We start from the raw sequence: 127815 nt of genomic DNA on the forward strand, positions 1-127815 counted from the left end.
ACCCCTCCCTCCCCCCCGCGCTTCCTCGGTGGTTTGCTCCACCGCGGAACGAGCACCCCGCGCGCTCGGCTCCTGCGCAGAGGCGTCAAGATGGCGTCGACGGAGGGAGGGGGGCGGGCGGCGGGGCGGGATGTACCATTTGCGCTTCAGTTGGAGGGAGAAAAGTGCTGTGAGGATCGTTAAAGTCAAGGCACGCGGGGGTTCCCCTTGTGGAGGGGAGAAAAAATATCAATGTGAGGCAGGTTAAAGGGAGATTCGTGCAGCGGAACCAGAAATATTTCCTCCACATCCCTTTCTGTTAGTATTAGTACGCTCCGGTAAAGAGAAAGTGACGTACAGGTGGGAGGGACCACGCCTCTCCGTTTTACGACCAATCAGCGGAGAGGCGCCTGGAATTATGAATGGGGGAATTGCGATGGTACGTCAGGGACGTGGTGTTTTTGCAGACAGCGCCGCCTGTGGCTGGAGTGAACCTCACGCAATTATTGTAGAGCCTTGTCTCCCTCTTCACTCATAGCTGTCATGCCTTCAGTTAGCCCATCCACCCCATTTGCCAACCCAAAGAGAAAAAAGTGCCCAGTGTATAGGTAAATTTGAGCCCTTGTTTCTTTTCTCCTCCATTAAGCATTGTCTCCGCCACAACTATCCAACTTCCAGCCCATTTTGGGCTGGTGGGGAATCATTCATAAATTATAAAAAATTAGTAATTTTATTATTTATATCCCCCCCCCATCTGGCTGGGTTTCCCCAGCCACTCTGGGAGGCTGACAGCACATAAAAAATTGTAAAAATTAGACATTAAAAATTTCCCAATACTGGGCTGCCTTCAGATGTCTTCTAAAAGTCAGATAGTTGTCTATTTCCTTGACATCTCATGGGAGGGCATTCCACAGGGCAGGCACTACTAGCAAGAAAGCCCTTTGCTTGGTTCCCTGCAACCTCACTTCTCACAGTGAGGGAACTGCCAGAAGCCCTCGGAGCTGAACCTCAGTGGTTGAATGATGGGGGTGGAGACACACTTTCAAGGTATACTGGGCCAAGGCCCTTTAGGGCTTTCCAGGTCAGCACCTACACTTAAAGAAGCCTAAAGAAAAAGGGTGACTCCTTCCAGGTAAACCTCATGCCCACACACAAGACTAAAATTAATCAATCAATCTAGTTCAACCCCATGCAACGCAAGAATCTTAGCTAAAAGCATCCATGGCAGATGGCCACCCAACCTCTGCTTAAAAACTTCCAAGGAAGGAGAGTCTACAACCGTTCCACTGTCGAACAGCTCTCACTGTCAGGAGGTTCTTTCTGATGCTTAGTCGGAATCTCCTTTCTGGTAACTTGAAGCCACTGGTTCGAGTCCTGCTCTCCAGAGCACAAGAAAACAAGCTGGTTCCCTCTTCCATGGGACAGCGCTTGAGATATCCGAAGATGGCTATCATATCATATTCATAAGCTGGTCCACTTTATTTCTAGTTTCACAAAGTAAAGAGCAGTTTGGATGGGACAAAGGCCTAAAAATAATTGGGCTGAGGTGGAAGTGGACAGTGGTAATAATTATTCAAAGAGGATGTGGTAGCCAAGAAGAAGGAAGCAAACATGTAGATGCTTGAGAATTACGATCCTGAGGAAACGGAGAAGGAGAGAGTCTGCAGATCAGAAATAAGAAGCTAAGGGAAGAAGAGGAAACAAAGAAATCTCATACAGGGCTATGGGGCAGGAGGAATTCCTGGCAGGTATAAAGTGGCCATGTTAACTTTAGAGACAGTTGCCAAAACACTAACTTTCACTCCTGTGAATTATACAATCATTGTACAGTGGTACTTCGGGTTACATACGCTTCAGGTTACAGACTCCGCTAACCCAGAAATAGTGCTTCAGGTTAAGAACTCTGCTTCAGGATGAGAACAGAAATCGTGCTCCGGCGGCGCGGCAGCAGCAGGAGGCCCCATTAGCTAAAGTGGTGCTTCAGGTTAAGAACAGCTTCAGGTTAAGAACGGACCTCCGGAACGAATTAAGTACTTAACCCGAGGTACCACTGCACTGTTGATTTTCTTAAGGGGCCCCTTTTCACCATTAAAAATGTAAGAACACAGCCAAAAGCAGCCAAGTAGTTCCTGCTCTCTCTCTTCAAATTTTGTGCCATAAACAATGGTAAGTAGATAGTAAAAAAAAATTTAAAAATCTCATACTTAGTAGAAATTTTCTGGCACAACAGTTAACACATCTTTACAAATATAGAATAATTTGAAAGGTTAAAAAGCAGAAAGAGTGAGTAGGCCTATACGGCCTAGGACCCTCGTACCTACGGGACCGCCTCTCCTGGTATGCCCCACAAAGAAACCTACGGTCTGCAAATAAAAACATCCTGAAGGTCCCAGGCCTCAGAGAGGTTAGGCTGGCCTCAACTAGAGCCAGGGCCTTCTCGGCTGCGGCTCCAATCTGGTGGAACGCTCTGTCAGAAGAGACTAGGGCCCTGCGGGACCTGACATCTTTCCGCAGGGCCTGCAAGACAGAGTTGTTCCACCAGGCCTTTGGTCAGGGCGCAGCCTGACTCCCTCCTCTGGCAACCTGCACAGAGTTTTGCTTAATGGTTGCCATCAACTTGATTTTAATTAATTTTTATAATGAAATATTTTTAGAATGTTGGTTTATTTGATTGTTTGATTATTTGATTGTTGTTAGCCGCCCTGAGCCCGGCTTCGGCTGGGGAGGGCGGGATATAAACAAAATTTATTATTATTATTATTATTATTATTAGTCTTTCTTCTAAACTGTGCCTTGAGTAGAGGCGCTGGCTGCAGGGCACAGAGAGGCTTCTCCTTCATCCTCTCATATAGCTCTTTGTACCCATCCCAGGAGTGTTTTAAAAGCCTTGTGGGTGAGGATGGTCACTGTGTTTTGGGAACATACTTGACAGCCCTCTTTTCACTCTAAAAGGGCCTGTTTCCAAAGCCAGTTGCTACAAAATGGGGATTTGTGTGCTTCTCCCAGCCCTACAATCACCGCACATTCTTCTCCAGTTCCACATGAAACACAACAATATTTCAAATGACCTGCGAATGCGAACTGCTTATTAAGATAAATCACCACAAAAACGTTAAAACAGCTGCTTAAGAGAAACTATATCTATTATTCCAGCTGGATTGTATACAAAGATCAGCATTTACACATCACAGACTACACAAAGACGGCTGTCCCATTAGGTCAGGTGTTACTTTTTGTCTATTCTTCAGTAAGCTAAGCTTGACCACTTCAGAAAGTGCATCTGTCTCCATTAAAACGCTTTAAGTAAAATAAAGCCTCGTTTTATGAAAGGCACCCCTGTCTCTACGGTACCCAGCTCAAAATCTTATTTAAAAGTTGTTTTAAAAATGGACTGGATAGAACACCAGTCTTGAGGGTGGGGGAGAATAACTCAACCAAACAGAAACATAAGCCAATTTGAATGGGTCAAATGCTCAATAATATCAAGTTATTTAAGAAACTGAAAAGGAATTATGATCAGCCAATAAAATACACGTGGTTCTGGCAGCTGTGCTCCTTATAAGAAGCGAGGACATAATCAGAAGCGAAAGGACCACCTCTTCTTTCTTTCTGTTCCATTCACTGTGGATGCAAATCTCCTCTAGCTGATACCCTCTAGCCTAAATGTTATAGCTCTATGGAGCTTCAAGCCAGGGCCAACCATCCAAAAGCCTTGCCAGGAGTACATCAAACTCTTCCAAAAGTTGGGACCCAACAGGCCTTTACGACATCCTAGTTTGGAAAAAACGGCCCTTATAGCAAAGCATCAAAGATAACGTCTTCCTCATAATACCCAGGTATAAGCCCTCTCACACAGTGAGAGGACAGCTGGCCTGAGCTGTGGAGTTTATACGAAGGCTTCCCTATCTGGTCCAGTGGTCCGGTGAAGGAAGACAGAAGCAAGTCTCATCTCTGCATGAAGTTTTTTTCCAGGGCTGCCGCTGTCCTTTGGATGGAGTGAATGTTCCTCTTGACCCTGTCTTCAAGGGAAGAAGTTGACGCACTCTCAAGCTTTATGTGGCTGCAGGAAAATCGAGAGAGAAAGAAATGAGATGAGTTGGAAAAAGCAGCCTCCTGCCTTGTACCCCAAGTGTGTTTCCCACCAAAAGGAATTTTAGGCAGGAAGGAAAGAGGTGGAAATGGGCTCACAAGAGGCAAGGCCTTTTCTTAAATCACATACCAACTGCATATGCATGCCCCACGGAGAGCCTCAAGGTCCATAAATAGCAACACCCTAGTGGTCCTGGGACCTAAGGAAGTTAGATTAGCTTCAACCAGAGCCAGGGCCTTTTCAACTCTGGCTCCGGCCTGGTGGAACGCTCTGCCTCATGAGACCAGGGCCCTGCAGGATCTGATTTCTTTCCACAGGGCCTGTAAGACAGAGTTGTTCCGCCTGGCCTTTGGCTTGGAGTCAATTTGATTCCCTCCCTCTCTTTCTTTTTTCTTTTTCCTTTCTCCTCCTGTGATGATGCTGCATTCTAATATTTTAATGTTTCAATATTTTAATTGTTGTATTTTAATCTTGTTTTTAAGTTGTATTCATTCAACTTGTTTTTATTATTGCTTGTTAGCCACCCTCAGCCCGGCCTTGGCTGGGGAGGGCGGGGTATAAATAAAAATTATTATTATTAGGTATACTTCCTGAGCCACGTAAAACCCTTACTTTAGTTTTGGAACTGAAATTTTATAGGAAGGCGTGAAGGTGTTTAAATCAGACCACTGGTCCATGTAAAAAAAAAAAAGGTAAGGTAAAGGACCCCTGGACAGTTAAGTTCAGTCAAAGGCGACTACTGTATAGGGTTTCAGCGCTCATCTTGCTTTCAGGCCAAGGGAGCTGGCATTTGTCCACAGCTAGCTTTCCAGGTCATGTGGCCAGCACAGCTAAACCGCTTCTGGCACAACAGAACACCATGACGGAAACCAGAGTGCACGGAAACACCATTTACCTTCCCGCCGCAGCGATACCTATTTATCTACTTGCACTGGTGTGCTTTCAAACTGTAAGTTTGGCAGGAGCTGAGAAACAGCAACAGGAGCTCAGCCCATCACGGGGATTTGAACCGCCGACCTTCTGATCGGCAAGCCCAAGAGGCTCAGTGCTTTAGACCAGTGTTCCCCAACCTTGGGCCTCCAGCTGTTTTTGGACTACAATTCCCATCATCCTTGACCACTGGTCTTGCTAGCGAGGGATGATGGGAGTTGTAGTCCAAAAACAGCTGGAGGCCCAAGGTTGGGGAACACTGCTTTAGACCACAGCGCCAGCCTGCATCCATGTAGCCCACTGATGTCTAATCTTTTTCGCAGTGGTTCTCTAAGGTCTCCCATCACTCAATCCTTTTAACTTGAGATGCCAGGGACTGAACCCAAAGCACATGCTCAGCTATAGCTTCCCCCCCCCCCCCAAGTTTCAGAGGAAGGGAGGAAACTCACTGTATGAACTTCCCATTGCCGTTGTCAAGTTTATCCCGTGTGAGCTCTCGCTCCTCTTCTTTTCTGTGTCTGTTCACGTTCTTCGCTCTCTCCTCTTCCCGCCACTTGGCATTGTCCATCATTTCTCGACGTTTTCTCTCCAGCTCTTCTGCGGAGAGTTTTCTCCTAAAGCAGGTCAAATGCAGTTTCAGTCCCCCCAGCCTCCAGTGCTAGAACAGCAGCAGAATGTTGTAACTTTGATCCATGTTATCGGATCTGAACACTGTTTGGTCTTTTTTTGGTGAGCCAGTGAGAACATGGGTTGATAGGCGGTCATACAAATAAGGTAAATGAAAAGACCTGGGTTCAAATCAAATCCCTGCCTAACTGGGGAACTCCGAGCAAATGGATTTCTCTTAGTTGCAGCAAACTGCCTCTGGCTACTTGCAGTATGTCAAGCTCATTTAGAGCACATGGGCAATCTTGAATTTGCCCGGAAATGAAAAGGAAGCGAGGGCAGAGCATGGCACATGGGCATTAAGGGATCTAGATTTCACACCCACATCAGGATCCTTCTGGTTTTAACCAGGTCTACTAAGTACATTGGACCACCCAGGGCACAGAACTGAAGTCTAAAACCTAAAAAAAAGCACCTAAGAGCAGCTTTCTGGCCTTCAACATCCAGGAAGGTGGACTTGAATTAAACACCAAGTGCGGGACTTTGAATATCGTCGCCTTGCTTTGCCAATCCATTTTGAAGCCTCCTGCATGAAGGATGCAGCCTTCTAGAGCTCTTTCCCTTTCTTCACAATGCACCCCCTGGCTCTGTACCCACTTAAACATACCTTGAGGTCTGTGGTCTTCTATAGACTTCTTGCTTCGGCGAAGGACTCCTTTTTGCCTTCTGTTCCTTGATGTTGTGGCTGCAATTCAGGAAGATCCTTTTTTTATATCCGCCACGAAAATAACCATTTGGTCCCAATGAGTCTTGGACCTATTCCATTCTCCTGCCCCTTCCCCATCATGTACAGTCATACCTTGGGTTGAAGTAGCTTCGGGATGAGTATTTCCGGGTTGCACTCCGCGGCAACCTGGAAGTAACGGAGCGCGTTACTTCCAGGTTTTGCAGCTCACGCATGCACAGACGGTCAAAATGACGTCACGTGCATGTGTGGAAGCGGCAAATTGCGACCTGCGCATGCAGAGACGCGGGTTGTGTTCGCTTCAGGATGCGAACGGGGCTCCGGAACGGATCTCATTAGCATCCAGAGGTACCACTGTACTATTACTGTTATTATTATTATTATTGATTGAATTTGTACAGCACCCTTCATCTGAAGATTACAGGGCAGGTCACAAGATAAAAATACAAAATGAGAACACAAAATACATAATAAAAAAAATTGAACAAACCAATATCCCCCCTCCCACAAAAGGGCCACAGAATGTTAATCAGCCAGAGAAGTGGTAATAAACTTTTTCTGTCTGGCACCTAAAGATATATAATGAAGGCGCCTGGCAAGCCTCCCTGGGGAGAGCATTTCACAAACAGGGAGCCATTGCAAAAATGGCCCCTTCTTCTGCTGCCACTCTCTGGACCTCTTGCGGAGGGGACACACAAAGAAGGGTCTCGGGTGATGAACACAGGGTGGGTCAGACACATGCTGAAGATGGTATTATCTCCCTTCAAGTACACTCAGATGCCATTCTGCTTTCTAACGACACTCCACCACAAGCAAATGATTCTAAGCCAGAAATAGACTGGCTTCCATAGCACTATCAACAGGCACCCAGCAACAGCTGCCCCCATCTCCTTGCTTACTGTTTATTGTGCCTAGGCGACCTTGACCTCCTGCGGCTGCTCAGCTCCGCCTCGTAAGCGCTCTTCTTGCCAGACGTCCTCTCTGGTGACAGGCCACGGCTCTTCGACCCAGAATTCTGTTGGACCTTGTGGCCAGATGTGCTTTCGCGGCCGGCGTTTTGGATCTGAAATGGGAGAAAGGTGTGACTGGTGATGGAGGCAACCATGCTTGCCAGCCGTGGTCTTCACCCCTTCCATTCTGCTCACTGTAAATGCTACCCCAGGGGGGAAGTCTTAAGGGTAGACAGCTTGGGCGTACCTGCAAGCCATACCCGGGTATTTTGGGGTGAAGGGGCTCCGAGGAAAAGCGGTCCGTTTTCTCCCGTGACCTAAAGCAAAAGACAAAAGCAACATTTATGCCAGCCTCTTTGTCAGCCTGGTTATTACTGAACCTCTCCAGGTGGTCTAATAGCTACGGAGCCTTCAGATATTAAAGGTAAAGGTAAAGGGACCCCTGACCATTAGGTCCAGTTGTGGCCGACTCTGGGGTTGCAGTGCTCATCTCGCTTTATTGGCCGAGGGAGCCGGCGTACAGCTTCCGGGTCACGTGGTCAGCATGACTAAGCCACTTTTGGCAAACCAGAGCAGCACACGGAAACACCGTTTACCTTCCCGCCATAGTGGTACCTATTTATCTACCTGCACTTTGATGTGCTTTCGAACTGCTAGGTTGGCAGGAGCAGGGACCGAGCAACGGGAGCTCACTCCGTTGCAGGGATTCGAACCACTGACCTTCTGATCGGCAAGTCCTAGGCTCTGTGGTTTAACCCACAGCGCCACCTGCATCTTCAGATATTTCATGGCACCTAATTCTGAATGCCTAATGTGTAGACACCAAGCCTTGTCAAGGAACCCAGGCTAACAGATAGACAAGGGGAAGGAAAACAAGGCAAGCCTGGCAGAAGGAAGGTGCAGAGCAGGATCTCCATGGGGAGCCAACGAATTGCCTGAGGCAGGAGAAAGATGTACAAGTGCGTAGGCTTGAAAAGGAGAAGACTCTGCCCCCCACAAGGACATTTCTGAAGGGAGAAAGGAAACTGTTCTGCCTGTCCTCGCTTTAGCAGATACTGAATCTGCATTGGTTTGGGCTGGGTGTTCATCAGTATGCAGATGACCCCCAGCTCTACCTCTCCTTTAAATCAGAACCAGTGAAGGTGGTGAAGGTCCTGTGTGAGTGTCTGGAGGCGGTTGGAGGATGGATGGCGGCTAACAGATTGAGGTTGAATCCTGACAAGACAGAAGTACTGTTTTGGGGGGACAGGAGGTGGGCAAGTGTGGAGGACTCCCTGGTCCTGAATGGGGTAACAGTGCCCCTGAAGGACCAGGTGTGCAGCCTGGGAGTCATTTTGGACTCAAATCTGTGTCCAGGGCAGCTGTTTACCAGCTCCATCTGGTACGTAGGCTGAGACCCTATCTGCCTGCGGACTGTCTCGCCAGAGTGGTGCATGCTCTGGTTATCTCCCGCTTGGACTACTGCAATGCGCTCTATGTGGGGCTACCTTTGAAGGTGACTCGGAAACTACAACTAATCCAGAATGCAGCAGCTAGACTGGTGACTGGGGGCGGCCGCCGAGACCATATAACACCGGTCTTGAAAGACCTACATTGGCTCCCAGTACGTTTCCGAGCACAATTCAAAGTGTTGGTGCTGACCTTTAAAGCCCTAAACGGCCTCGGTCCAGTATACCTGAAAGAGCGTCTCCAACCCCATCGTTCTGCCCAGACGCTGAGGTCCAGCTCCGAGGGCCTTCTGGCGGTTCCCTCATTGCGAGAAGCAAAGCTACAGGGAACCAGGCAGAGGGCCTTCTCGGTAGTGGCGCCTGCCCTGTGGAACGCCCTCCCACGAGATGTCAAAGCGATAAACAACTACCTGACATTCAGAAGACATCTTAAGGCAGCCCTGTTCAGGGAAGTTTTTAACGTGTGATATTTTAGTGTATTTTTGGTTTCTATGGAAGCCGCCCAGAGTGGTTGGGGAGGCCCAGCCAGATGGGTGGGGTATAAATAATAAATTATTATTATATTATTATTATTACTGAATATCCACTGCTGCTTCACGGACAGAGTAGCTTCAAGTCCTGTCTCTGCAGTTGTGGGCAAAGCACTTTCTCCTTAGGCCCCTTTATCAACATCAAAAGGAGTGACAGAGCCCTATATCATAAGGCCAACCCAATTGAGAGTGGAAAATACATTGCTAATTAAGAACAGGAAAAGAGTGCTGAACAAGGTCGCACTGCGTATAAACGTACTTGGCTTTCGCCTGTTCGTCTTCGCTGCTGCTGGGGCTGTGATGCTTGTGTTTCTTGTGCTTTTTCTTCTTATCTTTCTTCTTCTTTTTCTTCTTCTTCTCCAAACTGCTTTGCAACTGGGGGTGGGGGAAGGAGAAAGGTGCCAGCTCCGTATCAAACGACACAGTGATTTATAACGCAGTTCTACCCCGTGAAGGAGTGCGAGGACAAAGACTTCTTCCCACCACCTCTCTTTGTCCTATTCTGTATTAGATTAAGTTGGAATAATTATCTCTTGATAATATATGGGTGAAAATTGCTGCTCCAACCGTAATCAAGCACTGGAAAGGGGGCGGGGTGGAAAGTCACCCTTCCCTGTACCAGTCTTTAAACCACTTTGGTTGTGAGCACACGATTAAAAGATGATGGTTACATTTATCCTCAATACATTTATATCAGAACCAATATAATGCCAATTAAATCAGCATCAATATAATGCCAGGGTCCACGCCTTCACTCCCAAACATTTCAAGCCTTGGAATTAAAATGCTATTTCCTCCCACCCCAAAGACAAGAGAACATTTTAAATGTTAATCCTTGCTATAAGGATTTTTTACAGACAATAGCACAATTCTATGCACGTCCCATAGAATATTAGCTAAGGGTACATAGGATCGCAGCCATAACATACCAGTTCTTTGATCTTCTTCATTTTTACAGGGTTGTTCAGAACTTCACGCTTCTTCTCTTCCTCCCTCTTCCTAAATAACAACATTAAAAACCAGGGGTGGGGGGTGAAGAGAGATTTCAAGGTTATGACGAGATTTCCCCATGCACAGCACTGTTATCCCAACATTGCAATGAAACCTAACTTCAGGGTTCGCATCACTGCAAGTTTCTGCGATGTAACGTAACGTCTCAGCTTTACATTTTTCTTACATCTTTGTCTTACTAGAAAGGTAAAGGGACCCCTGACCATTAGGTCCAGTCACAGACGACTCTGGGGTTGTGGCGCTCATCTCACTTTATTGGCCGAGGGAGCCGGCGTACAGCTTCCGGGTCATGGTGGCCAGCATGACTAAGCCGCTTCTGGCGAACCAGAGCAGCGCACGGAAACATCGTTTACCTTCTCACCACAGCGGTACTTATTTATCTACTTGCACTTTGACGTGCTTTCAAACTGCTAGGTTGGCAGGAGCAGCTCACCCCATTACGGGGATTTGAACCACCAACCTTCTGATCAGCAAGCCCTAGGCTCTGTGGTTTAGACCACAGCTACTACAGTGGTACCTCAGGTTAAGTACTTATTTCGTTCTGGAGGTCCGTACTTAACCTGAAACTGTTCTTAACTTGAAGCACCACTTTAGCTAATGGGGCCTCCTGCTGCCGCCGTGCCGCCAGAGCACGATTTCTGTTCTTATCCTGAAGCAAAGTTCTTAACCTGAAGCACTATTTCTGGGTTAGCGGAGTCTGTAACCTGAAGCGTATGTAACCCGAGGTACCACTGTACTGGTCTTTTAAAACTACTTTTGGGAGTCTTTTTAGCAAGGTAAAAAAACCCACTTTAAATAAATACATATTAAAGTGGGGAACTGGTGACGCTAATGAAAACAATGTCGTCGTCCTCCCACTGCATAGTCACACTAAATAGGCCTTGACTCCCCTGTACTTTACAAAACTTAAGAGCACCAATTGGTTCCATATAAAGCTAAAGATTTTTGCTACCTTATCATGAACAGCGGGTCTTCTCGGATCTTGCTGGCCATATCCAAAGCAGAGTTGGCACCTGCAGGGGCAAAGATGGAGCCTGGCAGAAGACCGGTCTCAGAAGAACAGCCTGTTTCCTTGTCCTCCATGGTCTCAAAGACATATTTGTCAACTGGGCGGCCCATAAGGTATTCATCTCTGTTCACCATGCCTCCTGGTCCTTGGTACATCCACTCCAACTTCTCATCTTTTTTCCTAATTCATTGGCGGAAAAGGACATTAAACATATTTTTCAGACCAAGTGGGTGGGAGCTGAGAGAAAGCAAAAGATGTCTCCTCTACAACAGAAGCATTTCTCAAACTGCTATAAGGAAGAGTTGACCAAGGAAACGATTGAGTAGCCGACGGAAGGTGAAACAGATCTGGGGGTAATTTTAAACTTTCTAAAATACTTTTTTGTGCCTGTGCTTTGTTTAGAAATAGCGCAAGTTAGAAACAGAAATAAAGACACAGGCACACATATATACACAAGTCAGTGTTAGAAATTACTGAACAATGTAACACAACACGATGGCCAATAACAATGGCACTAAACACTATTTATAGACTAATACAAATGATCAGAAATTACAACCAAAGTCTCTAAATCTTCCTCACCAGTCGTGGTAGAATAATTCAATAGTTCGAGATATACATAATCTGTCACCAAATATTGCCAGAATTCAGAAGTTCAGTGGCTACATTATCATATGAGCACTGATCCAGAGTATATTTTCTACAGCATTGATATTTGCTTACATGTAAGATTGGCTTGTTAAGAAATTTAACTGCATCCTTCTCATATTAATTCTTACAAGTCTGGCTGAAGAAGCATTGATCAAGATTGGCTGATGAAGCATTGAAGGAAACGGATTGGTTATCCGGAAACTCTGTTCCGGCGATATTTGGTGACAGATTATGTATATATCAAACTTTTGAATTATTCTACCGCGACTGGTGAAGAAGATTTAGAGACTTTGGTTGTAATTTCTGATCATTTGTATTAGTCTATAAATAGTGTTTAGTGCTATTGTTCTTGGCCACTGTGTTGTGTTCTATTGTTCAGCTTGCAACACAGGGGTTTGTTTACGGATTAGTGTTAGAAATTAGCCAGGCACCAGGTGCAATTTGCTACTGGCACTGGTACAATTGCTATTTTTTTCAGCTGGGATTCAGCGGAACTCAAGTTCTGTCACCTCTCAGGTGGGCGTCATTGCCATTCTAAGAGAACAAGGAAGGCGAACTTGGTGAGTTCTGGCACCTCTTTTTCTAGAAAAATAGCACTGTTGCAACTACATGGAGATCTCTGTATGTCAGGCTGGTAACAGACATTTCCATCTGGCTGGCCCCTCCAGTTTTCTTAAGCAGGCATGCGGAAGAGCTTATTTAATGCATTTATATCCCACCTTTTTCTCAAAGGATTACATGGTCCACCCCCCCCCTCAGTTAATCCCTAAAACGACCTTGTGAGGTAGGTTAAGAGGCTGGGACTGGCCCAAGGTCACCCAGTCAGCTTCATGACTGAGTAGGGATTTGAACCCCAATCTTCCTGTGTGGTGTAGTGGTTAAGAACAGTAGACTCATAACCTGGTGAACTGGGTTCACTCCCCTGCTCCTCCACATGCAGCTGCTGGGTGACCTTGGGCTAGTCACACTTCTCTGAAGTCTCTCAGCCCCACTCACCTCACAGAGTGTTTGTTGTGGGGGAAGAAGGGAAAGGAGAATGTTAGCCGCTTTGAGATTCCTTAGGGTAGTGATAAAGCGGGATATCAAATCCAAACTCTTCTTCTTCTACTGGTCCAACACTCTAACCACCACACTACACTGGCTTCCTAGAATATTTCTGTTATGGGGCTGCTATATAAGTTAAGTGGGTAAACAGATATGGGGAAAGCAAAATGTCACTTAGAGAGGGATCTGACAAAGACAATGCGAAAAGTCAAAGAGGACACTAAAAAGCCAGAAGAAGGAGGGAAGTCAGCTCGGGAGAGCAAGAACAAATGTGAAATATAATGTATGTGTATGTACAGTATGTAACTAAAATTCAATAAAGATCATCTGAAAAAATAAAAAAATAATAATAGAGAGGGATCTGAAATATTTTCCTTGAGGCTTGAATTTGTTTATTCTGGATTGCTTTATATGATGTTTCAATGTGTTGTAAACCACTTTGAGATTTTTTCTTTAAAATATAAAGCAGTATGGAAATGAAATGAAATGAATAGAAATATTAAGCCTCACGGGGGGGAAAGGTGCCTGGCTTATATATATCTGAGTTTCTGACCCTGAACAAATATAATTTCACTCCAAGTTTTCCCCAAAGAACCTGAGAAACCGTCATCCTATGAGGCTGTTTCTACTAACTGATTCATATTTCTATGGCGTTTTGGTTACCAGTATAGCTGCTTGGAGAAGAAATGCTAAGCATCTGCTCAGTTTAAGCCCTAAATATGCCAGTCGGCCAAGGAAATCCTCCCCAACATACTTGACGGCCCCCACGTCCTCCGCATAGCGCTGCATTTCCTCCCGCGCTCGTTCTTCATGTAACTCCCGCTGCAGCTCCTCGATTTTCTTCCGTTCGGCTTCATGCTTCTGTTCTGCCTTCCAAACTTTCTCCACATTGCGCAAGGTTTGTGGATGCCAGCTTTTCTTGAGGTTCTGCAAACAGGAATGAGCCCCTTGAATTGAGGTACACAACAGGTGATAAGGTTTCCCTTGCAAATGGTGTACCAAAACAGCAAACGCTGCCAGGATCAGTAAGGGGAAAGAAAGCATTGAAGCGAATATTTTTCCCGATTCATGAGTAGCAGGAATAACCCTTGCTATTGTTTTTAATACAGTGGTACCTCGGGTTAAGTACTTAATTCGTTCCGGAGGTCCATTCTTAACCTGAAACTGTTCTTAACCTGAAGCACCACTTTAGCTAATGGGGCCTCCAGCTGCCGCCGCACCGCTGCTGCATGACTTCTGTTCTCATCCTGATGCAAAGTTCTTAACCTGAGGTTAGCAGAGTCTGTAACCTGAAGCTTCTGTAACCAGAGGTACGACTGTATTCTGTTGGGAGCTGCCCAAAGTGACTGGGGAGGCTTGGCCAGATGGGCAAGGAATAAGTAATAAATTTATTATTACAGTGGTACCTCGGGTTACATATGCTTCAGGTTACAGACTCTGCTAACCCATGAATAGTGCTTCAAGTTAAGAACTTTGCTTCAGGATGAGAACACAAATCACGTGGTGGTGGCGCGGCGGCAGCGGGAGGCCCCATTAGCTAAAGTGGCGCTTCAGGTTAAGAACAGTTTTAGGTTAAGAACGGACCTCCGGAACAAATTAAGTTCTTAACCCGAGGTACCACTGCATCATCATCATCATCATCATCTTTCTTATTTATTTATACTTACTTACTTACTTACTTACTTACTTACTTACTTACTTACTTACTTACTTACTTACACTGACTGGCAGCTGGTCTCTAGGGTTCCCAACAGGAGACATTCCCAGCCCTCGCTGGAGCTGCCAGGGCTTACACACACACACACACACACACACACACACACACACACACAAATTTAAGCAACTGAATACAGTGGTACCTCAGGTTACATACACTTCAGGTTACATACGCTTCAGGTTACACACTCCACTAACCCAGAAATAGTGCTTCAGGTTAAGAACTTTGCTTAAGGGTGAGAACAGAAATCGTGCTCCGGTGGCGCAGCAGCAGCGGGAGGCCCCATTAGCTAAAGTGGTGCTTCAGGTTAAGTACAGTTTCAGGTTAAGAACGGAGCTCCGGAACGAATTAAGTACTTAACCTGAGGTACCACTGTATTGATAAAATTAAAACAAGAGTTTTAATTCCATCAATATTCAATTGTGCTTTAATGATTGCTTTCTCTTTTAGCAGTTATTTTTATCTATAAGCTGCTTTGACTCCTGTCAGGGAAAAGGCAGGGGCGTAGTATTAATAAATATATAATAACCACAAGTAATCTGGCATAGCTCAGTTGGTACAGCAGGAGACTCTTCACCTCAGGGTCATGGGTTATTGCCAGAATTGGGCAAAAGATTCCAGCCTTGCATGGGGTTGGACTAGATGACCCTCGTAGTACCTTCCAACTCTACAATTCTGAGATCCTATTATTCTAACCTGGGCAATTCTAAAAGCAAGGCAGACCACCACCATTGGTTTGTTTTTATGTCACCTTTCCATTGTTAGAAACATGCTTCAAGGCAACTTACAATAGCAAGAATGTTACTTGCCCAAAAATGGAAAGAAGGAAAAGTCCCAGCAAAAGAAGAATGCATACAAAAACTTATGGAATACGCAGAAATGGTGGAACTTATCAGGAAAATAAGAAATCAAGATAACAAACTTTTTGTAAAAGAATGGAAATGGTTTATTGAATATTTACAAATAAACTGTAAAAAGAACGTTGGCAGGATTATTGAAATAACCTGCAGTTTTATGTGTATATATTTAAAGAAGATGAGTAAATTTGCATAAATGAGTAAATATAGTTTTTAAGTAAATGAGTTAATTTGGATATGCAGAAGATATTAAAAATAAATTTAAGGAACCGCAGAAAAAGGGGGGTGTAATAATATTAATAATTTATTATTTATAACCCGCCCATCCGGCTGGGTTTCCCCAGCCACTCTGGGCAGCTCCCAACAGAATATTACAAACATGATAAAACATCAACCATTAAACACTTCCCTAAATAGGGCTGCCTTCAGGTGTCTTCTAAAAGTCAGATACTTGTTTATTTCCTTGACATCTGATGGGAGGGCATTCCACAGGGCAGGCACCACTACCGAGAAGGCCCTCTGCCTGGTTCCCTGCAACCTCACTTCTTGCAATGAGGGAACCGCCAGAAGGCCCTGGGAGCTGGACCTCAGTGTCCGGGCTGAACAATGGGGGTGGAGACACTCTTTAAGGTATACTGGGCCGAGGCCTTTAAAGGCTTTAAAGGTCAGCACCAACACTTTGAATTGTGCTCGGAAATGTACTGGGAGCCAATGTAGGTCTTTCAGGACCGATGTTATAATGTCTCAGCGGCCACTCCCAGTCACCAGTCTAGCTGCCACATTCTGGATTAGTTGCAGTTTCCGGGTCACCTTCAAAGGTAGCCCCACGTAGAGCGCATTGCAGTAGTCCAAGCGGGAGATAACTAGAGCATGCACCACTCTGGCATCAAGTCAAGTTATGATATGTTAAAATGAATATAAAATTACTGAAATCTATAAAATTGAAAATCATAAATAAAATACATTAAAGTACAGTGGTACCTCAGGTTAAGAACTTAATTCGTTCTGGAGGTTCAATCTTAACCTGAAACTGTTCTTAACCTGAAGCACCACTTTAGCTAATGGAGCCTCCTGCTGCTGCCGCTGCTGCATGATTTCTGTTCTCCTCCTAAAGCAAAGTTCTTAACCCGAGGTACTATTTCTGGGATAGCGGAGTCTGTAACCTGAAGCGTCTGTAACCCGAGGTGCCACTGTAATAATAAAGGCAACTTACAACATGAAAAGATTTAGATAACTACAGTACACACAAGACAAAAGCAGGTGATCTGTGACCCACTGTGAACGCCTAGCGTCTTACAGTAACACCCCACTTCCCTTTCAAAGCTGATCCGTCCGTCCCCGTCCCCCCCCCGTATCTGAGCGTTGGCCTCTAGGGCCTTCGCAGGTGCTTTGCATCATAGACTCAGAACTGTAGAGTCGGAAGGGACACCCGGGGGTCATCCAGTCCGGCCCCTGAAAAATCAACACAAAACCCCACAACACTTCAGTGCTTCCACTGGGGCTCGAACTTCCCACACCACCCTTCCTTGTCAACAGCTCACAGCTTTTTTGGGGGGAAGAACTACCCCCAGTGTCCTCCCCCCCCGCTCTTCTCCCCCCCCCCGGTCCTTACCAGGTCGCCTCCCCCCATGTCGACTGTGGAGGAGCCCGCGCCGTCCGGCTGCTTCTTCGCCGCTTGCCTCTTCCGGTCTCTTCTTCAGCCGTCGCGGCGTGCTGACGTCGCCCAACGCTTCCCCCGCCCACCCCGCCTCCAGTTCTCTTCTTCAGCCGTCGCAGCATGATGACGCTGCCCAACTCTTCCCACTCCACCTCACCCCGCCTCCAGGAAATCGAACCTGCGCTTTCGGCCGCAAGGTGGCGCTAAGGACACACGCGCCTATACAGAGGCGCGCCATTCCCGCATTGCTGAGGGTTGGGCTAGATGACCGCAGGTGTCCCTACCGTTCTGATTCTATAAATTCTAGGCGCAAAACTCTTTTTCTTTCCCTCTCTCTCACTCTTTTGCTTTCTTCCTCACTGTCGTTTCTGGTTGTGCAGCTGAAATTGCCAGCAGCAAAAAGGAGGGTTTTTCTTTTTTTAAGCAATAAGTGGTGTATAAACTTTATGAAATAAATAAATGGCAAAGGTACAATATAATAACAATCAAAGTAAAATTATATGGGCAGATATTATTATAATATATGACATAATTGGTGCTTTTTTCTGGGGGGACGCAGGGGGACGCATACCGCTAAACATTTTGTGAATCTAACAAGAGCAGAAACTACAAAAATAAAAATTAGTTTCTTCTCTAGCACAGTGAATCATCAGTTCCGTTGCTATCCCCGATGGCGGCCTTTTATCCATTTACTGTATTTATTTTTCCCCATTCGAACTATAAAATGGTGGTTTTCTTGAGTCAAAATGAGAGTACCCCTAACCTTTTTTTAAAGAAAAAACTAAATATAATATATACATAAATAGCTGCCCATATGATTTCTTTTATTGAAATTTTACTTTTATTGTTACTACAGGTATGTGTACCAAAAGCGTGTGCTAGAGAGGGTCCTGCTTTGAGCCCCTTCCCCTGTCTTTGGGTCAGCTCACGCCTGATAAGGAAAGAAGGCTTTTGTGTCCCAGCATCCAGTTTCCAACAGTGGAGGAGAACCACACAAGCAGGACATACTGCTACCCTCTTGAAATGACCATGCTGCAAGATCTGGACTCCCTCCATGTAGATTGAAGGTGCAAACAGGTGAATAAACCCTATTGCTTAAAGCTACAACAGTCTCTGCCGCGTCTCAATTCTCCAAAGTGTTACGGAAAAATCTAGGAGCAAGGCTGCTCAGTCACCCAGCTCCTCAGGCAGAGCCTGCTGGTCCCTGCGGAATAAAGGAAGGAGTCTAGCCACTAACCAGAGTACATAGCTGTAGACCAAAGTTTATTGCGCAACAGGTTCAAAGAGGAATTTTGAACCCCGAGGATGGGGTGACAAAGACTTTTAAAACTTCCCACCATATCCCAGAATATAGTTCGTACAGCATCATTGCTGCATCATTGCTACATCACTAACATGTCACAAACGGGGAGGGGTAGACAGGGGTTACACTAGTTTAACCTTGGCGAACATGTCCAGACAAGTCCTTGGTACAAGATTAGCATAAGCAGACATGGCCTCTGTCCAGTATACCTGAAGGAGCGTCTCCACCCCCATCGTTCTGCCTGGACACTGAGGTCCAGCGTCGAGGGCCTTCTGGCGGTTCCCTTGCTGCGAGAAGCCAAGTTACAGGGAACCAGGCAGAGGGCCTTCTCGGTAGTGGCACCCGCCCTGGGGAACGCCCTCCCACCAGATGTCAAAGAGAAAAATAACTACCAGACTTTTAGAAGACATCTAAAGGCAGCCCTGTTTAGGGAAGCTTTTAATGTTTAATAGATTATTGTATTTTAGTGTTTTGTTGGAAGCCGCCCAGAGTGGCTGGGGGAACCCAGCCATATGGGCGGGGCATAAATTTTATTACAAATTATTATGGCAGGGCAAGACTCAGGTATAAGATTAGCATAGGCAAACACCTCTGAAGTCCCAGCACCCAAAGTACAATAGAACTTCCTTTGCATGTCTGGCCCCTTGGCAAATTTGGTGATGGGATTAGGCTTTCCTTGGCCAACAGTCAGCTCAGCAGTTGTCACCTCTGGGAACTTCCTGGAGTCCCTTTCAAGGGGGAAATAGCTTTGGAACGGAGGAAACCAGCAAAGGAGTTGATTTTATATTATTTTTAAAGCTAGTTAACTTCCCTGAGCTGTCAAGTTGAAAGGATACATTCAGGCATAATATTTGTAACATTTAAAGATGTGCCCCTCCGTAATTTCCGTAACAAAAGGAACACAGGCCCTGGGTGAGTGCCTGGGACCCCCCTAGGTTCTTGCCACCGCTAGGCAGAGAGAGGGGGAGGCACCCAGCCTTTGTAATGTTGTAAACAAAAATTGCCCTTTTCCCTTATGGGGTATCTAAGAGCCCATACAGAGTCCTTATATAGGTTCCCTATTGGTAGGAGAGAATAACAGAGGCCAACCAGAGAATATTGAGAAGCAAAGCAGCTAGTAAGCTTGATCTTTATTGATTTGTTGCAACAGGGTGCTCCCCTCACACGCAGGAAAGGAGGAGAACCCAGAAAAATGGTGTGCAAAGGCTTATAAAGACTTTTGAAATTGCCACCCTGTAGATCAAGACCACCCCCAGAAATATCATACATACATCACAGAAGGGGTGTAACCTAAGACCACCCCTCAGATACATCATACCTACATCACAGAAAAGGCGGTCTAAGACAGAAAATTGAATGTTGTTTTTCTCCTTTCATTGTTTATCTCTTGTCTGGCAGGTTACTTGATTGGATTGCCTGGGGAGCCTGGCCAGTCTTTTGTAATGATAAATACTTAGTTCCTGGGCCAGGTCACAGGCTCACACCCTATTCATATCTTAAATGTGTCCTTAAGACAGGACTTGTGAGGAAAGAGACAATGGGGAGGTTTCCCACTTTGACCTTGCAGAGAAAACATTTGCTCACTTTAGGAATCAAAATGGTTCCAGGTCGGTCTTCCTGTGCTGATCTATGTACGTGCTTGGTTAGTACATTTATGAACATCTCCATATATCTAAGACCTCAAAATTCCTATCACAGTAACATCTTCTTTCCGCCCACCCCCACCCCACAACACAGAAGCACACACACAATGTTCATGTAAAGAAATTAAAAGTATTTTTTTATTATTATTTTGGAGAAATCAATATAATTGACAACAAATGGAGAGTGTGATAAGAGGAAGGCAGTGAAGAAATCATATTCTACGCTTCAATGGATGGGGAAACATGTGACTTCGCCAAAGCAAGAGGAACGAGTGCGGAGATCAGGGGTGTTGCGGCGGTAGCCGTAACGTCCATTGTACCCTTTCACCGGCTTTACGTCCATCAAGTGCCAATAGTGGCCAGCCACTTGCTGTGGAGAATGACCTGTATGTGGGGAGAGGGGGAGAAACTAATTCTTTATTACCCCTGTTGTAAGATAATTCCTCTAATTCCCTTATGGGGTTTCCAGAGCCTGTATAGAGCTCTCCCCAGTTGCGGAGAAAGCAGAGGCCAACCAGAGTACAGTGGTACCTTAGGTTACAGACGCTTCAGGTTACAGACTCCGCTAACCCAGAAATATTACCTCGGGTTAAGAACTTTGCTTCAGGATGAGAACAGAAATCGCGCCGCAGCCACGCAGCAGCAGCCGAAGGCCCCATTAGCTAAAGTGGTACCTCAGGTTAAGAACAGTTTTAGGTTAAGTACGGACCTCTGGAACTAATTAAGTTCTTAACCTAAGGTACCACTATACAGTGGTACCTCGGGTTACATACGCTTCAGGTTACATACGCTTCAGGATACAGACTCCGCTAACCCAGAAATATTATCTCGGGTAAAGAACTTTGCTTCAGGATGAGAACAGAAATTGTGTGGCAGTAGCGCAGCAGCAGCAGGAGGCCCCATTAGCCAAAGTGGTGCTTCAGGTTAAGAACAGTTTCAGGTTAAGAACGGACCTATGGAACGAATTAAGTTCTTAACCTAAGGTACCACTGTATATTGAAAGCAAAGCAGCTAGTAAGCCTGATCTTCATTTAAAAGGAAATAAACTGTTGCAACAGGGTCACCACACGCAGGACAGAGGAGAACCCTGAACAATGGTGTGCAAGACCCTACAATGGCTTTTGAAATTGCCCACCCTGTACCCCAAGACCACCCCCCAAAACATAATACATGCATCAAAGGAGGAGGCCATCTCCAGCAGAAATTTGTGAGTATTGCTTCTCTCCTGTCTGCCAGGATACCTACGGTAATAATGCCTTAAGGTAAAGGTGAAGGACCCCTGACAGTTAAGTCCAGTAGCGAACGACTCTTGGGTTGCGGCGTTCATCTCACTTTACTGGCCGAGGGAGCCGGCGTTTGTCTGCAGATAGTTTTTCCGGGTCATGTGGCCAGCAGTGGAACAGAAGATAGTTGGAAGGTGAAACCAGAGCAACGCACAGAAACGCTGTTCACCTTCCCGCTGGAGTGGTACCTATTTATCTACTTGCACTTTGACATGCTTTCGAACTGCTAGGTTGGCAGGAGCAGGGACCGAACAACAGGAGCTAACCCCATCGCAGGGATTCGAACCGCCAACCTTCCGATCAGCAAGCCCTAGGCTCTGTGGTTTAGACCACAGCGCCACCCGCATCCTGTTGGTAAAGTTAAAGGACCCCTGACAGTTAAATCCAGTCGCGAACAACTCTTGCATTTTCTGGGTAGCCTGGCTACCCAGGTGATGGTAAATACTTTAGTTCCTGAATCTCTTGCACATAATTGAGTTTACTCAGCTTAACAGATACAGTGAAACCTCAGTTTTTGAGCATCTCAGAAGCCGAATGCCGAAAACCCGGAGGTAATTGCTTCCATTTTCGAACGCGCATCGGAAGTTGAACGGCTTCCACTGCGTTTTTCCTTTTTTCTCAGTGGATTTTGCAGACTGCCCATTGCTCCTCGGTTTTCAAACATTTCAGAAGTCGGACGGTCTTCTGGAATGGATTACGTTCGAAAAACGAGGTTCCACTGTACTTGCCAGACTGTGTCTGCAGGAGGGTGTAAGCCCCTACAGTCGAAAGACAATTGGAAAGCTTTTCCCATTTCCCTCCTCCTTGCAGAGAAATATTTGAGGTCAATTTGGGAGGGTCAAAATGGCTTCAGGATTGCTCTCCTGACCTATTTCAGACATGTGGTTTATATACTTATGTATGTGTTTGCCTTGCACATTTATGAACATTTATTCTATATTTGAGACCTTAGAATTCTTATAACACTCCTCCTTGCATCCACCCAGGTCATTAATAAAATGTCTAAGTTACCATCTGTCTAGCATCCTCAGTACAGTGGTACCTCGGGTTAAGTACTTAATTTGTTCCGGAGGTCCGTTTTTAACCTGAAACTGTTCTTAACCTGAAGCACCACTTTAGCTAATGGGGCCTCCTGCTGCCGCCGCGCCGCCAGAGCACGATTTCTGTTCTCATCCTGAAGCAAAGTTCTTAACCTGAAGCAGTATTTCTGGGTTAGCAGAGTGTGTAACCTGAAGCCTATGTAACCTGAAGCGTATGTAACCCGAGATACCACTGTACAAATCTTTCCTGCTAGAGCAAGAAACAGAACTTTGCTTTTGCAGACTTTTTGGATGTCTCTCATCGTTGCTAGTGAGTAAAGGATTTGTCTGTGTGAGGGACCTTAGGTGGGGTTTTCCCACATTGCCAGGGAACTGTGAGAATTGTCGTTCTATGAAGGAAATAGGGCGGGTTAAGCACGTTTAACAAACTACAGTTCCCATGATTCCATGGGGGAAGCCATGCTTGTTTATGGTGGTACAGTGGTACCTCAGGTTAAGTACTTAATTCGTTCCGAAGGTCCGTTCTTAACCTGAAACTGTTCTTAACCTGAAGCACCACTTTAGCTAATGGGGCCTCCTGCTGCTGCCACGCCGCCAGAGCACAATTTCTGTTCTCATCCTCAAGCAAAGTTCTTAACCTGAAGCACTATTTCTGGGTTAGCGGAGTCTGTAACCTGAAGCGTATGTAACCCGAGGTACCACTGTATATACTGCTTTCAATGTATCACATGGATGTGTCCTGAATTAAGTCACTTCTGCAGCATCAAACAGCTTCAAAAGCCTTTGATTCCCACAATGAAATAGGGGGGAACAGCTCCAAGAAGAGAGAGAGAGAGAGAGAGAGAGAGAGGAACGACAAAACACAGGCATAGAAAAGTCGTAGTATTTCTCTCACCTGCCCCTGCCCAATTTCTCCTGTTCAGGTACCTCTGTCCTGGCCCATAGATATGAAAATAATCTACTATCCAGCCATCCCTCGAGGTACCTCCGCGGGTCTGTAACAAGCAAAAGCAATTAAAAAATATATTACTAATGCTGCTTAGCAATTTAGTACCAGCAACGTGCTAGGGGCTGTACAGAACTCATTTTTTAAAAAATTCCTTCTAGTTAAGATATTTTTGGGCACGATGAAGCGATAAAATTTGCAGGGCGGGAAAGGAGGAGTCCTTTCAACTTTTCACATTGCCCATCACATTCCTTCCCTTTTTCCTAATGTAATTGGGGCTGATGTCATAGGGGCATGTGGTGCGTACAGTGAGGTCATAGAGGCAGCTGTGACATCAAGCAGTAAAAGCCAAAACATTCCAAGAAAGGGAAGTGCAAATATAGAAGATATTAAAGATTTCACACACCCCTCCTGAACACCCATAGGCCATGCTATAGGCTCCTTCTGAACACCTATAGAAGATGCACAGCCTATCTATCTTTTGTAAACATTCCAAGGTCTTTTAAGTAGGACACAATTTATTTTTTTGATTTAGGGCACAATTCGGGAGCCTGGTGGTGATTTGGTCTTCATTATATTTTCCCCATTTACTTTTGATGTGCTGAATGGATTGGAATCTGGCTGGACACTTAAGAGAGGTTGACAGGGGCGTAATTCTTCTGCCTCCAGAAGCAACCTAGATTTAAAATAATTGAAAAAGCAACAATGGATTTTACTAGCCTAATGGGAAAAACAGTAACCTCTGTATGGCTAAGCACTTCAAATGCTGATCCAGCCTTTTATTAACAACCTCCAAGGCAGGCAAACCCACACACCACTCCAAGAGCAATGAATTCTGTTACTATACACTTTCAAAAAGACGCACAATGCTTTCCGTTCTCGGGCAAAGCTCTAACATACCAGTAAGAGGTATTACTGAGCTGTGCTAAGCAATTATGTGAATCACCATATTTTTCGCTCTATAAGACGCACCAGACCACAAGACGCACCTAGTTTTTGGAGGAGGAAAACAAGAAAAAAAATATTGTTAATGTCAGAAGCCAGAACAGCAAGAGGGACCGCTGCGCAGTGAAACCAGCAATCCCTCTTGCTGTTCTGGCTTCTGGGATAGCTGCGCAGCCTGCATTTGCTCCATAAGACGCACACACATTTCCCCTTACTTTTTAAGGAGGAAAAAAGTGAGTTTTATAGAGCAAAAAATATGGTAAATTGCAGCACATGGCGACTCAGTGGCGTAGCATGGGGGGTGCAGGGGGGGCCGGCCGCACCGGGTGCAACATCTGGGGGTTAGGGTTAGGGGGCGCAAATCCACAGGTTAGGGGGCGCAAATCCACGGGTTAGGGGTCACAAATTACTTGCCTTGCCTCGGGTGCTGACAACCCATGCTACGCCACTGTGGCGACTCACCCTAGCATTGCAGAAGCAGTCACATTGCACAGCCAAGGAAATCAATGGCAGCAAACTATTATGGGATGGAGGAGCTGGCCTGGTCAGAAAGCTCCAAGTGGGTAGTTTGTGGACCACAAACTAGGAGCAAGTTTCTACGGGAAATTATCCTGCAGAATAGCCAGTAGATCCTGCAGTACCCTGTGTGATTGTCAGCCGAGTTGGTTTCACTATCCTACAGATGCGCTTACCTGTTCTGTCCTTTTCAGCACAGATTTGACCACCGGGGATGAGAAGTAGCTGGCCGCGTGGATGTCCAGCTGAGCATTATAAGGCGGCAAGGCAGACCACAGCCTGGGCAGGAGGTTGGTGTAGCTGCTTGCTATAGTGTCTACGGCCACACCATCCAGGATGAACTCCTTTTGCCTTTGCAGGCATCTTCGTGTGACGCAAGTCATGTTTTGTCCGAGGCAAGAGAAAAAGCCACTGGTCGCTATTCCCAGCTGTACCGCTTTCCCTGTCGCCTCCCCAGCAACTTTCACTATTTCCTGACCACACAATCAGTGTCACTGTGATGCTATCAGCATAGACAATTGCCCCCTAACAACCAAGAGGTTGCCAACAGGTTGTTAGGCTGGAGATGACTCATCTCAGGCATGGGATGTCTTGATCAATGGGGGGGGGGGAATAATGCTTTCCAGTGGAACAGAAGATAGTTGGAAGGGACCCATCAAACCCTCTGCAATTCAGAAATTCTGCCTCAAGCCTTCCCTGGGTGGACTTGAACCACCAACCTTCTGGTTAACAACCAGATGCACTGACCCAATGCACATAAATGTCTTGTTTTAAATCCTCTTATTTCATGAATGAACCAACCCTCAAAAATGGGCCACGGGAGTTGGAATTTCTCGAATAGAATACGTAATAAAAATCTTTTAACAAAAACGCTAAAGATCTCAAGTGCCGTATTTTTCGCTCTATAAGACGCACCAGACCACAAGATGCACCTAGTTTTTGGAGGAGGAAAACAAGAAAAAAAATATTCTGAATCTCAGAAGCCAGAACAGCAAGAGGGATCGCTGCGCAGCGAAAGTAGTAATCCCTCTTGCTGTTCTGGCTTCTGGGATAGCTGCGCAGCCTGCATTCGCTCCATAAGACGCACACACATTTCCCCTTACTTTTTAGGAGGGGAAAAGTGTGTCTTATAGAGCAAAAAATACGGTAGTATTTCTATGCCGTGAAAAAAAATAGTCTTTTCCGCTCTATTTCTTAGTTGCTTCTTTCTTCAGCTGGGAGCCATATGCATGCACAGCAAGGTACATAGATATATTTTTAAGGACATCACATACCGTATTTTTTGCACCATAACACTCACTTTTTTCCTCCTAGAAAGTAAGGGGAAATGTCTGTGCGCGTTATGGAGCGGATGCCTGCGGGTGGCGGGGGGGGATCTGCTGCAGTCGTGAGCAGAGGATCCATGGTTCCCCTTCCTTCCCTCCTCCGTGGTTACAAAGCATGGATCCACATGGATCCTCAGGATTTTTGCATTGGGCTACTCCAAAGTCACTGTCAGATCACATGTCTGTGGCCACAGCATGAACCACAAAAATCATATATCCACTATTTCATTTAGAATATTTTTTTCTTGTTTTCCTCCTCTAAAAACTACGTGCGCGTTATGGTCTGGTGCGTGTTATAGAGCGAAAAATACGGTATATACTTGGGAGAACTCAAAGGTAGACTAGACATCACATTCTGAGCTCAGCAATTGACCCTGCCATATTTGCGCTGGAGTTCAACATGGCACTCGTGGGCATGATGCCCTCAGACACCTCCCAAGGTCCCGTCCCTTCAAATTTCATACACTTCCCCTAAAATAGGCTTTTTTCTTGTGGGTGCTATCTGCTAGTGATATATGCTTATTACCAGTGATGTTTTAATGTATTTTTAATCTCTGTTGTAAGCCACCCGGAGGAAGAACTGAAGGGAGACTCCATCAGGCAAGGCCTCCTTTCACCTGCCTTGCCCCACCCTTTAGTTTCTGCTTCTCAATTTGTATTATTTTATGTACTGTGGCTTGCTGTTTTATTGATTATAGATTAGAAATTATTTATTGTAACTGTTGAGTGGATTTGTGTTTAATTTTTATATGTTGATATTGTTTTGTAAGGTCCATATAGTTAAAGCTATGGTTTTCCCAGTAGTGATGTATGGAAGTGAGAGCTGGACCATAAAGAAGGCTGATCGCCGAAGAATGGATGCTTTTGAATTATGGTGCTGGAGGAGACTCTTGAGAGTCCCATGGACTGCAAGAAGATCAAACCTCTCCATTCTGAAGGAAATCAGCCCTGAGTGCTCACTGGAAGGACAGATCCTGAAGCTGAGGCTCCAATACTTTGGCCACCTAATGAGAAGAGAAGACTCCCTGGAAAAGACCCTGATGTTGGGAAAGATGGAGGGCCCAAAGAGAAGGGGACGACAGAGGACGAGATGGTTGGACAGTGTTCTCGAAGCTACCAGCATGAGTTTGACCAAACTGTGGGAGGCAGTGGAAGACAGGAGTACGTGCTCTGGTCCATGGGGTCACGAAGAGTTGGATACGACTAAACAACATAAACAACATTGTTTTGTACTATCTAATAATTGTTGAATGTTACTTTTTGATGTAGATTGCTTAAAGTTTTGTTTTATCACGTTTTTGTATTGCATTAGATTGTTGTAAGTTGTACATTTTCTGTTTCTTCAGCTCGTAAACCGCCTTGAGTATTGTAAGCTAGAAAGACAGTATACAAATAAAAAAGATGATGATGATGAAACCGAGCCAGATGGGCGGGGTACAAATAATAAATTATTATTATTAGAAGTTTGGATTTGATATCCCGCCTTTCACTCCCTTTAAGGAGTCTCAAAGCGGCTAACATTCTCCTTTCCCTTCCTCCCCGACAACAAACACTCTGTGAAGTGAGTGAGGCTGAGAGACTTCAAAGAAGTGTGACTGGCTCAAGGTCACCCAGCAGCTGCATGTGGAGGAGTGGAGATGCGAACCCGGTTCCCCAGATTACGAAACTACCACTCTTAACCACTACACCACACTGGCTCTCATTATTATTATCATCATCATCATTATTATTATTATTAGCCTGTTGGTGGGAGGTTGATCATTGTGCTATTCTTGCGAAACTGGTATTTTGCAGCGCCCAGCAGAGTTCTTCAAATTCCTAAATGCGCTCCTTAGTCCGACAGGTTTGGCGATCCCTGACATACAGAAATAAAAGTAGAGAATTCTGATATTCTCCCGTGGCTGCACTGAACAAAATTCTTATTGCAAAGGACCTACTCCCAACAGGGTGTTAAGGAGTACATTAAAAAGTACACACCCCACTAAATAATCACTACAGGATTCTCTAGCGCAGGCTTCCACAAACTCGGCCCTCCATATGTTTTTGGCCTGCAACTCCCTTGATCCCTAGCTAGCAGGACCAGTGGTCAGGGATGATGGGAATTGTAGTCTCAAAACATCTGGAGGGCCGAGTTTAAGGAAGCCTGATCTAGAGGTTTGCCATTATTTATTTTACAGCTTAAAATTATTTTAACTTTTTTTTTTTGCCCAGAGTTAAAATAGGACAGTGCAAGCATTAAAAAACCCTACCCAAGTCTCTATCCCATACCGATTAAAAGTTAAAACTTGAAATACTTTCGGCAACACCTTTGGAACTTCAAAGTTCAAAATATTTTAATTCTACTATCCTTGCTCAGGGACTGATACAGGTATAACTGCATAATTAACATGAATGGTTAGGTTCTCAACTTTTTAAACAGTAATAAATAGTACAGAAAGATGTTCCAAAAGATCACAGACAAGATGCAGAAGAGCACTGGGTACGATACAGACTGGTGTTAATGCCAAAGGCCAACCAGAAATGACACTTGCGCAAGCTGGGAAATCACCGTAGAGTATGCTTATTCAACTGGTTCCACATACCCGTAACTGGATCACAGGATGACTTACAGATGAGCTAACCTTCCTGCACACTTGTTGCTGAAAGCAGATCCCGAGTCTCAGAAGACTGATATTAAGGCTCTAAGGTCTAGGACACAATCCCAAATCCTAGTGTTTTCTGGCAGACAGATGAATTGGAATAAAGTTGCAGGAAAGCATTAATTTCACTGAACTGGGAACACATAGCAGGAAAGTTAAAACAAAATATCCAAGAGGGATTACCCCTGTTACTGGACAAGTGAAAGGCCAACAGTTGAAAAGCTGTCCTTGTGAAGCTTTCAGATTATTTATTGCATTTACACCAGGGAACACAAGGCACATATAGGGGCACCCCATTTTATCCCACCAACCCTATGAGATAAGATTGGGCTGGGAGAGTGATTGACCCAAGCTTTTCTGCTGTCTTCAGGAGCCAATAAGCCAACTCACTCAAACACCTTACATAAATTGTGAATTTGCTACAAGTCAACGAGTTTGGTACAACCACTTTTTTTATTGGACTTTTACAAGACAGGTTTATGCAATGCTGCCAGCGTTGGAGGCGATCCTGGGCCACAGATCTGCACATTCCTTGGCTACGGGGCCTGTGATAGCAGAGCCTGGAGGGGGCAAAAATTGTAAAAACAACCATTAAGCACTGGCAAAGGAATTCCTATGAAACATATTTACTGAATTTGTATTTAATAAATGAGTCTTGGGAAGAAGTCATTAACACACTGGAATGGCAGCTTCAGCTGCAAAGCCAAACCTGAAGCAATCAATTCACAATAAGGTCGACTCACAATTTGTACTCTTTTTACTTGCACAATTGCAGCTTTACGGCCGGCCAGCTACAATCGCACAAACTAAACGCATGCAAGGGGGAGAGCTTAAAAGCTCTTTCCATGCTGGGTTTTCTCAGTGCAGAAAGAGCTTTTAAGCACTTCCTCCGCCTTGCTTACTAGGCCCTGGGATTTTGGTTTTGCCAAGGCTGTGGGCCTTCCAGAGACAGCTAAGCAAGGCCCACTGGCTTCAGAAATGTAGGGATGGTCACATGGGAGCAGTTCTGGGCTTGTTCTGATTATATGCAATTTCAGCTTCATGTGCAACCCCCCAGAACGAAACCCTTGCTCCATGCAAGTTGCAAGCCTACCGTGGCTTTTGGGGGGGGGGGGACGAGATGGGACTCGTTTTGCTTCCTACCCCAAGTCAGCAACCATACCTTTCATTTCCCCTTTGTTGTTTACTATGACCCCCGCATTGTCTTCAAAGTACAAAAACACCCCGTCTTTTCTCCTATACGATTTCCGTTGACGAATCACAACTGCCGGATGCACTGCAGAAAGGAAGAGAAATTCAGTACAAGCTGCCGAATAAAAAATACGCAGCACAGGTACACCACAACCCTTGGGCTTAATCTCATAGGTAATATGCACCCTCTTAAACATCAATTTCCTTAGGGTTCTATAGTTGATAGTATATGTGTATGGATTATATAGGCTTAAGCCTACCATTTAATTCAACGGAAATAAGATGTACATAGGTTTCGGTGGATCTAGCCTTGGCTCTGAAGCAGGATTTCTAATGGACAGGACATCAATGCCCAGCATATTATTTAAACTACAGGACACAATTCACCTTTTCTAGGAGCAAAATGTTTTTTTGAGTGCAGCATACATTTGGCTCTGGGCATAGCATCCAACACTAACATGAGGATCCACCTGCCCTCTGGGAGACTAACACACACACACACACACACACACAAATATATATATATGCGCAAATAATTGTGCATTGCATGACCACACATTATGCTCCTAGATACTATTGAAGGACCTACTTAGCTGGAAACAAATCTGCTTAATTGTGAATAACAGCCAATTTATACGCATCCTGAAAACATATGAATTAGAACATAATTTAGGTCAAATATTTTCCATGCTTTTAAAACGACTGCATTCCATCTCTCATCCACACAATTAAGGTCACAACACTCTTCTCCCTTATGATCAGCTGTTTTCTCACTACCCGAAGTCCCAATGCAATTAACACAGTAAGGGGGCTTCAAATCCACGAATCTAGCTTCCTCCATCACTCACCTTTCTTCCTGAGTTCTGGTTTGCCTTTCTTGACAGTAGCCATTACCATGTCTCCCACGCCAGCAGCTGGCAGCCTATTCAGGCGCCCCTTAATCCCTTTCACAGAGATGATGTATAGATTTTTGGCCCCTGCAAAGGAAACAGAATCACCATCATCATTCTATTCACCCCGGAGCAAAGGTCAAAGAGACTTTCTCTTCAAGTATATGTGACACAACTGATTGAAGCAAAGCAGCACAAGCTGTCACCTCACCCAAAAGTTGTGCTATTGCTGTACCCTTCTACGACAACTCCCTGGGCCACAGGAAAGCAGACCCAACAAGTGCTTTTCAGAAGGGAAAACCTGCTGCTTCTGCCCAGTTACATTTTCAATGAGCACTGCTGTTTAAGAGTCGGAACTGAATAAAGGCCGCTCCTTCTCACAAATTCAGAATGGAAAGAGATCAAGGCAAAGGAATTCACTTTTACCCCTCTCTCTCCCCAGCTAGGATCAAGAATCCACACTTCACCCTTCGTGGAACCCACGCCATGATATGCCACCATTCTGACTGAACAAAAAGCCAGCCAACATCTACACCAACCTAAGAAGAATAGATTCAGGTAGGTAGCTGTGTTGGTCTGATGCAGTCGAAATATACCGCATCCGTATCTTTTGCTAAAAAGGGGAGATGTCTGTGCGTCTTATGGAGCAAATATGTTTCCGGCCCCTGCCTCTTGCCCAGGCCTCCATTGTTGAATGTTCTGCAGACGGAGGCCGTTTGTTTCCCCAGTGACATGTGACTGGCTGATTAGATTATCAGTCTGGAAACCGTAGAAACGGCTCCCTTTCCTTTCCTAAAGAAGCTGCAGGACTGTGAGTTGAACCCCATAAAAACGGGATTTTTTCCCTTTGCAAAGTAAGCTCAACAACTTTGAGCTGATCCTCAAAAAACCGGGGCTTTTCCCCTTTGCAAAAGAAGCTGTGCAACTTTGAGCTGATCCTCAAAAAAAACAGGGCTTTCCCCCTTTCCTCCTCTAAAAACTAGGTGCGTCTTATGGAGCGAAAAATACAGTATATAAAAAATTGCCCAGTAGCACCTTAGAGACCAATTAAGTTTGTTCTTGGTATAAGCTTTCGTGTGCATGCACACTTCTTCAGATAAGAAGAATAGTAAGTTGCATGCTGATAAATGCACCTTAGGGAAGCTTCTTCCAACTGCCTCCACCCCCTTCTGCCCTGATGCTTGCAACCCAAAATTCGAAGGTAAGCTAGTGCTTAGGTTGGCTGATGCTAGCAGTTGGACCTCTCCTTTCCAGGGTGAAGAAACTGAAATCTTGGCTCAACTAACTCAGTATTTGTCTACAATGACTGTCAGCAGTTCTTCTAAAACAAGAAACAAAACTTCAGCACCTCAGCTTTTCTCGTAATACAGCTTAAAGAAGAACAAGTGGGGTGTACTACATTATTATTATTTCAACTACAACATACCAGTGTTGTCTGCGCAGTTTATAACAGCTCCCACAGGGAGACCAAGGGAGATGCGAAATTTCGCACCAGACGAACCACCACGTCCTATTATGGAGACAGGGATGAAAGACATACAGTTAGCCCAAGACCCACACAATGTCTACCACTTTTTAAGGTTTGTTTCGCTTCTCCCAAAACAGTGAAGGGTTTTCTGCACACTCAAGCCCCTTTTCTATGCAAAACCACTCTTTCATCACCACTGCCATTACCAACCGCTATCTTGTTCAGCTCCAATAAACTGTACCGGTCTATTAAGATGAAGTAAACGACGAGTTTTAAAGAGTAAACCTAAGCAGTTTCATGCATGGCTACTTAAAACTTGATATTCAATTTTAATAGATGAAAACTCTCAGCTCTTCAAAACGAAAGAAATAAAAGAAAACCTACTACATACATCACACTGCCCACCCTGTTCACCAGGTATGGGGAACCGGTGTTCTCCTCCAGATTTTGTGGGATAATCTCTGTCACTCCTGGCAATTTGCCACACTGGCTGAAGATGATCACCAGAGTCCAATAATGTTCCAAGGGCCACAAGTTTCCATACCTGATCCAGAAACTCTGGGGAGGCCCAACTACTATGTATTTTAACATGCAAGAAGCAAGATTAAGGCTTACAGCTCCTGGGTGATAAACATGACGGTACTGCATGCCTCTTCTTTCTTTCTTTAATTATATATATTATATATATTAACAGCACCAACAATCGACACAGAATTGTAGCGCTGGAAAGGATCCTGAGGGTCATAAAAGTCCGCCAATGCAGGAATCTTCCACCCAATTAGCAGTTTGAACCCACAACTGCCTGGTTCCTTACAGAAAATAGGCCTTTGGGAGCTTACAATCTGAAATTCCACAGAAGGGAAAACAAAGGAAGGGGACTGGAGGTAGCGGTAAACAGGGGAAGAATTATTTTTTAATAAAAAACTATTGTTTTAACTACGACAGAGAGGGTGAAATGGCTGCTAAGTGATGCTGTCAACTTTACAACTTATAAAGTTGCTCTTGCAACTAGGAAGATCAGGGCAAATAATTTAGATAAAAAAGCCATTAATTGTAGATCTGATTTACACAGTTCACACGAGAGTCTCCTCTATTTTATCTGTCCTTAAATCGAAGGTTTCTGTTAGATTTGGATGTGGTTTTATTCTATATTAAGCGTCTGCTGGTGTTTTGGATGGCTAGCACAACAGAAGCTGGATTTTTAAACTTAGGCTTTAAAAAACAACTATACATGCTTAAGATCAGGGAAGTTTTTAACGTGTGACATCTTAGTGTATTTTTGGTCTTTGTGGAAGCCGGCCAGAGTGGCTGGGGAAACCCAGCCAGATGGGTGGGGTACAAATAATAAATTATTATTATTATTATTATTATTATTGCTACTTCTGTATTATTATTATCATTATCATCATCATTACAGGAAAATCCAGAGCAGGGCAGAAGACCAGGCGGCCTTATTCTGGGAAGAGGATATAGCACCCCACATACTAAAAGCGCTCTAGAAGTTGCGAATCCTGCCCAAGTCTTCCTCTTAGGCCTAAGGCAAAGTACACGTATTTTGAGTGCATGTCCTTCCTCTGCTACCCCATAACCCGTTTTTCTTAATTCTCCTCCAGCAGGGACGTGTATATTTGCTCGCTAACTCTGTACAGCTTCAGGGCCGCGGATACGTCTCGGCACCCTCTCCTTAACAGCACGTCAGGATGCGGCTCAAGCCCCTGAACGCGTGTTCGCTGAGGATGCCAGCGGGGCCCTTAAGCAACACCTCTCTCCCACCCGACCCAACGCTTCCTTTGGATTTCCAGGGTCCCCTTCCCCCGCACCCCACGGTATTCCACGCGGAAATACCCAGCCCCCGTGGCAGCCAAGGCCCCCACGCGCGCAACCCGCCACCAGGCGTCTCCTTATCCCCACCGAGGCGCCGGGATGGAGGCGGATTCCGCGCCCCCCGCAGCCCCAGCTCAGTAAGCTAGGCCTCACCTCGCTTGGACATCTTGAGCGGCCGGCGGAAAAAAATGAAAAGGAAGCGCAAGGCCTGCCGGGAGAGTTAGTAGTTTTCCCCCGGGAGGCGCCCGCGTCACGTGAGGCGGCGCCCCTCTCACGTGACGGCGGAGGCGGAAATCCAAAAGCGCCGGCCGCAGCGCCACCTAGGGACCCGCGCCTTTAACTGCAGCCGCTCTTCCCCTGCAAACCCGATCCTGTTTCTCCGCGTGGTTTTCTTGGAAGTAAGCGGATGCACCGCTGACTTCAATGGGCGCTGCTTCCGTGTAACCGAACAGAACCGTGCAGCCTTTAAAAAAGGGCTTGAACTGAAATGGAATGTTGTTTTGATGGATGGATGGATGGGTGGGTGGATGGATTGATGGACTGATTGATTGATTGATTGATTGATTTTTTTTAATAAGATATTTATTGAAACTTTCAAAATGATTGATTGATTGATTGATGGATGGATTGTAGACCCAGGGCGGTTGTCGGGCTAGATGATCGACCCTACAAATCGACTACTCTTGTGGTTTCATAAATTATAATAAGTGATGTTAGTCGTTTTGCAAGCCGACGCCACCCGCGAGCATGTGCAGAGTGACTTCCCATCGTCGCCGAGGAACTGCGGTTCACCCCCAAATGTTCTGGAGCTGCCTAATTCCACGCTGTCCCGAGACTTTGGGACAACATATGAATGAATGAAAGCAGCTGATCGTCTCTCTGATCATCCGGATCATAATGTGGGAAGTGACCCGGCGCAGGGGTCATCTAGTCCAACCCCCTTCAATGCAGGAATATTTTGCACGAGGCGGGATTCGAACCCATGACCTAGAGATTAAGACTCTCACGCTCTACCCCGTACTGATCGCAACTTGAAAGCAGCTCACTTATATCTGGGACTGGGGACTAAAGACTTCTCAGGAGGAGCCCGCCTTAAACCCTTTAATTTATATTTTATATAAATTGATTTTTTTATATATAAATCATTTCTATGCCGTTTTCATTGCAACGCATCCCAAGGCGGCTAGAAACAAACAACACTATAATAGTGCATCGCAAGTACATTGATCATAAAATATAACCAGCAAATCACCACTGAAATAATAATAATAATAGTAATAATAATAATAATAATTTATTTATACCCCGCCCATCTTGCTGGGTTTCCCCAGCCACTCTGGGCGGCTTCCAACAAAACACTAAAATATAAATAACCTGTTAAACATGAAAAGCTTCCCTAAACAGCATATATAAAGCGCAGCTAACAACCCAGCAATTGTTAAACATAAATAAAGCTTTTACCCTTTTTTTTAAAAAAAAGTATCTTAAATCGGAAATCAGTTGCTCCCCAATGAGTCACTAATTGTCTAAATCTGGGGAACGTAACCAGCTTTTGTTGTAACCGAATTAACGTTTAGCAGCAATTCTTTGACGTTTGGTGCACCGGTGCTTTGCACGCTCTGGCATTAGAGGGCGTTTCTCAGCTAAATCTCCATTAATCCCTTTTGGAAAGAAAGACACGATTTTCGAGTTTGGTTTCCTTACGTTGAAGTCCAGCATGTTGCCGGAAGAGGGGGTATAGCTCAGTGGTAGAGCATTTGACTGCAGATCAAGAGGTCCCTGGTTCAAATCCGGGTGCCCCCTGGAAGGACTTTTTGTTCTTTAGATTGCCAATTTTAAGAATTTGCAAGCGTAACGTTTAGGAATCGACTCAAAAGCTATGAGAAAAGCTTAGAAAACATGTCCATTTGAGCATGTCCAAGATCGCAATGCACTAACTGCGCCATATTATCAATTTTTGATTTCTTGGCTGAATTTACCCAGAATTACACTCAAGTTCATCAGCCACAGTCATAAATTAAAATTCTGGCCTCGTCGATCAACTAATTAATCCTTGCTCCCTTTGTTTCCATGCAACGCTCATTTTGTAAGCTGCGTCGTGGAAAGAAATCCACCATTATCACACCTGCTTGTTGTGCAGTCACTAAAAAATACCTTATCCTTGCCCTTTGGATGGGAGCAGAGTATTCGTATTGCTTTTATGTATGTATTTATGTATATTTTTTTACTGAATTTATATCCCATCCTATACCAGGAGGTCTCAAGGCAGTTCACAGAAAAGATCAACATAAAAACCACAAAATATATAATCAAAATAAAAATAACAACCCAATAACATCCCCAGACATATTTTAAAAAGGGCATAGGATGTCAATCAGATCAAGCAAAGGCCTGGTTAAAAAGGAACATTTTTGCCTGGTGCCTGAAGGTGTATAATGAAGGCGTCAGGCCAACTTCCCTGGAGAGAGCATTCCACAGACTGGGACCTTAGGACAGCTCTTGAGAATCTTTTTACACCAGCAGGTCTTTGCAGCTGTTTAAACCGATTAACCAGCCACTTTAATGATTATTTGGATTCTTTTTAAAGGGTGTTTTATTTTTAGCTGTACATTGCCCTGATATTTTATGATATGGGAGTACAGAAATGCTTTGGATTAAAAATAAATAAATCAATGCATTATGGCAGGGGTCCCCAAACTAAGACCTGAGTGCTGGATAAGGCCCGAGGGACTCGTTTATCCGGCTCGTGGCGACCGCCGCTGCCCGCTCTTTTTAAAAAAAATATTTTTATTAGATTTTCCACAGTGATAACACAAACCACAAAGCAAAATGATACATGAAAACAGAAAAAAACACCAAAAAACTTAATTCTTCACAAATCCAACTTTTTAAACATCTTGGTTAACTTCCTCAAATCTCTCCCTTCTGAGTTTCCTTGTAATTAAAAGTAACAGCTTTCCAATATCATTATTAAACTAAAACAATTTCCAGTTATAGTCCATCTTATTCACTTTTCTTAACATTCTAAATCCCATTTATTTAATTATAACTTAGTTTAATCCTAGGCCTATTTGTTTCTTTCAAGTAATTTCTAATTTTTTATATTACAATATTTATTCAAATGGTCCTTAAATTTCCCCCAATCCTCTTCTTTCTGGACGCGGATTCTTCCAGTCAGGGCAGCTAGCTCCGAAAAGTCCATCATCTTCATCTGCCAATCTTCCACTGTTGGTAGTTCTTGTGTTTTCCAATTTTTAGCAAGTAACATTCGGGTGGCCGTTGTGGCATACAAAAATAATTTAACATCTTTCTTGAGCACCGCCGCCCACTCTTACCGGCGCTGCTCTGCACTGCACTGCACGGCTGCCCAAATCCAGGTCAGGAGAGCACTGGAAATAGCTTGTGCCCATGCGCAAGCGTTATTTGCGCATGCGTTATTTGCGCATGCACATGCGTTATTTCCGGTGCACATCTGGGTTGGAGGAGGCCCATGCACATGCACACAAGCTATTTCTGGTGCTCCTCTGACCTGGAAGTGCGCTGGAAGTAGTGTGTGCGCACGCATATGGGCACACGCTCCCCCGCCCTCCGCACAATCGGCGCTGCAGACATCAGCCCAAGGCGCGGTAAGTTTGCTGACCCCTGCGTTATGGGTTGTGTGTGCAAGGCTGAAGAAAGCACTTGCCTAAGGGCAGTGGAAGACAGGAGTGCCTGGCTTGCTCTGGTCCATGGGATCACGAAGAGTCGGACACGACTAAACAACTAAACAACAACAACAAACCCAAACTCGCCGTTACCTTCAAATTTTCACCGCAGCTTCCAGCAGTGTGCTTGGAAGAAGCAGAATGAGATGCATTTAATTTGCATGCAACCGTAAGGGGTTTTTTTTTAGCGAGGAAGTTCAGAAGGGGAAATACAGTACAGCAAATGCATTTACAATAAATTTTCATCAACAGATGTTATTTAACCGCAGAACTATGAGTTGTGTGACAGTTATAGAATTGTCATCACCCCCCACCATAATTTTGGGAATTTAACATGTACAGACAACATGTGCAGCCTCACGAAGGCCTGATATATGATGATTTTGCTGGGCTTCAGCTACCGTAGGCATGGATAATGTAATAATAATAAAAAAGAGGCATGATGGCAGTGATGACAACAGAACTGTGGTTGTTGGCACTGGTTGAAAACAGATGCAGCTTAAGACCCCATCTTATTTATTTATATTTATTTCATAAAAATTATACACCGCTTGATTGCAAAAAAAAAAAAACCCTCAAAGTGGTTTACAAAAATGCATGGGATGTTTGAAGTATCATACCACTTTAACTGTCATGGCTTTCCCCATAAAATCCTGAGAACTATGAAGGTGATGGACTTTTCAGAGCTAGCCGACGTGACCGGAAGAGTCCGTGACCAGAAGGAGGAGGAGCACCAGGAAGAATGGAAGAACTTCAAAGATTATTTACTTAAATATGCTAAGATAAATTAATTAGAAATACTTGCAAAAAAAAAAAAATAATAGTTAGGCTAAGGATTTAAATATGTGAAGTTATAGAATATTGTGTTTAAAGCAAAGATGAAAAGAAACAAAGATGTTAAGAGGACTGAGTAAATTTTATGAGATTTTGTTTTGGAAAACCGTTACAATCATATATATTGAAATTCAGTCAAGGGAAACTGAGGAAGTCACTTAACAATGTTATTAAGATTGGATTAAGTACAGTTATGATGTATGTTTGTTTATTAGTTTTAATTTTTGGAAAATTAATTTTAAAAATGGAAAAAAAATCTTGTGAACTGTAGTTTCTTTAAGGGCGTTGAGAGTTGTTAGGTGACCCCCTATCCCCCTTTCACAGCTTCAGTTTCCAGAGAAGAAGAATTGCTTGCTAAACCGTTCTGGAAATTTTAGCTCTGTAAACGGAACAGGTGTCACCTAACAACTTTCAGCGCCCTTAAGAGACTACGTTCCCCAGGATTCTTTTGGAGAAGCTGTGACTCTTTAAAGAGGCACAATACTGCTTTAAATGTATGGGGCCATTAATTCAACACAAGTTTCCAAGTAAATCACACTGTGTTGTTACATCCAGGTGTCCCATCCAGTACAATATATTATTTTGTTTCAGACACAGCTAAGAACAGTTTGGGACAACAGCAATGTTCTGTAGAGAACTGTTGCAAATTTTATCATAATAAAGTAAAAAGGTAAAGGGACCCCTGACCGTTAGGTCCAGTCGCGGACGACTCTGGGATTGCGGCGCTCATCTCGCTTTACTGGCCGAGGGAGCTGGCGTACAGCTTCCAGGTCATGTGGCCAGCATGACTAAGCCGCTTCTGGCGCACCAGAGCACCACATGGAAATGCCGTTTCCCTTCCCGCCGGAGCGGTACCTATTTATCTACTTGCACTTTGACGTGCTTTCGAACTGCTAGGTTGGCAGGAGCAGGGACCGAGCAACGGGCGCTCACCCCGTCGCGGGGATTCGAACCGCAGACCTTCTGATCGGCAAGTCCTAGGCTCTGTGCTTTAACCCACAGCACCACCTGTGTCCCATTGTAATAAAGTAGGTCTTAACAAATTACATAGCATTGTCAACGTCTATAAATGGTGCTGCCCCACCTTTGGATAACCATTTTCCTGACTAAGCAGTAGTTCCAGATAGGTATTTATTGTTGGTGTCATTCTTGCATGCAAGCTTTTCACAACATCTCTGCCCCCCATTGTAAGCACCTAAGCGCCAGCCTGAATCTCCCACCTTTAGTCCAGGTTTATACTTTCCACAAAATACCCCGTCATTTAAAAAGTAAAAGGATGTCAAACACCTATTTGCAATATGACTCCCATGTCTGGAAGCGCTCTTAAGTTTAGGTGATGGGAACTCCTATATTTTATTTCAAGACAACGGTTTGAATGAAGAGAAAAAATAGGAGCGTCAAGTCAACAGATGAAAATATTTGCACAGCCCAAGCTAGGAAGGAGTGTGGTTTTGAGAGAAGTTTTATGAGACAAGCATTCAGCTGAAGGATCGGTTGACTGAGATTCATATCTTCCTTAAAAAGAAGGGATAGTGGATGTTCTTGAAAATTAGCAGTGTTGGTAACAAATATCTCTGAACATATGTAGAGTTCGCTGAGCCATAAACAGTCCACATGCATCTAGATTTTAGTATTGGCATGGCCCTACCCCTGGGTGAAGACATTTCCACCCCCTCTGTCACAAAAGGGAAGCAGATTGTTGATTATTTTATTGATTACAGTTGTATTTTTGCTGCAAAGGAGAAGGAAAGGTGTTGGTAGGGTTTTCTGCCTTATGTACTCCTGTACTTTGAATTTCAAGGGATGTGTTTAATGCTCACATATAGACAGCTAAATGTATTGGGCTGGTCCTGATGGAGCGATATCTGCATCTGATAGCACGACATGGAATGGGTCTCAGTCTTTTCACCTCTCATTTTAGACTCAAGCATGAGCAAATTCATTTTTTAAATTCATTTTCAGAGTGGGACATACACGGATTTGATGGGAGAAAGTTGCCCTAGATATTTTATTTCCCCCCTCCCCAAATATATCTTTTGAAAAGCGCCCTTTTATTTTTGAAGTAGTTTGCAAGGCATGGTGGCCAAATGGTTAGGCCTAGGGGCAGCAGCACTCACCCTAAATATGTTATCAAGAAACTTATGCATAAGTAAAGTATAAACATGTTCCTTTGCACAGGAGGAAAAACCTCTTGCATAAAGCCAATTTAGACAAAGGGGACATGCAACTGGCTGTTTATTGCGAAATCATTCTGATTTGTACACAAAGATCCATTGGTTATTTCAAGCTAGTGGTTATTTTGCCACATTTTCCAGTGCAATTACCTATTCCTTCTCTTCTTATCAGACTTTTTTTCAGTACGGAAAGTGGAAGACAATCGCACAGGACTTCGAGTGATGTCATATAACCTCTGCGCAAATTGTAAGTGAACAAATCAAGATTTCAGCATTGCAGGGGGCTGGACTAGATGACATGGGGCCCCTTTCAACTCTATAATTCTATGAGGAACGCTCAATAAAAACAACCCATGTGGAAGTGCCATAAGCTGTATTAGGGAGGAATCTGCTTACATTTTAAACGTTAAAAAACCAACAACACAATTTAAACTTAAACATCGGTTCTGTGCACCAGAAATGTACTGGAAGAAGAAGAGTGGTACATTCCAGCTTTCTGTAGTCCTCAGTTTGGATTGTAGGAGGCTCAGAGTATATAAATAAAACTGTAGGCCTTAGAATCCAACTACATTTCTACATTCCCAGAAATGGAGGGAGCTTTTAAAGGCAGCTTGTGATAATAAAGGTCTCGGATAATAACGCAAAGCCAGAAATCCTACTCATTACGCCCTCAAACCCCAGACATACCTAAAGTAGCTCTTTGCAATCCGTATGGTTTGCAGTTTTTGACACAGCACCCCTTTATGTGGCCTTATTTGTACTTCAACAATAGATGACGTTTTTCTTCTCGCTGTGGGGAAAAAACCAACAGCATCCCCTGGCATCAAAACCACCTCAGTGTCACCAATTCCACACATGGGAGAGAATTAGAACAAGACAGCAAGGGAGCGGAGATTCAGTCCTGTATCTCTTGGGGTGCTAACCGTGCAGCAAAACTACACTACGCAGCGGGCGGCACAAGCTTCGTGTTCATGGCCGTGGCGCTAGGTGAGGGGAAGAGAGGAGGAAACGTCGGGGAGCCGTTCATCCGAGGAGCTCTGGGTTTCGGATTCCTCCCTCAGATCGTCGACTGCTCCTGCAGGAAAGCGTCGCCGCTGGGCCCAGAGCGCTCCGGTTCAGAGGCGAGGGCTGCCTCGCGCAACACAGCCATGTGCTCCTCTGCCGCAGACAGCGATTGGTCGATCCAGTCCATGCGGCTGGGAGAGTGGCAGGCGTTGCGGGTGATCAAGACCAGGTGGCTGACGGAAAGGAGCAGCGCTGTTGTCCTTCAAAAGGATGGAGACTGGTCAGAATAAGGAGGGAGCTGGAGCCATCCAGCCAAATGCCCCCATTCCCCTGCCCCCGAATTACTATTTGTTGTTTGTTCACGGGATTAAAAATAATTCAATGCAGCGTGTTATGCATTAAAAGAAAATTAAAAGAAAATTTAAAAGAAAATAAATTAAAAGAAAATTATATGAAAATGATGTATCGCTGGTATTTAACTCTGAGTAGATTAGCAAAAATGTACAGTGGTACCTCGGGTTACAGATGTTTCAGCTTACAGACGCTTCAGGTTACAGACTCCGCTAACCCAGAAATAGTACCTCGGGTTAAGAACTTTGCTTCAAGATGAGATCAAAAATTGTGCGGTGGCAGCGCAGCAGCAGCAGGAGGCCCCATTAGCTAAAGTGGTGCTTCAGGTTAAGAACAGTTTCAGGTTAAGAATGGACCTCCAGAACAAATTAAGTTCTTAACCCGAGGTACCATCGTACAGGACAAGTTCAAATGTTTGTTGGAAATGTAAGGAAAAGGAAGGCACCTTTTATCATATGTGGTGGAACTGTAAAGTAATAAAGGAATTCTGGGAAATGATTTACAATGAATTGAAAAAAAAAGGTTTAAAATAACTTTTGTTAAAAAACCAGAAGCCTATTTGTTAGGAATCGTAGATGCAGAGATACCAAAGGAACTGAAAAGATTTGTCAGAGGCTTAGTGCTGTCCAGCTGGCCATAGATAAGACTCCGGGCTCCCAGCCGGTTCCAAACAATTTATTTATTAGACAAAGTTCAAACGTACATCTCCAGCGTTTCCATTAGCCTCCTTACCCTTGTGTGCAGTTGCTCCCTCTAATCTTACTTCCTCCTTTTCCGCACCCAGCATGCAAGTCTACGAAAACTCCTTCCCTTACTTCCTCTGTGTACCGCCTGACTTGTCCCAGGCTCATCCTCCTCCCCCTCTACGTCAGACTGACTGTCAGACGAGAAGCTGCTGATAATCTCTTTAGGCTCTCTATAACTGCTGGTTTCTGTCCTTTCATCTTTTCCCGTTTGCCTCTCCCTGACAAGATTGTTTATGTATGCTACAACAGCTGCAAGGATGCTTCTTGCCCAGAGTTAGAAAGATGGTAAGATATCTAGGTTAGACTGGCAGATGAAATTATTAGACTACGCAGAGATGGCAAGATTAACAGGGAAAATCAGAAACCAGTGGATCAAAACTTCAGTAAATAATAGGTCAAAGTTACATTATATTTGAAAGGCCACTGTAAACACTTGAACTCTTTGGCAGGTTTTAAATAACTCTTGCAATGTTGTACAGATTTTGGACAAAATGGAGGACTGTCAATTAGATGGACTTATAATATGCAGTTTAAAAAATTACCGTATTTTTTGCACCATAACACTCACTTTTTTCCTCCTAAAAAGTAAGGGGAAATGTCTGTGCGTTTTATGGAGGGAATGCCTACGGGTGGCATACCTACGGATTTTCTTCCTCTAAAAACTACGTGCGTGTTATGGTCGGGTGCGTGTTATAGAGCGAAAAATACGGCACTTAAAGAACCCACAGAGGGGAGGAGGGAAGTCTTGAGATTGGGAAGAATCTTGTGTAATTTCCATTATTTGTGATTATGAGCGTGAATGAAGTTGTAAAATCATTTTTTTAAAAAAATACAGTATAAATTCCAAAGCGATATATGACGTAACACTGAAACGATCAATTCATAAAACACTATAACACTATCATAATGATAAACACTATAATGGAAAACACTTATCATAATGATAAAACAAAACAAAAATACAATAAGGCCCATGGGACGAACTTTTGGTATGAATGTGGCTCAAGAAGGCAATTAGAGAATAAAAAGGTAAAGGAACCCATGGTAAAAGGTAAAGGTCCAGTCTTGGATGATTCTGGGGTTGCGGCACTCATCTCGCTTTACTGGCTGAGGGAGCGGGCATTTGTCTGCAGATAGTTTTTCAGGGTCATGTGGCCAGCATGACTAAGCCGTTTCTGGCGAACCAGAGCAGCGCACGGAAATGCCGTTTACCTTCCTGCCGGAGCAGTACCTATTTATCTACTAGCACTTTGACGTGCTTTCGAACTGCTGGGTGGGCAGGAGCAGGGACCGAGCAACGGGAGCTCACCCCATTGCGGGGATTCGAACGCAAGCCTTAGGCTCTGTGGTTTAGACCACAGCGCCACCCGCGTCCCTTTAGAGAATAGCCTTTACCAAAGGTGTCATGGACTTTGAAGAAGCATGAACTCAGGACGCAAGGGAGAAACGAGCTAAGAGGAAGGCACATTTGGCCAATCCTCACCGTGATCAACTCCCACCCAAAAACCTATGTCTAGGGCTCCAATATGTCCTGGACATTTTCTGAACTTCTCTGGGATTCGTCCTTCAAAAATGGCACAGAGGCGGAATTTCTGAAAAGCACTCAAAATGTCTGGCATCATTGCAGCCCGTATGGGAAGTGTCGGGGTTTTATTTTTGCAATTTTCCTTAAAAAATAGCTAAAAAACACAAAAAAGCAAAAAAAACAACAACCCCAAAACACCTCAACAACTTCTGTGTCCAGATTTTCACTTACGGTAACCCTACCTATGTCCCAACCGTGGAAGGACGTGTGGATCCAGAATCGGCCTCCACAGTCACTTTCGGACTCACTGTTAAGACCGTGTTCATGGAAGGCAATCTTACCTGGCCATGATTGATTGCCAAAGAGGATGTTGCACAATTCCTGACAACTCGCCTATCCGACATTGCCTACTCACCTGGCATCCAGGAGTTTGGGATCCAGGGGTGGGTACATGGATCGGACCACATCATCGACCCTGGGAGGAAAAGAAAACCCAATCGTCTATGGGGAAGAGACGGCTCTTTCAAGGCCCTTTGCAACACAAGTGGTGTGTATTGGATTAATAAGAGCTACAGGCACTTATATCTGAAGGAGCGTCTCCACCCCCATCGTTCTACCTGGACACTGAGGTCCAGCGCCGAGGGCCTTCTGGCGGTTCCCTCCCTGTGAGAAGTGAGGTTACAGGGAACCAGGCAGAGAGCCTTCTTGGCAGTGCCGCCCTCCCTGTGGAACGCCCTCCCACCAGATGTCAAAGAGAACAACAACAACCAGACTTTTAGAAGACATCTGAAGGCAGCCCTGTTTAGGGAAGCTTTTAATGTTTGATGTATTACAGTATTTTAATATTTTTTTGGGAAGCCGCCCAGAGTGGCTGGGGAAGCCCAGCCAGATGGGTGGGGTATAAATAATAAATTTTTGTTGTTGTTGTTGTTGTTGTTGTTGTTGTTGTTGTTGTTGTTGTATTATTATTATTATTATTACTACAGGCACATTAAGAAAGAGAGGAGTGTGAGAATAAATAATATGCCCTAGCCCAATACAACTCAGGTTGATGGGGAAGGAGTGGGCTGGAATAAAGGAGAATCTGCAGACGGATGTTACTGCTACTACTATTAATTTTTGTGGGAATGTTCAGGGATGCAGGAGAGGATATATTGTTTGATTATAGCCTTTCCAACTTGTGTTAACAAGTTCACAATTTAGCAGAGTAACAGTCCCCTTTTTAAACTCACAGCAGATGTGTTTGCTCAGGCTCGCTAAAGCCTCTATAATAACTGTTCTGGTATTTCCCCCTTATTCCCTCATAAAAGATAAGACACGACACAGTCTTCTATAAAAGTATAAAAAGAGTTTACTCATATTCTGTTCACAATCGGATCCCAGAAGGCAGACTTAGCTTAGAAAAGTAACATACACCTGGAAACTATCTCATAAAGAGACAGTCCTTTTGTCCTCTCTTGGCTGGAGGCCAAGAGAGCATCTTTGGCTAAGCAGATGTTGCTTCTTCGATGCATGTAGTCAGAGAGAGAGAGAGAGAGAGATGGCTGCCCTGCCCTGTGCTTTTGTCGTTACCTGCACAGGTGAGGCCACACCCACCTCTAATCACATGCAGAGGAAGTCTGTCCCAGCCCAGAAGGAAACAGAAAGTTTACCTGCTGGCTGGACAAACATTCCTTCCCATGTGTAAACAGGTTCACTCTAGGAATGTTGTACTTGACTGCTCTTGTGTTTCACATCCCACAATTTTATTATTCATATGCCGCCCCTCTGAGTGGGTTGTCCCAGCCGTTCTTGGGGGCTTCAAGCAAAATATAAAAACACCATCAAACATCGAACATTAAAGTACTTCTGCAGTACGTGTGCACTGAAATGGCCATAGTTTGTTCACACACTTTTCATGCGGCAGCTAACAACAACAACAATTTATTTATTTATTTATTTATTTATACATACCCCGCCCACCTGGCTGGGTTTCCCCAGCCACTCTGGGCGGCTCCCAATGATGTCAAACTGTGGGTCTCTTACGTTTCTCCCCCCATGCTTTTTGCACTGCAGAAAATTGGATTTTTTATTTTTTTTTTGCAACCCTGGATGGAAAGTCATTAGTCAGACCAGAGGTGGAGAACCTGTCATTGCACTCCTATTCCCACCTGCCCCAGCCAGCATGGCCAATGGTCAGGGATGGGGAGTAGAGTTGTAGTCCAGAGGTGATTGAGAGTCCTGAATGGGGCAATTCTGCCCCTGAAGGACCAGGTGCGCAGCCTGGGAGTCATTTTGGACTCAAAGCTGTCCATGGAGGCGCAGGTCAATTCTGTGTCCAGGGCAGCTGTCTACCAGCTCCATCTGGTACGCAGGCTGAGACCCTACCTGCCCACAGACTGTCTTGCCAGAGTGGTGCATGCTCTAGTTATCTCCTGCTTGGACTACTGCAATGCGCTCTATGTGGGGCTACCTTTGAAGGTGACCCAGAAACTACAATTAATCCCGAATGCGGCACCTATACTGCTGACTGGGAGTGGCCACCGGGACCATATAACACCGGTCCTGAAAGACCTACATTGGCTCCCAGTACATTTCTGAGGACAATTCAAAGTGTTGGTACTGACCTTTAAAGCCCTAAACGGCCTCAGTCCAGTACACCTGAAGGAGCGTCTCCACCCCCATCATTCAGCCCGGACACTGAGGTCCAGCGCTGAGAGCCTTCTGGCAGTTCCCTCCCTGCGAGAAGTGAGGTTGCAGGCAACCAGGCAGAGTGCCTTCTTTGTAGTGGCACCCACCCTGTGGAACGCCATCCCATCAGATGTCAAAGAAATAAACAACTATCTGATTTTTAGAAGACATCCGAAGGCAGCCATGTTTAGGGACATTTTTAATGTTTGACATTTTATCATGTTTTTAATATTCTATTGGGAGCCGCTCAGAGTGGCTGGGGAAACCCAGCCAGATAGGGGTACAAATGCTGAAAATCGCGTCTGCACAGATGCCAAAAATCGCATCTGCGCAGATGTGATCCAGCCCATGGAGCAATCTCCGTGGGAGTGAACCAGCCCAGGCGAGGTAAACCTTGCTGACTCCTGCTCTGCACCCTTGTTGTTGTCATGTGACAACACCTGGAGGGATGCAAAGCTTCCCTCGGCCTGCTCTAATGCTCCCCGCCAGTTTGGCATCGCCCCCTGGCAACTCTCACCTGGGGCTGATCCGCTTGGCAACCACTATGATGTCACTGAGGCTTGCCGGAGGCTTCATTTGGGCCCCTGAACCCATCGTCATGGCAACAAGCTTCTCGGTGAGGGTGTGGCAGATCTGTCCAAAGAGGGATGGTGTGAGTCAGGGCCGCCGAGCATAGCATCCTCACATTGCAGTCCCCACCCCACCCCACCCCCAAAAAAGGGATTTACCTTCAGGATAGCAATGCAATGGGAGACCAGGCCCCTGAAAGGAGGAAGAAAGAGGGGGGAAACACAGCAGTGAGTTAGAGAAGCAATAAGGCATTTTAGCAGATACCACTGAAAGAGTCATCCAAGCTTCTGTAGTCAACGCAGAAAACGGAAAAATCACAGGACTGATTGCACACGTGATTATTGGTTAGGGAGCTGCATTGCAAAATTGGGAAAACTGCAAATTTTGAAAAATCTCATTGGTTCCCTGCTCCTAATGCAAGGGGTATTTCTCAAAGTTCACCGTTCATCTCTCTCCCATCAAAGTCAACTATTCCCCCCCCCCCAATGAAAAATTATAGAGCATTTTCCATGGGAAAAGTCTGGCTAGCCAGCTGCTCTGAGTTTCACACCCTGGTGCTAAACACTCAGATAGACTACAATCTCTGGTGTTGTATTAATTAATTACACCGGCAAACGAATGCCAGTGTACTGGAAGAAGCAAAGATCACCAGTGTCAAAGCAATGATTCTTCAACATCAACTTTGTTGGACTGGTCATGTTGTGCTGATTATCGTCTTCCAAAGCAACGACTCTATTCTGAACTTAAAAATGGAAAGCGTAATGCTGGTGGTCAACAAAAGAGGTCTAAAGACTCTCTCAAGGCAAATCTTTAAAAATGTAGTATAAACACTGACAACTGGGAAATACTGGCCTGCGAACGCTCCAATTGGAGAACAGCCTTTACCAAAGGTGTCACGAACTTTGAAGACGCTCAAACTCAGGATGAAAGGGAGAAGCATGCTAAGAGGAAGGAATGTTTGGCAAACCCTCACCGTGATCAACTCCCACCCGGAAACCTATGGCCCCACTGTAGAAAGACGTGTGGATCCAGAATTGGCCTCCACAGTCACTTAAGGACTCACTGTTAAGACCGTGTTCATGGAAGACAATTTTGTTCGGCTACAAGTGATCACCAAAGAAGAAGAAGACGTCTGAAGTGGTTCCTAATACCTGTCACAATTCTGGGTGAATAAAAAAAAAACCCTGTTCCCCATTTTATGCTGCCTGGGGGGGCATCGCTGCAAAACTTACGAAGCATCTTCAATCCAGTCTGCATTCTCCAGGATGGCTTCAATATGTGGGTTTGTTAGAACCACGTCATCCAATTCTAATTCTGAAGGTTCAGACTGGGTTTCCATGGTGCCACTGAAGTCAACGATGGGCCTGTGGGGAAAGTTCAAAGGTGAACTGGGATCAGCATTTTCTTTCCTTCTTTAATAATTTTTATTAAATTTTCTGTTTTACAATTTCAAATACTCATTTCACATCCTTCAGATATCAATGACTTCCCTTCTTCTCTTTCCATGGTTCATTTTACATATCTTAAATCTTAAATATTTTACAAAAACAATACCAATCGGTTTTCCATTATTGCATCCGTCAAAACTTATTTACACTGCTGAATTTTATCTTAATGCTGCCTGCGTTTTCAGCTGTACACAATTATTTTCCATATATTCAATATTTTTTCCCCATCCCGACACTCAATTTTGAGAGCACAGAGTTCTTCTGCATCACCCGGTGCAACGTCTTGTGAATTGGAGACGGACGAGGAGGGGAACGTTACGTCGCATCCTCACAGTTTCTTTTTCAAAAATTTGCACGCTCACCTGGTATCATAATGGTTTGAGAAGTCTTTGGGCCGGCAGTAACGTTGCCTGCACACCACAACCAGAGCCACGAAAGAAGCCAGGAAGATGGTCGCCAGCACCCCAATGGCCACAATCACAACCGTCTCCATTGCTGGCTCCTTGTACCCTCAGGGAAGAGGACACTTAGGACATAGGACACTTTAGGACACTTCAGAAGCGCTTCCACCTAGAATGAAAGGGAGCAAAAATGAGGGGATGAGCTGGACTGTATCTACCCATCTTCCATCGATATCTACCCATCTTCCATCGAGTCCTTGTGATGTGAGATATTTTTTGCAAAGCAAGAATCTGTGCTCAGGTTCTCTTTAAATGAGTAATCCATATTCAGTGTTCCTGAGTATGTGCACCTGCTTAATGCTTGTTAAGTGCCTTGCAAGACCAGGTGAAAATTCCACCGTGATTAGCATCCTTTTTCATGAATCCCTGCAGAACAGGCACTTGGTGGTTCACCAGAAATTGGCCAATTGATGGATTGCAGAAATTGGTGGATTGCAGTCTACTTTTCTCCACTGCACTGTTGCCTAACACCAATTGTTGCTCACTCCAGGTGTTGGGGGGGTGTACGCATGGGCAACCAACATGGTTTTGCTCCAGTTTAAATAGAACGGTGTACATGTTCATCACATGCAATGGAACGCCAAATAAAATACCATTTACCCAGTAATCCCTCGGGAAAAGAAGATATCGGAGCACCACAAATCATTTTCACATGCCTGTGTATGTAAAATAGTAGATCTAGTTGAAAGGCAGCACATGGAGATCTGCATTGATCCTCAGGGAACCCCGATTCTTATTTTTGTAACATTGTAAGACAAGGGTTAAGGGTGCCCATCTTGCAAAGCTCTCGTTCCCAGCACCCTGAACAAACTAAAGTTCCCAGGATTCTTTGGGGAAAGCCATGTTTTAAAAAAGGTAAAGGTAAAGGACCCCTGGACAGTTAAGTCCAGTCAAAGGCGACTATGGGGTTGTGGCGCTCATCTTGCTTTCAGGCCAAGAGAGCCAGCGTTTGTCCACAGACAGATTTCTGGGTCATGTGGCCAGCAGGACTAAACCGCTTCTGGCACAACGGGACACTGTGACAGAAACCAGAGCGCACGGAAATGCCGTTTACCTTCCCGCCGCAGCGGTACCTATTTATCTACTTGCGCTGGCGTGCTTTTGAACTGCTAGGTTGGCAGGAGCAGGGACCGAGCAACGGGAGCTCACCGCGTTGCGGGGATTCAAACCGCCAACCTTCTGATCAGCAAGCCCAAGAGGCTCAGTGGTTCAGACCACAGCACCACCCGCGTCCCAATGGGGAAAGCGATGACAGTTAAAGCAACATGAGAATGCTTTCGATGTATGCTGTGGATGGGACCTAAACTGCTGTTCTAGTTGGCTTCTGTACATGGAACAAGCTAGAGCGACCCACGATCTTGTCCTTCATCTCAGGCAGCAAAATTTCTTGGGCGGGCTGTGTGTCTGCTCATTTTTTAAAAAATTACCCCCTTTACAGTGGCACCTCAGGTTAAGTACTTAATTCGTTCCGGAGGTCCGTTCTTAACCTGAAACGGTTCTTAACTTGAAGCACCACTTTAGCTAATGGGGCCTCCTGCTGCCGCTGCACCACCGGAGCACGATTTCTGTTCTCGTCCTGAAGCAAAGTTCTTAACCTGAAGCACTATTTCTGGGTTAGTGGAGTCTGTAACCTGAAGCGTATGTAACCCGAGGTACCACTGTATTTTTATTTCGATGGCAATTAGGCAGGCACGTTGATGGATTCTGAAACTGTCCGCCGGATTACATAAATCTGCTGAAATTCTCCCAACTATTAAAAGGTACAAGGCACACACCCCCTCTTTTTCACCTGGCCACCTGTGGGCCGGTGCCTTGTGCGAACCCAAACAACAACCTCAAACAATGAAGCTAAAGGGCTGATCTGGAAGAGGCGGTTGTGGCCGACGGCCCCTCCCTTGGCTAATACACACAATGATGCACCTTCTGGAGCATGCAACTCGAGCCAACCCACCTGGGATATTCAACTTGTCAGCAGCAGGATGGGGCGGAGGGAAGAAGGGTCTCACCTGGCCTCCGCAGGATCACAGCCGCCGCCGCTGCTGGGAGGAACTTCCGTGCGAGGAAAGCAATGGAGAAAACAGCAGCGGTGCTGCTGACCTTTGCCCCCCGTCTTCCCGGCCCAAAGCAAACAGTGCAAGGAACCGGAGTGTGTTTCCTTGGAAGCACTGCTGGCCTCACTAGGCCTGCCCAGTCGTCATCTTGAAGCGAGCGGGGATGGGTGTGTTTTGAGTGCTCACACAAGCTGTGGGAAAATCTAGCCCCATTGTCGGGGAAAGTGAGGCGGCTGCCTCCAACATCAAGTGCCGGGAGGTGGGAAAAGCTGCAATCCCAGACCCTCCAAGTGCGCCAGTTTTCCAGGGACGGTTACGGATTGACAGAAGCTTTCAGATTTGATCCTGGAATGTCCCGCTTTTCCTTGGGACGTCCCTATTTTCATCGGAGAAATGTTGGAGGGCATGCAATTCCCATCCAGTGGTACCTCAGGTTACATACGCTTCAGGTTACAGACTCCGCTAACCCAGAAATATTACCTCAGGTTAAGAACTTTGCTTTAGGATGAGAACAGAAATTGTGCTCCGGCGGTGCAGCAGCAGCTGGAGGCCCCATTAGCTAAAGTGGTGCTTCAGGTTAAGAACAGTTTCAGGTTAAGAACGGCTCTCCGGAATGAATTAAGTACTTAACCCGAGGTAGCACTGTATATTTAAAGCACACACACCCCGCGCACAAAGAATCCTGGAAACTGTCGTTTACCCCTCGCAGAGCTACAATTCCCAGCACCCTCAACATACTACAGTTCCCAGGATTCTTGGAGGGAAACCACGTAGTTTAAATGCATGGTGTGCGCTCGGTCTGTGCCGAAGAAAGATTCAGCCGCCACCAGTCTGGTCGGCTTCTGTACACGGAAGCAAGGAGAGGCCCAGTCTTTTATTTACCAGCGGTAACAAAACGTCTTGGCTGGCTTTGGGGAGGCACTGTTTGCAGGTACAGTAAGGCCCGCAACTTACGATCTGGGGATCACACCTAAAGCCAAAACCGCCTATAGTTATTGGGTTCAATGGTGGGTGGAATTGCCAAAGTCTTTTTCCTGGCTGCCCAATCCCTTTTTATTTATTTATTGGCCAAGTTCATAAAGCTGAATGTGCACAAGTTAAAGGTAAAGGTACCCCTGCCCGTGCGGGCCAGTCTTGCCAGACTCTAGGGTTGTGCACCCATCTCACTCAAGAGGCCGTGGGCCAGCGCTGTCCGGAGACACTTCCGGGTCACGTGGCCAGCATGACAAGCTGCATGTGGCGAGCCAGCGCAGCACACGGAACGCCGTTTACCTTCCCGCTGGTAAGCGGTCCCTATTTATCTACTTGCACCCGAGGGTGCTTTCGAACTGCTAGGTTGGCAGGCGCTGGGACCGAGCAATGGGAGCGCACCCCGCCGCGGGGATTCGAACCGCCAACCTTTCGATCGGCAAGCCCTAGGCGCTGAGACTTTAACCCACAGCGCCACCCGCATCCCACAATGTGCACAAGTTACACGTGTGTTAAGTTATGGGCCTACTTTACAGTGCAAGAGGCCAGGATGTAACCTAATGTGTAGGGTATTTTGTTTGACCTCCTGTCTCTAGTCTAGAGCTTAACAGATTCTTAAGAAAAGTCAGATATTTCAGCCTATAGATAAATGGCACAAATCAGAACAAAATACACTTAAAATTCCATGTTTTCCTTCATTTATTCTGATTATAACAGAAAGGTGATTCGTTTGACCACTGGAAATTCTAAGCACCTCCGCGTCGTCTGTCTCTGTGGCGTTAAAGAAGAGCTAGAAATTTACTTTATTTCCCAACATGTAAAAAGGGGAGGTTCTCTGCCTGTGCAGCTTGTGACGGGTAAATCTTTTTCTCTTCCCTCTTTCTCTTTGCTTTCAAAATGGCCCTTTTGCTTATCTTTCTTTGTGGGTGCAGTTCCACCCACAAGAAATCCAGGGTAGTACAGATAATCATAATCATGCTAATAATTTTATTATTTATACCCCGCCCATCTGACTGGGTTGCCCCAGCCACTCTGGGCGGCTTCCAACACACATAAAAAACACAGTAAAACATTCAACATTTAATAACTTCCCTATACCGGGCTGCCTTCAGATGTTGTCGAAAGGTTGTCTAGCTACTTATCTCCCTGAATTCGCAATAATTTTATTATGATGAACTATTTTTAACTACCACCTTTTCCAAAGAGTTTAAGGGGGGGAAGAGATGAAAGGAAGGAAGGAAGCGAAGGAGCAGAGAGATCCACAGCTGCTGTTGCTGCTGTTACCTTTTCCTCCTCCTCACTCAGGAATTTTGCCTTAGCAAAAAAAGAAAAAAGTCCTTCGCAGCAAACAGTGGCCCCTTCAGAACCGCCTGTGGAATGTCTGGTTTTCTTTCTTGCTGCTGTTCTTTTAAAGAGGATTAATCACTAAACTCTGGCTGTTTCTCTTCCCCCGCAGTAAAAACAGCCACCGCTTTTGAAGCAAGACCTTAACCAAAAAACCCACAACTGGCAAAAATAATAATTGCACCCTACAGAACATGGGAGAACTGCCCCCCACTCACCCAGCGAACCAAACACGCCTTAAACCAGCAAGAGAGTGTGCAGAAACATTTCTTCTCTTTTCATTTACCTGCGGGAAGACTGGGGTAAAGTGTCCCCCTTGCCAAACGTCCACCAAGCGAAGACGGGCCTCTGGTCCCAGCCGCACCAACCCTCTTTTCGACTCCTGGGGAACTAGGTCCTCCTGCTTGCATTCCTTAGCAGGATAATATTGAACAGATGCCAAATGGACAGAGGAGAGATTAGAAAGTGGGCTGGCCAAGCTAAGGGGATGGAGGTGGGATTTGGGGGTGGGGGCAAGCTCTGCAGGGATGCTGAGCTCACCCTTCCCTGTGGGAGAAAGTGCCCGAATGTAGTTGTCATGGACAAAACCACATCACTTTCTCCCTTTTTTCGAAACACAATAGGGATACATTTAAATTTGCAATTTGGTATAACAGGGACAGTGGTACCTCGGGTTACAGACGCTTCAGGTTACAGAATCGAAAGGCAAATGCGTCTACACAAAATGCTTCATTTCTCAAAATGACGTCGTAACTTCCATCCTAAACACTTGACATAACACCTGTGCTTTTCTTCTAGAAAAAAAAGGTGCCAGTACTTGGGGGGGGGGTCATGATCCCAAATAAACACACACACTTTGTTCATTGAAAGGTTATTGTTTATTTTTAAATCAATTGTCACAAATTGTCTTCCAGCAAGAAACAAAAACAAAAAATCCTTCAGGTCCAACCACCGTTGTCTAAGATGGTTCCTAAAATGACCATCAATTTAAAAATCAAAACCTGTTGAATGTAGGAGGCAAGTGGTAGGGATTGAATCATTTTGTGCTTCCTCAAAACCCATGCCACAACGGAGATGTGCTAATTGTCCAATTCCTGAACAAAAGGATTTGAGTATCTCATTTTTGTTGTGCCTGCGAACAATGCTTTGACTCTCCTGTCAAATCTTTTTCAGGAACAGGAAATGCTTTGGGATCAAGAAGTATATTTAACTTGTTTGGCCATCCCTCCCCTCCCCTCCAATGATAAACTATTATTATTATTGGAAATACATAGCTGCTTCTGCATGGGAGGTGCATAGGGAAAGGGCACTTTCTTAATAGCAATACTCATTTATCACTTTCTGTGGACTGTAAAAGGTTGCTGGGCTGCAGGTTTTGTGTCCTGAAGGTCAGACACCAAGCAGACAGTGCAGGAAAAGCGGACAAGCTTACACCATGTGAGACTGGGAGGGAAGACACAGAGAAGATCCTGTCCTTGGCCAGGGGAAAAAGCAGGATGAAAATTCCTCCTTCATTGTTCATTAAAATCATAAATACAATTCCCCCCACCCCCCCCGAGGTAGGTTAGTAAAGTCACTTTTCTACATCTGCTTATGGCTTTGTGCAAGGGACTTAGAAGCGCCCATTGCACATTCAATGCCTCCAGCCAAAGCCACATGGTCCTGGAACCTGCACAGGAGGAGATCTAGCCTATGCCGGAGAGTAAAGGTAAAGGTAAAGGTACCCCTGCCCATACGGGCCAGTCTTGACAGACTCTAGGGTTGTGCGCCCATCTCACTCAAGAGGCCGTGGGCCAGCGCTGTCCGGAGACACTTCCGGGTCACGTGGCCAGCGTGACATCGCTGCTCTGGCGAGCTAGAGCCGCACACGGAAATGCCGTTTACCTTCCCGCTAGTAAGCGGTCCCTATTTATCTACTTGCCCCCGGGGGTGCTTTCGAATTGCTAGGTTGGCAGGCGCTGGGACCGAGCAACGGGAGCGCACCCCGCCGCAGGGATTCGAACCGCCGACCTTTCGATCGGCAAGCCCTAGGCGCTGAGGCTTTTACCCACAGCGCCACCCGCGTCCCTATATGCCGGAGAGACCAGATGGTAAATTCCTGTATACCAGCCTTCCCAAACTGGTGCCCTCCAGGTGTTTTGGACTATAATTACCTCCAGTCACAGCTGCTGATGGGAGTTTCAGTTCAAAACCTCTCCTGGTATGCCCCACGGAGGACTTTAAGGTCCATATATAGCAACACCCTAGAAGTCCCGGGCCCTAAGGAAGTTAGATTATCCTCAACCAGAGCCAGGGCCTTCTCAACACTGGCTCCGGCCTGGTGGAACACTCTGCCTCATGGGACCAGGGCCCTGCGAGATCTGATTCTGCAGGGCCTGTAAGACAGAGTTGTTCCACCTGGCCTTTGGCTTAGAATCAGTTTGATTCCCTCCCCCTCTTTCTTTTTCCTTTCTCCTCCTGCGAAGAGGCTGCATCCCAATGTTTTAATGTTGTATTTTCATCTTTTTTAAATTGTATTTTAATCAACTTGTTTTTATTATTGGTTGTTAGCCACCCTGAGCCCGGTCTTGGCTGGGGAGGGCGGGGTATAAATAAAAATTTATTATTATTATTAAAACATCTGGAGGGCACCATATTGGCAAAATCTGGTGTAACCAAAGTCATGATTAGGTGCGATTTTGGAACAGTGTTCCTCTAAGCCAGATACCCTGTGGCCACTCTGATCAGCCCCAGGCAAATGGTTGGGGAAGATGGCAGCTGTAGGGCGCTCCTACTAGCCCTACTCAAAGTAGACCCCCTTAAGTTAATGGACATGAGCTTTCATTGCTTTCAATGAGTGGGCTCTGTCTTTTGTTGAATGCAATACAAGCAACAACTGGAGGACCACAAATTCTCCATCCCCTGCCCCCTATGAATTCCCGAATGCTGGATTTAGCAATAAAACAAGATACTCCCCCTGCCCCCCAGCCACTCCCAATCCTTCAGTAGATTGTAGACTGGTTCTGGCTGTGCCAGCCACTGATGTATCACAGTTTTAACAGCATCTCTTCTTCCCATGGGAAGTACTGCTTGGTAGAATGGCAGGCCATGAAGTCCAGTATTTTCCCAAGACAAGGCAACCTTAAACACTCATGGCTCAGAGCACATGGGCACTTGGCTGGGCTTCTATGTGCACTCAGACGTTTGAGTTATTCATGTACCAGCAGCAGTGCTCAAACCAGGAGGGCAGGATGGAAAAGGCAGCAAGCCTTCCAGCACATGGCGCTTTTCACTGGAAATGGGGAAGAATTAGACCACACTGTTACCAGTGTGAGACTCGGCCACTTATTTGTGCTGTTGAGCAGTGTGACAGATGAGTGGCGCAACATTGGAGCAGGAAGTTCACAAATCTAAGCCACGGAACTTTTCCCAAATGGCAGAAACTAGCCTTCTCAATCACCGTTGGTGCTAAAAGACACTGTCAATATTGGCACTAGACATGCAAACTGAATCCTCTTGACCGAACCAGAAAGTTTGCCGATGAAAACTCTCATACAGATTCTCGTGCAATGTCGGAAGTTGTGTGTGCCCTGCATGTGCCTTGTTCTATGATACAAAGAAACACAAGCACACACACCTGCCATCATGTGGACATAGGGAAATAAGCTTCAATCAGTGGCAGGTGCTCCCAGGGATCATTTTTTTTGCAGAGGTAGAACATGTATGGGAAGCACACTGCGGGTAGACAAAGTTGCACACCACAAACAGGGCAATCTCAATAAACTGGTCTTGGCTGTCAAGTGCAATCAACTCTTCCTTTTCCATCTTAGGGAGGAAAACTGAACACAAACTTGCAAATCTCAGGAGGAGCGTTATGTTACCCTCACGCTTGGCTAAAAGTACATGAGCAGATGATGTACTGCAACGCTGAACCCACCATTATTCCCATAAACGCTTGTGACCTGCATCACGGGATGGCATCTTGCAATTTTCCGTGTTGCGCATGGGCAGAGACAGGTGGTGTGTGACACACGACCTGAGTTTGAGTGACTGATGCCCTTGGAATGGATTTCTGGCCTTATTCAAACTCACCACCTGGACGTGCTTTTTTAAACAAAAGCAAGTTCGCTCAAAAGAGCTGAAGATTCACAGGACAATTGTAGCAAGACAATCCCTGTAATTCCTTAGCAAGAAGCCAGGGTGCTTGAAAACATTACGGTGTGCACTTGGCCACAGAAGCCTCCCTCCCATTCCCCCCCAAATTTTGTCCACACTACATCCTTCAGTGAAAGATATTCCGGGTGGGAGTTGAAGATCACTAACCCAAACAGTGAGCTCCTTTCGCGTCCAGCAGGGTTTCACATCCCTGACCCACAACGTTCAAGAGAGGCAACCATGGAAATTCTGAATCCTACATTGACAGTTTTATTGCTAGTCATTTCTCTCCCTCCCTCCCATATCTTCACTGTCTCTAGTCTTGGCACTGCCCAGCAACACCGACGTCCCCACAGCGATGGGACCTGCCCCTTTGCTTCGCAGCTGCTCCTTCATTCAACCAGGCTCCTCGCTCCGCTGGGAAGGCCTAGCTCTCCGGGAATATGTAGCTGTATTGGCTAAGGATTTGCTCCACAATCTGGTTCTGGAAAACCATGTACATAGTCATGTTCCCTTCTTCGGCCTCTGGCTTCAACAAAGTTGGCCCAAAGACGATCGCGACGCTCTGCACGGACATGCGGTTCTCCTCTCGGAACTCTATAACCCTGCGGGGAAGAGAGGAAGGATTCCGTGAAAGGGGAAGAGAGACCCTGCAGCTACAGATGTATCTCATCTGGGCATCCTCGCTTGGTGGTGGCATCTTACTGTAGTTCACCTTCATCTGCGCTGTAAAACAGTATCATGGCACTTTAAAAAGTCATGAATTCACCCAAAGAATCCTGGGAACTGTATTTTGTTACGGGTTCTGAGAGTCACTAGGAGACCCCTGGTCCCTCCAGGGGTGATTTAGCAAATAATCCCTCTTTCTTGGGAATTTTGGGATTTGTAGCTCTATGAGGAATATTGGAGGTTCTCCTCTCAGCACCCTGAACAAACAACAGTTCCCAGGATTATTTGGGGATTTAAAGTGGTATAGGTAAAGGTAAAGAGACCCCTGACCATTAGGTCCAGTCGTGGCTGACTCTGGGGTTGCGGCGCTCATCTCGCTTTATTGGCTGAGGGAGCTGGCGTACAGCTTCTGGGTCATATGGCCAGCATGACTAAGCCGCTTTTGGCGAACCAGAGCAGCGCACGGAAACGCCGTTTACCTTCCCGCCGGAGCGGTACCTATTTATCTACTTGCACTTTTGACATGCTTTCGAACTGCTAGGTTGGCAGGAGCAGGGACCGAGCAACGGGAGCTCGCCCCGTCGTGGGGATTCAAACTGCCGACCTTCTGATCGGCAAGTCCTAGGCTCTGTGGTTTAACCCACAGCACCACCCACGTCCCATGTGGTATAAGGGAGCTTTAAATGTCTAGTGCGGATGTGGTCCAAGTGTCTTCCAACACAGGTTAAAAGACACTTGCTACCATGTGCAAATCCCTCTTCCACCCACCATACGATATCGTCAAATACTAATGCTTTCCAACAGTGAAGAAAACGAAAGAATCACCCACAGAACGTTGACCATCAATTCAAAGCAGTGCATCTAGAAGAAAATTCCTCTATAAACCACCCAGGGGAAACGTTTTAAAGGTGGAGTAAAAAAATATAATAAATAAGTTTGGGTTGTCTGGGGGTGTGGACAGGGTGAGAGTCCTGTCTACAGACAGGAGCCTAGGGACAGGAGAGTCAGCATGCTGGCGACAGGTGTGGGGAGGAGATGCAAAAGGCTGGGTGACAGCAAGACAAAGGTTGAATGGGAGGATTGTGGAATGGGAGGATAACCTCAACACAGGGACTTGAGGGGCTGGGCTGCAGAGTTCGCACTCAACACCCTTACGCCAGCCCGGAGCACCAGGAGGTGCGGCTGCTCACCTGCAGAGATGCTGGAAAAGTACCCTCATGGTATTGTGGTTAGCAGGAGGTAGAGAATTCACCAGCTCCCGTAAGCGGTAGCTGCGCTTCGAGGGCTCTGTAATTTCTGCAATGCCAAACAGAGGAAGAGATCTCACTCAGTGCATCCCCGCCCCCTAATAGAGATACAAATAAACGTAGAAGCCTGCACTGCTGCTATTATAGTCCTCCCTCCAACTTCCCTGCCGCCCAATACTTGGGGCCGCTACAAAAGGGCATAGGAACAGTACCATATTTTTTGCTCTATAAGACTCACTTTTCCCCTCCTAAAAAGTAAGGGGAAATGTGTGTGCGTCTTATGGAGCGAATGCAGGCTGCGCGGCTATCCCAGAAGCCAGAATAGGAAGAGGGATCGCTGCTTTCGCTGCGCAGCTATCCCTCTTCCTGTTCTGGCTTCTGAGATTCAGAATATTTTTTTTCTTGTTTTCCTCCTCCAAAAACTCGGTGCGTCTTGTGGTCTGATGCGTCTTATAGAGCGAAAAATACGAGTAACTGCAACCTTTTGGAGACACTGGAAGTGTGCGTCTCAGGGCTCAATCTTGATATTGCAACTTGCTGCTGGAAGTGGGCAAAAACCAGCAGTGCATCTACTAGTTCCTCTCCTTTCGCTGCTGTGTCTAGTATGGGAAATGCCTGACATAGCATACCATCGTGTCAAGTATTTCTTCGCCGCGCTGCAGCAGTCAAAATACGGAGCAGGGCAAGTTTGTGCGTACAATACCATGTCAGACATCTCCCTCATTAGATGATGGGAAGAGAGGTGAGGAACGATGACAAGGCACACACGGCTGCTGTTCTTCAGCAGCTGGCATTTATCACAACACCTACCTGCGTGTCAGATGGACCAGCTCCTCTGATTTCTACAAAACTCATGTTATCTCTCGCTTGGACTACTGCAATGCGCTCTGTGTGGGGCTACCTTTGAAGGTGACCCAGAAACTACAACTAATCCTGAATGTGGCAGCTAGACTGGTGACTGGGAGTGGCCACCAAGACCATATAACACCAGTCCTGAAAGACCTACATTGGCTCCCAGTACATTTCCAAGCACAATTCAAAGTGTTGGTGCTGACCTTTAAAGCCCTAAACAGCCTCGTTCCAGTACACCTGAAGGAGCGTCTCCACCCCCATCATTCAGCTCGGACACTGAGGTCCAGCTCTGAGGTCCTTCTGGCAGTTTCCTCCCTGTGAGAGGTGAAGCTACAGGGAACCAGGCAGAAGGCCTTCTCGGTGGTAGCATCAGATGTCAAGGAAATAAACAACTATCTGACTTTTAGAAGACATCTGAAGGCAGCCCTGTTTAGGGATGTTTGTAATGTTTGATGTTTTATTGTATTTTTAATATTCTGTTGGGAGCCTCCCAGAGTGGCTGGGGAGGCCTGGCCAGATGGGCGGGGTGTAAGTACAGTGGTACCTCAGGTTAAGTACTTAATTCATTCCGGAGGTCCGTTCTTAACCTGAAACTGCTCTTAACCTGAAGCACCACTTTAGCTAATGGGGCCTCCTGCTGCCACCGCGCCGCTGGAGCACGATTTTTGTTCTCATCCTGAAGCAAAGTTCTTAACCTGAAGCACTATTTCTGGGTTAGCAGAGTCTGTAACCTGAAGCGTATGTAACCTGAAGCGTATGTAACCTGAGGTACCACTGTAATATTATTATTATTATTATGCCATGTTTTTGGGGCAGGAATTGAGGCAGAGGAGGCTAGCTGATAGTGATCAGATCCCAAACAGGGCTTTCTGAGGTCCAAGCTACATAATGTATTACTATAGGGTTGTTTTTAAATCACAAATTTCTGGAGTGCGTGCATGTGTGTGGAATCCAGAGCCTGTATCATGGAGGGTAGGCTTCAACCCTTTATTGCCTGTTGTGATCCCAAATCCAGGCCCGCTCTCCCAATTAAAAATTGCAATGAAAAAGTACTCTCATATAAAAACTTGTTTCCTCTATGCAAATTGCAGTCACGGTCTCCCCAAACTGGACTGGGACCATAGCAGGGGGGGAAAGGATTAAGGTGCCTACAATACTCTTGTATTTTCAAAAGCACTGACTAAACAGAAGACCACTCCCACAGATGCACCTTTAAGTAATATTGCAAGGACCAAAAGATGCTCTGATGCTTGCACTCAGCTTCCCCTTCCCAAAGCAACATCTCTTACTGATGGCTGCAATGAATCTGTCAAAATGGCTGAAGGGAAAGAGCGGCTCCGGCAACTCGCGGAAGAAGAGCTTGAGGGCCCCGGTGATGACGTGGACATCGTCCCAACGGCCGTCGTCGAGATCCAAGCGCTCATCTGCAAAAGCGACGGCAAGGAAACGGGTTAAGCAGTATCCTAGGGCTGCTGAATAAGGAGCCAATATTACTCTTGTCCAGAATATTTGGGCCTGACCGCAGTACAGCAAGTGCCACTCCTGCACCAATCTAAAATACGAGGATGAATGAGGATACCTTTTGGTCACAACACAGAGCGGCTATGGAAGGAGTCCAGCTTCAGTCCCACCACTTGGGCAACTCTGATTGGCTGTGAACATGGGAGAGCAGCAGGTCTAGAAACAACTCTATGATTTCATCATATAATCATAGAATTGTAGAGCTTTTGACAACTAAGATGTATATATTTTAGGAACTACCTTATTTCGGGTATTGTAAATTGCTATAAGCTGTTTTAAACCCTGGGGCCTTAGGATAAAAGGAGGACGACGACAACAACAACAACAAGAACAACAACAACAACAGTTACTCGTTCATTTTTTTCTATCACAGTACAATTGTGTGAGGGGATCTTGCTTTTATTATGAATTTTGTGCTTTTATGCTATGATCCGCCCTCAGATCTTTGCATGTAAAGCAGTATACAAATGTAATTAATAAGGTAAAAGGTAAAGGAGCCCTAGACGGTTAAGTCCAATCAAAGGCAACTATGGGGTTGCGACGCTCATCTCGCTTTCGGGCCGAGGGAGCCAGCGTTTGTCTGCAGACAGCTTTCCGGGTCATGTGGCCAGCAGGACTAAACCGCTTCTGGTGCAACGGAACACCGTGACGGAAACCACAGTGCACGGAAATGCTGTTTACCTTCTTGCCACAGCAGTACCTATTTATCTACTTGCACTGGTGTGCTTTCGAACTGCTAGGTTGACAGGAGCTGGAAGAGAGTAATGGGAGCTCACCTCATCGTGGGGATTCGAACTGCCGACCTTCTGATCGGTAAGCCCAAGAGGCTCAGTGGTTTAGAATAACAATACTAATAATCCACATAAATATTCAACCAATACCCTTTCTAGAGCGTGCGCTCTCTCTCTCTCTCTCTCTACACACACATACACACAATGCTAGAGATTGAACTTAGCACCTTCTGCACACAAGGGGAACGTGGTACTGCTAAGCTTTGTCCCCTGCCAAGCTGAATCTATGGAGTCCCTTACCATGGTCCACCTTGTAGCGCAGTTTCTGTATCGTCGCCAGATTCCCACTTATCCGGTAGAGTCCATCGATATCCAAACCTGCGGGAGGAGAAATTACGGCTCTTATACTAAAGGCCCATGAGAGCAAAAGAACTGCCACGAACAATAAGTCTGAGCCTGAGAAGGTATCATGCAAATGACGGGTATTTGCATGCATCTCTCTTCCTTTGCACAATATATTTTGCTTCAGTGGGAAGTGTCAAGGAGTTAAGCACCTCTGGAAATCCTGCTGCTCAACTCCTTTCCAAGATGTCGCCGTGCCCACATGTTTTGACACTTATCTTGACAGCCACAAGGATTAGTTTAGTGGTGGCTTGTGTCCTTTTTGGACTGGTGGGGCGAATGGAAGGGAGCACAAACAGTAGGTGGAGCTGCAGGCAATGATATGCAGAGTGAACTCTGTTCAAGTCCTGTCGGCCATCTAAATCTCTGCTGAGTTCTTCAAGGGCAGGGGTCCCCAAACTAAGGTCTGTGGGCCGGATAAGGCCCGAGGGACTCGTTTATCCAGCCCGCAGCAACTCCCACAGCCTGCTGCCGCTACCCACTCTTACCTCCACTGTGCGGCTGCGCACTTCTGGGTCGGAGGAGCACCAGAAATAGCTTGTGCGCATGCGCAAGCATTATTTGCACATGCACAAGCGTTATTTCCGGTGCACATCCGGTTGGAAGAGGCCCGTGCACATGCGCACAAGCTATTTCCGGTGCTCCTCTGACCCGGAAATAGCGTATGTGCACGCGTATGGGCACACGCTCCCCCACCCTCCAGCTTGCCACGCAATCGGCGATGGAGACACGGTAAGTTTGCTGACCACTGCTCAAGGGCAACACTGAGACTAAGGTGGAGGAAGCCAATAAGTAATGTTACCATCTGTCCAGAGGGGTAAGCAAGAAGGGCAGGCAGGTGGGGGGTGGCCGAAGGCAGACTGAGATTGGTGGTGCCGTGCCCCATGGGCCTAAACAGAGCAGCCTCCACTGGATTAGGAGGAGGAGGAGGAGGAGGAGGAAGAAGAAGAAGAGGAAACTCTCAAGACTTCCCACGACTCAGCAAAACCAGATAATATGAATGGCACAAAACAGAAGAAGTTTTGCAAGTTTTGCTGAAGTTGTACAATGCGTGCAAGCCACAAAACTGGGGGTAGTGGGCGCATAATTTCAATTTATTTGGGGGCATAGAACTGTGTACCTCTCTTCTCCACAGTGCAGATGCATTGCCTCACAAACTGAGGCACAGTACTCTTCTCACGGTCGCACAAAACTTGCAGAGGGCATCCAAACACCTGATCTGGATTAAAGAAGCAAACAACCCCACAAGAAATCAGGTTAGAAACACGATCCAAAATATCCTTTCTATTTATATCTCATTGCCATCCTTGAAACTTGTGGAAAAAACAAGACAGCTATAAACAAATGAAAGCCTTCTTAACTTACACGCAGGCTAGGAACACGCTATACATTAATGGCACATGGTTTCCCCCAAAGAATGCTGGAAACTGTAGCTCTGTGAAGGGCAAACTACAGTTCCCAGGATTCTCTGAGGGAAGCAATGTGTTTCAAATGTGTTCTAAATGTATGGCGTGTACACTACCTCAATTAAACAGCTGGTATACAAAGGCTGAAATGTCTGTAAATTGGCCTTGGCTGATCAGCATGGTTGCAAAGCCTTTTTTTTTTAAATGAACTCTTAGATCTTCCAGGAATATACCTTTGATGTAGCCTCGTTCCCGCAGGGACTGAAGGGTTGGCCGCCTCTGCAGAAACCTCAGGAGTTTGTTGCGAACTTTGCTGGAATCACTGTCCGAGTTGAGAGAGGTGGATGAATGCCAGGAGGCTGCAGAGGGGAGAATTTGGCATTTTAGTACAGGAGGAGATTTATTTTCTGCTGAAGGCTGAGCCTGCCCACATGCTTCAGAGAAGAGGTACAAGAGGAAATGCAAGCTTCTCTTCTAAGACAGTTTCAAGGGCCTGTTCACACATGCAGAGCCGTAGCTAGGTGGATCTTGCGCCCCTGGCAGAACCATCCAGATTGCGCCCCCCTAAAGGTAAAGGGAGCCCTGATCATTAGGTCCAGTCGTGACCGACTCTGGGGTTGCGGCGCTCATCTTGCTTTATTGGCCAAGGGAGCCGGCGTACAGCTTCCGGGTCATGTGGCCGTCATGACTAAGCCGCTTCTGGCAAACCAGAGCAGCGCACGGAAACGCCGTTTACCTTCCCGCCGGAGTGGTACCTATTTATCTACTGGCACTTTGACGTGCTTTTGAACTGCTAGGTTGGCAGGAGCAGGGACTGAGCAACGGGAGCTCACCCCGTCGCGGGGATTCGAACCGCCGACCTTCTGATCAGCAAGTCCTAGGCTCTGTGGTTTAACCCACAGCGCCACCCGCATCCCTAGTCACCAACAAATCATCTCTTCTTTTTGCCTCTCCTCCAACCCCCCCCCCATTCAATTCACCCTCTATTAAAAACCTTTACTTATGAGGCAATAATCAATATTTTTATTTATGGACATATTTTAAAGCTGGTTTTGCATGCGCCCCTCGTCTGTTCCCCTGGCGTGGGCCGACGTCACCACCCCCCAGCAGCGGCCCTGCACACATCCCCCTCAAAGTGCCATTTGCCTTGTCCAGAATCTTTGAGGCGGGTGTGTGATCTCTGTTATCTAGAATGAATATCCAGACTGTGCTCAGGTGAGGAGCAAGCAAAGGGAAAGTGTGGCGACAGAGACCCCATACTGAAAGGTCACTCCCAAGAGGTACAAGACAAACTTCCAAGTACAGTGGTACCTCGGCTTAAGAACTTAATTTGTTCTGGAGGTCCATTCTTAACCTTAAACTGTTCTTCACCTGAGGTACCACTTTAGCTAATGGGGCCTCCTGCTGCCACTGCGCTGCCGCCGCACGATTTCTGTTCTCATCCTGAAGCAAAGTTCTTAACCCGGGGTACTATTTCTGGGTTAGTGGAGTCTGTAACCTGAAGCATCTGTAACCCGAGGTACCACTGTAACAGACGTGCAAAAACAAGCTCCTGCTGGGGGGTGTATATGGATGGATTTTTACTTGTCGGAAGGATAAAAAAGGAGGGGAGGGGAGAATAATGTATAATGCCTTGAGCTGCTGTTTTTTTTTGTGGGGGGGAATGTGCTATCAATGTAAAATAATAATAATAATACTGCAATAGACAAATATAAACTGTTTGAACTATTTGTCAAGGAAAGTTTCGTTCAAAAAATCCATTTCTGTGTTTGAAACCAAAAATTTGCACAGAGTATTAACACTGACCTGGGCTTTTCTTCTCGCCCTCTTTCTCTCTGCTGCTTCCTAGCTGTTCCTTTGATTTCAAATCTGATGAATTCTCCTCATTGTCTTCCGGAGGGAAATCTGTAGGCTGAAAGAAATACAAGGGTCACCTTTGTCGGTACCTCTGAAGAAGAACACGACATTTTACGGTGTATTTGCAGCTGCTTGAATCCCCATTTCATTTGCATTGTTCACACCGTTCTCAATGCTTGTCCCCTGTAAAATATGGGGGTTGCCTGATATGGGGATCATCCAGTAAACTGGGGGAAAATTGGGCTCCAAAGCACTCCAATCAGGGTCACAGACATTTGTTTCAATGTTTTGGGGTAGGCGGATCCATTGCCACTTTCTGCAACTCTCCGTTCCACAGCCACTACTTCCTGAATGCCTTCATTTCTTCTCCAGCCATGCTCCTGACTATTTCATGCACATTCCTAAACTATACAGTTCCTCCTTTGATCCCTCACATTTGCACAAAACCAGAAAACCGTAGAGGCAGCCAGTTCCACCCAACATTGGGGGTCCCCCATCAACACATGTTGCAAGGCCCGCCACTGCTGTGCGGCCCACCGCCATTGCAAGGCCCGACAAGGCCTGTCGCCACAAGATCTGCCCCCCCCTCTATATATAGGGGGGCTCAGTCTTGTCCAAACAGACTTTTTTGGGGGGGGGGTGGAACTAAAGACACTGCGGTCCTATAGAGTCTATGCAAGCAAACCATGTTAAATACAGTGGTACCTCTGGTTAAGAACTTAATTCGTTCCCGAGGTCCGTTCTTAATCTGAAACTGTTCTTAACCTGAAGCACCACTTTAGCTAATGGGGCCTCTCGCTGCCGCCACGCCACCACCGCATGATTTCTGTTCTCATCCTGAAGCAAAGTTCTTAACCCGAGGTACTATTCTGGGTTAGTGGAGACTGTAACCTGAAGCATCTGTAACCCGAGGTACCACTGTACAGTGGTACCTCCGGTTGCGAATGGAATCTGTTCCGGAGCTCCGGTCGGATCCTGAGGAATTCACAACTGGAGGTGTTGCTTCTGCGCATGTACGTGGCATCATTTAGCGCTTCTACATGTGGCGTCCGGGTTTTGCTGCATGAGCAAAAGCGCTAAATTGCGCCACATGTAGAAGCGCTAAATCACGCCGTGTACATGCGCAGAAGCGATACCTCCAGTTGCGAATTCCTCAGGATCTGACCGGAGCTCCGGAACAAATCCCATTCGCAACCGGAATGGGATACTTCCAGGTTTGCCGCATTCGCATCCTGAAAGATATGCAACCAGAGTGTGCATGTCCAGAGGTACCACTGCAATCCATGTGGTTTGCTTGTGCAGTTTTCTCATTTTCTGCAAATCTGAGGGAACAAAATGAGGGAAATGTACCTGATAATGCACAGCTATCTGTGCACAGCCTCTGCTGGTACTTAAGCAGTACACTGGTACCTCGGGTTACATACACTTCAGGTTACATACGCTTCAGGTTACAGACTCCACTAACCCAGAAATAGTGCTTCAGGTTAAGAACTTTGCTTCAGGATGAGAACAGCAATCGTGCTCCAGCGGCGCGGCAGCAGCAGGAGGCCCCATTAGATAAAGTGATGCTTCAGGTTAAGAACAGTTTCAGGTTAAGTACGGACCTTCGGAACGAATTAAGTACTTAATCCAAGGTACCACTGTACCTAATTCGTTCCGGAGGTCCGTTCTTAACCTGAAACTGTTCTTAACCTGAAGCACCACTTTAGCTAATGGGGCCTCCTGCTGCCGCTGTGCCGCTGCCACACAACTTCTGTTCTCATCCTGAAGCAAAGTTCTTAACCTGAAGCACTGTTTCTGGGTTAGTGGAGTCTGTAACCTGAAGCGTATGTAACCCGAGGTACCACTATATAATAGAACACCTACTGGCATGAATGGAAAAGACCAAAGTTGCTCCTCATATACAAATTCAAATAGGTGCAAGAGTGGACCACTCTGGTCTAATTCAAATGGGGGTGGAAAGTGGACAAACAGCTTGACAATGCTCAAATGTGGACAACTCCTAAGTGTAACCGGGTGTGTGCAGGTCTTCCCAAGGATGCCATTTTCCTCTGGCTAGCAGAATAAAATATCTCCCATGAATTGGCTGCCAATTGATGTAAGCTTCCTGACTGAATTCTTGTGAAAACGAAACAATAAAGAAAGGTCTTCAAATAACACAGGATATGCAAACGAGGGGTGCTCAGGGATTTCATTACGTCCACATTCCTAAGTGAACCAATCTAATTGCCCTTACTGGATAAACACGTAGTTAGCAACATCGTTATTATATTGACACACGTTTTATGTTTAAAATGTGTACCCAACATGCAAATTTTTGTAGGCTGCTTTTAAAAAATAAAATTGCAGGATGATGCAGAAACAGGAAGGAAATGACTTATGAATAAACAAACCAGAAGCGGACTGAGCTGTCCTTCCTCAACGCACAAACTAGTTAAAAAAACAATTACACAGTATTTTTAATAACACATAGAAGCCGATCAAGACAGAAAATCAAATGGCAAAAAAGAAAACAGAATACGTAATAAACTAATTATTTAATGCCCCTTAATTAGCAACATGGGGTGGAAATTTTCTACAATGGAAATTTTTCAGTGTGCGTCCTCTCTCTTTAAATGTAGTTTTATTGAAGACTATTCAATGAAATTTTCCAGTGTTGCGTTTGTTTCCATTTTCCAAATATGTGTTTCACAAAATTAATTAGCAATACAACACGTATTCAACGAAACTGGGCAATTTCAAAGTTATAAATCAAGCCTTAAGAAAATAAAATGTAAGAGAATTGTGTGCCACTGAGGTGTCATGTCTTAAGTATTCACAAAAATAAGAATAATTTCCAGATAAAGCTTTGAAGTTGCTTGAATGGAACATTCAAACACCACATTAATGCTGCAACCTTTAACACACTTGAATTTAAGTGAGATCTGAGTGAGCATGCTTAGGTTTGCAACGTGATTATTTGAACTTCATTAGGAAAGAAGATTCAAAATATTGGGCCATTGGAATAACTTCTGAGATTTTCATACAGCATGAAATTCTAACATAGCCATTAAAAAACTAAACTAAACAGAAAAGTCAAATAAACATACTAAATCAGATCCAAATGGCATTGGGTGTGTGTGTGTGTGTGTGGAATCCATGTAATTTCCTGATTTAATTTTTTCCAGGGAAAGAACTGCAACACAGCCTTTCATATTACACACAGTCAGATACCTGAGGCAGTGCACCTCTGTGTCACATTCAGACCAACCTTGTTTACACTTGATGCACAGAACTGGGGGCGAGGGGGGGCGGTTTACAACATTTGTTTTCCCCCTTGATGAACATAAGGCCTACTTCTCCCCCCAGGCTCTATGCTTCCCTCTTCCTGGAAGTCCTTGCTAACCCCTTAAGTTATGTCTGCCATAAAAACACCTGACAGGAACCCAACTGAGGTTTCTTACATTCGGGGCTGGCCCAAGACATTTTGTCACCTGAGGCAGACCGCAAAATGGCAGCCCACTCCTTGACAGGAGAGAAGGGGTGAAGGAAGGAAAAAGAGGGGTGGGAAGAAAGATTGACATCGGGATCTGCTGTCCCTGTGGATTCTTCCACCTGAGGCAGTTGCCTCACCTTGCCACATGGGTGGGCCGGCCCTACCTGTGATAAAAACATGGGACAAGCCCCACTCTCACCAGTTTACTGATGCTGTCAGCAATTGCCTTCTGCCATGTGCTGATGATGCACTCTGAATCATGCCGGATCAGGTACTCGGATCCCTCCCGTGTCTTCAGCTGGAACAGAGGAACCATGCGATTGTGACATCCAGGCAGAAGATGCTCACCAGAACCCCAAGAACTCAGCAAAATGCGCCCCAGATTCAGTACAATTCTCACGGGTTTCTCACTGAGGACGTTCCTGTACAGTATTTCAAAATTTCTAAAAGGTGAACTGTGCCAGATCTCAGAGCCAAACCGCAAAGCCTGCCCTCTAGCCCAGCAACTCTGCCATATAATGCACAAATTGGAGAAGGGTGGGGTTAAGGGACTACTGAAACCCTTTTGACATCACGGGGGGGGGGGGGCCTCCGGGAGCAGTGGGTAATTTTATGTAAAATATGATGTTATAAAATAAATGGGCAAATTTGAGGGGTCTGTGGGGCATTAACTTTTTTTTTTTAATTGTTTTAAATAACAAATGAAGGGGAATCTTAGGGGCCATAAAACAAGATTTGGGGGTGCTGGATATGGGCCATGGGCTATTGGGTTAACCACCCTTTCTGTAGAAGATACTAGCTGTGGGAACAAGACATTGCTGGACAGCATTGAGCTCATACAGAACCTCTTCCAGCTAATCACAGAAAGGTAAAGGTAAAGGGACCCCTGACCATTAGGTCCAGTCGTGGCCGACTCTGGGGTTGCGGCACTCATCTCGCTTTATTGGCCGAGGGAGCCGGCGTACAGCTTCTGGGTCATGTGGCCAGCATGACTATGCCACTTCTGGCGAACCAGAGCAGCGCACTGAAACGCCGTTTATCTTCTCGCCAGAGCGGTACCTATTTATCTACTTGCACTTTAACGTGCTTTTGAACTTCTAGGTTGGCAGGAGCTGGGACCAAGCAACGGGAGCTCACCCTGTCGTGGGGATTCGAACCGCCGACCTTCTGATCGGCAAGTCCTAGGCTCTGTGGTTTAACCCACAGCGCCACCATCAAACGTGGAAATGAAGTTACTGAAGCTTTATATAGTGTGAGATTTACTTTCTGCGCCTAGGATTTGCTGCTAGTTTCCTTCATGTTCCAACGGGGTCACTGGAAACGCACAGGACACATCTTACAGAGGAGTGTCAGGCTTATCATATGCCTGGCAGCTCCAGAGACAGGCTTTCACAGGGAAAAAGACTCGGCTAGGTTTCTCCACCACTTGAAACCAGGTTGCCATGTTCAAATATGGACTCCCGACACTAATCTTTGCCTTTTGTAACCGACGCAGCGCAAGACACATTGCATGGCAACCATAACTTTCATTTTAAAGAAGTGGCCCGTATTTAGGAAATGACAAGATTCACTTTTGATAAGTCTAGTCTTCATAGAGGAAGATGCTTGGAAGATGGAGTGTTGTGGTTTTGTGGCCAAAACTCATCTGTACCATCAGCATTAAGACTGCCTTAAAAGTCTGTCTGTTTTTAAAAATGTGTGTTCCCTTTTTCCCCAGTGAAGATAAGTTTGTTGAATTGATATTTGCAGGAATAGCCACATTCAGGTATGTGTAACAGACAGATTGCCTGGTGAGCAGCACAGGCCTGTGTTGCTTCCTCCTCCATGCATTCAGCCATCATCTGTTGCTATGGAAATAGAAGCAGAGATGGGGACCACCATCCTTTACCTCCAAGACGTTCTTTTTGCTCGACTTGTCTTTTGCAGCCCAAGAAAGTGTTGCTCCACTAAGATCCACAGTGTGCTCAGGGCTACTCAACACGGAGGGATGTTTCTGAGGGTGAAGGTAGGAAACAGAAGCAGCATGGAAGTCCACATTTTATGACTGCTCGCAACTACAGAGAAAACAAAAATCCCACCCACTTACCCATCAAATTATACCCTGCAGAGAAATTATGGGGCTTTCCGGACACCCTTTTTATTGTGCATTTACGATGGTATGTGCTCATGATGCTATTGGGGCAGTCACACAGCTGAATTTCCAACCAGTGCATATTGTGTAACTTCCTTCTGAAATCCTGCAACTTCTTATATACCACAAAGATTGGGTAGGAGGAGATGCCCTGTTTTTGTTGTGCTATAGTCCCTCTGGACAACAATAACATGCAAGCATTGACTTGGATAAGTACCACAGAACAAACTAGAGCAGCTTGGAGGGTTTCTAAAAGATCACTGGCTCTCAGTATGTTTCTGAGCACAATGCAAAGTGTTTGTGTTGACCTTTAAAACTCTAAACGTCTTCGGCCCTGTATACCTGAAGGAGTGTCTCCACCCCCATTGTTAAGCTGGACTCTGGGCTCCAGCTCCAAGAACTTTCTGGCGGTTCCTTCACTGCGAGATGTGAAGCTACAGGGAACCAGGCAGAGGGCCTTCTCGGTAGTGGCACCCACACTCACACTAAGCGTTCACACTGGGTTACAGATCAACAGCGGAGGACTTGCTTTTGTCTTGTGTGTAGTTATCTAAATCTTTTCATGTTGTAAGTTGCCTTTATTATTATTTTAATGTATTTTATTTATGATTTTCAATTTTATACATTTCAATAATTTTATATTCATTTTAACATATCATAACTTGATGCCAGAGTGGTGCATGCTCTGGTTATCTCCCGCTTGGACTACTACAATGTGCTCTACGTGGGGCTACCTTTGAAGGTGACCCGGAAACTGCAACTAATCCCAAATGCGGCAGCTAGACTGGTGACTGGGAGTGGCCGCCAAGACATCATAACACCGGTCCTGAAAGACCTAGATTGGCTCCCAGTACATTTCCGAGCACAATTCAAAGTGTTGGTGCTGACCTTTAAAGCCCTAGACGGCCTCAACCCACTAGACCTGAAGGAGCGTCTCCATCCTCATCGTTCAGCCCGGACACTGAGGTCCAGCTCCGAGGGCCTTCTGGTGGTTGCCTACCTGCGAGAAGTGAGGTTGCAGGGAACCAGGCAGAGGGCCTTCTCGGTAGTGGCACCCACACCCTGTGGAACACCCTCCTATCAGATGTCAGGGAAATAAACAAATATCTAACTTTCAGAAGACATCAGAATATAGCCCTGTATAGGGGAGTTTTTAATGCTGGATGTTTTATTATGTTTTGGTATAAGCTGGAAGCTGCCCAGAGTGGCTCGAGCAACCCAGTCAGATGGGAGGGGTACAAATAATAAGACAGCAGGCAGCTGGGGGAAGGCTGAGGTTTGGTGGAGCAGCCTCCACTGTCTGCCTTTCAACTGGAGCAGCAAGCCAGGGCTGAGGACTCACCACACTGCTAGACGTGGAGTGTTTTGAGTCCTTGAAAAAAGTCAAGACACCACCTTCTAGGACTGTCCATGAAGAACTCCAATTCTTCCTAAGAGGGGAGAAAGGGAAGGAAGAGAAGGAAATCTCATTCACAGAGCAGTGCTAACTGAGCAGCGTGAAACGGAGGAGAGGAACTCTGTCTGCCTCAAGGGAAAAGGTTCTCCTACCCTCAGTTATCCTGATTCCCTTCCACCCGCCTATCGCTCCGCATTTCTGTCACCAACTTTGGCATTAGGGAGAGTTCACACATGCAATTATTACAGCACCAAGGTCTCATGCCATGCACCTCTCCGCAAGTTCAGGGCCTCTGATGAAGAGTCAGCAAGGCAGAAGGTGGGACTTCTCAACTGAGGGAACCAGGCCATGGTATTTGGTCGAAGAAAGAGATGGAGGCAGAACCAGGAAGCCAAGCTGAGGTCAGTTCCAAGGAAGCAGTCCAAGCAGGGCAGAAAGGAGGAGACAGAAGGGCTGGGGAGGAGGAAGAGAGACAGAGGACCAGCAAAGTCCAAGGAGAGATGTGGGAAGAAGACAAGATGGTAAGCCTGAGCTGCTGAACACACAGAAAATGCTTTGCTGCACGGACAGAAGTCCTTTCCACCCTAGGGCCTTTTAGAACTGCCCTTCTGCAATCAGCTGGAAACGGAATTAAAGCACTGCTGTTTTGTGCAGCGCTGTTTATCCCACAACAAGCCTGCAATGAAATCCCAGTTCTGTTTACACAAAAGAAGTCACTCCCTGGCGTGAAAGAAACTAGGCTGCCTCTGATTCAAGATGGGGCCTACAAGCTTCTGTTGTTTAAAAAAACATTTGCATTAAAAAAAAATTTTCAAAACCAAACACACCTTCTCAAATAAGGAGACACACATCTTTAACACCCGCTTTAAAATAGGAGGTTTTCAAACGGCTTGGATCCAGGATACCTGGGCGTTTGATTGACCCCATACCTTCCTGCCCCAAACCCCAAGATCAGAAGGAGATTCACACAAACAAATCATTCTCACCTCTGGCGTTTCCCTTTATCAGCAGTCTTTGTCCGAAAGAGCATCCCAGCCTTTTCAAGCGTTTTTAACTGAGTGGCAGGGAGGAAAAGGCTGTAGTTTAAATCTGTCCTGGCTGAGATCCCGTAACATTATTCACCCCCTTCCCCATTCCTAATACAAGCCTCTTGCCGAGGAAAATCTGTGTACACACCATACATTTGAAACATGCCCCGCAAGAATCCTGGGACCTATAGGTAAAGGTAAGGTAAAGGACCCCTGGACGGTTAAGTCCAGTCAAAGGCGACTATGGGGTTGTGGTGCTCATCTTGCTTTCAGGCCAAGGGAGCCGGTGTTTGTCCACAGACAGCTTTCTGGGTGATGTGGCCAGCATGACTAAACCACTTCTGGCGCAACGGGACACTGTGACAGAAACCAGAGCGCACAGAAACACCATTTACCTTCCTGCCACAATGGTACCTATTTACCTACTTGCACTGATGTGCTTTCGAACTGCTAGGTTGGCAGGAGCTGGGACAGAGCAATGGGAGCTCACCCCGTCACGGGGATTCGAACCGCCGACCTTCCGATCGGCAAGCCCAAGAGGCTCAGTGGTTTAGACCACGCCACCTGCGTCCCTATCACAGATCTACAATTCCCAGTACCTTTAAGAAACTACAGTTTCCAGGATTTTTTTGAGGGAAGTCATGTGCTTTCAACAGCCTCTAATGGGCATCTCTTGTTACTTATGTGAATGACGGACACCAATCAGTGCATATCCTGTCACTTCCTGCTAAAATCTTGATACCACGAATACTTTGTCCCCAAAGTTCTGTTTTCACCTCTGTCCCGCTTCTGCTGCACTACAGACAGCAATAACAGGGGAAGCATCACAAAACAGCTTATAGAACAGAATAAATCCACCAGTGACAGACGACTGTACTATTGTGGCAAGAACATACTGCAGAATATAAAACAGCCGCCTGGGGAATGCCCTTAGGCCACATCCGATATTTAAAGGACTATATATTAAATTTAAAAGTATGTTTGCGGATGTAGCCTTAGATGCGATGCCCAGTCTCCCAGTTACCAATCAAGAGAAAACAGAAGAGAAATGGAAGAAGTGGGAATTGTGGCCACAAGAGTTATCAGCTGACTCTTTATGGAGCAGAAGGAAATTGGGTCCTCAGCTCACCACCCTATAGCATCTTATTCATTTCTCTCCCCCACCCTAATCTTTTCACAGATGAACCTTGTAGCTCAAAATGCAGGAAGGATCAGGAAACCTGCATATATCCCTTCCTCAATGGGATATGAATTCCCACTTCAGATTTTCCTCCACCGGTCCAAGACAATTCAGGGTTTTCCTTACCTGTCCCTCCTTTGGCCCAGAGAAGGGTACCCAGTTTCCAAAAGGGCTGCTGTCCAGGCTGGACCCACTGCTGGTACTGTGGTGATGGTGGCCGGATGCAGTGACCTGGAAGATATCCTTTTATTAGCAGGAGCAACACAAAACAGGGGTATGTCGCAAGCTGCTGATCAGCCCACAGTGCCCTTGAAGCCCTGCCCAAATAATCCTGTGTTTGTGTTGATATTAAACGTAAAGGTAAAGGGACCCCTGACCGTTAGGTCCAGTCGTGACCGACTCTGGGGTTGCGGCGCTCATCTCGCTTTATTGGCCGAGGGAGCCGGCATACAGCTTCCGGGTCACGTGGCCAGCATGACTAAGCCACTTCTGGTGAACCAGAGCATCACACGGAAACGCCGTTTACCTTCCCGCCGGAGTGGTACCTATTTATCTACTTGCACTTTTACGTGCTTTCGAACTGCTAGGTTGGCAGGAGCAGGGACCAAGCAACGGGAGCTCACCCTGTCGTGGGGATTTGAACTGCCGACCTTCTAATCGGCAAGTCCTAGGCTCTGTGGTTTAACCCACAGCGCCACCCGTGTCCCTGTGTTGATATTACCACAGAAGAAAAGCCTTGCCACCCGCTAGTCCATACCATTTAATAAGGGCTACCAGACACAGAAAACAGAGAAAAAACTGAATTTTGACTTGTGGTGGTTTTTTTAAAAAAAACTTTCCTCAAAGCTTAATCCCCAGATCAGAAGAAGAATCTTCACCTTGAATTTCTGCCCCCAAAGCAGCTTTTAAAACAGGCGCAGGATCTTGCCAGCTTTAAAAAAGGCGTCATTTGTTATTTTCACAGGGTTGCTGGTTTCATTGACCACTTACGATAATGTTTTGTATAACATGATCACTTGCTATAACGTTCAGTGATGATCATCTGACACTTCCTTAATGGGCATTGTTATGTACTGAAGTTCTCACCCTGGGCCAGCAGGGGGATACTGCAGATAGTTATGCAAATGAAGGATCGAAAGTGACGTTCAGTGATTGGATAGTTTGTATGCAAATGAAGGATCGAAAGTGACGTTCAGTGATTGGCTAGTTACAGAAAATGGTTACTGTTGCATTCTAGTGGAGCTCTATATAAGCAGGCTGACTGAGCTCCTCAGTTCAGTTCTGTTCCAGCTTACAAATGAAGAGCTGCTTTGGAAGAATTGCTGTGTAGTCTGATATGTTCGCCCACAACTTAACAGGCATCAAAGGCCTCAAGCGGTTTTTTTCAATGACCCATGACAACTAGTGGCTATAACAACAGGCCAGCCAAGAGGACACACTTTCTAGTTAAAATGGGGATCAAACTCCAGCCTTCTTCAGTTTGTAGCAGAGGGGGCAGAAGCACAGAAGATTTTGGGGTGTTACAAGGCAGCTGGCAAACAGGTCTGAGTTTTTACAGCTGGGTGGCCAAAGTAGCCTTTGGGGGAATAAAATTACGCTTATTTCCATTTGGGAATGCCCGTCTCCTCCTCTGTGCTTAGTGACTCTGCACACGCTCTTTCCCCTCAAAGAATTCTGGGTACTGTAGTTCCCCCTCCTGGAGTGACAACTCCCAGCAACCTTGAACGAATGACAGCATGGCAAACCGTGGCAAATGTAGCATGGTTACCCCAGTGCACAGACCCATAGACTTTCTGAGCCCTCCTTACCGGGTTGGAGGCATACTGGTCACCATCAAACACCAGTCCTTCCTGGTTGCCATAGGACGGCCAGCCTTGGTACGCAGAGGGAACGCAGAGTCCGTCCAGCGGCTGGTAGGAGCCAACCGGAGAATAATCTTCTTCAGGATAGGGCTCAAGTTCATCGGGAGAAAGGTTGGGGTAGTCAGTTTCTGGAGTTGGCGGCTGAAGGAGGTTTCAGACAAGAGGTCAGCACACAGCATGTTGTCAAACAATAATTCAGGGGTTCTTAAATCTCCTTAGAGAATCTTCCCCCAGAAGAAAAAGGTAAAGGGACCCCTGACCATTAGGTCCAGTCGTGGCCGACTCTGGGGTTGCAGCGCTCATGTCGCTTTATTGGCCGAGGGAGCCAGCGTACAGCTTCCGGGTCATGTGGGCAGCATGACTAAGCCGCTTCTGGCGAACCAGAGCAGCGCACGGAAACGTCGTTTACCTTCCCGCCAGAGCGGTACCTATTTATCTACTTGCACTTTGATGTGCTTTCGAACTGCTAGGCTGGCAGGAGCAGGGACCGAGCAACGGGAGCTCACCCCGTTGCGGGGATTCGAACCGCCGACCTTCTGGTCGGCAAATCCACGCCCCTCTTTCCCCAGAAGATAGGGAGGGAGCAAAGAGCTACAAACCAAAAAGGCAGCAGGCATTTCTGACTGTGCTTCCCAAGGCTTATAAAATACAGAGGCCTTCTCCTGATCGATAGGGTGGGCACCTGCTGATCTATAGCAGGGGCAGGGAACCTTTGGCCCACAGGTCTAATTGGACCTGGCATTGGTTCCGATTTGACCCTGCCAACCTGTGGGGCTGTGGCTGCCAGCACACAACCAGGTGCTTTAATGAGCACTCCTGATTCTGCAATGGCAAGGGAGGGCTTTCTGCTTGTCCCCCACCCATCGGCTGAGAGGTTGCTAGGATCAGTTTTGCTGCCTACTGGGAACCTTGGAGGCAGCTGTCCCTCACAAGAGATTGAAACCTGAATTTAGAGCCAATAAGGAAGCTGGTCCTGGCGGAAGAACTGTGAGGGGAGAGACTTCATCAGGCAAGGCCTTCTTGCCCCACCCTCGTCTCTACCTCTCAATTTGTATTGTATTATTTTACGCACTGTGGCTTGCTGTCTGTTTTATTGATTGCAGTTTAGAAATTATTTATTGTAATTGTTAAGAGTGGGTTTCTGTTTAATTTTCATATGCTGATATTATTATTCTATACCAGGGGTAGGCAAACTAAGGCCCAGGGGCCGGATGCGGCCCAATCACCTTCTCAATCTGGCCCACCGATGGTCCAGGAATCCAGGGGCTGCAGGAATCAAGAGTAGCATTGGCTGGCTTCACGGTTTCCCCCACATTGCGATTTTCGCATAACACTCATACACACACACACACACACACACACACACACAAACACGATTCGCAATATGCTGCAATATGAAACCAATATTGTGATGTGGACTTGAAACCGGTTTTAGATGATATATTGAAATATCACCCAGCCCTGCCACCACCTGCCCTATACAAAGCGGATCCTATGTACTCACAGATCAAAGTACATGATCTGGACCAAATAACAAGACAAACCAGGACCTGCTTCCTGGAATAGGATGGACCCAACTGGCAGCTTAAAGGCAGGGTGGATAAAAATCAATGATTAATTTTTTTAAAAAACCCATCAGATTTTAAAATTTAAATCAGATTTTTTTAATTTAAATTGGATTTTAAAAATAAAATGCCTTTGGAGAAAAAATCTTTCTAAAGATAGTTTTCTATTTAAGTTACACTATAGTCCAAAGGCTATTCATCAGGAAATAAGGATTTGTTTTAAGTTTTTCATGTGTGCTAAAATTCAATCTAAGTTTTTTAAAAAAAAAATGTTTAACCACATCAGTTAACAAACATGGATACATCTGCTATAATGTTACTGTTTTAGCTCAATAAATTGTTTAAATTGTTATTAAGGAAATGATTATTTTTCTCCTTCCAATAAAGTATAGTAGAAAAGTTCTCCAAATATAAATAGTTAACATATTAAACCTCACAATAATTTCATAATTATCTATGCATTTCTAATAGTATAACCAAATGAGTAAATTTTGATATAACTGTAAAAACTACTCTGAAAATTTACTATTCCAAAAACGAAACCTTCATCTGGTTGTAAATATTAAGATTATACCAGCAAGAGTGAGTCTTTCTGTAGAAAAATGATTTAAATCAAGTCTTACTGACTAGTGATTTAAATCGTGATTTAAATCGATTTGATTTAAATCAAATCCACCCTGCTTACAGGCTCAATCCACACACAGCCTCAACATCAAGGATAAATTATTCGGACCCTGGTGACCCTCTTCACCACATGGCCCTGGAGGAAAAAATCTTACTTACTCCTAACATGGAAAATCAGGCCATATGTGTTCAACACTCATCAACCAGTCTTTCCACAGGCAGTTTCCTGGGCCATAACTTTCTATCCACCAACATCTCATCCAGGGCCAGATTTAGGTTTGATGAGGCCCTAAGTTACTGAAGGCAATGGGGGCCTTTATATGTCCAGCTGTCCTTTGTCAACAACAAATTGTTGCCGTTTTTTGTGTTGAATATATGCTATAGGGTAATTTATGGACCTACTAGGTATCTAAAGCCATTTGCACATAACAAAATGTGTATTTTATCAGAGTAATTGTTGAATTGAAATACACTTAAGTAGTAGTATATTTGGGGGGGGGGCTCCAAGAGAGTGGGGCCCTAAGCTATAGCTTGTTCAGCTTATACCAGGGGTCAGCAAACTTTTTCAGCAGGGAGTTGGTCCACTGTTCCTCAGACCTTGTGGGGGGCCAGACTGTATTTTGGAGGGGGGGGGGAGAACAATTCCTATGCCCCACAAATAACCCAGAGATGCATTTTCAACAAAAGCACGCATTCTACTCATGTAAAAACACCAGGCAGGCCCCGCAAATAACCCAGAGATGCATTTTCAACAAAAGCACACATTCTACTCATGTAAAAACACCAGGCAAGCCCCACAAATAACCCAGAGATGCATTTTAAATAAAAGGACACATTCTACTCATGTAAAAACACGCTGATTCCCAGACCGTCCACGGGCTGGATTGAGAAGGCGATTGGGCCGGATCCGGCCCCCAGGCCTTAGTTTACCTACCCATGGCTTATACCGTACGTAAATCTGGCATTAGTCTCATCCCTGGACGTAGATTGTTCTCAGTCCTCACTACACGAACTAGACTTCTGTGGGCTATCCACTGCAGAATCAGAATTTGCCCCCCACCCCAAGACCCAGTAGACCCCTCCCCGACATTTACCCTCCGATCCACAGGGCTGTAGGGCACAAACGCAGGCTGCATCTCCGGATAATTGAGGGTTTCGTCCATTCGGGGTGCGTTCCACGACGTCTCGCCCGTCGATGTGTTGTAGAAGAACACCTGCCCGCTGGCCTCGTCTACATATTGGTCCCACTCGGCAGGTGTGGCAGGGCTGAGGGCAAGCAAGGGAGAGCAAGAAGGAGGGGGACTCCCGCCGCCGGCAGGACCGTCCAAGGGAGGCTCCCAGGTCGTTTGGCCCGTTGCCGAGTTGTAATAGAACAAGCGGCCACTTTCTGCGTCCGTGTGGGTCTCCCAGCTGGCCGGGGGGTTGCTGAGGTGGGGCTGGGGTATGGATTCAGTTTTGCTCAGAGTGGAGGGACTCCGTTCCAACCGGAGCTCCTGGAGATTCACATACACAGGATCTTCAGCTACCTCCTTGCTTGGCTGAGGCTGAAAATAAGAAATGAAAGAAGTCGTCGTCAGCCAACTGCATCATCACACAATTACGTGACACACAGAGGCAGGACTCCCAAAGCCTCCAATCCACAGAAACATGCTGGATTTCTAATGTTTGGTCAGCTGAATGTGACTATCTTCATCTTTTGTAACGCCCAAATTTCCCTCGTCATCTAGCTCCTACACGTTTTATTTCCTATATTCTTCTATTACCCTTGCTGGTACCTTTCCCGGGAAAATCAGAGGCTCACTATGTCAGGTTCCTATTGGAAGACTAGACAATCGCTAGAACATTAGCAGTGGTGAAGTTTTTGTCGGTGGTTGCAAGAACCAATGATCCCTATCTTTAAGGTAAAGGTAAAGGGACCCCTGACCATTTGGTCCAGTCGTGGCCAACTCTGGGGTTGCGGCGCTCATCTCGCTTTATTGGCCGAGGGAGCCGGCGTACAGCTTCCAGGTCATGTGGCCAGCATGACTAAGCCGCTTCTGGCAAACCAGAGCAGCGCATGGAAATGCTGTTTACCTTCCCGCCGGAGTGGTACCTATTTATCTACTTGCACTTTGACGTGCTTTCGAACTGCTAGGTTGGCAGGAGCAGGGACCGAGCAACGGGAGGAGCAGGGACCGAGCAACCCCGTCGCAGGGATTCGAACCACCGACCTTCTGATCTGCAAGCCCTAGGCTCTGTGGTTTAACCCACAGCGCCACCCGCGTCCCATCCCTATTTTTAAGTCCGAACAAAATGCTTGTTTAACCTGGAGGTAGGCTGTCTGAATTTTGCATTGCTTTGTAACGATTTGTTGGGTCTCTGGACCGTAATAAAGATTGATTGATTGATTGATTGATTGATTGATATTCCTCGCATTTTCTCCTATTAGGTAATGTTAACTTAGGGTGCTTCCAGACGACCTGAGCATTCACTCAGATCTGCTTGCAGGGAGGTCAGACAGCGCTGCATCAAAGCAAGTTCCACCCTACATTTTCTGGAGCTTTTCCCCATCACTTTCCTTACAGCAAAAGGCTTGACCTTTTGGGAAAACGGGCTTGTTGTCCAAGATCTCCTAATCAAGTGCACAACCTGAATTTGCCAGGATGTGACTGAATCCCACCCCAGTACAATGACATGTCTGACAGAAGTGCCCTCAATATCCCAGGAGCGATTCACATTGAGGTTTTGTTTCCCTTGGTTCTCCAGCTGGCCTGCTTGGCTGCTACAAGCCTGGCCCGTCGCAGTTGTGTCCAGCAATGATCGTCCCAGTTCCAAAAGTGGGTTTGGTAGTCCTTTGTCCCTATCAAACCCGCATCTGTCTATTGAAGGATGTAACTGAGATATCCAAAGGAGGATCACAGGGAGGGCAGCCCATAAATTTCCTGAAACTTACCTGAATGCAGCACCTAGAAGAAAATCAAGCAACACAGGCCGACTACTGTGAAATGGAGCAAGAGACTTCTGCAACAAAGGACTCTTGGAAATGGTACATGTACAAAAAAAACTCCCTGTGCAAGCATATAACTGTATGCCAGACTGTACACCATTACATCGAGAAAATTTATTTACAAGTTGAAAGGAAGGATCCATGAAAAAGAAAGAAAGATAAATATAGATCTAGGCAATGCAGCATAAAAAAGGCTTTTGCCCAGGGAATTTGCGTTTTTTGTGCCAGTTCTGACATATTTCCTCTTCTTTAGGCTGCCTCAATTCTGATTTCCTTTAAAATAGGTTTAGTTTTATTTTTAATTTGTGGTTTTCTCAGTGCTTACTCTGCATCTTGGTTACATTCCATTTTTTACACTTCATGGTTTAAAACTTTTATTTGTGAACTACACAGAGAAAGCTTTTATTAATGGCAGCATATAAATGTTGTAAATAAATATAACCATTTAAAACATTAAACTTATATTGTTTTGTGTTTTCCAGTGGACAGGAGTTGCCAGGACCAGTTTGCTCTGTGGTGAGACAGCAAAGGAAGTTTGCAGAATTTTCTATAGTACTCCAAGCAAGCAAACCTACATCCCAAGTAACAAACAGTTATCCTGTGCCCCTGAAATATCAAGGTGGTTCCCCCCCCCTTCCATCCAGCTCCCAAAACAGCTCCTTTTATCTTTGTCGAGTTCACTACTTTTCCCCGCTTTCCACATCTCTCGGCTCATAGCTAGAGTTACTACCTTTCTTGCACTGGGTCAGCCTAAAAACAAGTGATACTCTTGGCATAATCTTAGCTCCATGTCAGGAGAGCTTCAGCTGCTAAATTTCTCTCTATCTAAGGGAGGGGAGATGATAGGTCAAACATTGTGGTCAGGGCTGGCTCCAGGTTGCTGGATTTGTATACCCCACTTCATCAGAAAACTGCAGGGCAGTTCACAACATAAAAGTACAAAACAAAAATGTAAAATACACAATAGAACAAAAGCAAAACAACCCAATAACCCACAGACACATTTAAAAGGCCACAGAATGTTTATCAGCCAAACAGATGGTTGAAATGTTTTTGCCTGGGGCCTAAAGATATGCAATGAAGGCGCCAGGCGGGCCTCCCTGGGGAGAGAATTCCACAAACAGGGAGCCACTGCAGAAAAGGCCCCGTTCTCAGGTTGCCACCCTCTGGACCTCTCGTGGGGGAGGCACACAAAGGAGAGGCTCAGATGATGATCACAGGGTTGCGATGGCAGCTTTCTAATCAACCCTGGGTAGCTGGGCCTAGCCATCATTTGCATTTTCCCTTGATGCCCCAGAGCAACACTGAGACAGGGGTAACGAGGGAGATTAAAAGGGTGCCTAGATCCAGGCCCAGGGCAGGTGTCATTGCAGGGGGTTGATGACCCCCAGGGTCTCTTCCCAGTCTACAATTCTATGGTTCATCAGTGATGAGCTGCCCAAGGGCTATACCAGGGCACCTCTGACACAGGAGTGCCATTTGATTGAAGGCCTCACCCCAGAGCCTGTTCGCTGGTGTCAAGCCCGAGTCCCTGAACATGTGCAACAGGGGTAAAGAGGACCTCTGAGCAAGTGCTGAGCTGCACTAACTGAATCAGAGCCTAGCTGTGGGACCGGCTTTTCTGTGCCAGGACTCAGCCTTGATCATTGTACGAGATGCGTTGCCGAGTTTCGATCAGTCATCACTGCAAAACTATACAGCCAGCTGCTTCTCAGCTGAGAGAAAGTTGTTTGTCGGCATGCTCAAGCAGTGAGCTTTGCAGTGCCCGCTTTGAACAGTGAGTTCATTCTGCAGCTTCCTATTGGCACCTCTGCTCACACATCCTCACTCAGCTTCCTCTATGCACGAGTTGCTACTAGACCTTGGTTAAAGGTGAAGGTAAAGGGACCCCTGACCATTAGCTCCAGTCACGGACAACTCTGCGGTTGCGGCGCTCATCTTGTTTATTGGCCGAGGGAGCTGGCATACAGCTTCTGGGTCATGTGGCCAGCATGACTATGCCACTTCTGGCGAACCAGAGCAGCGCACGGAAACACTGTTTACCTTCCCGCCGGAGCAGTACCTATTTATCTACTTGCACTTTGACGTGCTTTCGAACTGCTAGGTTGGCAGGAGCAGGGACCGAGCAACGGGAGCTCACCCCGTCGCAGGGATTCAAACCGCCGACCTTCTGATCGGCAAGCCCTAGGCTCAGTGGTTTAACCCACAGCGCCACCCGTGTTACCCATGTGCAAATACTTGACAGGAAATGTTTAAGGTTGTTTTTGCTATCCAGGCCTATAGTTAGCAACTGGGGAATAGAGCGGCTGTATATACATTATTGCTCATTCCAGTTCTGGCGTTTGAAGCCAAGTACACTTGATGTTAACTACAATCTACAGGTATCTTGTCGCTTCTAGAGAAATATGTGCTTTCCTGAAAAGCGGCAACCACCCAGTTTGAAAACGCAAGCCGCAGTTAAGCTGAAGTGTGCACATTTCAGACAGCTGTCACACAAGCGCAGACAACAGCTTCAGTGGTGAATTGGAGTTTGGCGCAGGGAAACCCAGCAGGTAAAGAAAGGTAAAGGTAAAGGACCCCTGGACGGTTAAGTCCAGTCAAAAGGCAAAACTATACAGCCAGCTGCTTCTCAGCTGAGAGAAAGTTGTTTGTAGGCATGCTCAAGCAGTGAGCTTTGCAGTGCCCGCTTTGAACAGTGAGTTCATTCTGCAGCTTCCTATTGGCACCTCTGCTCACACATCCTCACTCAGCTTCCTCTGTGCATGAGTTGCTACTAGACCTCGGTTAAAGGTAAAGGTACCCCTGACTATTAGATCCAGTCGCAGACAACTCTAGGGTTGTGTGCTCATCAAGCTTTCAGGCCAAGGGAGCCAGTGTTTGTCCACAGACACCTTTCCGGGTCATGTGGCCAGCATGACTAAACCGCTTCTGGTGCAACAGAACACTGTGATGGAAACCAGAGCGCACGGAAACGCTGTTTACCTTCCTGCCGCAGCAGTACCTATTTATCTACTTGCACTGGCATGCTTTCGAACTGCTTGGTTGGCAGAAGCTGGCACAGAGCAACAGGAGCTCAACCTGTGGCGGGGATTCAAACCGCCAACCTTCCGATCGGCAAGCCCAAGAGGCTCAGTGGTTTAAACCACAGTGCCACCCACATCCCAATTACCAAGCAGGTAATTGGCCTCAGGGGCAGGTATCTCCACCCGCTCTGTGACCCTCGCTCCGTTTCAAGCAGCCAATGTGCACATAGCCAAAAAACACAATGGCAAGATGTGCATAAGGGGGAAGAGATTCAATTCAGTTCACATTTGAAGGCAAACCACCCTAATCTGCACTTTCCAAATGACAGCCATCCTTCAAATTTCACACTTGTCCAAATTTCGCACTTCTCCAGCCTAGTAATGGGCACAGAACTTTCATGTACCAAGTAAAGGGTCTGTAAAAATGCATATATTCATGAAAAGGATATGTGACAGTGTTAAATGCCACAGAAAAATAAATAAAAAGCAGACACTGCCCCACAAATTTAGAAGTAAAAGTAAGACACGTCCAGGAGGTCATGTGATAAGGTAAAAACGTACTGAGAAAACATATACAATGAACTAAAGAAGATCTTTAGATATACGTTTTTGAAAAAGCCAGAGGATATTGTTAAGAACGATCAGAAATTGTTCTTATATGCAACAACAGCGGCGCGGTTATTATTGTTGTTTGGAAACAACAACAATTGCCAACAGTAGAAGAATGGCAACAGAAGGTATTGGAATATGCAGAAATAGCTAAATTAACAGGGAAAATTCGACAACAAGGTGATGAAACATTTCACAAAGAATGGGAAAAATTTATGTTGTGCGTAGGAAAAATAAGGTGAAATAGTGAAACCAGCAGAATTGAAATAAACCTCATAATGAGAAATACAAAGAAAATTATCGGATAAATAAAAATAAGAAGTAAAATGTATAATGTGGGTAATGTAAATAATAGTAGTTGTAAATGAATATAGACAGACAACAAGAATTGTATATATAGAAGGACTTATTAGTTTATAGATGTATCATGGACAAATATGGAAGAAGAAGAACAATACAGTGGTACCTCAGGTTAAGAACTTAATTCGTTCCGGAGGTCCGTTCTTAACCTGAAACTGTTCTTAACCTGAAGCACCACTTTAGCTAATGGGGCCTCCCACTGCCGCTGCGCCACTGGAGCACAATTTCTGTTCTCATCCTGAAGCAAAGTTCTTAACCCGAGGTACTATTTCTGGATTAGCGGAGTCTGTAACCTGAAGCGTCTGTAACCCGAGGTACCAGTGCATACAAAATGGATGAAGACAATGCGAAAAATTTAGAGGTGATATAAAAAAGCCAGGAGAAGGAAGGAGGGAAGTCAGCTTTTAGGAGCAAGTATAAATGTAAAGTGTAATACAATATCTGTATGTAGAGTATGTAACTGAAAAACCAATAAAGATTATTCTATAAAAAAAAGACACATCCAGGAGGAAGAGAAAGACATGTGAATGGATGGGGGGGGGGTTATGTGAAATCAGGGGTAATAAGGGAAATGGCAGCTTCCAAACAGAAAGTCAAATCCAGGACACTAGAGAAGTATGGGTTAAGGGTATAACTACAATGGTGTGACTCTATAGAAGGAAGTTTCCTATGCTCCCGAAACAGGCAACATGAAAGGCAGAGCTGAGAGGTCATCCAAGCATGGACAAAGTTCAACAGTTCAGATGGGCATTCTCCTTGAGCCGAGCTGGGCACGCTCAGAGCCAGTGGGTGTTGGCTCACAAAAATGTTAGGAGCTTACAACAGAAACAGGCACGTAGACAAGAGTCTCTGAGCTGACTCTGAATGGGGGAAGTGGCTGCTTTATTCTTGGGCAGGCGACGGCCGAGGGCTGAGGACATAAATAGATCCCAGGTTGCAAAACTCAACCCTGCCAAGAGGAACTACCGAGGCAGAGAGCAGGCTGGGGGGAGAATATCAGTCCAAGTGGAGCAGCAGGGTGGACTGTATGGCTTTTGGGGTCTCCCACAACTCACCCTACACAACACAAAGGCAGCGCACAGACTCAGCTGTCTTCGGGTCAAATCTATTTCAGTCGCGAACTAGGCAGCTATCCTTAATAATAATAAATTATTATTTATACCCCGCCTTCCCTGGCCAGAGCCAGGCTCAGGTTTGGCTAACACCAATAAAATTACAATAAAACATAATGGGGGGGAGGGGACAAACAAACAAACCAGTTTATTAAAATACGGGTTAAAATACAATTTAAAATGCAGCCTCGTTTTAATAGTAGCCCATAAATCAAAACCATAAGGGGAGGGAAACATAAGGGTCAGACTGAGTCCAAACCAAAGGCCAGGCGGAACAGCTCTGTCTTGCAGGCCCTGCAGAAAGATGTCAAGTCCCGCAGGGCCCTAGTCTCTTGAGACAGAGCATTCCACCAAGTCGGGGCCAGTACTGAAAAGGCCCTGGCCCTGGCTGAGACCAATCTAACCACCTTGCGACCTGGGACCTCCAAAATGTTGTTATTTGTGGACCTTAAGGTCCTCCGCGGGACATACCAGGAGAGGCGGTCCCGTAGGTACAAGGGTCCTAGGCCGCATAGGGCTTTAAAGGTCAAAACCAGCACCTTAAACCTGACCCTGTACTCCACTGGGAGCCAGTGCAGCTGGTAAAGCACTGGGTGAATGTGATCCCGCGGCAAGGACCCCGTAAGGAGCCTCGCCGCGGCATTCTGCACCTGCTGGAGTTTCTGGGTCAGCTTCAAGGGCAGCCCCGCGTAGAGCAAGTTACAATAATCCAGCCTGGAGGTGACCATCGCATGGATCACTGTGGCCAGCTCAAGACAAGTCACTGGTCTCAAGGCGCTTCTGGACAACCTGTTTATTGAGCACTCACCCCAATCTGTTTGCAAGGAGATTAGACAACCTGGGCAAACAAACATTCACTCCGATTTGTTTACGGAGCGGCCGGTGCAAGTATTAACCCAAGCTTCTCATGGCATTTTCTCACCACCTTCCCTATTGCAAAAATAATCCAATATTTGGGGGAATCGGGTTTGTTGCACAAGGCCTTGAATTGCACAACCTGAATTTGCTGGCAAGCAATGGAATCCCACCTGAGAATATTAACAGAATAAGAAATAACCCTCCACTCTCAACCAATCTGAACCTGAAATGTTCCTTCTTTGCAAAACTTCAGAACCAGATTTGGAGGAGAAACGGTGACCTGACGATAGTGAGGGGATCGTCACTCTGCATATTCTACCACTGAATGCAATTCTGCAGCTAAACCCTGGCTGAGTTTATGGAAGGAAGTGGAGGCGCCAGATTTCATCCCCAACAGCAGACATGGGTGGAGGCGGAGAAAACCTAATTTGTGCTCTCTTCAATCACTCAGCTTAAAACACCATCAGGGCCACTTTTAAGTCGTCTGTGGCAACTGGATCTTTGCAGGCCTGAACATGGAGAGCAAAACAGGACTGTTGCAATGAGGCCACTGTCTCCCTTAGGCCAGGACCCTGTCTCCAAGTGAGGTCAGCCAGTCCCAGAAGCAGAACATGAAAGCAGGACCCTATGCTCAGAATCTAGCATTCAAAAGTAAACTGTCTCTGGATACAGAAACCCCACTTTGTGGTCAAGGCCGGCCTACGTTACTGGTTCACAAAGAAACTGCACGAAGCTCTTGGAACGCAGGAAAAGCATCACTTCAAATATTTTTAGTGGCCGGCTAACAGTCATGGTACTGGAGGAGACTCTTGAGAGAGTCCCTTGGACTGCAAGAAGATCAAACTTTCTCCATTCTGAAGGAAATCAGCCCTGAGTGCTCACTGGAAGGACAGATCCTGAAGCTGAGGCTCCAATACTTTGGCCACCTCATGAGAAGAGAAGACTCCCTGGAAAAGACCCTGATGTTGGGAAAGATGGAGGGCACAAGGAGAAGGGGACGATAGAGGACGAGATGGTTGGGCAGTGTTCTCGAAGCTACCAGCATGAGTTTGACCAAACTGCAGGAGGCAGTGGAAGACAGGAGTGCCTGGCGTGCTCTGGTCCATGGGGTCACAAAGAGTCGGACACGACTAAATGACTAAACAACAACCAAACAGTCATGCAAACTGCTCGAAGACCTCAGTACAATCCAAACAGTTGCAATCTCATGCATGCTTATTCCAGAGCAAGTCCCAGTCATTGTGGCTGTGACTCCAGCCAGACTGACCTGCTCTTTAGGCCGCAAATGGGTCATTGCAGCCCTCCAAACTGTTCTTTGGAGTATAGCACCAGAAATAAAATAAAAAAGCTCCCCCCCTCATTACTGCACTCAATTCCAAGAGATAGCACACAAGCCCCATCTCTGGTCTCTTTTAAACAGGCTGTAAAAGGCTGATTTATTTACTGTGTCCTTTGGGGGTTGGATTAGAAGATCTGGTAGTCTTCAGTCTCATTGCAGGGTGCAGTATTATTAGGGCACCACAGAAATATTCAGATAATGGTCTTTGGGGGAGAGGGGATAAAAAAAAATCCCAGAAAAATCTCTTCGGAGAGAAAATTAGCTCAGCTCATTTATCATAATAGCCCCCACTTTCTTGTCCCTGACTAAATTTAGACCTTTGGCATTTTTACTTCCCCTTCCTGTCTCAGTCTTGCCAATGTGGGGAGGAGGAGAAGGAGGCAGAGCAAACCCCAAACAGCTCTAAATTGCCTGAGCAAATTTCAGGTCCTGAAAAAGCTTTTCCTTGTCCAAAGGTGCAAAGCTCCACAAGTCTGCTTGGAAGCAAACTCAGTAGGGCTTATGACTAGATCTGGGACTGCAGCCTAATGTTTTCCAGACAGGGCACCAACTTTCAGTTCACAGTGCTTTTGGGGGCAGGGGGAAGACAGCAGATTGTGAAACACTTTTTCATGCAACACTTAAAAAGCAGAGCAGGTTCTAGGCCTGGCCAAGAGTGGATACATCAGGATTTCCCACCTCTAAACATTTCCAGAAGCCAACTTCCCCATCAACGTATAGCATTATTATTATTAATTACAGTGGTACCTCGGGATGCGAACAGGATCTGTTCCGGAGCCCCGTTCACATCCCAAACGGAACGCAAGACGCGACGGCGCGTCTGTACGTGCGCAGGTTGCGTTTTGCCGCTTTGGCGCATGCGCGTGACGACATTTTGAGCGTCTGTGCATGCGTGAGCGGCGAAACCCATAAGTAACGCGCTCCGTTACTTCCGGGTTGCCGTGGAGCGCAACTCAAACGTGCTCAACCCGAAGCACATTCAACTCGAGGTATGACTGTATTATTATTACAGTGGTACCTCAGGTTACATACGCTTCAGGTTACAGACTCCGCTAACCCAGAAATAGTGCTTCAGGTTAAGAACTTTGCTTCAGAATGAGAACAGAAATCGTGCTCTGGCGGCGCAGCGGCAGCAGGAGGCCCCATTAGCTAAAGTGGTGCTTCAGGTTAAGAACAGTTTCAGGTTAAGTATGGACCTCCGGAACTAATTAAGTCCTTAAACCGAGGTACCACTGTATTAGTTTTTAATGTTTGATGTCTTACTGTGTTTCAATTTTTTGTTAGCCACCTAGAGTGGCTGGGGTAATCCAGTCAGATGGGCAGCATATAAACAATAAAAATATTAATGTTATTATACAGTGGTACCTCGGGTTACAGACACTTCAGGTTACAGACTCCACTAACCCAGAAATAGTACCACGGGTTAAGAACTTTTACCTCAGGATGCGAACAGAAATTGTGCAGCAGCAGCGCAGCAGCAGGAGGCCCCATTAGCTAAAGTGGTGCTTCAGGTTAAGAACAGTTTCAGGTTAAGAACAGACCTCCAGAACGAATTAAGTTCTTAACCCGAGGTACCACTGTATTGTTGTTATTATTATAGCATGCCACTGTTTAGAAAAGCAGCGGCAAATACGGCCCCTCTAGCCCTCTGGACTCTTCCCACTATAACAGCTGCATGGAGCATTGAATGTAGTCAAAGAATGGACTCGCTGCTCTAATCTACAGGTCTCCTGCGCTTTCCATAGAAATCTGACAAGGCACATCTGCTGAAATCTGTGGCACTGTTTTTGCTGTAATTGTATTTTAAGTTATGTTGGGAGCTGTAGTCTTGAAACTCTATTGCACAGGGAGCGGCAGATGTGTCAATGTTTTAGTTGACTAGTTACTACATTCATTAGATTTTATTTATTATTTATCTCATTTCTTTACCGCTGTATATTCTTAAGAAAAAACCCACAAAGCGGTTTATAAACATGTTAAAACGTCAAGTAAAAACAACCCAGGATAAAACATTACTGATGAAAGGCAAATATAAAGCATACGTTCAAAGCAACACAGTTAAACACTGACTAGAATTATTCCTACATATTTTTGTTATATATGCATACAAAAATGTTCACTTTTGACAGGCAGGATCTAAAATCTAGAATAAATAGATTTACCAGTCACAGAGGTGCTGTGATGGGGAACTCTGCGTAGGCCCATCTTCTGACAATCATGGGATAGAACCCCAGAGCTTTGGGGTGAGGGCGGGGGGTGAATTTTACATAGTGGAAATTATTATGAATTTCCTATCATCCACCACCTCTTCTAAACATGGTGTGATGTATTTTAATCAGCAATTGGAATACCCTTCCCCCTTGTTGACTACTTTCTAAAAGGCGTGCATGAACTTCCCTAGGAATCTCATATTCCTAGCCCCAGATATGCAAGTGACCCACTGCAACTATTCAACAGAGAGAGAGAACACTCTGCACATGCCCAGAGGCCCTAACACAGGCACCCCCAAACTCGGCCCTCCAGATGTTTTGGGACTACAACTCCCATCATCCCTAGCTAACAGGACCAGTGGTCTGGGATAATGGGAATTGTAGTCCCAAAACATCTGGAGGGCCGAGTTTGGGGATGCCTGCCCTAACACACCCAAATATTTCCAGCCCTAGACCACGGAGTACAAGGCAAGTTCTGCACCACCTCAAAAGCAAGCGCTAAGCAGCACTCTTGACTTAGTTAGCAACTATCTACCTCTCCCACATCACCATACCTTGGGAAGGTCGGGCGGATGACGTGATTTGCGCCGGGAAAACGCTCTGGGGACCCAGTCGCCCATTGCCAACGCCAGCCAAGAAGGTATGTCACAGAACCCAGACGCAGCGCCTTAATGGGGAGAAAATGGCTGAGGGCGGGCGGGAAAGGGACAATTCACTTTCTCAACCACCGGCCAATCACGAGGGAAGGAGCAACACAACGCAGTGCACAAAACAAGAACCCTCGCGGATTGCCTTCTGCAGGTTTCCTGTTGAGGTTTGTGGGATAGATCAGTTGCTGTGACAACAGGGGCGTTAAGTCCTACCTAATGCGTTCTACTGACAGTTTCATAGTCAGTCATCAAGACTTCCTCCTCTATGCTCCTGGGGCCATGCGCAGGGAAATGCCAAGGATTCAGTCCCTCTGCAAATCCTATGTTTTTTGACCTGGGAGCCCTACATTCCAACAGTTAAAAGGTAAAGGGACCCCTGACCATTAGGTCCAGTCATGACCAACTCTGGGGTTACGGCGCTTATCTCGCTCATCTCGCTTTATTAGCCGAGGGAGTGGTACCTACTTATCTACTTGCACTTTGACGTGCTTTTGAACTGCTAGGTTGGCAGGAGCAGGGACCGAGCAACAGGAGCTCACCCCGTCGGGGGATTCGATACACCTGAGCTCAGTATTAGTGTGGTGCTAATAACACCAAGGTTGCAGGTTCAACGCCTGGATGGGACACCTGTATATTCCTACATTGCAGCGGGTTAGACCGGGGCCAGATTTAGGTTTGATGAGGCCCTAAGCTACTTTATATGTCCAGCTCCCCTTTGTCAACAACAAATTGTCGTTGTTTTTTGTGTTGAATGTATGCTATATGGTAATAGGTATCTAAAGCCATTCGCACATGCCGAATGTAAAAAGGTAAAGGGACCCCTGACCATTAGGTCCAGTCATGGCCGACTCCGGGGTTGTGGCGCTCATCTCGCTTTATTGGCCGAGGGAGCCGGCGTATACCTTCCGGGTCATGTGGCCAGCATGACTAAGCCACTTCTGGCGAACCAGAGCAGCACACGGAAACGCCATTTACCTTCCCGCCGGAGCGGTACCTATTCATCTACTTGCACTTTGACGTGCTTTCGAACTGCTAGCTTGGCAGGAGCGGGGACCGAGCAACGGGAGCTCACCCCCTCGTGGGGATTCGAACCGCAGACCTTCTGATCGGCAAGCCCTAGGCTCTGTGGTTTAACCCACAGTGCCACCTGTGTCCCATATGCAGAATGTAGGCATACTATATATAGAAATGAGCAAACCAGTGATATTTTAGGGAGCAGGCTAGCAGGCTGGGCCCATTACTTACATCATAGGAGCCTACACAACACAAAACACTGTTGCTGTATGTAGGTTTTATTTTATTTGGTTTTTATCTTATATTTTGGAAATGTATATCCAGTGGTTTTTTCCTTTAATATTTTTTGGGGGGGCCCCAAGAGAGTGGGGCCCTAAGCTATAGCGTGTTTAGCTTATACGTAAATTCGGCACTGGGTTGGACGAGATGATCCTCAGGGTTGCTTCCAACTCTACAGATCTATGATTCTATGAAATCTTAGTCCCGCGACCATAATAATGGTGGGGCTAGCAACCCCAGAACCAGACTCTATTTTTGTATGCTAATGACCTTTCATAATGACATCTGCACAAGCCCATGACAAAACAGCAGCTAAAATATATACCGAACGGGGAGACAGGAAGGATACATCACCTTTGAGACAAAAGGTGCTATAGCAACTCAGGGTACTTTATTAAAAGAGGGAGAAACTTTACTGGGTAGCTAGAAAACTGAACACACCCTCCTCACAGTTACTCTGACCTTGACGTGTTTGCATGCGGCCCGTGAAGTATTAGATCACTGGGTGTGTTTTGCAAAGCAGTTATGCGCAAGAAATTAAATCAGAGGCCAACAAGAACTCTGTGGCACCCGCTGCAATAAACCTGAATTTTAACATTCCCAAGAAGCAGCGTGCTGAGGGCTGGACAGGAGGTGCTGGTTAGCGAAACCAAGTGGTAAACTCGAGAATCCACATAAAAAAGCAACTCCTCACGTGCTGGTACTTCAAGACAATCAAACTGTCCATCTCACCCACCCTCGCCTAAATATCTCTATGCTTAAAGCATCTATAGGCACTGTAATCCATCAACAACCCTCTTCAATCTTAACAGGATGCCTTCGTGGGAGACTTCGCAAAGTGGGCTCTTGCCCAAGAAAACTCAAAATAAAACAGGTGATTCACAGTGCAACCATTTGCGTGTTTACTTAGAAGAACGGATCGTGGTACTGAGGGGAGACTAACAGGCCTAGCAAGTTGAGTGTGCATAAGATTGTCACTGTCACATCTCTCTACTTAAGCCTGATTTCTGTATTGTCAGTATGTGGTGCTTCTGTTTGTTTATTCAAATTTTCCCATGTAACCACAAAAAAACACATCCCATCCGGCTGACAGATTGAGTTACAGTGGTACCTCGGGTTAAGTACTTAATTCGTTCCGGAGATCCGTTCTTAACCTGAAACTGTTCTTAACCTGAAGCATCACTTTAGCTAATGGGGCCCCCCGCTGCCGCCACGCCGCCGGAGCACGATTTCTGTTCTTATCCTGAAGCAAAGTTCTTAACCTGAGGTACTATTTCTGGGTTAGCGGAGTCTGTAACCTGAAGTGCATGTAACCTGAAGCGTATGTAACCCGAGGTACCACTGTACAGAACTATAGTATGAGATGATACAGAGGACTAAACAAATCAAACCTGTATGTTCGTTTATAAGGTAGCTGCCTCACCTTTAAGATGCCTCACCTTTGCTCTACCCTCAAATTAACAGCATTTAGATGGGTCGCAAACAGCACAAGAGAAGCTCGAGAGATTCTTTTCGGCCACTTGGGACAAAAACGAGTATCTTATTTGATGCCACCAGACTTAACACACTACGGCTGCTCTCCTGGAAACCTTCATCCGGAAGTTCCCAATGAGATCTGCCAGGAAACACCACTCACTGCCTTACAAAACAGTTAAATGCCTCTAAATGCCACTTGTAAAAATGCAAAATCTCCACTACAAACTGAAGAGAAAAGGACCTGTTTTACATGCAATACTGCATTGTGAACCTGCCCAAGCCCCCATCTTCATTAAGAGAGAAGTCTTATGGCTACACTTTTGATGAGAAGCACCTGCTCAAAAACTCTGATAAAGAATCTGAAATGGACACAGGCAGATTTACACAAATTTCTACTTACCCCGGGAGCAAAGAAATCGCTACCTTAGGCCTTCAGCCACACTGGTCACTTTGCCTAGCTGGATTTTTCAGCAAACAGCCCCACCCCGCCCTGCTAGGACAGGTAAGGCAAACGGGTCATTTGCATAAGAGAAAAGGGGCGAGTCCTCCCTGGTTTTAACCCTCTGGTTGCCTCATTCGGCCCCTGGACTCCTCCTCTGCCACAGAATCACCTGTAGAGAACCCATGGCTGGAAGGCAGTACTACCACAAGACAGTATGGACAGGTTGTGGTTTTTTTGTTGCTGTAATAACCCTCCCCTGTAGGCCAGCATCCACCAGGGCGACACTGTTTTTAATTCAGCCTTTCGAGGTGCAAAGGAACAGGAGGAGCAACTCAAAGATGCAAGGTGCACTATTTCATTACTAAGTGCACATTTCACTACTAAGTGCACACACTACTAGGTGCACACACTGTTGCACCTCTGGGACTGGGGCGGGGATATTCCCCAATCAAAGGCTGTCACTTGCATTTTTAAAATATTGCAATTTTTATTAAAATTTTAAAAAGAATGAAAGAGTGACAGTGTCGTCTTTCCCCCCAGCATTGCACATATTCAATCATAAATCAATCATTTCTGTATCAATCTGCTTTGGAATTAGTTTAGAATGAAAAGCAGAATAGAAATGGATTTTAATGGAGATTTTTGTTAAGAATCCTGAAAAAATACATTCTAAAATTACATTTCTCCCAAAATACACATTTTTAATGTATCTTGGTACTTTTTTTTTTTTTTTGAGCAGAGAACTGTATTGCAAAACCCACAGAAGCGAAAATACCCAGAAATAACTGCATTCCCCCACTTAAAAATGCACTTAAAAATGCAGAGCAGGCTCAGTCCCCAGTGGACTCGGGTGTATGAATTTGGCTAGCAACCATCCCTGCCACCCTCTACATTTCAGCATACCTTCAAGGTTTCTCCTGAAACTAATGAGAACATTTTAATTTTATTTATTTATTGGTCATTTTGAGAAAGAAGAATGATCCACATATATTTGGCTTGTCAGGTGCATCAGGGAAGCTCATAAACTTCATTCATCAGGGCAAAATTCAACCCCTGTGGTTAATCCCCAGCATCAAAACTGAATGCAGAGTCTACCTTGCTGACAAATGAAAGCATCTTTACAAATCTAGGAACACCCACCTCCTGGTTGAGGCAAGTAACTCTCACAACATCCTGTGGCAATTATTTTCACCCAGTTCTTAAAAAGACGCACTGCAATCATTACTAGCAGTCTCCAACAGACGTATCCCATGCATTCCTCAAGCTCTTTTAACAGCCCCATCCTATGCCAAGGGAGATGGACCAAGGCACACGGAAATAAATTAAGAGCACCTAACATTGCATAGAGGGACGCGGGTGGCGCTGTGGGTAAAAGCCTCAGCGCCTAGGGCTTGCCGATCGAAAGGTCGGCAGTTCGAATCCCCGCGGCGGGGTGCGCTCCCGTTGTTCGGTCCCAGCGCCTGCCAACCTAGAAGTTCGAAAGCACTCCCGGGTGCAAGTAGATAAATAGGGACCGCTTACTAGCGGGAAGGTAAACGGCGTTTCCGTGTGCGGCTCTGGCTTGCCAGAGCAGCGATGTCACGCTGGCCACGTGACCCGGAAGTGTCTGTGGACAGCGCTGGCCCCCGGCCTCTTGAGTGAGATGGGCGCACAACCCTAGAGTCTGTCAAGACTGGCCCGTACGGGCAGGGGTACCTTTACCTTTACCTTTTAACATTACAAAGGGACGCAGGTGGCGCTGTGAGTTAAACCACAGAGCCTAGGACTTGCCGATCAGAAGGTCAGCGTTTCGAATCCCCTCGACGGGGTGAGCTCCCGTTGCTCTGTCCCTGCTCCTGCCAACCTAGCAATTCGAAAGCACATCAAAGTGCAAGTAGATAAATAGGTACCACTCCGGTGGGAAGGTGAACGGCGTTTCCGTCCGCTGCTCTGGTTCGCCAGAAGCGGCTTAGTCATGCTGGCCACATGACCCGGAAGCTGTACGCCGGCTCCCTCGGCCAATAAAGCGAGATGAGTGCCGCAACCCCAGAATCGGTCACGACTGGACCTAACGGTCAGGGGTCCCTTTACCTTTACCTAACATTGCATAAGATCAGGCTGAAATCATTTGCGCATCAGCCTGAGAGTAAATCAGTTTTGAATTGGTGAGACTGACTGTGAACATGCATAGGACTGGTCTGTAAGCAACAACAAACCAAACAGTTCTAATGGCCCTTTCCACTTCCTGTGCTGATATATATTCCATACGACAACTATGCATCTCAGAGCAACAAAATTCCTAAGACCTCATTAGTTAGAAACCCGTTGTCAATTTCAGCGCATAGCTCCAGGTGCAAAAGCTACTGGTTAACTTTTAAATCTTTGAATCCTTCCACTACATTTCTGCTTGTTTGAAAGCAAAAGCATTTTTTGTTTAAAAATTAAGGAAGACAACCCTTCCATCCTGATCATTTTAATTATCATTTACATCATTCACCAATAAAATCTCCTCCTTCAGAGAACATCCCATTTTAACGGCAGAGTGTATATATTGCTACATACCACCCCAATCCCCACAGCAGTGCGAGAGTCCAGGATTTCTTTGGGAAAATGAGGCACAGCAGAGATTGCAGTGTCTTTATGACATATGGTTTGTACAACCTGAGGCTAAGGTTGCACATAGCAGTCATACCCCAAGAGGTTCTGCCTCCTCCATAAGTGCAGTACAGTGGTACCTCGGGTTAAGTACTTAATTCGTTCCAGAGGTCCGTTCTTAACCTGAAACTGTTCTTAACCTGAAGCACCACTTTAGCTAATGGGGCCTCCCGCTGCTGCCACGCCACTGGAGCACAATTTCTGTTCTCATCCTGAAGCAAAGTTCTTAACCTGAAGCACTATTTCTGGGTAAGCGGAGTCTGTAACCTGAAGTGTATGTAACCTGAAGCGTATGTAACCTGAGGTACCACTGTATTGCATTCAAACACACCCCAGCCATTTCTCTGCCTCTCTCTCCAGCCCCACTGCTCGATAACTCAGTTGCATAACTCTTAAAACCCTGCCCTAAGCTCCTGTCCATATTGCTTCCCTTCCCTTCTCTAAGCTCTTGGCTTTTATCTCTCCAGTTAAAGGGCTCCCACTTCTCTAAGGTGAGTTTCTTTTGATCGCTAAAGATCAATTACCCAAGCTAGTCCTGACTTAATTAGCCCCAGCACTTGGCTTCATTAAAAGATTAGCAAGGTCTGGCACAGCTCAAATTTGCAATGGGGTCTATCCTAAATACAAAATGAGTCTGGCTGTTTTCTGCCTTTAATACTCCGAACCTAAATTAAATTCTACCACTAGCATAATCGGGAATCTAGGGTGTCTTGCATCCCCAGATTCATAACAATATGATTAATTTCAAACACGTGCACGCACACAAACACACACACCCCAAAATGGCAACTTCAGATTTAATAAATTCAGGTCCCCTGGGCAAAACTGCTGGGACAGGTCAGCAAGGTTGCCAACTTCTGTTCCTGGCTCTTGCTCCTCGCCTTGAAAAGCAGCTTGATCTACTGTCATCAAGAAGCTGTGAAACACTTCACTTCCTGTGCATCAAGCAGTTGTTAAAGGCACAGGATTTCCTCCTGTTAGGTTGTGGGTGAACATATCAGACGACACAGCGATTCTTCAAACAGCTCTTGTTTATTCACAAGCCAGGACAGAACTGAACTGAAGGGTTCAGTCAGCCTGCTTATATAGATCTCCAGTACGACGCTACTGTAGCAACTTTCTAAAACTATCCAATCACTGAACGTCACTTTCGATCCCTTATTTGCATAATTATCTACAGTATCCCCCTGCTGCCCCAGGGTGAGAACTTCAGTACATAACACCTCCCCCACCTACCAGACTTGGAGCTTTATAAACCAGGGATAGAAGTTGGGGGACTTTGGCAGAAGCAGAACAGACAACAAAGCCTTCTACTGGAAGAAACGGTGCACATGTCTGCATCTAGATGTCCCAGGTTTGATTTCTGGCTTCTTTAGGTAGGACTCCCGGGAGAGACCCCTCTCTGAAATGTTGGAGACCTGTTGCCAGTCAGTGCAAACAATACTGAGATAGCTGAAGTAATGATCAGAAAGATATGGCATTATACTAAGAAGCTACATGGAGAAGTGGGTGCAAAGACGGTTCTCATTGAACATTGCTCCATCAGCATCCTAGCTCAAAGGACCCTGTAGTGGAGTGTTTCTGGAGGAAGCAGAAACAGGCACCTTGTACAGTGGTACCTCAAGTTAAGTATTTAATTCATTCCGTAGGTCCGTTCTTAACCTGAAACTGTTCTTAACCTGAAGCACCACTTTAGCTAATGGGGCCTCCCGCTGCCGCCGGAGCACAATTTCTGTTCTCATCCTGAAGCAAAGTTCTTAACCTGAGGTAATATTTATGGGTTAGCGGAGTCTGTAACCTGAAGGATATGTAACCTGAAGCGTATGTAACCTAAGGTACCACTGCAGTCCCTTCACACAGCAACCCATGAAGTCATGTACAGTGGTACCTCAGGTTGCAGACACTTCAGGTTACAGACTCTGCTAACTCAGAAATAGTACCTCAGGTTAATAACTTTGCTTCAGGTTGAGAACAGAAATCGTGCGAAGAGATGGTTGGATGGTTCTTGAAGCTACCAGCATGAGTTTGACCAAGCTGCGGGAGGCAGTGGAGGACAGGGGTGCCTGGCGTGCTCTGCTCCATGGGGTCACAAAGACGACTAAACAACAACAACATCAGTCGAGGTGATCCGTCCGAAAATAACCTCCCCAAAAAGAACGTTTGTCATTTTTCAGCTACTAAATAGATTCAGCCTCAGGAGAAAAAGTGGCAGAAGCTTTCCCTGCTGCTAAGGCTGCACTGTCAGGGTAGTCCTATGCTCAGCCTTCCAGAGTCCCTCTCACACACCGTGTGGAGTGTCATTTGGCATCTACAAAAGGGCTGTCAGTTTGTTCAGCTCCGGCCACTGCCCCAGGGTGTGGTCTCTGGCATGCACCATTCCCCACTTCACCCTGTTATTTATAGCAAGGCAGAGCATATTACATAAACCAAGGTGCCAGGGAAGAGTTACATAAACCAAGGTGCTACTCCAGACCGACAGCTAAAATAGTAAAGGCAGTGTGATAACATACGGTAACTCAGCCCTGAAAGCTTGCACCCAAATATCTGGAGGTGTTTCTGGCAGGTCTCCTGTGCCTCTGAAAAGCTGGATGATAGGCACACATTTAAATTGAACATTTTCCCATGCAGGGGGAGCTTCTCCTGTTGGATTTCTGCCTGGCACACAGCTGCGAAAGGCACAGGAGCCTCACCAGAGAAAACGGTGACACCTCAAGGTGAGGGGGTTTGTTGGGCGATTTTATAAGAAGAGAAGCATGGAGCCTTAAAACTGCTGGGAAATAACACCCTTTGCCCTGGAAATTATTACATTTCTAGGGATGGATGAAACCTCTCCTTTTCAGTTTCTCATTTTTCCACTCTTCAGTTCTCCACATTTTCATGTCAGTTTGTTATACAGTGGTACCTCAGGTTACATACGCTTCAGGTTACATACGCTTCAGGTTACAGACTCCGCTAACCCAGAAATAGTACCTCAGGTTAAGAACTTTGCTTCAGGATGAGAACAGAAATTGTGCAGCGGTGGCATAGCAGCAGCAGGAGGCCCCATTAGCTAAAGTGGTGATTCAGGTTAAGAACAGTTTCAGGTTAAGAACGGACCTCCAGAACAAATTAAGTACCGGTACTTAACCCGAGGTACCACTGTATACATATATATATTTTCAAGTCCTCACAAACATTTGCCGGCGTTTTAGTGTAAATGAATCCCAATATTCATATTTTCGAAAGCAATTTCCCCTGACATAATGCATTTTTATGCCTTTTTAAAAAAACAAATATGCGCACTTCCTCCCAATATTCACATTTTTGTACACTTCATTTGGTTGCAGAACTGCGTCAAAAAAAGTGGATAAATGCTAACTTTGAAGGATAGCTGTGTTTTGGTCCACGTATTGTGAACGAAGCAGATTCACTTTAATGTCTGAACCAAAAAATTTCCCTCTTCTAGGTGGGGAGCTTAAACGGCACAGGCCAGACCTGCCTATTCAGTGGGATATGATACTCATATGGCTACGTTTCTCTCCCTGCCCCAGTATAAATACTCCAAGACGAACTCTTAACGAGCTCGGGTTGCAATTAATCAAATTATGCACTGCCAAGCGGCTTCATGGCCTCTCGGGCTGCAGAGTTAGGAACCAGCTGGGTGAGCTTTCATTCTGACTGCGCATGAGTCATTAGTTAAATTAGAGCTACCTTGTTCTGTCTCTGCAGGCAAACATTTGCTGAAGAACTGAGTCATCCACAAGTCACACAGGACCCTCCAAATATTCAGACCTCCAGGCAGGCAGGATCACTCTTCAAAGGAAGCACAGTCATCACCTGCTCACAGGTACTGCCTTTCCTGAGATGTGGTCTCTACCTGTCGCAGAATCAGGTGGGAAAGTGGACTCTACCACTCGACAGAGCAGATGGGGGAAATTTCATATTTAAATACTTTTTAAAAAAACCCTTTTAATTCTCTTTTTTTAAAAAAAAACTCCCAAAGAAAACTAACACAGCAGACAAATATTAGAAGTTTTCTACTTAATGTGCTATTTTTCTTCTTCTGTTTGCTGGAATTATTGGGGGGGGGGACATGCAAAAATGGTATCTCCCACCTGTGGTCTTCTTAAGATGTTCCTTCGGCCCGTTTCCTTCGGCCCCATCAATTGATCAAGCTTTAGTGAGGTGCTGCCACCTGCTGGATCCTCTGAGTTTGGAAGAGGAAAGGATCCATTTCAAGCATTTTTAACATGTTTGGTTTCCTATTTTGCTACAGTTGTTACCTCCTCACTTACTGGAGAACCTATTTGCAGCTGTTTCATAGGATCATAGAATTACAGAGATGGAAGGGTCCCAAGGGTCATCTAGTCCAACCCCAGGAATCACAGTTAAAGAGTCCCTGACAAGGCGACCATCCAGCCTCTGTTTAAAAACCTCCAGTGAAGGAGAGTCCTATAGACAGCAATTCAAAAGGGCTCAGCATAGAAGTTTAATGATGGAGAGATGCACCTGTTGCATTTCTGCCTGCTTTGCCTTCCCGATGTTGAACAGCACATAGATTCCCAATTGCAGGGGTGGGGCTCCTGGTGTGATTAATGGATATTTGTCTTAAATACACCAAAGCAGCAACAAAGTCTAGAAGGGGAAGGTTAATTTGATCTGTCCGATCAGAGCTGAAAGACTGAGGATAGGGATAAATTTGGTTCAGTTCACACTTAAAGGCAAACTAATTCATTTATCTATTTGTTGAATTTATATACATTGGTACCTCGGGTTAAGTACTTAATTCGTTCCCGGGGGTCCGTTCTTAACTTGAAACTCTTCTTAACCTGAAGCACCACTTTAGCTAATGGGGCCTCCTGCTGCTGCCACACCGCACGCATGCACAACCACCAAAACCCGGAAGTTACCCGTTTTGGTACTTCTGGGTTTCAGCAGGTCCGTAACCCGAAAAAACGCAACCTGAAGTGTCTGTAACCCGAGGTATGACTGTATTATCATTTATTGCACACACGAACTTCAGGCGGCTTGCTCACTTCTCCCTTATGCAAGGGGGAACCTGAAGCTTGCCTGACTTCCCGACCCCCTGTTTACTTGCATCGCCATGGAAAAATGGGAATCGAAAATACTTCACGCCACAGCCATGAGAACAAACAGCCTTGTTAGTTCACCAGGTGCTGGATATACAGGATTGTATCTACCCAAGATTTTGCTCTGCCTGGTAGGTTTTTGCTTTGAAAGAAGCGCGCTCACTTCTTATCACTGGAATGACGTCCCAACTTGCCAGAGGCTTTTCCTGGCAACACACACTGCCCTTTCCATGCTGCATCCAAAGGGAGAGATTCAGCAAAGAGACCTTTCCCACACCGCAGAGACAGGGAAAGCTGCATTTGTTCCAGTTGTGCTTTTAGGTTGCGCAGGAACCTACCGGTATCTCTGGGAAGAAGTTGGTAGCTGTGCACAGGCAGATAAATCACATGGTGTTGCTTTTCTGCAGCTGTAGCCCAAAGGTGGAAAATCCTTTTGGCCTAGTGGGCCAGATATTTATCTCCCCACCCCGCACCTCGGCTGGCCTACTTTGATAGGTGGGTGGGGCCTGCCAACTGTCAATCACTTGAAATAATAATAGCATCTGGTGACTGACAGGTAGGGTGTCTCGCCCACCTGTCAAAGATGGCCCGTAATGGGGGCAGGGGGGAGATAGTGACCAAGCAGAATTCAGCTCCCTGAACATCAGCTGATGAGTTTGATCCCGCTTTCAGATGATCCAGCTGCAACTCTACCTGCTCCACACCTGACATCACATATGATGCTTGGGGGGTGGGGCAAGTGGATGTGGTTTGGGGAAAACCGTCTCACAGGCCAAATGCAGCCACAGAGTGCCCTGCTGTGTCCCACCCTCATCAATTCCTGCACACAGAAAAGTCAAATATCAAGAGAGAAGGAAGAACCCTTCACTCTAACATGCTACTTCCCAGTGTTCAAGCAGTTTGTTTCATTCCACACACAAGAGCTCCAATCTACATATTGTCAGAAAGGGCTAGGCTACAACATTTTTCTACATCTGGAACATTACGTCACTGGAGGATCCTGGATAACGTGCATAGGAGAAAGAATGCCGATGGCAAGGTTAACTAGAGTCAGGGTTTGGCCCCAGAGCCTCTTTTGCTACCATAAGGTAAAGGTAAAAGGACCCCTGACCAATAGGTCCAGTCGCCTAAGGTATGAAGAACAACAACTGACAAAAGATAGACATAATACAGTACAAGGACAGGAAGAAATATCATGGACAGTAATAGCCACACACAAGAAGAACAAAGAGAGAGTTTGAAGGCTTCGCCTGTAGGTCTGTAAATTATTTGATGTGTTAATGCAAATGGAAGTCATTAAAACTGCAGCTGCGGTATAAGGGTTTGTTATTCTGACTGGTGTGTAATTGGAATTTATAAGTTTTTGGAATGCAGAGTTAAAGTAAATGATCAAATCATCAATTCTAGCATGCGAGGGGGGCAACAAAATAATATAACTTGGCATCTGAACAACTGGCATTATTAATTGTATTATAATTTGGTATTGACAACAAGGCTTTTATCAGGTTATTGTAATTGAAAACTGCCGTATATTTCACTCCATAAGACGCACCTGACCATAAGATGCACCTAGTTTTTAGAGGGGGAAAGTAAGAAAAAAAAATATTCTGTGCAGAGCATGTAAGCGGCTCTCGCTTTTCTTGCTTTAATCCCTTCTGTCCCTCCTCCCGCTTCGCTGAGAAGCCAGCAGAGCAAGAGCGATAGCTGCATAGTGCCTCTTCTGCTGGCTTCCCAGCAAAGCGGGATGAGGGACGAAAGGGAGCCCTTACAAGGGAGCGCTGAGCAGAGTTTGGCAGCGGCTCTTGCTGGCTTTTCCGGGAGGTCTGGGAAGAGACAGAGGGCAGCCCATCAGTCCCTTCCCACACCTCCTGGAAAAGCCCCCAAGAGCTGTGCGCTCTTTAAAGAGCCACGCCTAGCGTATGTGCCGCTCTTGGGGGCTTTTCCCTGAGGAGGGAGAAGGGACTGACGGGCTCCACACGGCTCTTTAAAGGGAGCGCTGAGCAGAGCCTCCCACCTGCATTCACCCCATAAGACGCACACACATCCCCCCTTACTTTTTAGGAGGGGAAAAGGTGCGTCTTATGGAGCGAAAAATACGGTAATAAAAATGTGCGGCTTACCTAGAAAAGGCTGCCTCTCAACTGGGAGAGTCAGAGATACAGGGAGTGTGTGGCGTTAGCCCAACAACAACAACAAATGAGGACTTCCACATGCCCCAAGCGGATATTTTTTAAGCAAATCCCATACCTGTCTGGCACTGGCCTCTGGCGTTCCCTGCTCCAACCTTTCTTCCGCTGCTTTGTGGAAGGTTTTGGAGTTGCTCTTCGGGAGCGGGCGAGCTGGACTCCACGAGGCAGCTTTGTACAAGTTCCCAACACCCGCCTGGCCGGGGGGCGTCGCAAATTTCGCCAGGTCATCTAGGGACACCGTAGACCTTATGTGTTCAGAGGAATGGCTGTAGCCCCCTGGGGAATAATCGGGACCTGTTGCGTAGCGAGGCTTCAGGGAACTGTGAGATGCACTGAGGGCAGAAAGAGTGGCTCTGCTCACTCCGGAAATGGGGGACGGAGCGTTCCCACCAACGTCAAAGGGGATCGTCATCCCCACCCCTGAGGAGATCGAGCACCGCGGGGAAGAAAAGGCAGCTTTCTCCGCATCTACCTCACACGCTGGAACGGCATTGACAAACCGATATTCGTACTCCGCCGGCGGTTCCTGGCTGACCCGGATAGAGGCCTCTAAGTTGACATTTTCCAACATGGTTGTGGAGGGTAGCTCCTCAGAGGATGGCATGGTGTGGGTCACAGAGCCCAGCTCCTTGACGTATTTTGCTGGGATGTAGAAAGGCCGGGCTTCTTTGTTCTTCCTCACGTGCCACCAGTGGTCATTGGTTCGCCTCAGAAGCATGTATCTCTCATTGGGCTGTATTGAAATAAGCTGTCCGTCCTTAGCGGTGTACTCAAAGGGGTATTCCACCAAGACGTATCTGTCCTCCTTGCCAGCCATTCTTGTGCCCTAAAGCGGCTTCCGTGGAGCAACGTCTTCTTTCTGAAATGGAAGAAGGAAAAGTCAGTGGCATGGGTTGAGATAGGTAGGCCTGTGTGGACTTAGCCATTGGGGGGGGGGGGGGAGGCAAAATAAAGAGTTCTGTAACAAGCAGAATCCTACAACTCACGTAAGAGGCAAATGTAGGATAAATCCACTTAGTTTCTGTCACGACAGGCCCTACCGTTAGGCAGAGTGAAGTGGCCGCCCCAGGCACTAGGTTTTGGTTGCTGTAAAGGCCACCAAATTGTTAGTTTTTAAAGATATGAGTACAGTGGTACCTTGGGTTAAGTACTTAATTCGTTCTGGAGGTCCGTTCTTAACCTCAAACTGTTCTTAACCTGAAGCACCACTTTAGCTAATGGGGCCTCCTGCTGCTGCCGCACCGCCGGAGCACGATTTCTGTTCTTATCCTGAAGCAAATTTCTTAACCTGAAGCACTATTTCTGGGTTAGCGGAGTCTGTAACCTGAAGCGTATGTAACCTGAGGTACCACTGTATTGTATTTTAACTGCCTGGGATGGGGAGAGGTGCTTGTGGGTTTTTGTGCCTCTGGTGGCAAAACGTGAGGGGAGGGCAAAAAGTACAGGGCCAGCCTTTGTTTTGCCCAATCATTTTGCTTATGCTAGCCAGAGAGAGGGGTCTATGCAGAGCACCTTCTCTAAATTCATCCCTAACCAGTTTTAACAAGAAATAGTGGAGATGGGTACAACATAGAAGCTAACACCAAAAAACTAACACAACAGAACATTTTCCAACTCCGTTCTTATTAAGTTGTAGGTGAACATATCAGACGACACAGCGATTCTTCAGACAGCTCTTGTTTATTCACAGGCCATAACAGAACTGGGCTGAAGTGTTCAGCCAGCCTGCTTATATAGAGCTCAACTACAAAGCAACAGTAACAACTTTCTGTAACTATCCAATCACTGAACGTACTTTCAATTCCTTATTTACATATGTGGACCTGAGTGAAAACTATCTACAGTATCCCCCTGCTGGCCCAGGAAGAGAACTTCAGTATATAACAGTTCTTGCTGTACCCAAATATTGTTTTGAACTGCCACGTCTCTACCCTCAGTGTCACCCCCTGATCACTCTCTCAAACCAGTTTCCCCTATCAATTTCAATCCACCCCTGCTTTATTCAAACCTCGGCTGTTTAAAACTGTCACTTTTTCTCCTTTCAGCGTCTCTCTCTTCTTGCCATACTCAAATTTCTCCCCTATTCCATTCCCCCAGTTGCTTCATGTGAGATAAAGGATGTGGAGTCCTCAGATATTCCAGAGTGCTTTACTCAGACCTCTACCATTTTTTAAAACGGCCGTTTCCCTGTTTCTTCCATCCCTGCTTTACACATACTTCTGCCATTGTTGCAAACCACCTCTTTGTGACACTAAGAATCCTCTAGTGGGGGCTGCGTGATGACAGCATTACCTTTTTATGTATATAGGAAGAAATATAAACAAAAACACCTTCTATGCTTGCAAGAAAATGAATACTGGGGCAACACTGCATATAAAAATACATCTACCAAGTTAAATGCATGCAAAAATGTGCATACATTTTCATCCAGACTTAACCCCCTCCTCCCCTCCCCACCCTCATTGCTGGCTAGCTACTGTGGAGGACCAAGCTTAGGTTTGGGAAATATAGAGAAACTAGAATTCACATGTCATCTATCCCCTACCTGAGAGCAGCTTTAGGAAAACCTCTTTCCTACTGGAGCTTCCAAAATGAGCAGCTGGATCATGAATCTGGCTGGTTTTGATAGAAGAAACCCTGCTCCCTTGCTTTTCCTCCCATACTGATAGATACTGACTTCTCTGCGTCTGGGGTGGTGAACTTCCTCCAAACAGCAGAAGGGCTTCCTCTTCGGCAGTTTCTCTGCTTTTTGAGTCCTGATGGGGGGGGGGAATCCCCAGACTAGATTGTTGTTGTTGTTGTTGTTGTTTAGTCGTTTAGTCGTGTCCGACTCTTCGTGACCCCATGGACCAGAGAAACCAGGCACCTCTGTCCTCCACTGCCTCCCGCAGTTTGGTCAAACTCATGCTGGTAACCTCGAAAACACTATCCAACCATCTCGTCCTCTGTCGCCCCCTTCTCCTTGTGCCCTCCATCTTTCCCAACATCAGGGTCTTTTCCAGGGAGTCTTCTCTTCTCATGAGGTGGCCAAAGTACTGGAGCCTCAGCTTCAGGATCTGTCCTTCCAGTGAGCACTCAGGGCTGATTTCCTTCAGAATGGAGAGGTTTGATCTTCTTCAGGTCCATGGGACTCTCAAGAGTCTCCTCCAGCACCATAATTCAAAAGCATCAATTCTTCGGCGATCAGCCTTCTTTATGGTCCAGCTCTCACTTCCATACATCACTACTGGGAAAACCATAGCTTTAACTATACGAACCTTTGTTGGCAAGGTGATGTCTCTACTTCTCAAGATGCTGTCTAGGCCTGTCATTGCCCTTCTCCCAAGAAGCAGGCGTCTTTTAATTTCATGACTGCTGTCACCATCTGCAGTGATCATGGAGCCCAAGAAAGTAAAATCTCTCACTGCCTCCATTTCTTCCCCTTCTATTTGCCAGGAGGTGATGGGACCAGTGGCCATGATCTTCGTTTTTTTGATGTTGAGCTTCAGACCATATTTTGCGCTCTCCTCTTTCACCCTCATTAAAAGGTTCTTTAATTCCTCCTCACTTTCTGCCATCAAGGTTGTGTCATCTGCATATCTGAGGTTGTTGATATTTCTTCCGGCAATCTTAATTCCGGCTAGGGATTCATCCAGCCCAGCCTTTCGCATGATGAATTCTGCATATAAGTTAAATAAGCAGGGAGACAAAATACAGCCTTGTCGTACTCCTTTTCCAATTTTGAACCAATCAGTTGTTCCATATCCAGTTCTAACTGTAGCTTCTTGTCCCACATAGAGATTTCTCAGGAGACAGATGAGGTGATCAGGCACTCCCATTTCTTTAAGAACTTGCCATAGTTTGCCGTGGTCGACACAGTCAAAGGCTTTTGCATAGTCAATGAAGCAGAAGTAGATGTCTTTCTGGAACTCTCTAGCTTTCTCCATAATCCAGCGCATGTTTGCAATTTGGTCTCTGGTTCCTCTGCCTCTTCTAAATCCAGCTTGCACTTCTGGGAGTTCTCGGTCCACATACTGCTTGAGCCTTCCTTGTAGAATTTTAAGCATAACCTTGCTAGCGTGTGAAATGAGTGCAATTGTGCGGTAGTTGGATCATTCTTTGGCACTGCCCTTCTTTGGGATTGGGATGTAGACTGATCTTCTCCAATCTTCTGGCCACTGCTGAGTTTTCCAAACTTGCTGGCATATTGAGTGTAGCACCTTAACAGCATCATCTTTTAAAATTTTAAATAGTTCAGCTGGAATACCATCACTTCCACTGGCCTTGTTATTTGCAGTGCTTTCTAAGGCCCATTTGACTTCACTCTCCAGGATGTCTGGCTCAAGGTCAGCAACTACACTACCTGGGGTGTACGAGATATCCATTTCTTTCTGGTATAATTCCTCTGTGTATTCTTGCCACCTCTTCTTGATGTCTTCTGCTTCTGTTAGGTCCTTTCTACTTTTGTCCTTTATTATGGAAATCTTTGTACGAAATGTTCCTTTCATATCTCCAATTTTCTTGAACAGATCTCTGGTTCTTCCCATTCTATTGCTTTCCTCTATTTCTTTGCATTGCTCGTTTAAGAAGGTCTTCTTGTCTCTCCTTGCTATTCTTTGGAAATCTGCATTCAATTTCCTGTATCTGTCACTATCTCCCTCGCATTTTGCTTGCCTTCTCTCCCCCGCTATTTGTAAGGCCTCATTGGACAGCCACTTTGCTTTCTTGCATTTCCTTTTCATTGGGATGGTTTTCGTTGCTGCCTCCTGTATAATGTTACGAGCATCCATCCATAGTTCTTCAGGTACTCTGTCCACCAAATCTAAATCCTTAAACCTGTTCCTCACTTCCACTGTGTATTCATAAGGGATTTGACTTAGATTGTATCTTACCGGCCCAGTGGTTTTTCCTACTTTCTTCAGTTTAAGCTTGAATTTTGCTATAAGAAGCTGATGATCTGAGCCACAGTCAGCTCCAGGTCTTGTTTTTGCTAACTGTATAGAGCTTCTCCATCTTTGGCTGCAGAGAATATAATCAATCTGATTTCGATGCTGCCCATCTGGTGATGTCCATGTGTAGAGTCGTCTCTTGTGTTGTTGGAAAAGCGTGTTTGTGATGACCAGCTTGTTCTCTTGACAGAACTCTATTAGCCTTTGCCCTGCTTCGTTTTGATCTCCAAGGCCAAACTTGCCAGTTGTTCCTTTTATCTCTTGCCTCCCTACTTTAGCATTCCAATCCCCTATAATGAGAAGAACATCCTTCTTTGGTGTCACTTCTATAAGGTGTTGTAAGTCTTCATAGAATTGGTCTATTTCAGTTTCTTCAGCACCAGTAGTTGGTGCATAAACTTGGATTACTGTGATGTTAAAAGGTCTGCCTTGGATTCGTATCGAGATCATTCTATCATTTTTGAGATTGCATCCCAGTACAGCTTTCGCCACACTTTTGTTGACTATGAGGGCCACTCCATTTCTTTTACGGGTTTCTTGCCCACAGTAGTAGATATGATGGTCATCCGAACTGAATTCACCCATTCCCGTCCATTTTAGTTCACTGATGCCCAGGATGTCAATATTTATTCTTGCCATCTCATTTTTGACCACCTCCAACTTACCCAGGTTCATGGTTCTTACATTCCAGGTTCCTATGCAATATTTTTCTTTACAGCATTGGACTTTCCTTTCGCTTCCAGGCATATCAGCAACTGAGCGTCCTTTCGGCTTTGGCCCAGCCGCTTCATCAGCTCTGGATCTACTTGTACTTGCCCTCCGCTCTTCCCCAGTAGCATGTTGGACGCCTTCCGACCTGAGGGGCTCATCTTCCAGCGTCATAACTTTTATATGCCTGTTGTCTTTGTCCATGGAGTTTTCTTGGCAGGGATACTGGAGTGGCTTGCCGGTTCCTCCTCCAGGTGGATCACGTTTGGTCAAAACTCTCCACTATGACCTGTTCATCTTGTGTGCCCTGCTCGGCGTAGTTCATAGCTTCTCTGAGTTCTTCAAGCCCCTTCGCCACGGCAAGGCAGTGATCCATGAAGGGGCCAGACTAGATTACAGACTTGCAAATGGCGTTCCTGGAAGAGGGCTTCAGGCCGAGGGCTTCCCAACACTACTCTGATTTTTTTTAAAAAAAATTCATTTCAACAGCATGCATTGAGAAATGCAATCAGATAGGTCCCAATATTAAAACTTCTCTGGTGGTCTTCCAGGATAACAATATGGCACTGGTTAATAAGTATTGATGCTTTTGAATTATGGTGCTGGAGGAGACTCTTGAGAGTCCCATGGATTGCAAGAAGACCACACCTATCCATTCTTAAGGAAATCAGCCCTGAGTGCTCACTGGAAGGACAGATCCTGAAGCTGAGGCTCCAATACTTTGGCCACCTCATGAGAAGAGAAGACTCCCTGGAAAAGACCCTGATGTTGGGAAAGATGGAGGGCACAAGGAGAAGGGGACGACAGAGGACGAGATGGTTGGGCAGTGTTCTCGAAGCTACCAGCATAAGTTTGACCAAACTGCGGGAGGCAGTGGAAGACAGGAGTGCCTGGCATGCTCTGGTCCACGGGGTCACGAAGAGTCAGACACGACTAAACGACTAAACAACAACAAAAAGTAGCCTGGGCAAGTAGCAAGGGCTACTTTTGAAAACAGGTCTGAAGGCTTCTCCCTCTCCTTCTGAAAGCTAGCCATTTCTGCTCCCTCCATCTTCCCTCTAGGTTAGCAACAGAGAGGGCCAGTTTGCCCAAAGGCCCTCCGCTGATATAGATTAAGCTGGCAATGTCAAACGCCTGTGAACACTAAGCTGGGAGTAAGTCACCCCACTGAGTGCTGTGACCTATTCCTGAGTGAGGATGCACCAAATTGTTGTGCAAACCTCTCGCATTTGGGGATTTTAATAAAGCAGTCAATATGCCAGCCTAGTTTCTGTTGTGCAGTGTGCTGTTCCTATGCCCACAGTGTGAGCTGCAGCCAACAGTATTCTTTGCCCAGGCTTATGGCTATTAAATAATCTATGGCCTGTGAAAGTGTGGGGAGAGGACAGTTATTATGATGATTTGTTTTACTATTAGGCTGTCTGTCAGTATGCTTTCAACTATGTTTTTATTAGATTTCTATCACTGATGTTTTGCAATGTGTTTCCGATGTTGTACACTGCCCCGGCATCTTTTGATAAAAGGTGCTATATAAATTGTATTATTAATATTAATGATCATAAAGGTAAAGGGACCCCTGACCATTAGGTCCAGTCGTGGCCAACTCTGGGGTTGCGGCACTCATCTCGCTTTATTGGCTGAGGGAGCCGGCGTACAGCTTCTGGGTCAGGTGGCCAGCATGACTAAGCCGCTTTTGGCGAACCAGAGCAGTCACAGAAACGCCATTTACCTTCCCGCCGGAGCAGTACCTGTTTATCTACTTGCACTTTGACGTGCTTTCGAACTGCTAGGTTGGCAGGAGCAGGGACCGAGCAACGGGAGCTCACCCCATTGCGGGGATTCGAACCGCCAACCTTCTGATCGGCAAGTCCTAGGCTCTGTGGTTTCACCCACAGCGCCACCCACGTCCCATTAATGATGATACACCTGTGCTACCCTTACAAAGGATTCCTTACTGATGGTTAAGCAAGATGTATTCAAAACAAGAAGATGTTGTGGAAACCGGAAGGGTTTTAGTTTGCATATTAAATGGCAATCTTTAATAGCACATTGCATTCTAGAGCTAACATTGCACTGTGCTAACCAGTGTGCACTGCTCTGATGTTAGCCCAAATGCCACACCGCACTGTCATAACAAAGGCAGCACAGTGCGTGGGTGTGCCTGTCTCAGGGCTCTTCCGTTTGTCAGTCTGTGCTCAACCAGCCCTCTCTGTTTTCCTGCCTCTGTTCTCTTTTCCTTCTTGCTGGGAGGAGTCTTGCAAATGGGGCCAGACGCTACAGCTGTGGCTGGTGCAGCGGTTTCCTGCGTGAATTGTAGTCTGTGACAAAACGATCTGCACAGAGCCAGGTTGCACGGAAGGGACCAGATCTTACTTGGGCCTTGCACTCCCCGTTACGTAACGGTTAGCTTTTCCCAGTATGATGCCGCGTTATGATACAGGGGGAAGAGGAGACCTGCTGAAATGCTCTCACACACATAGTGAAGGCACATGTGACTTGGGCCACATGATTGTGGGGTGCAGCCCCGCCGAAAACATGCACACTGACAGCATCACTTGGTGCCCATACATTTGCCGGCTGTAGGAGGGGACCAGAAGGCTCCACAGTGTTCAAACATCCCTGGTTAACCATCCTTCACACAGCAGAGCTGTTCATGTATACAGTGGTACCTCTGGTTGCGAACGGGATCCGTTCCGGAGCCCCGTTCGCAACATGAAAAGAGCGCAACCCGCAGCGGCACGTCTGTGCACGCGCGGGTTGCGATTCACCGCTTCTGCGCATGCATGTGACGTCATTTTGCGCTTCTGCGCATGCACGAGCGGCGAAACCCGGAAGTAACCCTTTCTGGTACTTCTGGGTCACCGCGGGACGTAACCTGAAAGACCGTAACATGAAGCAAACATAACATGAGGTATGACTGTTTACAGTGGTACCTCGGGTTAAGTACTTAATTCGTTCCGGAGGTCCGTTCTTAACCTGAAACTGTTCTTAACCTGAAGCACCACTTTAGCTAATGGGGCCTCCTGCTGCTGCTGTGCCGCCGGAGCACGATTGCTGTTCTCATCCTAAAGCAAAGGTCTTAACCCGAGGTACTATTTCTGGGTTAGCGGAGTCTGTAACCTGAAGCATATGTAACCTGAAGCGTCTGTAACCCGAGGTACCACTGTATGTTTATACATGTAGCATACCCTTCAACTGTCTCGTTTTATGTGGGACATCCCAGAAGCAAATCCTGGTTTCTGTTTGGATCCTGGAATTTTTTTGGTACAACTCTCCTTTTTCAGACTGATGCTCTGGTGTGAGTCAGCTGGGTTGCACCAGAGCACTAGAACAAAAGTCGCTCATTTTTCGGACGCGACACACTGGACACTGGATGTGACACCGTCATGCATGACATCTGGGCATCGTGCAGCATCTGGGGGGGACTCAGCCCCCTAAAATACAGGGGGGGGCACTTAAGTCCCCTCAGCCCTCAGGAATTGGTGCCCGTGTTGGATGCTATGAAGTAGACCCCTTCATGTGGCTGCCAAACTGGTCCATGGCCTGCAAGCGCATGGAGCTACTCCTGGCTCAATCTCTCATCTGGGTTTGATGCCATTGACATCAGGGGAAATGTTCTGCAGTGGTTCTGCTCTTACCTCCAGAAACGGTTTGAGAAGGTAGCCCTGGATGTACTTCAAAGTGTTGGTGCTGACCTTTAAAGCCCTAAACAGCCTCAGCCCAGTATACCTGAAGGAGCATCTCCACCCCCATCGTTCAACCCGGACACTGAGGTCCAGCACCGAGGGCCTTCTGGCGGTTCCCTCACTGCGAGAAGTGAGGTTACAGGGAACCAGGCAGAGGGCCTTCTCAGTGGTGGTACCCTCCCTGTGTAACACCTTCCCATCAGATGTCAAGGAAATTAAACAACTATCTGACTTTTAGAAGACATCTGATGGCAGCCCTGTTTAGGGAAGTTTTTCATTTTTGAAGTTTTATTGTGTTTTTAATGTTCTGTTGAAAGCCGCCCAGAGTGGCTGGGGAAACCCAGCCAGATGGTCAGGGTAGAAATAATAAATTATTGTTATTACTCAGACTCCTGCCTCTTGAATCACAGGGGGCTGCAGGGCATTACATCATTACATTGTCTCCAGTGCTATTTAATTATTTTTTCTGGGGATATGCTGATGATGGCCCAACTCTATTTCTCTGTAATGTCTGAATCAGTATGGCCAAGGAGGTCCTGGGCGAGGTTCCGGTTGCACTAGTGAGCTGGATGAATGCTAACAAACTGAATCTGAATCCTGGCAAATTGGAGGCTCTGTAGGAGAGTTGTTCCCAGATCTGGGAAGCTGGTAAACTTCCTGCCCTGAATGGGATCGTACTCTCCCTGAGGGAGCAGGTTTGTAATCTGCAGGTGCTCCTAGACCCTTTGAAAAGTAGTTTAACTTTTGCCCATCACTGCACAAAAGAGAGTTAGAGATGGAGGAAGTGGCCTTCTCTGACAAACTATCTCACTTTCAGCAAGCAGAGAAGTGAAATTAACTAAGCTGCAGATGGGGAATAGGTGGCTTTCAAAAACTGATTTATTTTTTTTAAGGACCAGATACGAAAAAAAGTGGGTGCATTGCTGCCGGGAACATAAATTAGCAATATCAAAAGCAACACGATGGCCAGAAACAATTACAATGTGAAAAACTTTATGGACTAATTCAAAACATCAAAACTAACAAACTGAAGTCTCTGAAAGTCTTTAAATGAATCACGGAGAGCAAGCCTTGTATAATCAGCAAATGTCTGATTCTGATGTCGAACATAATCGCATGAGCACTGTTCCAGAGTATTTTTCATTCTCATGTACGGAGGTACCTCGGGTTAAGTACTTAATTCGTTCCGGAGGTCCGTTCTTAACCTGAAACTGTTCTTAACCTGAAGCACCACTTTAGCTAATGGGGCCTCCTGCTGCTGCCACACCGCCGGAGCACGATTTCTGTTCTCATCCTGAAGCAAAGTTCTTAACCTGAAGCACTATTTCTGGGTTAGTGGAGTCTGTAACCTGAAGCGTATGTAACCTGAGGTACCACTGTATATTATATCTATTCGAAAAAAGATTGGCTAACGAAGAAATTACATATCTTTCTATTCACGAGTGTTGAATTAATTGGCTGATGAAGAATTCAACGAAACAGTAGTTGTAATCCGAAAACACCGTTCAGCAGAGTTCAGAGTTGGACATCAGAATCAGACATTTGCTGATTATACAAAGCTTCACAGCTTGCTCTCAGCTGGGTAAAGTCTGGCATTGTAATTGTTTTTGGCCACCATGTTGCTTTTGATATTGCTGGGAACATAAATTAATCTTTCTTTCAATTTGGCTATAGCATTCGTTCTCTTGAATGCTACACACTTACCTACGTTTTCAACTTATCCCACCTAATTTTCAGAAGAAACTCAAAGTAAAATTGCATCGAGAATAAACGAAGCCATCACATAAAAGCAACCTTTCCCTCACTTCCCAATGGAAATTGCAAAGCAGCTGCCGGAATTTGAACATTAAAATATCAAAATATCCATACTCATTCCCCAAACACCAATTCCCCTTCCTGTTCAAACAATGATTTGTGAAATGCATAGAGCAGCGATGAGTTTCATTGCTTATCCCTAGAAAAGGTACCGTCACTGTTGCCATAGAACCTGGCCTTTGGCACTTGGGCCATTCCAGTCTATGGCAATCTTGGCTGTGAGTCGTGGAATATCTGCTCCCTGCCATGCATCTGGCCTGAGAGGGCACGACCCTGACTGACTCCAACTACAAAAGCCAATGCAGCTGAACAGACTCTTGGACTGGGCTGTTGTTGTGGGAGTTATTTATTTTTTTGCTGCTCTTGATATTAATCTTTTGTATCTTTATTTTAGTTCTTGCTGTGCTTTATGTGGGAAATGTTTAATTTGGCTGTGTACTTTTTTGCTGGTTTATTCATTGCTTATGACAGGCATCCCCAAACTCGCCCCTCCAGCTGTTTTGGGACTCCAACTCCCATCATCCCTAGCTAACAGGACCAGTGGTCAGGGATGATGGGAACTGAAGTCCCAAAACAACTGGAAAGCAGAGTTTGGGGATGCCTGGCTTATGACCTATTATGTTTGTAATTACGTAATATTTTTCATATGGTAAGCCGCCTTGAGCATGGTTTTAACTATGGAAAGACAGCATACAAATAAAATTATGTATGTATATATGTTTGCCGCACATATGTTTGCACCCACTGGGAGATATGCTGCATTTTCCAAGCACAAAAATATTACAGTTTGAGTGATAGAAAATGCTTTCTCCCTAAAAAGGAAACTAGAGGAAGGAATAACAGATGCACGTTGTTTGTTTCTTCCACATGTTTGTCCATGTGTTTTGATCATAGAATCATAGAATAGTAGTAATAATAATAATAATAATAATAATAATAATAATAATAATAATAATTTTATTTATACCCTGCCCTCCTCGGCCAGAGCCGGGCTCTGGGCGGCTAACACCAATAAAATCACAGTAAAATCATAATAGGGGAAAAAGAGGGGGGGGGACCAATTTAAAATACAGCCTCATTTTAAAGTAGCTGATAAATCAAGACCATAAGGGGAGGGAAGCATAAGGGTCAGACCGGGTCCAAACCAAAGGCCAGGCGGAACAGCTCTGTCTTGCAGGCCCTGCGGAAAGATGTCAAGTCCCACAGGGCCCTGGTCTCTTGTGACAGAGCGTTCCACCAAGTCGGGGCCAGTACTGAAAAGGCCCTGGCCCTAGTTGAGACCAATCCAACCACCTTGCGACCTGGAAGAGTTGGAAGGGACACCAGCGGTCATCTAGGCCAACCCCCTGAAATGCAGGAAACTTTTGCCCAATGTGGGACTTGAACCCACAATGCTGACATTAAGAGTCTCAAGCTCTACCAGCTGAGCTATCCCTGCTGTCACCTTTCAGCTCAGTAAGGAAGAGAAAGGTCTCGTCACATGTTCAGAGGCACTTGCCTATATGATTTCTTTACAGGTTTCCTGGACTGAGTTTTTGGCTTTGAAAACACATTCTGAGGCTGCTGGAAACTCAGGCAAGGGATTCAGAAGCTGAAAAAAATCAGTGCATGGCCACCTTGTCTAACTACCCCTGTACAAAAGGCAGGTCTGTACAAAAAAAACACCAGTGGAACAATTCATGCAAGCCAAACCACAATGTGCCACAAGCGCACCGTAGCTACAGGCGTCTGAAAAGCAATTGTATGCACATCTCGAGCAAGTGAGCCAAGCCACGTGGACAGATGACCGTCCAACCTTTGCTAAAAAAAACCTCCAAGGAAGGAGAGTATATATGTCTATATGTCACCTATAAGTTGGTCTATATGTCACCTTTCCACACTTAGCTGCGCCCAGAGCAGTTTACAACAAACATCCACTAGTCATCAAATACAAAACATCAGGAGGGTGTTGGTTGTGCTCACCCTATTATGGTGAAATACATGCAATTCATTGCCACTAAATGTTGTTGTGGCCACTAGCATAGATGTATTTTTAAGAACGAATAGACAAACTGAACAAGGAGAGAGAGAGAAATCAGTATTTAGTAGTGGCTGGGGAAGAAACTTCCATGTTTCAGAGGAATGAGACTCTTGTTTACAGATTCAGGGAATAAACCCCAGACAAAGAGGTTTGTTTTCCTGCTCTGCTTGCATCTGCAGGGCTGCTGTTGCAGTGCTTAGAGATGGCTAGATGGATGAGCTTTAGCGTGTGCTCAATCCTATATGCCCATTACGTTTTTGGTATGCATTTCCCCATTTAAAATATCACTGAAACCATATGACAAAAATCAGGAATGTGTGCGATAGCTGTGCTCCGATCTGCGTAGAAGTCTGTGCACTTCAAAATGCAGACCAAACACATTTCATCTCTGTTCCTAGCAGGTACTGAGTTAGACGGACCTTGATCTGATTTAAAAAAGGTTCCTTAATTTCCCTCAGTGCTTCTAAAGAGCAGATAGCAGGACATTGTTTAGTGTTCCAGAGAATTCAAAAAAGCTTGCATGCTCTTTTGAGATGTTTCTTTATAAAAGTATTTCCCCAATAGGGATGTTGGGATTTTTCTGATGGGCCGATATGGCAACGATTATTTTCTGTTTCCCATCATGTTTGCACTGTGCGGCAGGGCACCATCACTCCACTTGCACAGACGAGGAAAACCGAAGTTTCTCCCAGGGCCATTAAACAATCCCAGCATGGCTATCTGGGATCTGGACCACAGTTTCACCTCTCTGCCCCCGCTGGACAGCTGCCAGCCTGCCTGCCTCTCAAAGATCAATGGGCCAGAATCTACGGACAAAAAGAGATACAGAATTGTGTCCAGCTTCTCCATCCTCTCTCTAGCTGGCCAACTGAATGGGTTGGAAAATATTTGGAGGAGACTTTTATGTCAGGAGCGGCTGTTCCCTTCTGTGCAAGGAGCGCTGGCGAGAGTCCATTTCTCTACACCCCATAACAAGCAACTCTTGCCCAGACAAACACACAAGCCCTGCCGAAGGTGATCATTCAAGAAATTCAGCTCACACTCTGAATTTTCAACAGCTGGAACAACATTGGGGAAACAGAGGTCATTTTGACCTGTTTTCCATGCTGTCCCATCACGGATTCAGCCAGCCTCCCGGGACTTGACCCCTTGACCCCACCCTGTTCCCCTGTTTTACCTGCTGGCTCACATTTTCTTCGTTTCCTTTCCTGTCCCGGCCTCTTCTTCGCCTGCCTTTCGATCCTACGCTTCGAAGGATGTCCCAGATCTTCCTCGTCGATTGTATCAGGAGCAGCACGGACCTGCCCAGGCCTGTGTGCCTGGTCTGAACCTGCCTCTGGTCCTCCCCTACCTAAACTATGTCGAGAAGGGAGGAAAGGAGGGGGAGCAGAGACTGTCACAAAACAGATCTTTCCGTCGGCTTCCTCAGGAGAAGGAGACTTGCGAGTGAAGGAAAGAAACAGCAGCCGGTCAAGACTTGGGTCCAGCGGCTCTCCCCAAACATCATCTTCATCACCAGAAGCCCAAGTCTGGCATTCAGCCGTCACCTAAAGGATCAAAATCAGCTTCTCCTTGCGGGCAGCAGCCAAGACGTCCGACGCCGAGAGGAGCGTTCCGCAAGTGCCGCTTCGACGCAACACGAAAAACCAAAACTAAGAGGCACCTCTGGGGGAAACAGCTGGCCACACCCCTCCCAGTTTCTTTCATCCAGGTCAATTCCAGCTGAGGACAGGTGCTCGCTTTTCCATCCGTCAAAAAGAGCTCCTTGCAGTCACCCAAGACCTAGTTCCGTGACCTCGTCTCCTCCGACTCCTCCCCAGCGATGCCCGTTTTCGGCCAAGCCCTGCCGCACTTGTGCAGAGTCTTGCGAGAGTGAGGCAGGCAGAAGGACAGGGCTGTTCCCACCAGCCTGCGCTGGATGGAGGAAGGAAGCTTCCTCAGTCAAAGGAAGTCTCCCCAAGGCCGGGGAGGTTGGGGGGAGGGCGCTGCTCAGTGGGGAATGACTCACACACCACCGCCGAGTGCATCTCTCTCTCTCGGTGCGTGTCCAAGATTTCCACCAGCTTCCTGTGCCACCCTGACTGAGTCACGGGCTTGTCGGAGGGCATGGATGGCATTCCGGCTGGGTTGGGCTCCTCCAGTCCCAAAAGGATGTCCGTGTGCACGTTTATTTATCTCGCGAGCAGCGGAGGAAGGCAATGAGGAGCCACACGTGTCTGTCGCCAGAAGGAGCAACCTGCCTGTGCCTTTCAAAACCGAGGGCATGATGTGCTGGGCTGACCTTTGCCATGCCAAGGGGCAGATGAAAGCCTCTCCCTTTGGGCAGGCAGACCGCAAAAAAGGGAGCTGTTTTCTGTTTTCTGAGCTGCGGAAGGTCTGCCACAAGCTCAGTAGGTGGTTTTCGGCAAGCTGCTCTTATCGTCTCAGCACCCACTCAGCCAGGAGCCTAGACACGCAGAGAGGGATATTTATAACCGCACCGGTTCCCAACGTTTGGTTTCCGCCAGGCTCAAAAGTGAGTCAATGAAGCAAAAGGCGGGGAGCCATTTTTGCAGGGGAGGAGGAAGCCATTTATAAATTTCTCGTTCAGGGAAGCGTGAGGGGCAGGGGTGCCATCTAAGGAACCTGAGGGGCCAAGTGCGCCCCCCATTTTTTTCAATAAGCCCCATTTTTCTGCGCCCTGTGGCAGAAAAACCTTTCTGTGGCTGTGATGGGGCCTACCAGCAGGTACCAGGAGGATGCCCCGCCCTGCACGGTGTCGGGAGATGTGTGTGACATCACTTGTCGCGTGTGTGACATCACAAGTGCGCGCCAGACCCCTTTGATCTAGGGGGCGACCAGGCGCCTGTGGCTGAGGGTCTTAGGTGAAAAAGGGTCAAGTGGAGGAATGTTTTCGATACAAGGGCCATGTTCCCCTCTGGTCAACCCTAGGCCAGAGGTGGGCGGGGCCACAGGCAAAAGTTAAAGGGGGCGGAGCAATGAACATTAAAAAAAATTCTTTCCACAATAGGCCAGATTCTGAACATGCACATGCCTCTCTGGCCTCCATTAGGAATGCAAGAGGCTCCATCCGAGGTCAAGGTCACGTTGCAGGTAGACAAAAACATTGGGGTGGAAGCAGGGGCAGTGAGGGGTGTGGCCTGGAGAGAGGGTGTGGCTTGGGGAGAGTTCAAAGAGCCTTTAGTGCCACACCCCTGAGTTGATTGGACAGGAAAAGTTTGGGCCCTCCTTCCCAAACTTCCAAAATACCTCCTCTGCCCCAGAGAAATTCCACAGGCCTTTTTACTAAAGCGGATATACTCAATGCTATTTTCATAGAAAAAGAGATGCTGGAACTCACTGTGAACGCCTCCTTTGTTTTCTTATAATGGCAATGGAGCCCACCTGAGAGGTGCTCAGTTCCAGCAAGTTCCGGCTGGGGAAAAAGCCCTGGATATACTAATATTGTCCTACATTAAAGGTAAAGGTAAAGGGACCCCTGACCATTAGGTCCAGTCGTGGCCGACTCTGGGGTTGCGGCACTCATCTCGCTTTACTGGCCGAGGGAGCCGGCGTACAGCTTCCGGGTCATATGGCCAGCATGACTAAGCCACTTCTGGCGAACCAGAGCAGCGCACGGAAACACCGTTTGCCTTCCTGCCAGAGTGGTACCTATTTATCTACTTGCACTTTGACGTGCTTTCGAACTGCTAGGTTGGCAGGAGCAGGGACTGAGTAACGGGAGCTCACCCCGTCGCGGGGATTCGAACCGCAGACCTTCTGATTGGCCAGTCCTAGGCTCTGTGGTTTAGACCACAGCGCCACCCGCATCCATTGTCCTACATTATGAGACTGTTATTACTGAGATCACGTCTTTGAAAAATTTGGCACATTTAAAGATGCCCTTTAGAGATGCATCATTATTATCCGAACGACAGGAGGCTGCTGTTTTAATTTAATTTAATTTTAATATTTTGTCTCAGGTGCAGAAATGTTTCCAGGCAGACAGGCAGATATTACATTAGGCAAGGGTGCCACACAGTTAAGTGAAGGCCTCTGGGGATCTGCCACACATCCTTGGGGAGGTTTCACATACATCATAACCCAAGTCTCCTGCAGCATTTGGACAATGGTCACAATATTGTTGTTTCAGCAGGTCTAAAGCTGGGGTTTTGTTGTTTAATTTGTTTGGGCGCTAAGGGATTGACTGAATTGTCTTTATCACAGCCTCATTTTCTCTCGTTCCAATGAATATTTCATGCAGCCTTGCCCTGCTTCTCTCTAGTTTGGTGTTCTTTTCACCCCACCCTTCCCTGTTAAAAATAAAACAAAATTGCAGCAGCACGAAAGAATACAAATAGTCAGCAGCAGCAACCCAAAGCAGCAATTAAAACACCTCCACCACATAATAAGAATAATTACACCTGTTATTACACCTCCACTGTAGAAACAATATGCATCTGAATACGAGGTGCTGGGAACTGCAGGTGGGAAAAGTGCTGCTGCGCATCTCTCTCCGTTGGGGTGAAAATAAATAGGTCTGTGCGGGGGCCACGACTGAGAAGGCCCTCCAGCCAGTTGCCACCCGCCTCACTTTGGTGGTTCTCGGCAGGCTTCCAAAGAAAAAACACCTGGGGGCAGCCATATGTTAAAGGTAAAGGTAAAGGGACCCCTGACCATTAGATCCAGTCGTGGCCGACTCTGGGGTTGCGGCGCTCATCTCGCTTTATTGGCCGAGGGAGCCGGCGTACAGCTTCCGGGTCATGTGGCCAGCATGACTAAGCCGCTTCTGGCAAACCAGAGCAGCGCACGGAAACACTGTTTACCTTCCCGCTGGAGCGGTACCTATTGATCTACTTGCACTTTGACGTGCTTTCGAACTGCTAGGTTGGCAGGAGCAGGGAATGAGCAACAGGAGCTCACCCCATCGCGGGGATTCGAACTGCCGACCTTCCAATTGGCCAGTCCTAGGCTCTGTGGTTTAGACCACAGTGCTACCATGTACTGGGAGCCAATGTAGGTCTTTCAGGACCGGTGCTATATGGTCTCAGTGGCTGCTGCCAGTCACCAGTCTGGCTGCCACATTCTGGATTAGTTGTAGTTGTAGCAACCTGGCCTTGCAGTAGCTGGGTGGCTGGAGGCCTGGGCGAGTGGGCGGCCGCAGCTGGCTCTGGGCCTAGTGCATCAGGTTACGCCACACCTCCCTCTTGGTGGCCCTGATTCCCAGATTGCAAACCTCCTCCTTTTGGTGGAGTGCAACCGCATCCGGAACAAGTTGAAACAGCCTCCCAAAGCACATAAACACCCACCAGTCTTAATCCGAGCTGAGCTTCAGTTTATTGACTTTAAGCGACACATGACGGGTGCCAGGCACCCAACCTAGCATGCACCTGAAATCGGATGTAAGGGAGTAGTAGAGTTGAGCATCATTAACCCATTGATGACCTCTCCTGCAACTCATCTCTTGATGGCCTCACTCAGGTAGATCAGTTCTGGGGAAACTTTCCCCCCTTTTAGGGTTGTTTTCCTTCAGGGGTAATCTTGGAGCGGGGGCTTGCATGACTCTTGGGTCACCATTTTTTCTCTCACTTCCTTTTCTCTCTCCCTGCTCCCCTCTTCCCCCTGCAGGTTGCTTGGGATGGGCCAGAGAAAACAGATCACTCTTGCCCAGAGCTTTCCAAACTGTGCGTCTCAACATGTTAGCGTATGGTTGCCAGATGTCCCCATTTCCCGGGGACAGTCCCTGGATTTACCTATCTGTACCTGGACAAAATGGGACGTGGGTGGTGTTGTGGGTTAAACCACAGAGCCTAGGACTTGCCAATCAGAAGGTCGGCGGTTCAAATCCCCGCAACGGGGTGAACTCCCGTTGCTCAGTCCCTGCTCCTGCCAACCTAGCAGTTTGAAAGCACATCAAAGTGCAAGTAGATAAATAGATACCTCTCCAGCGGGAAGGTAAACAGCGTTTCCATGCGCTGCTCTGGTTCGCCAGAAGCGGCTTAGTCATGCTGGCCACATGACCCGGAAGCTGTATGCCAGCTCCCTCGGCCAATAAAGCGAGATGAGTGCCGCAACCCCAGAGTCAGTCACGACTGGACCTGACGGCCATGGGTCCATTTACCTTTACCTTTACCTGGACAAAATCCGTCCCTGGAATGTCCTCGGATTTCTTTTAATGTCCCTGGATTCATATTTTAAGGGATTTATATTTTATATTAGTAGGGAATGAATGTTGTGTGATTGGTTCAACGGCACAAGACACATCGTATGGGGACTTCTGGCGAGGCAAAATGGCGGGCGCCACGGCAGCGAGCAGCTCCTGGAGCCAGCCACAGCCAACTGCGCTACCAGGCTGGCTCTGGGCTGCTGAGACTGCCACTGCCACGGGGGAACCGGGGACGCCCGGCGCATCAACTGGGGGAACCACTGACACACACGCCCAAATCGAGCTGGGAGCGAGAGAGCACCCGGCCGACTGCCCAGTGGCGCTCCAGGGCCAGGAAAATCCTGGAGCCAATGCAGGGAGGAGGAGGAGGAGAAGGAAGAGAGAGAGAGAGGAAGAAGAGAAAAAGGGGGAGCCCTTACCTTGCTGCGCCACTGCTGCTCAGAAGGAGAGGTAGGAGAGCCCTGGGAGGGCTAGCGCTCCAAGAGAGCAGGCCAGGGCCCAGAGGAAAGCCGCACAACTGAGGAAAGATAATACTTCTTAATTTTTTTTTTAAAAAACTTTTAAAAAGTAACTTTTCTCTCTCTCTCTCTTTTTTTAAAAAAGAGTGTCCCCGGATTCTTTGAAAAAAATCTGGTAACCTTACATTAGCGTGTCGGCTGCAGTGTGTCGCACAAACGCTCCCCGTACTCCTCCAGGGGCTGGAAAGGGATTAGTTTAACGTCCGGTTCGCTAGTAAAACTGAACTAGGTAAAGGGACCCCTGACCATTAGGTCCAGTCGTGACTGACTATGGGGTTGCGGCGCTCATCTCGCTTTACTGGCCGAGGGAGCCGGCGTACAGCTTCCGGGTCATGTGGCCAGCATGACTAAGCTGCTTCTGACCAGAGCAGTGCACAGAAACACCATTACCTTCCCGCCGAAGTGGTACCTATTTATCTACTTGCACTTTGACGTGCTTTTGAACTGCTAGGTTGGCAGGAGCAGGGACCGAGCAATGGGAGCTCACCCTGTCACGGGGATTTGAACCACTGGCCTTCTGATCGGCAAGTCCTAGGCTCTGTGGTTTAACCCGCAGCGCCACCCGCGTCCTGAGTTAGGAGATCATACTGTGCTTTTATAAAGGCCCCCCTGCCCAAATTAGACTGACTAGTCAATCTTGAGTTTTTATTTTCTGTGGTTTAACCCACAGTGCCACCAGCGTCCAAAACTGAACTACTGTGTCGCAAAATGGTGCATGTCTAAAAAGTGTGTCATCAACATGGAAAGTTTGGAAAGCTCTGCTCTTGTCAGAGGTCTGAGCTGATCGCTTGCTTGTAGATCACTTTTGAAATCAGGCTGCAGCTTAGCCCTGCCCCACTTGAAACAGAGGTTGGAAACCATGGGGGCAAGGAAACCCAGGTAGGTATGGCCCCACAGAAGCACAGGACCCCCCAAACTCCAGTTCAGAGAGCTAATTCACAATGCCATGACTCATTGGCAGATAAAACCACTCAAGGTTTCAAGAGAATTATAGCAGGATTGTATTCTCCTCATCCTCCCAAAACAGGTGACCAAATCAGGGTGGCCAAAGCAGTTCCTGTGCCAAAACCAGGCCAAATTGGATACAGGAAAGGAATAGTAGCTATCAGACAATAATTGCTACCATCTTCTGGGCTCCAAGGCTTTTTGAGGACACGTCCGGGAATCACTCCCAAAAATTGGCATCTGAGCGGATTTTTGCCAAATCGGCAAAGTGTCTGCGAAAACCCGGACATATGACAAGTGGAGCAATTTTTAACAGTGCCTTAAAAATCCCCCCAAAGCCTCAAAATGTAAATGATGTTCCCAAAAGAAGCTCAACAACTTTGACCAAGAACAAAACAAAACCTCTGTCCGGATTTTCACATTTGGGAACCTTAATTATGGGAGCGGGTGGGTGTGATCTTGTGGCTTCCTCCTAATGCTGAGATTTGACATGCCATTTTTCAACGTGACATCTAAAAACCACCCTCCCAAGCTGCTCACATTTCCTCATGTACATACACAGAGGCATCACTTCCTCTCCATACTCGCTTTAACTAAAACCACACTATTTCCCTAGCTGACCCATGCTATA

General features: G+C 46.2%; 5 protein-coding genes and 1 non-coding gene across 10 annotated transcripts; 1 reads left to right on the plus strand and 5 right to left on the minus strand.

The window, feature by feature from the left end:
- Positions 1-3104: 3104 nt before the first annotated feature.
- Positions 3105-17274, minus strand: CWC25 (CWC25 spliceosome associated protein homolog). The gene is made up of 10 exons (XM_053361795.1): positions 17180-17274; positions 13748-13920; positions 11242-11478; positions 10208-10277; positions 9538-9653; positions 7548-7617; positions 7250-7413; positions 6273-6350; positions 5449-5613; positions 3105-4039 (listed from the first exon to the last, which is right to left on the minus strand). Exons 1-10 carry the CDS (start codon positions 17195-17197, stop codon positions 3925-3927), a joined length of 1206 nt encoding a protein of 401 aa, XP_053217770.1. The 5' UTR covers positions 17198-17274; the 3' UTR covers positions 3105-3924.
- A 3017-nt stretch (positions 17275-20291) lies between these two features.
- C13H17orf98 (chromosome 13 C17orf98 homolog) lies at positions 20292-25409 on the minus strand. The gene is made up of 3 exons (XM_053361568.1): positions 25077-25409; positions 23389-23488; positions 20292-20554 (listed from the first exon to the last, which is right to left on the minus strand). Exons 1-3 carry the CDS (start codon positions 25281-25283, stop codon positions 20397-20399), a joined length of 465 nt encoding a protein of 154 aa, XP_053217543.1. The 5' UTR covers positions 25284-25409; the 3' UTR covers positions 20292-20396.
- A 3886-nt stretch (positions 25410-29295) lies between these two features.
- On the minus strand, positions 29296-34517 carry RPL23 (ribosomal protein L23). Its single transcript, XM_053361736.1, has 5 exons — positions 34391-34517; positions 32372-32455; positions 30904-31032; positions 30027-30140; positions 29296-29424 (listed from the first exon to the last, which is right to left on the minus strand). Exons 1-5 carry the CDS (start codon positions 34401-34403, stop codon positions 29342-29344), a joined length of 423 nt encoding a protein of 140 aa, XP_053217711.1. The 5' UTR covers positions 34404-34517; the 3' UTR covers positions 29296-29341.
- A 1451-nt stretch (positions 34518-35968) lies between these two features.
- TRNAC-GCA (transfer RNA cysteine (anticodon GCA)) lies at positions 35969-36040 on the plus strand. Its single transcript has one exon. It is a non-coding gene; the product is annotated as a tRNA-Cys (tRNA).
- Positions 36041-41305: 5265 nt separating this feature from the next.
- TMEM98 (transmembrane protein 98) lies at positions 41306-54531 on the minus strand. Of its 4 annotated transcripts, none has more exons than XM_053360854.1 (7): positions 54376-54531; positions 49627-49834; positions 49049-49180; positions 47975-48008; positions 47764-47879; positions 44992-45051; positions 41306-42214 (listed from the first exon to the last, which is right to left on the minus strand). In XM_053360854.1, exons 2-7 carry the CDS (start codon positions 49755-49757, stop codon positions 42007-42009), a joined length of 681 nt encoding a protein of 226 aa, XP_053216829.1. In that variant the 5' UTR covers positions 49758-49834; positions 54376-54531; the 3' UTR covers positions 41306-42006. The 4 variants fall into 4 exon arrangements, with proteins under 4 accessions (XP_053216829.1, XP_053216831.1, XP_053216832.1 ...); XM_053360856.1 differs by lacking the exon at positions 54376-54531 and adding an exon at positions 54030-54231; XM_053360857.1 differs by lacking the exon at positions 54376-54531 and adding an exon at positions 51732-51837.
- Positions 54532-54933: 402 nt separating this feature from the next.
- Positions 54934-93556, minus strand: ARHGAP27 (Rho GTPase activating protein 27). 2 transcript variants are annotated; one of them, XM_053360851.1, is made up of 15 exons: positions 93221-93553; positions 81264-81713; positions 77927-78121; positions 76245-76349; positions 74897-74964; positions 73857-73944; positions 72272-72376; positions 70583-70681; positions 66858-66963; positions 65285-65410; positions 64766-64864; positions 63544-63621; positions 62281-62415; positions 60083-60188; positions 58478-58828 (listed from the first exon to the last, which is right to left on the minus strand). In XM_053360851.1, the coding sequence occupies exons 1-15, from the start codon at positions 93284-93286 to the stop codon at positions 58651-58653; spliced, it is 2004 nt and encodes a 667-aa protein (XP_053216826.1). In that variant the 5' UTR covers positions 93287-93553; the 3' UTR covers positions 58478-58650. The 2 variants fall into 2 exon arrangements, with proteins under 2 accessions (XP_053216827.1, XP_053216826.1); XM_053360852.1 differs by lacking the exons at positions 58478-58828; positions 60083-60188; positions 62281-62415 and adding an exon at positions 54934-55274 and having other exon boundaries at positions 93221-93556.
- Positions 93557-127815: the final 34259 nt, after the last annotated feature.

This window comes from Podarcis raffonei, chromosome 13, assembly GCF_027172205.1.
Source record: "Podarcis raffonei isolate rPodRaf1 chromosome 13, rPodRaf1.pri, whole genome shotgun sequence".
NCBI classification, from domain to species: domain Eukaryota; kingdom Metazoa; phylum Chordata; class Lepidosauria; order Squamata; family Lacertidae; genus Podarcis; species Podarcis raffonei.

Excerpts from the sequence above, each read along its gene's own strand:
- ARHGAP27 (XM_053360851.1), bottom strand. The coding sequence starts at position 93,286 with ATGGGCGACTGGGTCCCCAGAGCGTTTTCCCGGCGCAAATCACGTCAT. Across the intron at positions 78,122-81,263 it reads ACAGCCCTGTGGATCGGAGG|CCGCCAACTCCAGAAACTGA; the intron begins GTAAATGTCGGG and ends AACCTCCTTCAG. Across the intron at positions 63,622-64,765 it reads CTGCACTGTGGAGAAGAGAG|GTTTGGATATCGATGGACTC; the intron begins GTACACAGTTCT and ends CTCCTCCCGCAG.
- C13H17orf98 (XM_053361568.1), bottom strand. The coding sequence starts at position 25,283 with ATGACTTGCGTCACACGAAGATGCCTGCAAAGGCAAAAGGAGTTCATC. Across the intron at positions 23,489-25,076 it reads TGCTGAAAAGGACAGAACAG|ACCCGCGGAGGTACCTCGAG; the intron begins GTAAGCGCATCT and ends TGCTTGTTACAG. Across the intron at positions 20,555-23,388 it reads GAGAAATTGGGCAGGGGCAG|GTCATTCTCCACAGCAAGTG; the intron begins GTGAGAGAAATA and ends CCCCACATACAG.
- CWC25 (XM_053361795.1), bottom strand. Across the intron at positions 9,654-10,207 it reads TGAAGAAGATCAAAGAACTG|TTGCAAAGCAGTTTGGAGAA; the intron begins GTATGTTATGGC and ends CCCCACCCCCAG. Across the intron at positions 7,618-9,537 it reads GACGAACAGGCGAAAGCCAA|GTCACGGGAGAAAACGGACC; the intron begins GTACGTTTATAC and ends CTTTTGCTTTAG.
- TMEM98 (XM_053360854.1), bottom strand. The coding sequence starts at position 49,757 with ATGGAGACGGTTGTGATTGTGGCCATTGGGGTGCTGGCGACCATCTTC. Across the intron at positions 49,181-49,626 it reads TCAAACCATTATGATACCAG|GCCCATCGTTGACTTCAGTG; the intron begins GTGAGCGTGCAA and ends CTTTCCCCACAG. Across the intron at positions 42,215-44,991 it reads CCCAAACTCCTGGATGCCAG|GACAACAGCGCTGCTCCTTT; the intron begins GTGAGTAGGCAA and ends ATCCTTTTGAAG.
- RPL23 (XM_053361736.1), bottom strand. Across the intron at positions 31,033-32,371 it reads AAACTGCGCAGACAACACTG|GGGCCAAAAATCTATACATC; the intron begins GTATGTTGTAGT and ends TTTCCTTTGCAG. Across the intron at positions 30,141-30,903 it reads ACCAGAACTCAGGAAGAAAG|TGCATCCGGCAGTTGTGATT; the intron begins GTGAGTGATGGA and ends TCCTTTCTGCAG.